Below are 144,179 nucleotides of genomic sequence, written 5' to 3' on the forward strand. Positions count from 1 at the left end.
TACTTCGATTTCTGTAGAAGCTGTCTTAATATTATATAGAAGAAGAGGAAACAGTCAGACACTTTTTATGTGAGTTAGCTATGAGAAGGCTGCGCACTCTTGATACAGCATTTCTAACCGATGTAGCGAACATAGCCCATCTAAAACTAACGAAGCTCTGATCGTTTATTAAAGCTACCGGATGGTTTGAAAAGGAACACCGTAAGGATAAGCTCCAGTGGTATCACAATGGACCTGCGAAAGGTCTAATTGTGTCTCTATGACAACCACCCTACCTACCTACCTACTATCTGTAGTAATTTAGGCTGATATTAGCTTTAAAAGGACTGTAAAAATTATCATTACGTTTTAGGCTTGAAATAAATGAAATGAAAGGTCAAATATAGTGAGATTTAGGTCTTTTTGGGGCATTAGTACGAGTATGAGGAGCATCAATAAGTTTTTTCATGATAATTTTGTTGTAAAAATAGCGTGTTCGTGTACGATTCCACACAATTTATAAAACTCGCTGGAAACGCTACAGGGCGCGGTGCTTGAAAATTGATTCAAACGAATGCAAAGGTGTATTGACCATCACAGAGAATATTTTGCAAAACAATAAAATCGTTTTCAACCATCAAGTTCATTTTTCTATTGTCAGCCCAAATTATAAATGGCAACCTTCGTGGTAGTCAGCAAATCATACTTACTCCATCAGCCGCACGAAATAAGTAAACGAATTTATATTTATTTTAAATATTTATTAAAATTTATTTACAGCAAAAACTTACAAAGTAAACATACTTTGCCTTTACATAAATTGCCATATCGAACTTATGTAACTTAACTCAACTTGTCTTCTTTTATAATAAAAAATGTTAAATAAAAAAATAAAAATCGTAACGATTTCGAAAAGTGCAACTAAATAAAAATACTGTGCATAAAATATCAAAAATAAAAAAATATTGTAAAAATTTCACCTCCAAAGACCAAACCATTAACTTAAAAATGTTGAGTATTTGTCTAACGACTATGAACTGCGGCAGTTTTCGCGTATTCTTGTTTGTTTTTTTATTATTTCACAAATAACTAGAAACACGCAAATAATATTATTATATTACAAAATGTCGGAGTGGGTATAAAAAACAAAATAATTGAACAAGGCGACAAACATTGCAGCTGTAGAAAAAATGACAGTGGGTTGATGTAGTAAATGGGGGGCATTTAAAAACTCTGGCACTGGCACCGATTCGTGCCTTTACTATTTATTTATCAGAACAGCAGTAACGATGTGTGACAGTTCCAAGCTTTAGCTATTTGTGCATAGTGATTCTGGGGTATTGAAAATTGATGGCGCGACTATGAAGTGTAGGTGTTTGTGTAAATTCTCTCAACGCTCACCGCTTCAGTTCTTGCGCGTTTTTGCGAATTCTGCAAACTCGTACTCTGGATACTCTTGCGGCGACTCACTCAACGTATCGGTATCATAGTAGGCATAATCATAGCTGGTATTTTCATCAGCGTGTGGTGGGCGCTTTGAGGCGCCTTTACCCTTTTTGCCTTTCTTTGCTGAGGACTTACTGCTCTTCGGCGCCTTAGTGACTTTTACAGTGGACGAAGGCACGTTGTAGGGCGTTGTTGCAAATGTTGTTGGACGCCTTGTTGTCACTGTAGTCGATGGTGTAGCTGTGGTGGACGATATGCTGGTGCTTGTGTAGAATTTAGTTGTTGGTACAGTTGTCGAGTAGGTGTAATAATTGAAGGTGGTGCTGGGTGTGGTGGTTGTGTGTAGCGTTGAGGTTGTTGGTCTCGTACTAGACGTCTCTACTTTCGGACTATACTGTGAATTATATTGCTGTGAGGTCTTTTCTGCTTTGAAGATATCGGCACGCAACTTATTGATGCTGGCCGCACCGAAGTTCAACGAATGCGCCGTGTTAAAAAGTTCGTCCTCATCGCTCAAGTCCACCGGCTCCGATTGCTCTTGCTGTTTGCGTAATGCAGTTTGCTGTTGTGTCTTTAGGTGTTTTTGTGGGTTTTGGAAGTCACTGTGGTAATTATGAGGGGGCGCAGTTGTTGTAGTTGTAGTCGTTGTTGTAGAAGAGCGTTGTATATTGAAACGATTACGTGAGAATTCAACCTCGTACAACTCCGGATGGTATTGACCGTCATCCTCGTCTGGATTGTAGTAAGGATTAGCGGTGGTGGGCGTTAGCGTGTTAATGCCGTTACTCGATTGTTTTGTCGTCTTACTGGATGGGCGCACAGTTTGCTGGGTTTGATAAAAGAAATTATCCAGTGGTTTTTGATAAGTGGTAGGCTTGAAGGTCGTCGGCGTTAGCGACTGCTGCACTTTTGGCACAAGCGTTGAGAACTTCTTTGTGGTGCTAGTGGTGGGCGCGTAATAGGGAGTTTCGCGTTGCGTGGTGGCCTTATAGTTGATGCTACCACGGCTGGCGAAGCCACGTGGACGAGTCTCGGGATTGACAGTGGACTTTGATGTGCTTACGCTGGCAGTTGTAGTGGAACCACGTTGTGTCTGAGGCGCTGATTCTTGGTTGCCCTGACGTAGCGGCTTCTCGGTCGTCGTACCACGAGTGCGATAGTACTGCGGTTCTTCGTACTGTTTAGTGGATGCGGGCCGTCGTGTTGACTGCGCGGATGGCGTTGGTGAAGCTGTCTGGAAGGGTTGCGGTTGCTGCAACCTTATCTTCGGGAAGTCATCAAATTCATTCACAATGGCTGAGGACGAATTTCGGCTAGCAAGTTTTTGTTGAGTGCGTTCCAATTTTTGCGCCTTTCGCGCCGAAGCTGTTGGCTTATTGCGGCTCTTCGTAGTCTCATTGGGTAGATACGAATTTGGACTCGAACTCCTTCCTCGCGTGCTAACACTGTTATCGCGATTAAACTCGGTGTATTTTGGTGTAGTGCTCTTAATGCGATAAGCGTTGTTAGCAGGATTATAGGTGGTTGGCTCAATTTTCTCTTGAGTTTGATAGTCATTCGAATTGAAGCTGAAACGATTGGCAGTGCTGTAAGTGGGGCGGGCGGTAGAAGTTGCGGCTGATGTGGGGAGCGCGAACACGGAAGAAACGGGGGACTTCTCTTGTGTAAAATCATGGGCACTGGTATTATAGTAGGGCTGCAGTGTGACCTTCTTTATGATCTTCGGTGCAGTGGTTGCTGGAGTAGTTGTTGTAGTGGTTGTTGTTGTGCTTGTTTGCTTAATACGCTTGGGGCGTGTTGGCTGTGCGCGGGTCTTGCCAGCCGTGGACGTTTCCGTGGTCTTTTTATTGTAATCGGTGAAATCGTTAAATTTCGCCTTCACTGGATGATCAATGAAATCATCCTCACGTCCACCATTGCGATTTGCAAAGAAATGCGAACTGTGCGAACCTTTGAAAATGTCATCGTACTCCTCTGCAAATTCATAAAAATAAAAAATAAATATAAAAACAAATATAGCACATACATATACACAAATTTATGCGTGTGTGGAATAAACTGTTATGTGATGATAATATTTCCCAACGGATGGCACAGTGAGGACATGCAATAATTAATTTTTGCATAACTTACGTTTCGATTCATCGAAGTAGCGTTCAGTGGTTGTTGTTGTTGTTGTAGTGGTAGATGTTGTTGGCGTATAATAATTCACAATTGGTCTGCGCGCCGGCGTCGTCTCTATTTTTCGTGTATGTGTTGGTTTATTTTCAAAATCGTTATTATTATTATTGTTGTTGTTGTTGTTGTTGTTGTTTTGCGCATTTGAATTTGCATAATTATTGTAAGAGTTGCGTTGAGGTGTTGCGCCAAAGTGCTTCGAATAGTTAGGCGGCTGATCGGGGCGTGACTTTTGATCTATGCGTGTCTCTTTTGACCGACGGATATCGCCTGTTTGCGAAAAGAGCCACAAAATAATGAGATAATTATCATGAACGAACTTAGCATAATTAATTTTAATTAGTCACACATACAAGCACATATATTGTACATAGTAGTTAAGCAACATAAATGAAAGTGCAGGGTGCCTCAGTTTGGGCTAATAAAACTTCAGGCATATGCAAAGAGTTTCGTCAATTTAGTTTAGAAAAACAAAACGAAAAAACAGTTTATTCACAGAGGACTTCCCTCTCTATAAGTTTCTATTTACTTACTTACACTCTCTGGTTCTTGTAAGTATGCGATGGTAGAGCTCGCGGCATTTAAGAGTTAGAGCACTATAGAAGTTTCTAGTTTCTAAGAAATCGGCCTTTTGTAGTTGCTTCAAAGATGCTCTAATGTGAGTACCCTAAAAATGGCATACTTGATGGTTTACTACTACGTATTTCAAATTTTAACGCAGCGCATCACCGATTTTTCCACGCGACTACATCTATCTATCGGTTAGGCTCAAAACTTAAACATACGAGGTTTGCCTTATATATTTTCGATATTTTTAGCGAAAAGTTTGGTATTTTTTAGCATGAAATTACATACCTATAACATTTTCACTCATGAGCTTTATTTCTTCTTTTTTCAGCAGGTTGAAAAATTCATCTCAAGCAAAAGGTGGAATTTACTCGTGAACATTTTCGTGCAATGATTTATTACGATTTTTGACGCGAATTGTCCAGACAGGAGTGCTATGTCCACTTACTTCGTCTTTTGGTGTTGAAGCATCACAGTTAAAATGGCCGTGGATCCTTGGAAAATGAATTTCGTGAAGGCCGTTCAAAAGCAGTTGTTGCGTCAAAACAATCGAGGCTGCGCGTTAGTTGATAACGCAAGATTTCTTGGGCATTAGTGGGGCCAGCATACGAGTCATTCAATATTGCATGAACATTTGGTCGTCAAGAAGATTTTCTTCCTTTGGGTACCGTATAATTTGGCAATTGTCCACAAAAGGGTTCGCGTTGATTGGTGTACAGAAATGATGCAGATTTTCAACCGCGGAGGCTCAAAGTACGTCTATGACATTGTAAAAAGTGGCAAATCTTAAATAAAACAGCAATCGATAATAAGGGTGTTCCATAACGAGCGTTATCCAAGAAAAGTTGTTAGTGGAAGAAGCAGCTCAAAGTAAATGGGCGCCTGTTTTTCCCAAAATCTGGACATGTCGCAATTGTACTACTAGAGTAACTTAAAACATTCAATTATGAGAGGTACACAATCATTTGTTTGCCAGAAGTTTTCGGAGCATTAAAGAAAACCAAGCAACGAAGACGAATCATCCTTCCAAGAAAGTTTAAGGCGATAATAAGTCGTCTCTGCCTTACAGCATCTAATTTGGCAACTAATGATTCTTTTTGTTCTCACACAGCGAAAATAAAATGCGGGGTCACCGTTTTCCAATACCCGAAGGAGTTGTTGAAACTTTTAAACATCTCATTTTGGATGTATTCGCTTCTATGTAGCAAAAGTGCTTTGAAAATTGGTTCAAGCGAATGCAGGAGAGAATCGACTGCCAAGGAGAATATTTTGAAGAATAATAAAGCCATTTACGTTCTTATTTAATGCGTTTTCGTTATTGGGCGAAAAATATAAAGGGCAACCATCGTACATATTTTGAGAGATTGACTTGATTTATTATTATTAAAAAAATTATCAAACCAGCACAAATTTTGGGCTTTGCGGGTCAAAATAACATCAACAAAATTATTGTCAGCGCACATTGGAACGTTCGTAATACAGATATTCATCTTGACCTCAACATTCTTACGGGCGCTGATGTTATTAAAAAATAAGCAGAAACTCATTCTATGAGGCTCCATAGGCACGTTAACGAGAAAGCCAGCAAGCTTATCAACTTGGCAGACCTAACCTAATGACTCCAACGGAAAAAACAATGCGATCTGAATGGTTGTTAATATAGGATGGGCCATGTAAAATTTGCTTTTTGAATCGGCTATAAAAAAAAACTAATCAATATTTTTTCAATCTTTTTTTTTTTTTTTTTTGAAGATTGAATATCATAATGACATGAATAAAAAATAATATCGTTGAAATGACTGCCACGACTGGCTTTACAGTAGGTCATTCGACCAACCCAATTTTTAAGCACATTTTAGATTATTTGGGTTCCAATTTCATGAATGGCAACTTCGATTTCGTGTTGTAAAGCATCAATCGTCTCTGGATGGTTCGCATAGCATTTGTCCTTAACGGCTCCCCACAAAAAATAGTTCAACGGGCTAATTCACAGCTCAGAGGCGGACAATTGATATCGGATTTTCGCCTGATTATTCGGTTTTCAAAAACGGTAGCCAAAAGTTCGAGTGCAAATGTCGTCCATGTCATCCTCTTCAATGGAAACAATTGGAAACAACTCGTTGAGCATGTCACGGTAACGCTCGCCATTTACTGTAACCGCGGCTCCTCGCTTATTTTCGAAAAAAATGGCCCGATGATGCCGCCAGACCAAAAACCGCACCAAACAGTTACTCGTTGTGGATACATTTGGTTCTCTACAGTAACGTGTGGATTTTCTGAGCCTCAAATCCGACAATTTTGCTTATTGACGTAGCCACCGATGTAAAAATCAGAAAAGAAGAAGAAGACTTACCACTTTGAAAATAGGTTTTCAATATTTCCCAATTTGGTTTAAGCGTATAGCGTCCAATTTCGTAAATGTCAAACCTTTAAGTAAATTATGAACACATTTGACATGTCATTTGTGTTACCATTCTCAAAAAAATAGGTGGTTCAAAAAGCAAACGCTATATGGCCCACCCTATATAAAGGGGAGATTTTTAAATTCTCTTAATAAAACCCCCACAAAATTGTTGAAATCACACACCTTGTTAGTTTCTTTTAAATAAGTTTGTAATAAAAAAAATTATATTAACCATAATTAATATTAAGCACTAGCCTATTATTAGGATGATTAATTTTGTGTCGCCTTGTATATACTTATAGATTTGTTGAGTTAGGTTAACCAGGTTGCTTGTCTAAGACAAGACACTCGGTGGGCCTAAGGCCCATTGTGATACCTGCATTTGATATTCATCACTAATTAACTTGCTTAAACGACTTAGAACTTTTTAAGAAGGTAACTAGACCCTCCAGTAAGACAGTTTGCAATTTTCCCAGATCTTCAAGGAAATAACTGTCCAGATATTTGGCACGGTGTCCTTTGAAGTGGAGGACATTCACAGAGGAGATGTTGCACCGACTCAATATCTTCTTCATCTCCACAACTCTTGCGAAAGTCAATGTGAGGTACACACATTCTACTGGCTAAGGTGCCAATAGTGCAGTGACCCGTTATAACACCTCTGAGTTCCAAGCAGACATTTCGACATTTTAGATTCAGTTTTGATCAGAGCGCTCTGGATACTCTGCAGTTAGTAGTCAGAGAGCAGCTTTTATTGGTTTCCGCGATTACGCTCAGGACAGTCGCAGTGTATAACTCGTTTAGCGGAATGCTTATGTCCTATCATCTAATTTGACTCTGGTCTGCCAATCCTTTGTACCCGGTATTCGTATTTTATAGTCTTTGTTCAGATCTAACCTGGGAACCCGATGCGTCTTTCGAGTTTATGTAGGTACTCTCTTAGCCCATAACTCAAAAACCTAAAGTCGCGAAAGGCGGCTTTAAGAGTTCAATTTACTATGCTTCTAAGTAAAAGTAAATATTTGCAGCTTATGAGGTTCGGTTAAGAGGTCTAGCCTCAATTTTTGATAAAAAGTGCTTGTGACCATTTCTGAATATTTCTAAAAAGGTTTTTGTTTTTATTATGTGACTATTAAAGTTAATCAGAAATGTGTTCAACTTAGATTGAAAACTACAGGCCGCGTGTTCTCCAATAAATACTTCGTGGATAAAATCTGAGCCACTGTCATTTCGTTTTATATTGCATTGAAAAAAAACCCCATTTTTATAGTTTATGATATGCACGATAAATATTTCTTTTCAAAATTATGCTTTATTTTATCATCCTGATGAAGAAAATTATTATTAAAAAAATATTATTTTTCTCTCCACTGCAGTGATCTAATATTTTAAACAAGGAACAAAAGGCATTTTATCTGTACAGAAAAAAGGAGCTTAATAGTCAGCTTATGATTACTTTTCTCAAAGAAACTCAACAATCTTGGCATATTTTTTTATATTTATAGCACTTACTGAGACACCCTCTACTTGTTATAAAAATGAATGGAATTTCTGCTCTTTATTTTCTCATCATAATTTCGGTAAACCTTTCAAATATAATACATTTTTTTTTGGCACGCCACGCTTTATTTTCAATTATGTACTTACCACTCTCGGCACGCTGCAAATGGAATGTGGCTTCCTCTTCTTCAGCAAGTGGCGCACGTTTACTTTCGAAACCTGAACCCAAGCGATAAAGATCAAAGTTGTCGCTGCCATAATACAGCACAGAGGTCTCACAGTCGACGTCACCCCAATCAGCACATATTTGTGCCTCCTGATCGAAGGCGGTGCCATTGGGACACAAGAAGCGAAAGTCTTGAACCTGTGGGGGATAATTATTTACATAACTTATTAACGGTATTTAAGTGTGAAAAATAATTGATCAGTTATACGAGATAGTGTCAGACTTAAGTGAGTATTCATATACAGATAGAAATTTTATAATTAAAAATTTTAAACAAAAATGCTGCTAAAATCGACTAATTACTTTTTAGTTTAAACTGGAATAGTTTTATTTAGATAACTTTTAGCGTAAAATACTAAATAATAAAAATAAATAAATAAAGGCACTTGTAAGAATATAATACTGATTACAGTCATACAAGTAGCGAACTGTGGCTTTGAAGGCTAGTCAGTAGCCTTCAGTGCCTGTGTTTCAAAGAGAATACAATTAAGATCCTTACTGACTATACTTAATAATTGGTTTAAGTTATTTAAAGATACTGCTCAAATGTCGTCCAATTGGGACTTGTTGAAAGGTGGACAATTTTCTATTTTCAGGAGAGTTTTGTTTTTACACCTTAAATCCTCCAGACGGCGCCGTAGCCGGATAGGTTGGTGTGAGATATTTCACGAGCAAAACACAAAAAAAAAAAAAAAACGAAACTCTGAAATTCGTTTATATTATGAAATTGTCCGCACAATTTTATTGTAAATGATGAGTATTTATCAAGTTATAGGCTTATAAGGATTAAAATTATTAAAATTAAGATAAGATTTTTTTTTTACGTAGTTTTTCATGTTTAAAAAAATTAAGAAATTTCTAAAGCTTGAGAATTATTGTATATAGACATTTTTAAGCGCTTTTGAAAAACGAAATAACACGTCAACATTGACAAATATGAAACGAAGACTCACGGCAGTGATAACTGGCAGCCCAAATGGGCATGTCTTACAATTTATACGGTCTTAGTTGTTATCAAATAGAAATATGAAAACTATCCTCCACTCCCTCTCTGAATGCCCTGCCATGTGGAAGGTGAGGACGTTAACCCTTGGAAAACCGCTTTTTGAAAACCTAGAACAGCTGATCGGTATAGACATAAACAACCTTATGAAGTTTCTCAGTCACACAGACTACATATAGTCGTGAAGGAATAACCGTATAACTTTTTAGTAGCGAGGATGTGGCAACAAAAGGTGCGGAAGCATTAAATAAAAATAAATAAATAATTGGCGCGTACACTTCTGTTAGGTGTTTGGCCGAGCTCCTCCTCCTATTTGTGGTGTGCGTCTTAATGTTGTTCCACAAATGGAGGGACCTACAGTTTCAAGCCGACTTCGAACTGCAGATATTTTTATGAGGAGCTTTTTCATGGCAGAAATACACTCGGAGGTTTGCCATTGCCTGCCGAGGGGCGACCGCTATTAGAAAAATATTTTTATTAATTTTGCTTTCACCGAGATTCGAACCAACGACCTCTCTGTGAATTCCGAATGATAATCACGCACCAACCCATTCGGCTACGGCGGCCGCGGAAGCATTAATTCCTGATAAATCACCACTTCAACCGACCAACCAACCAATGCAAAACCGCAAATAAATACTGCCTTGATCAAAAAACTCCCCGAGTATATTGAGAAAATTTAAAATACAAGTTTATTACTCAAAAGTGATATTATCGCCTTCAAAGTTACTCCACATCAACTGCAATGCGCTTATGCCACCGTTTGATCCAGCTCTCACAACATTTCTGGAACTCTATTATCGGTTTAGCCGTCAGAGCCATCTTCGATTTCTCCATTATTTGCTTTCGGCTGTTAAAATGCATTCCCCGTAGTGGGGACTTTTTGATTCGAAAAATATCTCAGGGAACCATATCAGGTGAATTTGATGACTGTTAAATGATACTCGTTTCATTCTTAGAAAAAATTCACGGATAGCGATGGACATTGTGGGACGGTGCGTTATTATTGGTGAAAAATCCACGAGCTGTTTATCCACAAATTCTTTCTTATTTTGCGAATTGTTTCACTCGAACGTCTCATAACGCCCAAATAATAGTTCTTACTAACTGCCTGACCTTCTGGTAAAATTTTGTGGCATACAATACCGTTGTAATCCACAATAAACGTGAGCATCGCTTTCTTTTTTGACTGAGAACGACGTATTTTTTGTGATCTCGGTCCATTCGAAGCTTTCCACTCACTCGCCTGGTGTCTGGATTGCATGTCATACTCATAAATCTATGTCTCGCCCCTAGTAATAATGCGTTCGATTAATGTTCATTTTTCCGGTCCATTTTAGGTATGAAATTCAGGCAACTCGGCTCAAACCCAAATTATTATTAACTACTTATAATGCCCTGAACGAATCCATAACCAATGGTCAAGTCCACAGCCAATTCTTTGATGGTTAATTTGCTGTTACTGATCAACTTTTCTTTGACTTTATTGATGCCTTCATCAGTTTTCGATGCCTACGGTCTGCCACTATATTTGTCATTTTCGATAGAATCCCGATCTCTTCTGAAGCGTTCATGCCACTCGTAAAATGCTGTTTTCTTTAGAGTATATTTTTCGAAACTGTTTCCCAATATTTCTAAGGTTTTCGCAATCAATTTTTAAAGCAAAATTTAATAAGAACTGGTTATTGCAAATTCAAATTAATTTTTAAATGAAAAATCGGATATACGTGCAGAGGTAGATTTACTCAAGCCGGCGTTACTTTTACAAATATCAGTCATTGGTGATAAAATTTTAGTAGCTATGCTAAACTTAGATGTAGAAATCAATATAAAAATTTAAAACAAAAAAAAGAACTCAAATAAGTTTACTTAGAGCGCCACCTGGTGGTTGTTCCGAGAACTTTTTGATCAGGGTGATTTGAATGATGCGCCACAACATTTGCAAAAAAAATATTCCTCTTGCATAGGGTGATTAATTTTGTGCCACCTTTTTAAACTTTTTTTAAACTTACATTGAGCGTCTATGCTAGAACCGGTCCAAGTCTTCGGTGATTTGAATAAAGCCATGAAACTTTGAGTTTGAATGTCGATTGTAGAATCAAAAAAACTCTCTCACATTGAATTTTTTCTTTAAAGCAGTAGTATATTTTCATTAAGTATAAAATGTGGCATTATCTTAAAAGAAACTAGTTTAATGGTGTTAACGCTGGTTCCCAAAAAATAACACTCACCAGTGACTTCAGTGGATTCGAGAACGCTAGTGAGCTGACTGCTTGTTTGAGAATTTGAACAGTTTAAATAAAAAATATTAGATATTTCTATGCAATAATTTATTTCATTTTTTCCTTTCAGCTCAGAAGCAGCCACATTCAAACGAGTTGTTTGCCAAAGCCCGGATGTATCGCTTCCATTTTTCTTGTAAAAAGGTCTGCTTCATCTCGTGCATTCGAATCGTGACTGCAAGCCTTTTCACATTTGTCAGCAAAATTTTACACAAACAAAAGCAATTCAAAAGCCTAAGACAAATCAAATTTTTAAATGCCCCAACCATAAAAATTTAACAAGCGAAATGTGAAAAAGTGTATTTCTGCCATGAAAAAGCTCCTCATAAAGAACTGTCTGCTGTTCAGAGCCGGCATAAAACTGAAGGTGGCTCTGTTTGTGGAAAACCATCAAGATATGCACCATAAATAAGTGGAGAAGCTGCTCGATCATATCTAAAAGCAACAGATGGAGGCGCCAATTATAAATACTAAGGGGTCGAATGTAAGTGGTCTAGAGTTCGAATATTTAGGCTATTTTCAGGAATTTTTTTTTTAAATAAAAAAATGAAAAACGATATTTAAATTTTTTAGGCTTTTCATTTAACTTCTTTTACATACAAAAACGAAATTTTTTTTTAATGTTATATTAATAATTAAAAAATGGCGCTGAAGTTGACCCTCCCGAAAAATTGGCTCTTCTATTTATCTGAAACACAAAAACCTAAAAAAAATATTAATCAGTATGCCTGTAGCTATGTCCCGCTACTACAATAAAATTTAAAAAAAATGGCAAAATGGCGCGGTTTTGAATTTGACACTCTAAAAATCGGGGTTATTAAGTTTTTTAATAAAAAAAAACGTAATGATTGAAATAATAATATAATTATAAAGGGTTTTCCAATAACAGGTGTTATTTTGAATAGGATTGCGCTATCGAGAGCTGATTAACGATTTTTTATGGCCGGAATTGGATGGTATTGATCTGGACAACGTTCATTTTCAACAAGACGGCACTACGTGCCACACAAGCAACGAAACCATTGATCTTTTACGGGGAAAGTATCCGGGCCGTGTTATCTCTCGATTGATTTAACACATTGTGACTTTTTTCTTTGGGGCCACGTAAAAGAGAAGGTCTACGCCAACAGCCCAAGGTCGATTCAAGACCTCAAAGGTGGAATTCGTGAGGCTATCGAGGAGATAGGACAGCCACTTTGCAATTCGGTTATGGAAATTTTTATGAAAAGGATATTGTCCTGTAAGCGTGGTCGTGGTGGTCATTTGCCTGATGATATTTTCCACTATTAACGGCATACCTTCCTCTTTATAATGAAATAAACATCCGATCATTTACATATTATATATTAAAAAATATCATTTTTCTTTGAATATCAAAATAAAACTTCTTATTGGAAAACCCTTTAGTACGGGCGATAGCCATTGATGTTGTGAACAACATATTAAAATTTCAGACGATTCGGTTAAATAGTTTTTTGTTTATTTTGACAACACCAAGCCGAAAAAAGTCGTTTCGAGGTACATAAATGAGTTTAAAGTTTGAGGTACAGAAGCGCGCGGGCCGCTCTCTACCTAGTTAATGGACTGTAGGGGCTATAATATTGTGAATTTCCGCCTGAAAATTTCACAGTATATTTTTAAGATGCTATAGTTTCAAAATATCGAAAAAAAAACAAAAAATCGATTTTTTCAAGTTTCTAGACCACCATAGAGGGGGACCCCCTTAATTGATTCCCGATCTCATATTTCAACTTTCGCCAATATCCCAAATTCATATATTCCTGTCTTTTCGCAACCTTATTCCCTATAGCTCCACAACCGCTGTTATTGATTATTGAAAACTATGTAGAAAATATTTGTAATTTTTCATAGTAGATATACATACCTATTTCAGAGAACATTACTTGTGCAGAACATTACGCAATACAATAACATTTAGATATTCCACAATTCCGTTTGTGCAAAAATGTCGAGAAAATAATTCATTCTATTGGCATCTGTGTGAGAACTCTCCATGGACTACTTAAAAATAACTACATGATTACTCATACCCCTTAGGCCAGACACCAAACACGCACACACTTGCACAAATATGTACGAGTAGGTGAGTGCAATGCCACGCTGTTGAATTACAGCGCATCATAAATTTTATAATCAGCCGGCACAACGAAAATTGTAGGCAAAAAGAAAAAAAATCAAAAATAATATTTTGCAATAGGTACATACAAACACACATATATAATTATCACAGAAGTTGAACTTTGCCATTTGCCAATGCGGCAAAAGCTGTGGGATCATTTTCACATACACACATACTTATACAGTATATGCATGCACAAGCATGTACATTCGAACGTAATGTGCAGCATACCATAAATGTTGTGACACACATAGAAAATACACGTTAAGAACGTTCACACATTTACACATCCATCCATATGTAGCTACTTAGAAGCACACAGTTAGCTACCGTTAGCTTTAGAAGCCAATAATGTTTGAATTGGTTGTTGCAGTTCAGCACTTCTAATGCGACAGGCTTAAATTACCAGCTGCGCTGATTCTCTATGAACAAGCTGCCGGCTCGTACTTACATTTAAATTAATTTGCAATGCAATAGAGGAAAAAAATTGTTGACAATAAAAAGGAAAAACTGTTGGCAAAAAATTGCATAGCAGAAATGTGAAACTGCCAACGAAGGTAGACAACTCAGCTAGAACGCTTGCAGGGGTATTGAATCCCACACGCTTCTTCGCCATTCACTGAGGTTCCTGTTTACTTATTTATTTAACAACCAGTTGAGAATTGTGTTTGTCAAGCAGAGTTGAAGATAAGAAAACGTATATAAAAATAAACTTTAATTTGACTTCAAAGGTCATTCACAAACATTTCGCTTGTTAAATTTTTATGGTTGGGGCATTTAAAAATTTGATTTGTCTTAGGCTTTTGTATTGCTTTTGTTTGTGTAAAATTTTGCTGACAAATCTGAAAAGGCTTGCAGTCACGATTCGAATGCACGAGATGAAGCAGACCTTTTTACAAGAAAAATGGAAGCGATACATCCGGGCTTTGGCAAACAACTCGTTTGAATGTGAAAGTTTCTGAGCTGAAAGGAAAAAAATGAAGTAAATTATTGCATAGAAATAGGTATTTATAGTTTTAAATAAAATACCTCAAATTCTCTAAAAGGCAGTCAGCACATTTGTGTGTCGACACTCATCCCATTATTGACTGGCTTATAAGAGTTTGCATTTATTTGGGAATCAGCATTAACACCATTAATCAAGTCAGCTTTGCAATCCAACTGATCATCTCTCTTACCAACAAGTGCTACTTTGGACTAAATAGGCAATTGAGTAATAAGGTATTCTCTCCAGGAACAAAGCGCCGAAGCTTGGCGATAATAATATGTGATGAGGTTCCCTTGTAGTTTTTCAGAGAAAAACGCTACGGAAGACTTTTAAACTCTTGTATGAGCGCAAATGATAATATAATACAATGAGCTTTACGACGACATATCTATGTATACATGGTTAGGGGTTGACTTTCAGTCACGCATAGACCGGCTCGGTCCTTAGCGCTAATATATAGACATAGTGTAGTGAACAAAAATACAGCTCTGAAAGTATTCGATGCGGTACCAGGATGCGGTAATTTAGGAAAAAGAAGGCCACATCTGTGCTGGAAAGGCCAAGTGGAGAAGGACTTGGATTTTCTTGCTGTGGTGCCGGAAAGCTTGAGTAAATATCTAGTCGTCTACGCACCAATCAAGAAGAAGAGGATTCAAATTATTTTTAAATGAAAATTTTGAAATGAAATTCCAAAATTATAGGTGCTTATGGGTTAGAAATATATACTTATTTATTATATATTTATATAATTGATGGGTATGATATTTTTGTTTATATTTTTCCACAAATGTAGGTACAAACAGTTTCAAGCTGTCCCCAAGCGGCAGATAGTCTTTTTGAAAAGCTTTTTCATGGTAAATACACCCAGAGGTTTGCCATTGTCTAGCGACTTTTTGTAATTATATATTCAGTAAAGTAAAAGGTTCTGAACGTTTCCTACCGATTTAAACGCTTTAAAAAGAGTTCTTTAACATTCTAGTGTTTCGTTGGGACAGTTGTGGCTGTTACAGCGTTCCAAAATAAAGGTAGAAAATTCGATACCTTCAATAATTCCATACCAGTCGGAGCAGGCGGCGGAATTAAAAACTTTGTCCTTCATCTCATATGTATAGCCCGTTGCAAATTATAAAAGCACCAGATATTGGCAAGTTTTGACGCTTTATTTAGTTAATTTTTATTTAAGTTATTTTCTCATAAAAATATATTTCATTCTTTCTCAGCCGTAGCAGACTGCGTTGGTGCGTGACTACCATTCACAATCACATCAAAAAATAGAAAACGTTTTTCTAATAGTGGTCGCCGCTCGGTAGGCAATGGCAAGCCTTCGATTGTATTTTTGCCATGAAAAATCTTCTCATAAGAATCATTTGCTGTTCGGAGCCAGTTGAAAACTTTAGATGCCTCCACTTGTGGAACAACATCATGATGCACAATACAAATAGGAAGAAAAATTTGGCCAACAACTAATAAAAGTGTACACGTCAATTATTTATTTTACAAAAAAACACATAAATTCAAGTTTCAATCTTTATACAATACTTTAAAAAAACTACAAATTTTCATCAAAATTTAAATTAGAATTAAAAAAAAGTTGGACGACGCTGTTGTATGTATTTCGTGACTATGTTGCATAATTTTCTATGCAAAAAAAATTCGCATGTACTCGTTGAATGGAGAAATTGCGGAATACTATCAGGAAGAAAAAATTGTCAAAAATCAGCGCGAATCGTGAAATAAATGAAACACTTGCATTTTATTATTATTATTATTATTTATAGGGAATTTGTACAATGTAACTCTAACTTAATTAGCACACTGGCTACTAGCACTCGCATTTTGTTAAACTAAATAAAATTCGACTTAAAAGAGCTTACCTAATTTTTTTCTTAAATCTGATTAAAAAGTTTGAAATTTTGATGAACATTTTTTAACTTTTTTCTAACTTTGATTTGATTTTTTTACGTTTGAAACTTGAACTTATGTGGTTTTTTTTAAACAAAGTGAAATATATTTTTATAAAAAAGATGGTCACACACTTTAGTTGGTATGGTCACTGAGTTGGTATGGAATGATTGTTTATAAATTAATTTGGATGCGGTAAGTAGCGAGATAAATGAAAAAACAAAAAATACTGTAGAGCTTACATAATAAATAAAAAAAACAATGATTGACGAATATCCCCCACTTGCAAAAATTATAAATCTTAGTAATGCGTCAAGCATCCGTGGCTAACAAAGGTATATCTTGGAGTCTGGGCGGCTACCGGGAAGATCTTGATCAACGTTGATGGCATATGTCTTCCGGCGCAGAAATACTCATTTATACAGTCAAAGATTGCAGCGGTAAGCGAATGTGCAGGGCAAGTGGGCTTGGAAATCAATATTGCGAAGACAAAAATGTTGCGCGTCAACACTGCGGGCACTTACAGACAAACGGCACTAAACTCGGAGTAGCGCTATATCGGAAGCGTCATCATCAACAATGGCGGCTTAGCAGCCGACATTCGCAGTCGAATATCTGTGTTTGGTCTTTTGGAAAAAGGTGTGGACATCATCACATATATCCAGGCGCACGAAATTGATGATCTTTGAATCCAATGTAAAATCCGTTGTTCTGTATGGGTGTGATATACAAGCACTCCAGGTGTTTATCAATCGCAGTCTTCACAAAATTGTGCGCGTTTTCTGGCCTGATACCATCAGTAACGCCGACCTCTGGGCATTGACGAATCAGATACCCGTTCATCTTGAAATCCGGCGACGAAAGTGAAAATGTATCGGTCACACACTGCGAAAGCCCCATTGAGATATCACAAAAGCAGCCCTTGACTGGAACCCGCAAGGCAGTCGAAGATGCGGTAGGCCAACTAAAACGTGGAGGCGACTAATGGAAGCAGAAGCGCTACAAGGTGGTCGCACTTGGTGACAAATCAAATTCTTGGCGTTAAATAAATCGAATTTTAGCTTGTTTATTAAGATCCTTTGTTCCACTTAGGAACTATGCCAAAATATATGTATATATATATATATATATATATATATATATATATAATATATATGTATATAAATTTTAGTGGGCAATTTTAGGGACGATTAATTTTGCGCCACCTCGATTATATACAAATGTTTCTTCTCGCTTATGTTATTTTTAAATACAGTTATCACTGAATTTTCTATGATTTAAATTAATCTTTATTCGATTTGCCTTTTTCATAAATTTTTTTTTGTAAATTGCTGTCAATTTTTTGTACCCTTGAAATTGTTTCAAAGTAGTCGAAGTTGGGCTGAGTTTAGGTTCGGCCTCAAAGAGTTTTAAGTAGTTTGACTTTTCACTTTTTATTAACATTAATATTATAACGGATTTTTAAGATAAATGTTTTTAAGTTCTACTTGAATTGCTTTCTAGTACTTCCAAAATTGGAGAACACCTTTACATATTAGAAAAAAATCAGCCTGGGTTGTTCGCATCAATGCCCTAGTTGAGTGCAACATTTGATTTAAAATTTCGAAATTTTTACGAAAAAACTACTAAAACCGGCTGTTGGATGAAATGTACTACATTTTGATTTTTCAAAATTCCAAATTTCAAAATTCCAGAATTGAAATTAAAATCAGATTTGCGCATTTTACAGAAATCCCAAATAATTAAAAAAAATTCATTGTTCGGCAAAAAGTTAGTAAGTTTATATTTAAATCCAGTTTTAACAAATCCCAGATGTCAGTAAATTCGCACTTATGTAATTGCCAACTGTCCTTATTCTGTATAAATATTTAGCAATTTCTAGATTTTTTAAAGCTGAATCTTTCGAGGCAAGGTGAGGAGCTAATTTGTAATAATAATTTTCTCAAACATTGAAATAATTAACTAATTGCATATTTTACATTCAGCCATGCCACTAAAATAAATTTTCATTGAAATAGCTAATAAATCTGTATTGAGCAAATGTCAAAAAGTTATTAATTACCGTTATTACATTTTCAACTGATACCCATAAAAAATGTAAGCCATTTGCTTCAAACCGCAAAAGAAGCTACGAACGGAATTCTTAACCTCCCATGAAATTTTTTCAAGTCACTTCAAAGCGCGGCCATCGAATTGCTATGACTGCATCGCACAGCATCGCTGCAGCTCACGATTTGCTTGCAACCGGAGATGCGCGACATCAGCACCATTCAGTGGCAACTGCAGCGCCAAGCGCGCATAGCTAACGACTACTTGTTGAGCATGCGCTTGTGCGGTGTCTTTCCTGCGCACTGCTTGCAACTGCAGCGCAAGTGTATCGCATTCGTAGATTTTGACATTTCGATTTTAAATGCAATTCTATTGCCATGCACAATGGCCTGTATCTAACACTTTTATTGCTTTTTTTCAAATTTAATATTTTTTTCCTCACCAATGCTTCAATGCGTTTCGTTGTCGCTGTTGTTACCGTTAAAGGTGCTCTTGGCACTTCGATTAACTCGTTTTGATATTCGCATTCAAAAGTATGTATGTGTGTATGTATACAGTGTACATACCAATATATGTGGATTACATGCACTTGTTGCCTTCACTTACCCCCACTCCGGACACTTTGACGCACACATGGAACATCTGACATTGAGTCTCCGCATCTGCATAGTAGCCGCCGAGTATCTTGTCGTGGCATGTGAATCGCGTTTGTGGCATATTTTGCAGGCTGTACGTTGGCCATGGCTTGCGATAGTCCAGCTGCGCTTGTCCCAGAATGCAAGTGGCCGTCGCTATGAGCATTGCTGCAACGACAAAATGACAGAAAATATTTTTTTATTCGCTTTTTTTTGGTTTTATTGCTTTAATTTTCATGTTTTTATGTGAATGCGTATGTAGTCAGTAGGTTTTTAATAAAAATTATAGCGGCTACTTTGAAAGTGGCTATGCTCTGCTTTGACAATTGCTTCTGCTGTAACAGTAATGTTCATCACGGCAGATGGCCTTGGTGCAAAATTGGTTTTTGCTCAATTAAACTGGTTTAATGTGTTTAAATGCAAAGTAAGTAAATGTGAGTATGAGTGTGTGTGTGTATATTTAGAAATGTGTGCTTATTTGGGTCATTTGATAAAAAACAATTGCTGTAGTAAAAAGCTCGGTAGGCAAACATTTTAAGAATTCGCTGTGACATGAGGTGTAAAATTTTACATAATTAGCAGCATCCTCCTCCCGTTCAGGCCAGTATTTATTTACGAAAATATTACCGTCAAACATGCTTGGGGTTAAAGGCACTGATCATTTGTCAAAACACATGTTTTATTCTTTTTTTTTTTGTATTAGTAGGTATTGCTCTGTGCAAGTAAATTTCTGATATCCCTACATACAGTACGTCTAATGCAAGCAACATTCAAATTCTGCTGAAGTATTTTCGCAATACGCTTCGTGCAATTTGTTAGTTTTGAGAAATTTAGAAAGCATGCGTTGTTTTAAGAAAATGAGTTTCACACATTAAAAGAAATTTGATGCAGTGTTCCTACGTACACACCGTATAGGTCAAAAAATGTCACGTGCATCTGCAGAAAAATATTTGAAGAAATCGAAGGGTTCATAAATAAGTGGGTGCTACGGTATACGCAAGTGAAAAACGCAGACGACTTCGTTAAATGCCTCATTCCGATCAATAAGAACTGAAGCTTTGCTGTTAACATGGCGAGAGAGCCTCTTCATGTGTCATATGACATATTTATGGTTTGTCGCAGCAACTGGCTCAATACCAAGATCACGTTCGAGATCGCTACTGCCTATGTACCAAGGCGCGTTAACAGAACAAGGTTTGCATTTGTCAAACCTTTGTATTTGCAAGGTATTGCTGGCGCTTGAGCAATCCCATATTTGGATTCCATGCGTCCATACTGAATTGAGCATCTGGTTATATAGAAGTACTTTATTGCGTGCGTATAAAGCAGATCACTTGCCCATAAGTCAGATCATGTTTCGGTATTTCATTTCCAAATCTTCTTTTTAAAAAGAAAACATTGAGTTTAGTAGCTAAGATCATACCCAGATATTTAACGGTTTTGCGATATAGGAGTTGTGCTTCATTTATGTACAAAGGGAGGTATATGATTTTGTTGTAGGTAAAGTTGATAAGTGGCGCCGGCTAGCACGAGAAATAAACGACTATCGTGCTTTGTTAAACTCGGCCAAAATCGCGTAAGCGGTTATCGCGCCAATTAAGAAGAAGAAGAAGAAGAAGAAAGTCGATAAGTACTAATTTTGTTTCATTTAGCTTTATGCGCTAATGTGGTATATTCAGAGAAGATCATTGATTTATTTTTGACAAAGCAGAACACATCGTTGGATGAAGCTGACGTAGTTTTATGGAAAAGTGGAGTTAATATATCCAGAGACACGAATCGAGAAAGTTTACGCGCAAAAAGTTTAAAATTCCGCAACACATTAGAAAATACTTGCATGGGCTAAGACAAATTCTAAACGGAATGGAGGGAACGTAATATTCTCGGATGAATCTTTTTTTGGGTAAATAGTTGCTTACATCAACCCTGGTACACTGCTGATAATTGACAACTTCAACGAACTGTTAAATATCCAGTTAAGGTTCTTATTTGGGGCTGTTTCTCCGAAAAAGCATTTGGTTGTTCTTTTTTCTTTACAGCCAATTTGCATAGAGTTGTGTAGAATAAAATTTACGAAAACGCATTATTGGCATCAACTGTGAAGATTTCCAGAAAAACTAGCCAACCATGGAATTTACAAGAAGACATCGAAGACGCAGGTGTGTAGAGTGGAAACAGCAAAATGGGATTGATACTCGTATGTTAGATTGGCCTTCAGGGTCGCCTGATGTCCATCCTATTGAAAATGTTTGGGCAATGTTAGGCAAAAACTCAAAGGAAGCGAAAAATGGACAGACACAGAGTTATCAAGTCAAATTCGATTGATTTGGAGCCGATTAAAGTATGGGTCGTGAAAAAAATAACTCGAAGATTATAGCTAATAGTGGTGACTATACATTTTACTGAATATACTACAATGGAGTTTGCTTTTGGTCAAAAAGTTCCTAAGTTATGGCGGTCGCGCTTCTATTAGACAGACTATATATATACGAGGTGTGTTCAAAAAATATTTATTTATTCATCAATTTATTTCCTTCAAAGTAGTCATCTTCAGATATAATACTCTTGTGCTACTGTTTTTACCAATTCTCGAAGCAGTTCCGATATGCACTTTTTGGTATGTCCCTGAGCTCTCACCGATTCGGTTTTTATCTCCTCAATCGTCGCAAAATGCCTTGTATGGGTCTCTTCAATCTTGGAAACAAATCTGGTGAATAATCTCTCACAAGCAAAGATGAGAGAGCAGCTACATTATCATGATGCAAAAGGAATGAATTTTTTTCCACAAATCCGGGCGTTTTTTTCGTATTGCTTAACGCTAACGGCGAATAAATTCAAGGAAATACTCCTTATTGACAGTACAATCTTGTGGTAAAAGTTCCTGATGCACTATGTCATGGTAATCGAAGGAAACAGTGAGCAACATCTTGAAATGTGATCAAATTTGGCGTGCTGTTTTTGGTCTTGAGTTTTCTGGGTTCTTCCATTGGGACGATTGGGCTTTGGTTTCCCTTTCAAGCAAATCTGGATCATCATTGGCATCATTCACCGATGCTCATACGACGTTGTGTTTGGTCAAAATTCAGCAATTGTGGAACGAGCTTTGTCGCCTCACAATTCATGCCCAAAATTTCCGAAAAGACTTCTCTAATTGTGATTCGACGATTCTCTATAACAATTTTCCCCACTTTCTCAACATTTTCATCGGTTGTTGATGTGCTGGAACATTCAGAGCAAGCGTCGTCACCTTTTGTGAAAAGATTGTACCACTTCTAAACATATTTTTGACTCAAAGTACTTTCACCGTATGCCACTGTCAAAATTTTAAGTATTTCTGAGCACTTCATTCCATTTTTTACATAAAACACTTGTCTTATTTATGCCTCTCACAAGCAAACTAAACATTCTATATTGCTAAGACCGTGATCATATCTTCGAGACGAGTGTACCAACATAAAAATAATAATAATATGAAATCGAATGTACGTATCCCTCGAAATTTGAAAATTTGCCTGCTTTTTTGAACACTCCTCGTATATGTAGTTATAAGAATTGTAAAGTTTTCTTCTGAAAATGAGTTTGAGTGGGGAAAATTTTACTCGTATTCAAGATATATGTATAACTGCGTTTGTGTTCACAATCATAATAGCGCGAGATACTGCAAAGTGTTCATTATTGATTTATTATTATTTTTTATTTTTTTAAATATAACTGTATAACTGAAAGTTTCAAGCTTTGCACAAAATTAAAAAAAAAATTGAATAGAAATTTCAAAATTTCTTAATTAGAATTTTTAGAAAAAATCGTAGTATGCAGTTTCGTCGTTCATTAAAATTTAGTGCATAGTGCAAATTTAAAGTAGCTCAAAATTCGCGCTTATTTGTCATAATTTATTTTTTTTGAGGGTGTTGTGCATACATTTTCTTCTCTACATCGAATGCTCTAAATTTTTTTTTCAAAAAGAGAATATTCACAAGACAGCCAGCAAAAAAAATTAAATTAAACCCCACGCGAAATTTCAAGCCGCTTTAAGCTAACACTTTCTTCTTCTTGATGGGTGTAATAGCCGATTAAACGATTTTGGCCGAGTTTTACAAAGCGCGCCAGTCACTTTATTATACAATACTAAAATTCAATGGGCTATAAAATTGCATCCGTCTAAGAAAATCCGTGTAAAAAGTTTTGGATTTTTTTAAATTTTACACCAAGTCTGAAACTCTGAGTAATATGGTTTTGGTTGTAGTAAAGAGTATGAGATGTTAGTGGTGATTAATCCCTAGGCAGTAACAGTTTTTATGTTATATTTGACATTTGTCAACTAGAGATATGTACAATTTTAACCATGGATACTTACGCAATAGAAGAACGCGTTAAAATTATTGAAACTTATTATGAAAATGGCCGACCTTTAAGAACAACATATCGCAAAATTCGTAATTTTTTTTTTTTGTGAAACTAATCATCCGGATGAGTCGAAAATTCAAATATTGGTGAAAAATGTTGAAGAAACTGGTTCTGTCGAGCATAGAAAAAGGAGTTGCAGACCAAATAACAAAACTGGACGTTCTGTTGAGAATATTGCTGCTTTAGCGCAAGGTGTGGCTGAACAACCTTCAACATCGGTTTCTCGATCTCATCGATTCTCAACAATTAGGTATTCATGAATTGACTATTTGGCGTATTATACCCGTAGGAGGGCTACTGGTGGTCATTTAATTTTTTCACGTGTTATTTTTAAGAGCCTTATTTTGAATAAAAATAGTGAAGCATGAAAGGATTTAAATTTCTATATGTTTCATTTTAAAACAACATCGTTTGAAAAACCCTTTACAAAGAGTCAAGCAATGGAGCGCATAAAAGTTAAGATAAAAATATGCGCTACTCAACATTTTTTATAGTTAAAAAGTTATTCAAAAACAAAAAAGGATGATTTATTTGGTATCACCTTGTATATAGAAACTTCCATAGCTCATAACTCAAAAAACCAAAATGTCGAGAAAACGGTCTCAAGATTTTAGTTTACTGTGTCTCTCTAAGTAAAAGTAAATATTTTCATCCACTGAGATACTGTTAATAGATATCGCCATGCATTTTTTGCGCATCATAAACGAAGAGCTTGTGGTCATTTTTGCATACTTTTATAATTTTTTGTTTGCTTTGGATTATGGCACTGTTGAAGTAAATTAGCAATTGTGTTTTGTTTTGGTTCTACGTCATCAAGTCGCAGCTACAGTCTGGCGGATGAACACTTACAAGATCTCTTAAGAATTACTAGATATGAGCATGAACTGAATATTGAAGAATTATTTATTTTAAGAATTAAGATATCATATTTTTTAGAATTAATTCTAAATTAATTCAATTTTAAGAAATATATTTACACATGTACTTAAAACTCAATTTTCATATAATTCAATAATAAAAGGTTTTCCAATAACAGATGTTATTTGGAATAGCCCACTATTTCCGTAGATGTCTCTTTTGAAGCAGTCATTTTTTGATATTTGACAAGTAGAAACTACGCCAGTAATATAAATGGAACGATATACACTTAAACAACGGACTGAAGTTATTAAAATTCACTATAAAAATGGTGAAAATTTGGCAGAGGCACGTCGCTCAAGAACAGCCGAAAATATTGCTTTTTTAGCCGAAAGTGTTGAAGAAAACCCAGGTTTGTCCATTCCTCGTCGTTCTTTGGAATTAGGCATTACACAAACGTCATTACACCGTATTTTGCATAAAGATTTCGGTTTTAAGGCTTATAAAGTCCAGTTAACACAACAACAACGTCGTGTCTTTGCTGATTGGGTTAATGAAATGCATGAAAATGACACGAAATTCCATCGAAAAATCATCTTGAGCGATGAGACCCATTTCCACCTGATGCTTCGTCAACAATCAAAATTGTTGGATCTGGGGCTCAGAAAATCTATCGAGGACATAAGGCAGCCACTTTGCAATTAGGTTATGGAAAATTTCATGAAAAGTATATTGTCCTGTAAGCATGGTCGTGCTGGTCATTTGTCTGATGTTATATTCCACTATTAACGGCATACCTTCCTCTTTATAATGAAATAAACATCCGATCATTTCCACCTCTTATTGGAAGACGCTTTAGAAGATTAAGTAATTCTTTAATATAATCTCTACTTTCACATTATTTACATAATAAAACAAATCTCTCTCTCTCTCTTTTCCTTATAATTCTCAACTCAAACTCATTGCCAACGCAGTTTGCATCAAATGTGCGAGCGTGCGGTTCTCTTCATTTTCTCATCACTTCATTCTCTCTCACTGCTCTAAAGCAAAAGCTCGTAGAACTAATTTGAATGCATCATTGCTCACAGAAAATATGCGGATTTAGTTGCTTTACTATGCAAGCATATTTTTCTGAACAACTTTCATGTGACAAAATGCGTGTGAAGCATGAAGTATCGATCATTCAATTAACAAAATATAACGATATTACATAATTTATATGCTGTACGTTACATCACCTGAAATGCTAGCATCTGTATAGTTATAACCTACTGATGCTATCTTCAGGCGAGCCTCGAGCTCCAACCGCAAAAGACATTAAATGAACGTCATATGTATGCGTAAAATAGACATTAATTTATTGTTGTTTAGGTTAGTTTTTGTGAGAAAAATATTATCATTTGTACGTGCCCAGCGAAGCTCAGCATGAAATAAAGCATACAGTGCATATCTGTCAAGTCATAATCATAAGGAAACGTTGGTCATTACAATGAAGTGCATTACACATACATACAAATGAAGTAGATAGATAGTCGGGTGCATTAAAATTTTTTACTGTGTAATTATAACTATTTTTGTATGCCCTCAGGTTTTTGTCTGTTTGTAAAATGTTGTTTTTTATTTGTCTTTTTTAAAACAGACTTCAAAAAAATAATGCACTTATTGGTTTTTTGAGACATCAACGGCAACTAATTTTGACTTAGTGAAATTCAAGATGCTACTTTGACTTAATTAAAAATATATGAATTCGTATGTACAGTCAGTCAAGAAAGTTTCGGCACAGTCATTTTACCTCAATACTCACTATGTTTTTAATGTAATGTATTAAAATATAGTTAGTATAATAAGAGCAGTACAAATCGAAGTTTGAAACTTTTTTCAAAATTCAAAAAATGTTTTGAGCATCTCATCAGAATTTGGAAATTTTTACGCAGGATTTAAAACGTTTTTAAATATTTTTTAAAAGTGTATTTTTCAAGATATTCCAAAGCAAAATCTTTAAAGATTCACACCCTGAGCCACTTTGAAATAATTCATAGAAATTTCAACAAAATTTCGAAAATTTTACTCATAACTGAATTTTTGCTGAAAATTCTCTTTTTAATAATTTTTCTGCTGACGTTCTATGCAATCATTTCCACGTTTTAAGGAAGAAAGTATATGCGGTGGGTGTCTTCCTCGAGGGAGGCTTTTAATAACGTCCTCCCGGAGGCAATTACCAAGTCTCTGGGTAAACGGGGGGTCGGAGCCGAGCTTACAAGATTTATTCACAGAATGCTAAGCGACAGAATAGTCACCACAGTGTGGGTGGTATCTCTATCCGCCGGCAGGTGAGTAGGAACACTCCGCAAGGTGGTGTTCTTTCACCATTTCTCTGGGTTGTTGTTGTGAATGACTTGCTGGAGGAGCTGGCGAGAAGGGGCTGCAGGGTGATTGCCTACTCGGATGACGTGGCACTAATTGTTAGAGGAAAATTTGTGGATACTCTGTACGATTTGATGCAGAGTTATCTGAACGTAGTTGTTAGATGGGCAACGGATTGCGGTCTTTCGGTGAACCCTCCTGTTTATGAGGAAATATAAAATGCCCAGAGCTCAACTTCCCTCAATAGGGGGCACTCCGCTGATGCTTTCTGACAAGATGGTATATCTAGGTATTATCCTTGATAGTAAGCTTACACGGAAGTCCACTATTGAGAAGAGAGTAAGGAAGGCAACAATCGTCTTGAAACATCTTGTATGGGTGCAAGGGAGCAATTGTCAAAAGATAGGATCTTTCGCCTAGAGTTGTTTTTTGACTACATAATACCAATCAACCAATATAATACCATAATACCTGTGGTACCCGTAGAAATCGCATGCAGAATTGCCGCTGCACGTACCGCAACTGAGGGGTTCGGGCTATAGGCTCAACCTCACTTATGGGCACCCAAGCATCCTTAGAAAGTTTGAGTTCATCTCCCTATCAACGGATCGATGTATACCTTCGCTTAGTCCAACCTGCTGATATAGCATGCGTTGACACTAAAAATCTGATGAGCTTCATCAGCAGCATAAAGCCGTTGACGCAAACGCAGTATAGTTACCGTTCATAACCCACACAGTTTAAACCCATCCTCCTAACCATCCCACCACCACCTCCCTCTTTCCCCTCATCCCATCGGTTTTCTTCTTCACCTTACTTCTTTCACAAAGGTATCACAAAGGACGAATTCGTTAATCTTCGTCCAAGTGTGCCCACTCCTTGGGCGACCATTCTAACCTTACCTAACCTAAGATATGCGTCAGCAAACAAAAATATATATAATATTAAAATTGAATTACTTCAAACTTACACTTGCAAAAAAAATTTAGTTCTGAGCAAAAAGTTCGAAATTTTTTACTTGTATTAGGTAAAAAATTATAAATATTTTTGATATTATTTTGAAAGCAATTCTCCCTGAAGTATTCACAATATTTTATGCTTGTTACTTTGTACCAAATACTTTTATATATAGTTGCGATATATTTGATTGAAAATGTCTCTTTGCAAATTGGATCACTTTTCGAAGACGTCTTTTCACCAACCATAGCTAGTACATGCATTGGAAACTATTAATAAGCTCTGATCAACATAACAACGTAGGGTTGTTGAATAAGTTTTGCGGTTCGAAAAGAAAAACACAATTTTATGGTTTGAAATACACTTCATATTCAATATAGTCTCCCAGAACATCAAATCACTTGTTCCAACGAGATTCCAATAGAATTCCATTCCTGAAGTGAATAGGAGGGCTGAAAAATACAGTTCCGCAGCTGTTATGATCTCATCATTTAATGAAAAACGCTTTCCACGCATGAATTCTTTAAAGTCTGGAAACAGATGGAATTCGCTACAATTCGAAGTAATTCTATATTAGAATTTTAGCCATGACACGGTCCTGATGAAAAAGATTTTTCATTGCCAAATTGGGTGTTTTTTCATGATTTTTTTCCTTCAGTTGGACTAAAAGTATTCAATAATACTCAGAAATCATTGTTTTACCAGTTTGCAAGTAATCCACAAACAAAATTCCTTTCGTATCCCAAAAAACTGATGCTAACAACTTCTTGGCGGATTTCGTTTCGGAGCTGAAGAACCAGGTTCACACCACTCTTTAGCCTCTTGTTTGGTTTAGTGGTGATGAACGGACGCACAAAATCCACTTTATACTTTCAAAAACCCTCTAAATGTTGCTGAGAAAGTCGCATTCGAATGTGTTTCTGTTCCATTGTTAGCGAATACAGCTTTCTGAAACTCAATACTTCAGTCAAAATATTACTAACACTACCCAATGAGATGTCTTGGTCTATAGGGAATTCATATCTATTTTTTTAAACTCGAATTCAATATTTTTGTATAATCAAGTTACAAACTTCAAATGGATTGAAATATTGCCCGTTCAAGTATCATTGTTTCATCAATTTAGTTGTATATCATTTTCAACTAAAATACAATATTAACATTTGAATATTTTGAAAGAACAAAAAATAACTCACATTAGTTTCATATAAAACGCCCAATTCTGCATGCTTAACTAAAATAATATATAAACACATACTACAACAATGAACGCCTTTTTTCTGAAAAATAAGTACTAAAAAATAAGACAAAAACCCAACTTTGACGAAATAACTTAATTTCAGTAAAATTAATGACTTTATTCTCTTATTTGTGCAACTTTGGTGTGTATGTATGAGTGCTTATGTTGGATGCGATTGCTACAAAGCCCAACAAATTAATAACTATTTGAATTAACAACTAATAACGCCAACGGAATTAAGACAATAACTATTACGACTATATTTGTATTACCCAAAAAAAAAGTGATAAATCAAAATACATCAAAAATGCCTCAACAAGTCTGTTGGCCAATTTCCGCTTTAGCAGGCAGCTTAATGTCAAAGTACCGGCGCTGATGCTTGATGGTCATTAGCCGAGTCAACTGGCACAAAAGAAGTAAATATACGGTTGTGGACACAAAAAAATAGTAGTCTTTATTTATTAATTGTTTTCTTAACAACTAAAAGAGATGGTATATTAAAGGAGAACCTTTGGATTTAATATTCTGTTGGCGGAGGATATTTCTATATGATTTTTTATAGTTTGCGTTTTCAAGTGAACATTTTTGGTACTTACATAACTAAGCTAACTGCTAAAATATATCACACTTTAAATTAATAGCTACATTGGATATTTTACAAATTGAAATTGAATTTTAAAAATGGATTTGTTGACTTGAGGCATTGAATGCTGCTGCTTCTTGCTGTTTCGAGGGACAGACTCAGCTCAGGTAACGTTTTGGGACTTTTCTTTGTCGCCTCCAACTTCATAGTCTGCCAAAGAGAATTAAGGGGGTATTCTAGTGTATAATTCTGAAAAAATCGATTTTTACATATTCTAAAAGTTTAGACAGTTAAGAATATGCCATTAAAAGGATTTTTTAAAATTCCTAATATATTATTTCATGAGTTATAGCTTTTTTGGTTGCATGGCATCGGTTTCGATCCGTCTGAAAACTTTGAATGCGTTTTTCTCAAAACATCTTTTTTCGAGTTCTAATTGTCCGATTTACTTCAAATTTGGGGAGGATGTTCTTTACACATTCCTTCACAGTATAAGTCTACCTCGAAACTATAACGCTTCATTTAGTACGAGTATTTAAAAAAAATCGGAATTGTTGAAAAAATATGCAAAGGAAAAGAATTTTCGATAGTGGCATCCATAAGAATCCGTTTGGTTTTTATCTTTTAAATCACCAGGAGGGTTGAAATCATGCACGCCAGGACAACCTCTTTTTTTTGGACCCTCTACTTCGGCTGCGCATAATTTTGTCAATTTTAATTTTTTTGTTGGGTTAGTAAAAAAAATGGGTGATACACTTTTGTTTGCTTCCTTTGTACAGCGCTTCAAAACCGAAATTCATGCCTCTTCACTAGAATACCCCCTTTAGGGAAGGTCGGTGAAATGGTTGAAGTACCAGACTGGCACTCCACAAGTAGCATTAAAGCGGCGGTTTGATATCATTATGAGACCTCCAGTAGGCAAATATCTACAGCCAGTCAGATCAGTTAATGTTATGGTGAATGCTGATGGGATCTCGGTTAGAGCACTGTCCCAGGCTGTCGAAGAAAGCAACACCCAGTGAGTCTATCTGCCAACCCCGAACATTTACACAGAATGTGCTCAACAGTCTCCTTCTCTGAAAGGTTCCCACAGCTTCAGCAATGGCGATGAAATGGTAAACCTAGTTTTTCTGAGTGTTTGCCGATCTCCAAATAACTGGTAAACAAATCTACGAGTTTCGAAGTTACATGGCGCAGGAGAAGTTGAATATGAAGAAATATATCTTTTATTGAGAGTAGAATATCGGCGCTGATTATTTAATAAACGTAACATTTTTTCAAAAATTAGGTCACAGTATCCTTCAATGGATGAGATTAAACCTAGATATTTCGAGAAGTCGTCAGTAGATAATGATATTTACTATTCCACCCAATTAGGTTTCACATAGCAGCAACACAACAGTATAATTCCCCCAATTCTTCCTTCTTCTTGGTATTCCACCTAACGTACGACTTAACTTCGGATCCGAAAATTTAAATTTGAACTCATCTGAGAAGATCAGCTTGCTCTATTCCAGGCTAATTTGTGGCTGGCTGGCTGGCCGTGCAGCTTGATCATAATTTTAAAGTCAACCTTCCTCCGGTAGTTATACCTCCTGTGTTTCTCTACACCCTTTATTCTCTTCGAGAAAAGCTTTGCAACTCGCAAATACCTTTTGAGGCTTTCCATCGAATAATGAACCTTTCGCTTTCAAAATTCAAGTAGAAATAGTAGAAAGAGCTCAGAATCCTAAGATATGCTACAACCAACTCGAAGTGTATTCAATAATATGGACGATTTTTAGAATTTTCAAGGACTAGGGTGGAAAAGAATGCATCTGCATCTTCATTGTCAAAAGTGAGTTCTGGGCTGGTTGGAAGTTTTTGCACCAACATGCTAAAGTCTTTGATGAACTGCTATCAGACAAGTTGAAAACAAGTACCCTGCTTAGTGAATTTTATACTATTAACCACTAGGCTTTACAACCATCTTCTGCTTGTTTCGAGTTTTATGTTAGTAGCTGTAGATTCATGCTTGACTCTAATTACTTTGGGAAAGAAGAAGATATGTGTGAAGTCGGACTAACTAATGCCCGTTCAATTTAATAGCAGTAATCAAAAAAATAGTAATTTATTCACATAATTAAGGAATTTATTGAGAATAATACATACTATGTATAATCACATAACAAAAGAAGTTTTAAACTTGAGAATATTTAACAACCTAAAAGTGTCTCACGCCCCCGAGTTCTGTATGCCTATTTAACAATTTTTAGTCCGGTGTATAAAATTATAGCCCTCTTGATTGACAGCTTGGCTGAGCCGATCTACGTATAAAAAATCATTGCTTTTATTGCTTATTTATTTACTACTTCCTGTAACCGTCCACGTTGAGACTCAATCTTCATTGAGTTAATTAATTAATTTATTGCATGTAAGCCGTAAGTTAAAGTATAGGGTTAACAAATATTATATATTTATCTTTGACATCTTTGGCCTTAAGCGTTACTTTTAGTAAGATATTACTGTGAGTTGGACCATTTATATTTATATATGTTATGTTATTTCATGTATTGTAGCCTAATTATGTGTAGATAAACTCATTTTCTTAAGATATTCTTCTACTTTGTGAATTTTGTCCAAGGTAGGAGAAGTTATCAATGGTAAGGAATCGGAGTTCGGGAATATGTAGTTGATTTATTAGTAAAATGGTGTATGATTTGAAATATTTTTTAATGATATCTGTTCGTGTTTTGCTTTTACTAAATTTCTTCTCTGGATGATCTAAAAGTTTATGCTGGAATAAGAAATTCTAGTGACTGTTATCCTACAGTCTGAGGTGAGTAATTCTTATTCCTGGTGGCTTATAAATCATACCTTTCTTGATATTGAAAAATATCATAAAATCACATTTTCTAAGCTTCAAAAACAGCTTAATACATCTTATCTTGCTTATCTTGATGTGATTAAAATTAAAAGTTGCGTGTTTGGCCGATCTCCTGCTCCTATTTATGGTGTGCGTATTGATATTGTTCCCACACTTTGCCGACTCCGCACGGAGTTATGAAGAGCTTTTTCATGGCAGATTAAAGATTTAGGGTTTTATTGATTCAAGGCTGAGTTTTATCACGCACTTAAATTATGCCCATTTCCAATCCACTTGCTGTGCTCGCTTCGCAATTCACTGAATCATATACTCCAACGTTTGTTCGGTCCAAATTAATTTTTTTTCCTTGTTCGCTCCTCTCGGGAGCATAGGGCCTCGACAAGACTCTTCCGTCGTACGCGGTTCTGTGCTGTTTATTTTGCACCATCCCATGAGATGTCGGCATCTGCTAGTTCGCGCAGCATCGACATTCTCCAAATGTTTTTTGGTCGACCGCGACCTCTGCTCCCTTGCGGGTTCCAGTCCAGTGCCATTCTCATGATCCTGTCTACTGGTTTTCTCAACCCATCTCCTCTTTCTCATTGAATTATATACTCCTACAATATTATACTCCGCGTTTGTTAGGTCCAAATTAATTTACGCTGCTTTTATTGTGAGCCCTTATCATGCAGTCCATATAAATCAAGTAGAGACCGTTCAAAAAATTTTCATTTTTAGTGGTTTTTGCATCACATTCTATCAATTTCTCAGACCCGTTTCCATCATACGAATCACGCTGTTGATTGATTACACTGGGGAACAGTCATTTTGCGGCAGGGTTGGTTTAAGTCAATTCTGTGTGAGACTAGTGTGCTGAATACTAGAAAAATTTTAGATTTCTCAAATTGACTCTAGTTTTTGAGATAAAGACTATTATCTATTTCACTGAAAAAAACAGTATTAAAATACAAATATGCACTAAAAAAATATTTTTATTAATATATTTCATTAAAAATTATACGAAAACAAAAATATATATTTGCAGTTAACTTAAATAATTTAAAAACATTACAAAAAAGTTTTTCTGTTGGCTTTTCTGTTATGGTTTTGCTTAGGACAATCCCTTAATAAGGTCCAGCAGTAGTCTGCCATCATGTGGCAGTCCCATCGACCTTGGTACCTTTCTTCCATTATTTTTATATCCTGGTGGAACCGTTCTCCCTGTTCCTCACTATCGCCCAAGTTTTTCGGGAATTTTTCCAAATGGCTATGAAGGAAATGCAATTTAATGCTCATATTAGCTCCTAAACTGCAGAAATTTCGAAGCATTTCATCAACTAGTTTTTGGTAATCTGGTGCCTTATGATTCCCCAAAAAATTTTTGACTACGAAGACAAAGCTTAGCCATGCTTTAGATTCAATTTGTGACATATGGTTTATAAATTCAATGTCTTTTATAAGAGTACGGATCTGCGGCCCATCAAAGACACCTGCTTTTAATTTTTCCATACTTAAAGACGGAAATTTTTGACACACATATTTAAAACAGTCACCAGTCTTATCAAGTCTTAGACTGTTTCATTAGCCCAAGCTTAATGTGAAGTGGTGGGAGAAGAATATTTTCTCGGCTTATCAATGGTTCATGAACCACATTTGCTTTTCCTACTTCCATATTTTCTCTCAAAGGCCAAACCTTTCTAGTCCAATGTTCTTTTTTTGCGCGACTATCCCATAGACATATTAAACAGGGGTATTTAGTATACCCACCTTGCTGACCTAATAAAAAATTCACCATCTTTAAGTTCACACATACTGACCATTGATGTTGTGCGTATGAAATCTTTTCTAAAACAATTTTAATATTTTGGTATTCTTCTTTTAGTTTCGTTGAATGACCAATTGGAACCGAAGCAAATTCATTTCCTTTGTGCAGCAATACACATTTCAGACTTCTTTTTGAGCTATCTATAAAAAGTCTCCAATGTTCAGGATTATATTCAGGATGCCCCATACAATTTAACAGACCAGAAACATTGTTACAAAATACAAGCTTGTATTCTTCTTGAAAGAAAGGAAGAAGTTCTTGCTCTCTGGTCCTAAAGAATGTGATGGTAACGCCAGGTTGAAGACATTGTTTTTCTTTTAGTCTTGAAGCAAGAATTTCGGCAGATTTTTTTGATAAATTTAAATCACGAACCAAGTCGCTAAGCTCTGCTTGCGAAAATCCTTGTTTCTTACAACTACTTTCTTCGAACTCGCTTTCACTGCTGCTTGCTTGATTGTCAGAACTTTCTAACATTTCAATGTCATTATAGTTAGCAGAAGATGGTCCTGTAAACACAGGAATTGGTAAATTGTCACTGTGCAATACTGGGGGTCTAACTGATTTAATATTAGGATAAACCCAATTCCATTTCTTAAAACGGTTTGTACCTTTCACTTTTACTGCACAGAAATAACAGTCATTAAAATGATTCGTTGGCTCATTCCACATCATCGGTACTCCGAATTGAAGCCCTTTACGTCCTCCTTGGCTCCAGTATCGCAAAGATTCTACACAAGACTTACACACAATATTGGGCACCCAATATTTATTCTTTTGTACATACTTTATCCCAAAGTATGCTTGGTAGGTTGTTTTCACAAACTCTGTGATCTGTTTTCTTTGCTTTTGCGAACAAAATTTGCCACATATATAACAAAAGCTGTTGCAATCGTTAACACAAGGTTTTCGTGACGAACTCATATTTTCGAGACAACAATTTCTTTAAAACTGAAAAATGACACTAACTGATAATTTCTGAGTCTAACAGCAAATAAGTGAAAGTGTTGTACCTAAATATGCAAACAGATAACGAAACCGTAGTTAGGTTTAATCAAATTAGTGCAACTGTAGGAGGGCACTTTAAATTTTTTTAGTAATTTTTAATTTTGCGTTTATCTCAAGAAACAGAGTCAATTCAAAAAATGTAATTTCATACTCAATATATGTATATAATACAAGTGCTAATGAAAACCATTAACAAAATTATTGCCGCAGATTTTTTTTTTTTTTGTTGCCCTGTGTTATTTTTCCCCCATTAAGTGACAGAGGTGCCATACTCTTCTTTGGTTTCGTTAATGGCGAAATCGACGCCCGGCTCTTCTAGAAGGAATACAGTTCAATGTTTCTTGCCGAAATTTTCATCTTTTTAAGATTCTTCGCCTTGGCTTTATATGTAGTGTTAATGCTCCACTCGTTAGAACTTTGTCTGACTCTAATTATCTCTCAAACTTTTTGCATTTGGACCTTTCTGAGACCAAACAGTTATTTAAAATGCTATTACTTACTAAATTACTTTCTTCGTAACAATTCGAATGAATGTTTCAAAATTGAATATTATTTTAGTTTTATATATTATTAATGCACTATATTTCAATTTCAACTTGTATATAACTATATTTTTTAGCAATTTAAAAGGTTTCTTATGTTGGTAAATGCACTTTACTACACCTTTGTAATCCTAAATATTCTAAGAGACTTGCGTTGTAGTTATGAATTAATCTTTTAAATGTTTGTTGTGCATTTGTATAAGGCATTGCTGAATAAATAAATAATACAAATGGGAATAGGTGAGTTACAATATGTACAAGAGGTAGTGAAGTTGTTGTTCATAAAGTGTTCGTGTGTTAATTTGTTGTGTCCAAGTAAGACTTCGTTCGAATTCCAACTTGAAATGTCAACTCTCTTTAGCTGCACACTGTTTGCGTTTCGACTGGATTGTTTGTTGGTGTTGATATTTTTTGGCTTGTTCTCAGATTTTGCTGATATTTATTTCAAATGAGTTCTTTGTGTGTGCATCTCTGTTATATTTTTTATGTTGTAATTTGTAGCTAATGTTAATGGGGCTTAGAACAGAATAGAATATGGAGAAAAGCAAATATAGAGTTCGTCTGGTTTGTTGACCTTAGAATATATAAGTACATACACAAATGTTCACATAAGACGCAATTCGTATCGAGACCCAAACACACAGCTCTAACAGCTGAAGCTGAGCTTTTCTGGTGCTGATTGGAAAAGTCCATGGAATTAAGAAATTAAGCTGCTGAACTGAAATGGTAATGCCAAAAGTGTGGTTGATGTTCTATGACATTGCATATTAATTTTTTACAGCGTGCCGTGTGCTATATACCTCTCCATAGATTTTTCTGCTATATTTTTTGCTAAATAATAAGTCGCATGTCGATCCGATTTATTTAATTGTTTTATTTTGTTTCCCTAATACAAAGGAAGAAGAGAAATTCCTATTTTGGGTTGAATTGTACGCGCACATTTTGAATTAATAAGTAGTTTAAATTTAAATTTATCATAACATATTTTGTACAACTTAGACACCTTAGTCTTCTATGTACATATATGTAGTATGTGCCTGTATTAATACTGAAAACCTTAATGTAACACATTTTCTGCAAAGATAAAAACACATTAAAGAGGGGAAAAAAATTAGTAAATACCTATACCCCGCAAGACAGCTGAGTACCAAATCAGTGCTTTTATTATCATTATCACTCACTACAAAAGTCCTTAGCAATTTCTTCTTCTTCTTAATTGGCGCGATAACCGCTTACGCGATTTTGGCCGAGCTTAACAAAGCGCGCCAGTCGTTTCCTTCTCGTACTAACCGGCGCCAGTTGGACACACCAAGTGAAGCCAAGTCCTTCTCCACCTGATCTTTCCAACGCAGAGGAGGCCTTCCTCTTCCTCTACTACCACCAGCTGGTACCGCATCGAATACTTTCAAAGCCGGAGCGTTTGTATCCATTCGGACGACATGACCCAGCCAACGAAGCCGCTGGATCTTTATTCGCTGCGCTATGTCTATGTCGCCGTAAACCTCATACAGCTCATCGTTCCATCGCCTGCGATATTCGCCGTTGCCAACGTGCAAAGGTCCAAAAATCTTACGCAGAATCTTTCTCTCGAACACTCCAAGCGTCGCTTCATCGGATGTTGTTAGCAATTTACTCAGTTATATTCCAGCCTCGGGAAAAACGCACGTATTTTTCAGATTCCTGCCATTATTTTAATAACATTTTAATTAATTTATAAATTTAATTTGGCTTTTCAAGTGGCAACCCTAAAAAAAAATATGTCCAAGTTCTTTCTCAAACAACTCTCGTTCACTATTTATTTTGAAATGTATTATTTAAATACCATATGGAATTATATATATATATATATATATAATCGGCCCGTACACCCTTTTTGGGTGTTTGGCCGAGCTCTTCCTCCTATTTGTGGAGTGCGTCTTGATGTTGTTCACCAAATGGTGGAATCTACAGTTTCAAGCCGACTCCGAACGGCATATATTTTTATGAGGAGATTTTAGAAAAATGTTTTTCTTAATTTTGGTGTTTCAACGAGATTCGAACCAACGTTCTCTCTGTGAATTCCGAATGGCAGTCACGCATCAACCCATTCGGCTACGGCGGCCTGTAATAATACTTAACCGTCCGTTGTGTGATGTGGCCTACTCAGGCCATTCCGAATTTTAGAGGGGTATATCTTTTTCTTTCGTTAAGTTTTCAAAAAACGGCGAAAATATACCATACAGGTCTGTTAGATGAATCTTCTGAAAATTTTATAACCGTTTCCAGCGAAGTGATTATGAAAAAAAAAACATTTTACACAAAAACTTCATATATTAGGGTAAATGGCCTGCACAGGCCACCACTGCAATTTTAGTATAGTCATGCACCGTACTTGGTCTTCTGACTAATTAGAGTACAAGAAAGAGTGAATACGGTTCTCCCTCACTCGTAAAAATTTGGTGGGTGTGCGATTCTTCAACAAACTACCCTCTCAAGGGACAGATTTACACAGGAAAACGACCAAATGAAGAACGAGAAATTAACCAAGGTGAAAGAGTGGTACTGGATTTGGTAGAGAGGTATCGTAATTCCAGCCGAACGGTGTATTGCGATAACTTTTTCACATCACTCGAGTTGGCCAAGTCTCTTATGCAGAAGGGATTCGCTGTCGTAGGCACAGTGCGCCCAAATAGAAAATTTGTTCCTCTATGCTTTCAGCTGAACAAAAAGACAAGGCCGTATAAAAAGTTTCGACCTCTATCTTTGTTTGCTTTCCTGGATGAAAATGTATCTATGTTATCATACGTTGCCAAAGTAGGCAAATATGTGCTAGTATTGTCGACACAACATTACACGCAAGCCACAGAAACTTCAAACAAATATAAACCTGCAGCTGTCTTAGACTACAATGAAAATAAGTCTGGGGTTGATACAATGGACAAAATGCTTTCTGGCTACAGTTGCAAACGCGCAACAAACCGGTGGCCATTGGCCATTTTTTTTAATGGGCTTGACATTACTGGCTTGGCTTCTTATATTATATAAAAGCATTTGCGACCAAGCAAGAAGTCAGACCAACGAAGGGATTTTATATTAGAATTGGCTGAACAACTGACAATCCCCCTTATGGAAACACGTGCAGCAAATCCCAGGGTGTATGGTAGACCAGGAATTAAAATAGCAATGCAAAAGTTCAATGTATTTTATGTAAGTATTTATACAAACATCCAAATTCGTACTGAAACATATAATTAATTTAAATAATGTATCTCTCACAGGATCCACCATCAACTTCGACGGCCCCAACACAAAAAACTGCATCAAAGCCCGTAGGCTCACAGCACCGGCCATTGTGCAAGCTGTGTACCAAACTGAATAAGTTTAAAAGAAAAACCCGACTTACTTGCCACATTTGCAAAGATGCAATGTGCTTAACTCACGGTTTAGAAACCAAAACCTACACTTGCAGCATATGTCTAGCTGCAGTAACTACGTCAACTTCATAAGCAACTTTTAAAATTTTATATTTTTATTTATTTATTTATAAATTGAATTTTTCAAATAATTTTTAAAAAACAGTAAGAAGGATGAACCTTGATAAATAAATTTCTTTTAACACTAATCAATCTGTTTTTTTATTAATCGGTATTACACTTAAATTGATTACAGACATAATTTTCGTACCAGCCTATAAATAAAGCACGTGTTCTCATAGGTGGCCTGGCCAGGCCATTTTAAACAACGAAAGAATATAAAACTTTCACACAACGGACGGTTAAAGATAAAAAAAACACATTAAAGAAAGAAAAAAATATATGTAAATGCACGACAGCTGAGTATCAAATCAGTACTTATATTATTATTATCACTACAAAAGTGTTCCAGTCTCGAGAAAAACCAAGTATTTAAAAATATTTCTGATCTAAATTGTTTTCAATTTCCTGATATTATTTTAAAAATATTTTAATTAATTTATAAATTGAATTCGGCTTTTCAAGTGGCAGCCCTAACAAAAAACATGTCTAGATTAAAGCTTTCTCAAATAACTCTCGTCTAATACTTATTTTGGAATGTATTATTTTAGTATCATATGGAATTAGCTAAAATTGTTTGAGGTATATGGCAGTCCTATTCAAAAAAACGTATGCAATAAAGCTTTCTCGAACTTTTTAATTTGATACCAATATTGTGATATCTGTCTCTACCTGTTACTACTTAACTGACAGTTCGCCCTTTTAGGTCTTGAAGAACTCAATTTCCGAAAGCACTAACTTGTTTAAAAGCAAAGTTGTGATAAAGTTGTATTTTAACTACAAAAATCCATTATAAACAGTTTGCACGGCTGTGCCAAAACTTCAAATCAATCGATTATTACTTTATTAGTTTGGCGAACACAAGCACATATACTTTACACATGCTGTATTATTGTATTTATATTTATGTACTTATAAAAATGTACTTGTTTGATGACTTGACGTTTTACGCCTTATGAGGTATGTGGCATGTTGTTGTTTCCACATACTGTGCATGTGTTTTAGCCTGAAGCTCTTAAGCACTTGTAAACTTGACAGCCGTGTGAATATGATTTTTAGCTTTGTCTGTATTTTTGTTTATTTGTTTTATTAGAAACTTGCGACCTTCAAAATCGACATCCACAAAGTGCGTTACGTGCTTGCCGCTTGAGGCGGAGCTCGGTGCGTGCAGGCAAGATCATGCTAAACTTTTTCAGTTAACATGAAGGGTTTGGCTTTACAACACACTAATTTACTATACATCCACTTTTACAGTAGTTTACAGCCATTCTGGCCATCTCACTAATGAAACTCAAAAATTAAAAAATTGATATAAACGTCAGGGAAGCATTTTTGTTGTTAAATTTCCCTTAAACTACTTCCACTTAATATGTGGGGCAGGAAGGCTCGTAGTAAGTTTCAAACACCGTTGAATTACTTGCCGGAAGTTTGTCTGGAAGTTTTGAAAAATTTTCATTCGAAATTATATACAAAGTGTAAAATAATAAAGTAATAACTGTCGCATCCTTTTTAAAAATAACGACATTAACCCTATAAGATAGTCTACGTGAAATTGGCGCATGCGCTTTCGAAGTATAGCCCTTTCTTTCTAAGTAGCGCAAGTCCGATGCGTAGACTTTTTAGTGGAGCGCCCGGGGGTTTTGACCTCGGATCTCATAGGGACTGAATGAATTGCCATGTAACCAACAGTATTTTCTTTTGTATGCTCTAAATTGTAACTTCTACCAATATTATATTGTGCAATTAATTTTTTCATTGTTTAAACAAAAAAATATGAAAAATTAATATATTGGAGCATAATATTTAGCTGGAAATAATTTTTTTTTAGTTCTACGTTAAATTTTACTTAAATAGATAAAGACAAACATCTTCCCAACGTTCCATTTTATTTGAAGGGTCGAAGAGACCTTGAGCAGGTAGTCAAACTTGAAGAGGGGAACGGCAGTTGCGGCGTACTATGAATTTGTTCTGGCTAGTTCAGTTATAAGTGACACGTGTTGAGTGAATGTTGTGAATACGTAATAGTGAAGGCTGCACAAATTTATCTGCAAGATATGAAGGAATTACAGTATAAAACGGATCCAGCAGAGTTCGAAAAATATACAACAGGATATTTCACATCTAGGCGATCAGGTTTTTTTTTTTCTGGTATTGCAAGTGATCAGATTATTGAGCAGACTTTAATGAAAGGAATGAGCGTCCAAGGGGGTCCTTTTAAACGAGGTGTCACTGAAAGTGTAGTTTATAAATGGATCAGAGGAGTTATTTACAGTAAATATATTATTGAAAGCATAGAAAATTTTTGTGACACATCTTTCAATAAAAGTCATCAACACAGTGATTCTACAGATGCTAGAATAGAAAGGGACTGGTAGACTTTTTCAAAGAACACAGTCCTTTTCCTGATACAGATGCAATTATGTCAATTGGCACTGGAATTACCGGTGATAAAAGTATAAATTGTTACAATGCTTTTGAAGAAGGTTTAAAAGTTATGAAGAAAATCGAAGGGAAAAATTTACGCGAATTGAAGTTATTAAGGAAAGATAAAATAAATTCTCTATTGGCTACAAATAATAAAATAAAAATGCATGACAATGTTATTCCCCTTGATCCATTGTTGCTGTTTCAACGTATTTGTGTGTTGAAAAAAACAGATGATGAACTAAAAACTTATATGAATTATGAACTGGCACCATATCCACTTGCTCTGTTTGAAGACAAAAAAATAAACTATCTACGAATGAATCCCAGAAATTCAGATTAATTTGAAAAGCTTAGAAAATGTTCATTATGTTATTGATGGAGGCATGTTGTCATATCGTTGCAAATGGCAATTAAATGAAACATTCAAAATAATATGCGAACATTACGTACGATATTTGAGGAATAATTATAATAACGCATACGTGGTATTTGATGGATATAAGAAAGACGGTATTAAATCTGCTGAAAGGAATCGTCGCGCACTAAAAAATATAAGTACAGATATTGAATTTGATAAAAATATGCCGTTAAAAATCGCTCAAGATAAATTCTAACGAATAAAAAAAAATAAATCTCGCCTAATCGAAATGTTAAGAATAAAATTAGCTGATAACAATATTTTTACATGCCAAGCGGAAAGCGATGCAGATAAATTAATTGTTGATACAGCAATTAGTTTAAAATCTCAAAATATTGTTGTAATTTCTGAAGACATTGACGTCTTGGTTGTGTTAACGGCATTGGCGCCTACTGATCGTGAAATATATTTTTTAAAACCATCCCGAGGCAAAGTTAACCAACAAATATTTTCATCGAAAAGTTTAAAAAAATCTCTACCAGCATGTAAAGAACATGTTCTATTTTTACATGCTTTCACGGGCTACTTCTGCGTTTTACAATAAAGAAAAAATTAAGTTTATCAAAAATTTTGAGAAGCGGAATCATCTACATGACTCAGCAGCAGTATTTAAAAATGTACATGAAGATGCAAATAATATATTTCAAGCTGGTATTACATGTATTTTGGGGCTGTGTGGTGCTTTGGCAAAAATGACAGATTTGAATACATTCAAGTTCAATTCTTTCATCAAAGCAACTGCCAAAGACACAAGTTACCTCCCACATCTGATGCAGCATTTGAACACTTAAAACGGGTTTACCTACAAATCCAGATGTGGTTAGGGAATGATTTAATCATCGAAAATTGGGGATGGAACTATTCCAATAATACCTATCATCCAATATTTACGAATCAATTACTTACTCCGGAAAATTTATTAAAAATGTTATTTTGCAATTGCAAAAAAGGATGTGGAGCTGCATGCGGATGCCGAAAAAGTGGATTATACTGCAGTGTAGCATGCCTACAGCTACGACGAGAGCTGTCTAAATGTAGCGCCTATAATTAACATCAGTGAAATTGAAGATGATATTTGAAAAAATGTAAATTTTTCAATAGACAAATTTTTTTGTTAATTAATTTTTTTCTTTTAAAAAGTGATAATTTTTTTGTTTTTAATAATTAATTCGATTTTACTTTTATGCTATAATAACAGAAAACAATTTTTTATTTTTTTTTGTATGCTAATTATTTAAATAAACAATATTTTTTTAACATTTAATTATCCATAATCTATTTATTTTTTCAGTTGCTTTTACTTCTGTTACAAAAAAAATAAATTCTACAACGTTATTTGCATTGTAGCACATAAGTTATTGCAATTATAAATTTTTGCTATTTAAAAATCAAATACACAACTTTTAAATAGGTAGAGATTATTATTTATGTTATTCACAACACATTTTCGCAAAGATAATTTTATTTCATCTAGTCCCTAAGACATCCTAGGTTTTAATGTTTTTAACGCTCCAGACGCTCCACTATTTCGTAAGGTAAAAAATGTCCGGGTGGCAAGTATTACCGATTACGAAATACCAGTATAATGACTCTGTTAGTCAAAATGACGCATAATTATCTTTCAAGTGACTTTCAAGAGTTTTGCCTATACTAATATTTGTATTGTTTGTTTACTTTATAATTAGTTAGTATGCATGCATGCTTGAAAATGTATTATCAGTTTTATATTTGTTGATACCCTGACTGTAAAACATAGTGGCGTGTTGCGATTTGGACGAAAATCGGATCCTGGCTGCTCTTTTGGAGACTAATGGCGAGTTAACCTGTAAGGACACATATAGCGAGGCAGAAAACCACGACAATGCAGATGACGTGCAGGGCGAAAGTTTTTGAAAATGTGGAGAGGGAAGAACTGCTGATACCTAGCAAAAACGAACCCATAGTCCAAAAGGATATTGAACAACCAGCTTCTTCATCAGCATTGCGACGACTAATTACTCTGCTGCACAGAACTATTAGAGGAAAGAATAGACATTGCTGGTCGACCTCCAAACCAACTAGGCGTAGACGAGTGTAAGCACTGAATATTGTTAGATCTCAAACGGGACGTAAACGAATGTGTTGTAAACTCTATAATCCTGTTCTAAGCTTTAATATCTTCTTTGGTGGAATAATTGCCGTCATCGTAAAATGGACTAATGCCAAGATGTCTTTGAAAAGCATCGCATCTCTGACTGGTGCTACATTTCGTGTCACTGATGAAAATGAAGTTCGTGCTCTGATTGGGATTCTGGTAATGTCAGCAGTGAGGAAGTCGTGATAGATTTGATTTTTTGATAGATGTAGCAGATGATAAAAGTACGAGTATATAAACCGAAATAGCTAATTATTAGCAAAAAATTAGTAAGTAATAAAAGTAAGTTTTGTTGATTACTGAAAAAGTTCTACGATTATTGTTATTGTTTCCTTTTTATATTAAATAATATCAATATTTTTTAAATGCAAGTATTTTTATTTCATTTGTACTTGAAAATTAAACCCATATTAATTTCTTCTAATTTAATCATTAATACACGACAAAATTGCTGGTTAAAAACCATGCGTGAATTTTACGAATTATTATCTTTTACGTAAGTCAGAATATGGTCCTAAATCTTTATTTTGATAAAATACTTATATTATTTAAGATAAATTTTACCTATGAAGTTAAACCCTTGCATCTCAGATTTTTTGTATTAGACTTAAACGGTTGACAAAAACATCCGCAGGCGGAATGGACAACTTCATTTGGTATGCCATTCCAAATTTTTTGCAATTGATTTTTGAAACAATTCATTGAAGCAAAGTTACAATATGTTATTCAAAAACAATTCAAATTTATGTTATTTAAGCTCCCAAGTTTGCTAAGCATATCGCACCCTAAATACAAAAGGGTCACAACTCAAAATGAGCAGAAGCTCAAATATGTACGAGACGTTATCAATAAAACGGTCCACGGATGACATATGGCAAAAATAAATGTTTTGTTTTTTGGTAGGACTGTTATAAGCTTACATGGCAAATTTCAGCGTGATATGTCACATAGTTTGTTTTCTGTGCTCCTGTAAACAAGTCAATCTCGAGTGTGGAAAATTTTGAGTTGTGCCCCTTTTGTATTTAGGGTGCGATATAGACCCAATTGCTTTAATCAAATGGGTTTAAGTTAGGAAAAGGCGGAGGCCATGCTTCCGCTGATATGAAGCTTAGCAAGTTATCGCGATTACAATTTCGAAAAATTTTTGCTTTGTGTAAAAGAGCAGAATCTCTTTGGAAACGATGGTCTATTTTCAAACATGTTCATTGCGTGAAGTGTCAAATGATCTATTAAGATATTTTTTTATATAATATTCCGCATCTATTTGACGTCACTTTTGCAAAATTTGGTTGGATGAGTTCAAGTTCAAGCATTCTGTCAGGAAGACCATTGTACTACACCTGGATAGATAACAGTGAGGTCACTCTTTCTCAATTTTTTTTGATTCATTGATGAATCTTAAAAGATCCGGCAGAGGAAGAATATGAACCGTATCCATACTCAGTGCATCGCAACAGCCAATGTCTGATTCTCGAAAACGCCGGACAGCTACAGAGAAAATGCTCTGCAGTGCCCTCATTCTCACGACAGTGTCCTCATGACTCCCATGGTAGCCATTTGCTGACCACATCCGTTGAGCGTTGTGATTACATCAGTACTCCTTCCTATTGAGTTTTAAGAGAAAAGTCACTGATTTCCTATATGGTTCTTTCACAAAGCACTCTGCAGGAGTCCAACTCAGACCAACGCTTTCTATGGGTGGACCCCATAAAGTCGTCAGTCCATTGTTGAATTGGGGCAGAGTTGACGCATAGAAAGGGTTCAGGACCTAGTGATATACTTGCCTTCATTAGCCGTTCGTCAGCCAACTCGTCCTCTCCATTACCTCAATGTCCAGGCACCCAAACAAGACAAACTTGGTTGTATTTTGCAACCTTTTCAGTTTTGTCTTACATTCAACGGCTTAAACTTAAGTGCTTCTGTAATTATCAAATTAGTGGGCTGGCGGCTGCATTTTAAAAACTTTAGCGAGTTTTTATACCGAAGCGGCGCAATTTCTACGAATCTGCTGAAGCACAACTGTGAGCGTCTGCTTAGTTCTGACGACTTTCATCCAGTTTATTATTCTAAAACAAGCTCAGGTTTCATATCCATGCTGAACAAAACTTTACTACCAAATGAAATGTGAATTATATAACAGCTCATGGTTGGCAATAAGTAGAAAATGTAATGGGACATACAAAATTGTATGCGAAAGTGTTTCTGAAGAAAAAAGCAAAATGTTTTTTGTGCGACATTTAACCGCTGAAAAGTTTTGTGAGTATAAAATCAACTTTTATAGATAGATTTATAGATTTTCTTAAAGCGTTCGATAGTATTAAAAGAGCCAAAATTGAATACGCGCTACGCATGCAAGGAATACCAAAAAAATTGACTTCGCTGGTAAATTTAACCCTCGCTGAGGCCTATTCCAAAGTGCGCTTACAAGGCAAAGCATCTAATTTATTCAGAGGTGAAACAGCAGTAAAGTAGGGAGACGCGTTGTCTACACTTGTGTGCAATCTGATGCTAGACTATGTAAGATGTTGATTAATCAGAGACTATATTCAACAAAACTTCCCCAAGTGTGACTTTGCTGATCCTGGTCATCCTCGCGAGATACATGAATGTTCTTAAAAAAGTATCCCAAGCACTCCAAATAAAAATAAAAAAAATTATTTGGATAAAAATTTAATGAAAGGTAAACGAAATACCACGCAGGGCTTAAGACGTTGAGAAAAGCGCCAGACCTTACAACTGGATATCATAAATTGGAAATCATGGATCAAATTAAATATCTAGGACTGCTTCTCACTGGAACGGATGGTACAACGATTGCTATCCAAAGTCGTGTGCAGGCTGCAAATAGAGCATATTTTGCCTACGTTAAACTGTTAAAAAGCAAGTTATTGAGTAGAAGAGTGAAAATTAAAATATATAAAACAATGATTCGATCAGTGGCAACATACGGATGTGAAACGTGGACACACTAAAGCATATTGGAAAGCGGAATATGGCTAGGATACGTTTAAGGGATAACAAAAGAAAGAATACCTCCCAAACATGTATGGTGAGGCGAAGAGAGCGACCGCGGAAAAGACAGTTACACGACGTTGAAGACAATCGAAGAAGTATAGGAGCTACTATAGGATGACTATGAACCGAGATGCATGAAGAAAAATTGTGAAAGAAGCTAAAGCTTACAGCTTAGTCGGGGAATGCCTGACTACCCCCTCGAAAGCATCGCAATATTTCGATATTAGGCTCATTTGGGTTCCCGGTCACAGCGGGATAGAAGGAACCTGCTGGGCCGATGCACCCTTGATACGGCTTCATAACAATATGAAAGGATTGGAGTTCCCTTAAAAATCTGTGGTCTGCTACTGGAAAGATGAACCTCTTGTCAACTCAGCAAGCGATGGGCTAGTGCGCCAACGTGCAAAGCTCGAGACAACTTTTAAGGCTAACCAAGCCACAGCTATTGAATTTGGTAGGTATCCTCATCGGACACTGTCCGTTAGGTGTCCATGCGGTGAGGCTTGGCATTGCGTCAAGCCCTTTCTGCAGAAGCTGTCTGGAAGACGAGGTGGAATCATCTCAGCACCTTCTTTTTAGCTGCCCTGCTCTGGTCGGGGCAAGGTTTAAACATCTGGGCTCTCACTTTTTCGCTATACCAGTTGATATTGAGCACTTAAATATCACAAATCTGGCGAAATTCATCAGCAGCTTGAAGCGATTAACACAAACATAAATCGCCACTCGTTAGTCGTTCCGAGCTTAAATAAAATTTCATTTCCAGTTCATCTAGCTTTAGAAATATTATACCTCGAAATCGTTTTCCTCAAATAACATGCAATATCCAGTTTAATAGATAATTCGATGTTCATACATATTTCCACATTTTTTTCAATTACTTGTGTACTAGTGTAATTTCTTAACATATTTTTATGGTAATGGATACGAGCGCATTCATAAGTTTATTTAATACACTCGCTTAATGGCAATCAACTTGACTATTCAGACAGATGAACCAAACACATGTATGAATGGGTTCGCTTAAGTATCTGCTTGTGTAAATATGTATGTATGTCAAAGCTGAAGTGGTTTCATTTATGGGTTTCCAAACTATTGACTTGCTCAAATCGAATCATCACGTACATATGTAAGCTACTTCAAAAGTATGTATGGATGCATATGAAAAATGTAATATTTTTGCTGGTGAAGAAAAATGTAGTCAGAGTGGGTATTTACACTATTTATAAATTTAGGCAATATTTACGTTATACGAAGGACCGTAGTTCTGTGGTAAACTTTTACATGAGCCAAATAATTTCTTACTCTAAAACTTGAATTATTCGAAAGATTGCCAAATTTTATTCACTGTATGGCCTACACCGAGTTAGATGCATTAATAAAGCTGTATTCCATTTCAAATGCAACTTAAAAAGTCCCCTGAATTTGATTTCCCATTGATACCGGAGCCAATATCTCTGTTACCAGTAATATCGAAGCTTTTTAAACAAAATACTGTTAAAATCTAAACAGTTAGTCATTGAAAATAAACGTCTAATTCCCATTCACCAATTTGGTTTCAGAAAACATTTTTCAAACACCATATAAAGCGCTATGAAACAGAAAAAAGTGGGTTAGTCTATGCTGCCAACACAGTACTGCGAGTTGCTCTCGCCATATATAATATTAATGATCATGATGCAAAGAATAATGAGATGGCGCCCATCGTGGTCCCGTTACTTTGCGCTCAGCGAATTTGATAACTAGTTACGTGATTTTAGCTCCAGTATGGCCAGATTACCATTTTCGTAACTCGATTTATCATTTTTTTTTTGTTATTTTTATTATTTTGTGTCTCGGAGTTTTAGTTCTTTCTTCATGACATTTTTCTAGTTGTTCTAATTAAAATGTCATGTTTATAATTTTGTAAAATATACATTTTTTAATAATTATTTAAACAATTCGCACAGTTTTATTTAGCTTTACTTTTTTTTAACATCTGGTGGCATTGCCCGCGAGTGCAGGTGTTGTTGGTGTTCTTCTGCTTTCGGCAGTCAAATCTCTCTCTCGCTACTGCAGTGTTGCCTAGCTTTGGATATAAAAACGCATTAAAATGCCTATTCAAAGAAAATAAACCAACAAATTTTTATTGAATCACTTAAAGAACTTTGTATGCGAGACAAATTGTCTTTAAAATGTGCGTTTTTTTAAATAAATGTGTCAAGCTTATGTACAATTTAATTTATGAGGTTTTTTTTAAGCGAGACTCTTTTGTTAAGGGAACGACTTTTTTGCTATATTTGAAGTTATGTAACTAGATAAGGTACTCTCTTTGTAAAAATGTCAGTATGGTTTCTTTAGTATTTTCTGGTATTTTGTTGTTTATTTTTACAATGAATATAACTCTTAATGCCCTATGTCTCACTAAGGATTGATGACCGGAAGAAACGATTACACCTCTATGGTTTTAATTCGCATTCAATAAATATTCAAAGGCTTTTTAAAATGTGTAAAAAGGCTTTCAATCTTAAGAAGAGTTGAGAGAGGGGCATTTAATATTTTTGCATAACCTTAAATGGAGCCAAAAATTAAATTTGCACTTTGAAATTATCAAATTTTATAAGAGTAAAAAAATTTTCATTAGCACTAAAGTCTTCTCAGAGATCTGGTCACATTGCCCATGATTGCGGTTATTGTTGATGTTTATGAATATTCGTTTCTTCTTTGAAATGTGCGTTAATAAGAAGAAACGGTAAAAAACGTTTTAGTGAATATTTACGCAAAAATAAGATAATTCGTGAAAGTGTACTCGTATAAGTGAAAAATAAGAAAACATGAAATGTGCAGTGAAAAATTGTGCTAGTAAGAACCTCAATAAAGCATACATACATATGTTTATAATATTTCATTAAATTAAAGTTAAATGTTTTAAAATATCTATAGGAATAGTAACTGAGCACCGATCCACGGACTGAGTACACTGCCTCCGCCATCCATCCAGTGGCACCATCCGTTCAAGGCACTTCTCCTGGCGCAACTCCATCAGCACTATTAAAATCCACATTCACACATTGTTCAATCTTATCAGCGGCTGTGCAACAATATTAGACACTATAAAATGTGCAGATCCACGACTTGGTTGAACAATTTAATATGATTTGCAAAAACCATTTTTTCAAAATACTAAATTTTATAAGAATCAACTAATTTTCATTAGCACTAAAACCTTCTCAGAGTGACCTTTTATAACATTCTTTCTTTAATAATACAGTTTTTTTTAACTTACAGTTTCGGTAGCTTTAAATTAAACGCAAAAAGAAACAAACACGAAACTTCAAAATTTTCGCATTTTCGGTATAAAAAAGCACTAAATTTATTGCGAAGAGCAAATGGTTGGCAATACTGCACAACTCAGCAAACGTGACGTCACGTACGCTCTGATGGGCGCAATCTTGTTTCTATCATTCTTGATTAATGATAGGTTCTCGGTCTCGGTAGGCTAGTAGTAAGCGCACTAGCCTGCCATCCCAGAGGTTGTGTGGTCGAATCCCACGTAAAACACGGTCCTCGCACTTTTCGAAATTTACCTACTTTCCCTGTTTCTAAAAACAACAAAAAAACAATCCCTTCCTCAAACTCTTACTCCCGCACAATAGTCAGCGCATTATTTGCATTGTGGCTGCTAAAACAAGCAAACACAAAGAAAACACACAGTTACACATTGCATCAGTGGCGCCAGCAAGAGGAAGCGGGCAGCCGCGGTAATAGCGAAGAAACACCACTCTAGCGAAGTCCTCAACCATCAGTGATACTTCTGGTAGAAAAATGTGAGACACAGATGGCGCTCCAAGCAATAGGAAGGCGCTGTTCCTAAGCAACGACAGGTGAGCATCCCCACTACTTAGGGCTGATAGCGGCAGGCTAATCCTCTACCTTGTCATAAATCAAAATAATTAGCGAAACCAACGCAAGACAAGCCTTGTCGAGGCCCTATGCTCCCGAGAGGAGTGAACAATTGCGTAAAACACGAAAATGCATATTCGTCTCGAAAAAAATATAATATAAACGTAGGCGTTCCACAAGGAAGCATTGTGGGTCCTCTGCTGTATCTCCTCTATACCCCAACCTATCATCGGCAAATCAGCAAGCAACTGCAACAGTCTTAGAAAATAGCCATGAAAGGAGAATCGGCACACATCATTTTTTGTCAATTTTAAAGCTGCATTCGACAGAACGAAACGAAGTTACTGATTCATATCACCGCGTTACACACATTCTGTCCTATGAACCAAATATACTTTTTCGGAAAGGGGATAAAAAATAAAAATACACGTGTATCGGCGATTTTCATGTACACGTCACAATTTTTTATTTTTTTTGCATTTTATAACTTTAAACGAGCAATTCTTGTATGCATATCTGTATAGCCACACGATCTCAGGATTAGCTTAACGGATTTGAATGAAATTGGGCACACAGATAGCGTATCACATTTCTAGACATTTCACCTAGGTGTTGCCACTGACAATGTTTCACAGGGTTGCCACCTGTTCGAAATTAAAAAAAAAATTACATGAGATATGCCGATGTGGGTATCAAAAGAAAGGTATTTCACTCCACACACACAATTGTCAAAGTATACGTCTCCTTGTAGCGCAACTGTCAGATGATCGGAACTGTAACAAACGGCACAGAGTGTGTTGTATGAAACAATAAATAAAAGGTAAATAAATTGTTTAAAAATTTGGAGTCCCTTCAACTTATGCCGAAAATTTAGAAAAATTTTTTTTTTAGAAAAAAAAGAATTTAAGAAAATCTGAGAATTGATAAATTTTTATTTTTTTATTTTACATAATAAAAACATTTCCACGAGTCTGCCTGCAGAAATTCAGCGCGATTGGATCACGGAAAAAGGTTTAAAAATTGATCCAAAGTTTTTCACACAGGCGGACTACGAGCTCTATATTTTATACATAAAAAAAAAATTCTGACGTGCACATGAAAATCGCCGATACACGTATATTTTTATTTATTCTCCCCTTTCCGAAAAAGTATATTTGGTTCATAGGACAGAAAAAAAGTTCTTTTTTGTAACGCAGTGTATTTAGTCTTTTTAATAGAAATTAAAACTTTTTAATAGGAATTCTTAGAAAAATCCCAGTATCCCGTTTTAATGCACATTCAATATTACTATAAAAAATGGAAGTTTCAAGAGGCTCCAAAAATGCATTTATTTGAAAAAAAATTGTTTTTCTGACAGCATTGACTGTTTTCTCCCATATGAAAAAAAGTCGTGCACTCGCGGTATCGCGACACTGGCCATTAAGCGATGTGTATAAATCCTGACCAAATTGTTAAACAACATACTTAATGTCAAAGGACAGATGTATAAAATAAATGGGAAAAAAAAAAACTCGCGGTATGGGGAAAATGCGCAACATCATCAGGAGTATAAATATCAAAAATCAACAAGAGTTCTGCGCCATTTCGAAACTGACTTTATTGCACTAAAATTTAATAAATAAATTTTTTATTCCGTTTAAAAATTATAAAACTTTAATTAAAATTTGTCGAATTTTTATAAATCTTGAACAAATTTTGTAATTGGATTATTATGGTCCTTGTTATAGAATGAACTAGTCTTTTATAAAAAATAATTTAATAAAACAAAACCATATATTTACATAGTCAAAAATTGTCATTAAGTGGGGGTCCAACAATTTTGCAGCGAGGAATATATAAGTATGGTATGTACAAATAGGTATATGTTTTGAGCTTAAGCCAACTCAGTCGGTCAGTAAGATTTTTAAAAATCTCTCGACCCTATGCCACCTATCTGGGCAAATAGACCAGTAATGAAAGGCACACTCAAAATCATTTTTTTTTATTTAGTAAAGAAGTTCTTCAAACAAAAAATTGGTGGATTAATTGCGCTACTTTGCTTGTAAACTTTGTATTTAGGTAAACAAATCAAATTGTAAATAAGTTAAAAATATCATTAAATGTAAATTGTTTACATTATAACTTATTTGGATATTGGCGAAGTTTACAGCACCTTACTTGTTCAAGCCGCAAAAATAATTAAGTATAAGGAAATTGCACTGCATTTAAAATATTATTGCTTTGCATGCGTATTATTGCAAGAAACTGCAGCTTTTCCCACTCTTTATATCGGCGCACTTGAATGGCCACCATGTTGCAAGTAAATCTATGTACTGGTGCTATGTAAATAGTTGTTTGTGCAACAGTTCGCATTTCATAATATCGGATGTTAAACTCGCATAACGGGAAATCAGTAAATGCAAATCATTGCTGCGAGCCGAGATGATATTTGTCAGTTTGAGTGGGTTTTGTAATGGCATTCAGCAATTCATGTAGATATCCATCATCAACGCTGCTGCTAGAAACTCGTCGATGCACATTGAAGCAAAAAGATTCCATGGTGAGCAAAAATTTTAAAACTAGTATTAGAAAGCGCTCTGTTCCATGCTGGAACTGCTTGACACGCCAAAACTAAAATTTTGAAAAATTAAATCACGGCTAAGTTTTGGGTTTTCAATAATCCGATCGCTTTGAATATTAGAAGAGAAAGGTACTTTTTCATTTTCCACTAAACCATACAAATATGGTTGAAGGAAACGTTACGTTTTTGGTTGTACTTTTATTTTGCTTACGTCTAAGAAGCCAAAAACAAACTTTCGATTGTATTTCTGTCACTTGAGAGGCTTCTCATAAAAACCATTTATGTGTAAGGTTCCCTATATGAAAGTTAACATACACTGCATAGAAAAATTGTAAATACAGCAGCAACTTTAAAAAATAAAACGCAGAAACTTCGGTATTAAATAAAAAGAAGATTTACCTCAAAACTTTTATAGGTTTTGTTTCTTGCTTGGATAGGTGACAAAAAATAACCAAAACTTAACAAAACAATTTAGTTTTTTCACTACTGAAATAACACAAAATTAATTATCTTCAATATCTGGCATAAAAATTGTAAATACAGTAAAAAAAAATTCATGTTTACTCCTAATTAAAAAGTTGTTAATAGAATGTGTGTTATCATTTTGCGTAAATTACACTTTTACGTCGACTTTTCGTAGAAAACACCAACTTATTTGTTTTGTCTGGAGAAATATTTTGCCATTCTTTTTAAATAATCGGCTTCAATTGCTCTCTATTTGAATTGAGTGTTTTCGGTTTTTATTTTCCAAAATATCTCCCAAATGCTCCATAGGATTAAGATCCGAAAACTGGGGGGGATGTGGGAGCACTGATTTACCAGTGAAGCAACTAAGTTGGGATAATTTCAGAATTATGTTGCGGGTCTTGTCTTAAGGGGGAACACCACTGTGAACGCGTGAAAATTAAGTGGTTTTTATGCATTTTTTTTATAAGTAGGGATGACTATTTGAAGATCGGACATATTTTAAAATTTTATTAAAAAATATTATATTAATAAAAATATTATGACGTCATAAAAAAACTGATGCACCCTGGTGGCCACGATACAGCGGTGAAACATCATCTGAAAGCAAAAAACCAAAAAAATTCTTAATCTAGGTATACATCAATGGCTATTGTCGGTCGTGGCGGTTTTTTTTTATTTATTTTTTTTTTTTGAGTTTGTGTTTTTACCCTTTCTTTGTTTTCGAAAGGCTTAATTTATGGAATTTTTAAAAACGACTGTAGCCAATGCATGTACAAAAAAAAAAAAATTAAAATCGGTTCATAAGTCTTCGAGAAATCGAGGCCATCGTGGTCAGAAAAGTCGTTTTGAGAAAAACGCGTTTAAAGTTTTCATTGGCCGTTGTAACTCACTACCTGCACTTATTGTATTGGGTATAGCTTCGTCAATTTTCAAGATTTTAAGTTAATTTTTTGAATATATCTACTTTAAGAAAATACAAAAAAAAATCGATTTTTTTTAAAAATCACAGTGTTCATTAAGTTCCTATGTTCATTAAGTTCCGAATCGAGTCCTCTTTTTTGACTGCATTGTTCGCTGATATAAATGGTTTCTTTCGTGGAACACATCCGTTGTATCCTTTTGATTGTAGGCACTTTCTGGTTTGCATTTAAATACTCTGGTTTCTCATTAAACAGTTTTTTTCGTCCTCTACATTTTGCCAGTTGAAGTGTTCCATTCTTTTCCCGTGTTTTCACGACCGATTGGCTGGTAGAACGGGTTTGGATATTGAGGATTTTTCACTGTAACTCTTTACTTCGGCTTTTAGCCTTCAAAAGTAAAAATTGTCCTTCATAACAAAATATAAACTTCTGGCAACTGTACACGTATTGCAATAGTATGTACCGTTATTCACCGAAACAAGCATTGAATGATTTCTGCGGCATATATTTGCTGTATGTACACATCTTTGAGCTTCATTTGAACGAAAGACAAGGTCAAATTAAAAAAAATAACTGCTAGAAAACGTTTAAAATTTTGTTTGCCATTTCATCCTTAAGTAAGGTTTTTACTTGTAAAAAAATATTTTCGTTTGTATTCATTAATGCCTCTGATATCGTTCTTTCTCTTCCTAAACAAATACTGTATTTAACATTTTTTGATGCAGTGTATGGTAAGTAGGCACCATATAAATCGGCTGCATATAAAGTGATTTACACAGAAAATTTTCAGACGACCTTACAATTGTTTGTAGCCAAAAAGCTTTATCAGTTGTCATTCTCTTGTTCTCGAACTTGCTTTGGTTGTTCATCTAGTTGTCGAATCGAACTTAGCCGAAACAAACGTTGAGATGTGGGATATTTCATGTATTTTGCTCCAAAGCGCACACTGACGGTAATTTTTGGTAAAAATTTATTACAGATTCGAATTCTTTGTAAGCGGAAATTCCAAGAAAAAACTTTTTTTGCCAAAAATATTTGCATTTAAATTAATATTAGTTTTTTCAAATACTCCTCTTCAATACCTCCTCAAACTGGAGGCGCTTAAAATCACCAACCTAGGAAAACTAAGAAATCACGTTTCTATATGACGGGTGGGCCATATAGCGTTTGCTTTTTGAACCACCTATTCTTTTGAGAATGGTAACACAAATGACAATAATTTGTTCATAATTTACTTAAAGGTTTGACATTTACGAAATGGGACGCTATACGCTTGAACAAAATTGGGAAATATTGAAAACCTATTTCCAAAGTGCTGAGTCTTCTTCTTTTTTTCTGATTTTCACATCGGTGGCTACGTCAATAAGCAAAATTGTCGAATTTGGGGCTCAGAAAATCCAGACGTTACTGTAGAGAAGCAAATGCATCTACAATGAGTCACTGTTTGGTGCGGTTTTTGGTCTGGCGACATCATTTTCGAAAATGAGCGAGGAGCCGCGGTTACACTAAATGGCAAGCGTTACCGTGACATGCTCAACGAGTTTTTGTTTCCAAAAATTGAAGACATGGGCGACATTTGGTTTCAACAGGAGGGTGCAACTTGTCACACTGCCAAAGTTACACTCTAACTTTTGGCTACCGTTTTTGAAAACCGAATAATTAGCCGAAATTCCGATATCAATTGGCCGCCTCGGAGCTGTGATTTAAGCCCGTTGGACTATTTCTTGTGGGGAACCGTTAAGGACAAATGCTATGCGAATCATCCAGAGACGATTGATGCTTTAAAACACGAAATCGAAGTTGCCATTCATGAAATTGGAGCCCAAGCAATGGAAAATGTGCTTAAAAATTGGGTTGATCGAATGGCCTACTGTAAAGCCAGTCGTGGCAGTCATTTGAACGATATTATTTTGCATTCATAAATGACAATGTTCAATCTTCAAAATAAAAAAAAAAGTTTGAAAAAATACTGATTAGTTTTTATTTTATAACCGATTCAAAAAGCAAATTTTACATGGCCCACCCTATACAACTCAAACTTTCAGAAAACTTTGTTTCAACAATTCACTAGTCGGCTGTCAAAAAGTGTACTGAAATCGCAAAAAGATGTAATTTTGGGGGACACACAGAACAGGACAGCTGTGTGAAAGTGCATACAGAACTTTCTTCCAATAAGTGTGATGAACGTATAAACATTTTTCAAACTAAATTCCCCCTATATACATATCCCGAAATGCATACAAAATCGCGGTGTGTATGAAATTTAATTTTTGTATTTATTTTTTCATCTAAATAAACGGTTCTTAGTTATAGTTGGAATCGCTAGCCGACGCTAGAATCGAGGTATTTCGAGAAATCTTTTCTGTGGCCCATTTTGGTTCATGCGCGGAATATTTTAGCTTCCACAAAATAAATATTTTGTAGATGGCTCTGAGATCGCAATTTACTGAAAACTAGAAATTATTTCCCGCCTGGACCATTCAGAATAAATACATGTTAAATATATTATCGTAATTCGTAATTAAGAAATTGGGTTTGCACCGTGTTGCTGCAAAATTGGTCCCAAAGTTAGTTCGATACAAAAAAGGAACCACGTTGATATCACCAAAGACATTATTTTCAAGGCTGAATTCGGACCGCAGATTCATGAACATTCATCAAACTCATCATTACTGCGAGTGAGTGGTGAGCTCCGAATGAACCAAGACCAGAAAAGCGACGTCGTTTTCAGTCGGAAAAGAAGGCGTTGCTCACGGTTTTATGGATTTCAGCGGTACTGTACACCATGAATTTTTGCAAGAAGGTTTTACAGTTGACATGTACTTTTATTTGAGCGCTATGAGACGTTGACGTGAAGGCGAAATTTACCAAAAAAGAAAGAATTTGTGTGTAAACAACTCGTGGATTTTTCACCATAATAACACACCGTCCCACAGTTCCATTATTATCCGTGAATTTGACCACGAACGAAACGAATAGCATCCAACAGTCATCCAATTCATTTGATATGGCTCCCCGCAATTTTTTCGGGTTTAATCGAGCCAAAAAAACGACTACGAGGATCGCGTTTTAGCAGCCGAAAGGATGTAATGGAAAATTTGAAAGCGGCTCTGATGGATATACCAAAAATAGAGTTCCAGAAATGTTTCGAGAGCTGGATTAGACGCTGGCATAAGCGCATTGGAGTTGAAGTGGAGTAACATTGAAGGCGATAATATCATAATATCAGTTATAAACTTGTATTTTGAATTTTCTAAATATTTTCCTTGAACTTTTTGATTAAGATGGTAATCTTTAGAATGTATCCCAATATTGAAGCGATTGACTTCCCATCGCTACTCGAGAAAATTAATTTCCATATTCCTCAATGAAACTTACGAAATCATTATATTTTCTGGTTAGGGATGGTTAAAACTTTTTGTGCTCCCAATGCTTCGATTTGTGGGGTTTTGAAATAATTTAATATTGGCCTAGATTTTTCTCAACAAAGTGCAAATTGTTACTAAATGAATTGTTGAACTCAATTGTAAATATTATCAAATATTCGTTTTCTAACGGACGCCGTAGCCGAATGGTTGGTGCGTGACTACTATTCGGAATTCACAGAGAGAACGTTGGTTCGAATCTCGGTGAAACACCGAAATTGAGAAAACCATTTCTCTAATAACGGTCGCCCCTCGGCAGTCAATGGCAAACCTCCTAGTGTATTTCTGCCATGAAAAAGCTCCTCATAAAAAAATATCTGCCGTTCGGAGTTGGCTTAAAACTGTAGGTCCCTCCATTTGTGGAACAACATCGAGACGCACACCACAAGTAGGAGGAGGAGCTCGGCCAAATACCCAAAAAAGGATGTAAGCGCCAATTATATATATATACATATATTATTTTTCTGCAAAATATAAGAAATGTTATATTTTCTTTCATTCATTGCAACGAAACAAGTAGATTATAACTTTAATTTATTTTTGATTGAATTATTTAGTATTAATCCTTTTTTCATAGCCTGTAAGAAATACTGTATTGCATTTTTAGATTATTAAATAAAACAGTAAATAAATATAATAAATGTTCATAATGCCTATAGTCACAGTAATATTTGTATTTGGTTACATTTGCCGTCTTTCCATGTCATGGCAATTAAATTCTACATGAGACTGATGAGTAACTTTTTCATGGCGGGATGTACTGGGAGTTTTGCTATTGCATTTCGAGATGCCTCAGCATTAGGCGAATTTGTTTTTTTAATTTGCTTTTTTTTCTTTTGCGAATCCGGAAGTACTGAAAATACTGCGCTATATAATGAAGACTAATTTTTGGAAGCGGTGAGAAATGTGTTAAGCACTGCGGTTTCGCCAGATTTTATATCCTTCTATATTTTTTATTATTACTAAAAATAATTGCTTTAATAGTTTAAAAATAAAAAAATATGAGAAGAAGGGTTGAAGACGGCTCAGAACAATGCCACAAGTAAATGAGATTTTTTCTTTTTTGTTTTTTCTTTTTTCTTTATTTGCATTAAAATCTAATTATAGCTCACTTTTCAGAAATTCCAGTTGTCTAAATGTGATATGATTATGATTGAGTTGATTGGTGTTTATATACAAACGTGGCAGTTTGACCTTCAAACAGTAGTAGCTTATGGCAGAAGCGGCAGCTTGAAAGTACCGCGGATACATTCAGAATCAATTTTCTATGCGTAATTAGATGTAGCAATAAATGCTTTAAATCCAAACAAAAGGAATGTATAGAGTTGTTTCCCACTGAGTTTACCAAAATATACACTAATGAGCGCAACAATTTTATACGTATTCAACAACTAATTTTTTATTCGCTTTCGGTTTTATTTCCTAGCTTATTTCTTTTTTATTATTGCTTTTTTTCTTAAATGCTGCTTTTTTTAAGTTACTTAAGTTACACTTTGTTAGTTATTTAAGTTACACTTTGCCACAATTTTTGCTATTCACTCATAATCAACTTTTCATATAGCAATGGTTCGTATGGAATGTACATACATATGTACGTATGTGCTATATGTGTCTATGTATGCTTGAAGGTGAGTGCAGAAGATACTTTATGTAAGTGAAATAATTATGCGAATCATGGAATGCGCAATAAAAGTGCCATTAAGGTATCTTAAATGTGCCAAATCAAAAAGCAGAGTATCAATAAATGGACCTTGAAATTCGCATCAGTTGATGCCATCCTATTGTATGGATATATTTCACTGTATTGGTGCTTTTAATGAATTTAATTATGCTAGTCATTGCAGCCTCTTTTCTCAATTTTGATTGAATATATCATTTTAAAAATTGCAATTAAGCATATTAATTTGCTCGGGCAATAAAACATCCAAACTCGGATACCGTTAAAAATGTCATTTATGTATGTATGTACAGGTATCCCTCGTATAACGCGATAGTTACGTTCCAGAAGAATTGCGCGTTATGTAATTCCGCGTTATCTAAAACATAGTTTTCATATAAATTTGGGGGTTATGTTCCAATAGGTTTTTTTTTTAAATAAAAATAACAGATGCACATATATTTCAACTCAATACTAAAGATCAGACTTTCTTATACAATTAAAAACACAAAACAAAAAATTTAAAAACAAACTAAAACAAATTAAAGGTTTATTAAAAACTTTATTGTTATTCTTCAAACTTTATATGGTAATTAATCTGTTTCACTGTCTTCAAAGATCTTTGCATGTGGGCGTTTTGGGGGAGCAATAACTTCATCAGAAGATATTTCTTCAACATAGTTTTCGCTATTGGATAAGAAACTAGTTGTGGGACCTTGTGGTTCTTCTACTGGTTTTATAGTTGCAAAATCTGTTATCAGTTTTTGGTGGGTGGTTTTTTTAAGCTCCTTTTCAATTTCGTAATAAGGTGCTAGATTAATATCTATTCTATCTATCTAAGGCAAAAAAGGGTAATTCCCGGTTTACATTGAAAATACATTACATATTATAAATATGTGGTACGCAAATTAGTGTTACCAGATTTTATAATTATGTTTTCCCCTTCGCATTATATAAGCCTAAATTTCGCGTTGTACTGAAACCTAATTTTTCCAAATCGCGTTATATCGAAACCGCGTTGTATAAGACCGCGTTATACAAGGGATACCTGTATGTATTTGTTATAACACACTGCAATGGCAAATAAAACAAACAAGATTCTGGTAACGACTTATCTTTAATGGGGTCAAGGAATAATAACTGCCATCTGCCGATTTTAAAATTTAAGTCTCGATTTATTAAGGGGGGGGGGGTCACAAAATCGACATTTTTTTTCTTCACTCATCTTATAGTAAATCATTTCAAGAATGTTGTGTCAAAATTTTAAGTGGATCGGAGCAGAACTCTCAAAGTTATAGCCTTTGTAGGCACTCTACCTCGAATGCGGAGCATCGATAGATGCTTGGCAATTCCCAAGGGCTCGGCTGTCGGCGTCATTTTTTCAAACGCGTTTTTCCCGAAACGACTTCTTAAAAGTCGGTGCCAATAACAACTCCGAAGCTATTCAACCGATTCTTTTCAAATTTGGCACGTTTTCTAAATCAAAAATACCTCCCCCCCCCCCAATGTTTGTTTTTTATTTTTTTTTTTTTTAAGGTTGTTTTTCACTTACAAATAGGCGAAATTTTTCGTCAAAAATGCTCGTTTTACGTTTTTTTGCCACCAAAACTACAAAAAAATTTTATTAATGGGGGGGGGGGAGCATTACGTCATACTTTAACTGAAAAATTCGACTTTTTTAGTTTCAGATGATTCTACGACGAATGCCGATTGGCACCGCAGAGCACCTCTCGAAAAACATATCTCCAAAAAAACTCTGTCATGGGCTTATTTGTCAATATTTTATTATTAATATTTTTTAAAAACTTATTGAAAAGATGTACAATAACATGCAACTGATTTTATTAAAGTATCTCAAGCCATATTTCTGTAAAAAATTCAAAAAAAAAGTGTTTTTTTTAGCGCTAAACCCTACCACCCCCTTAATGAGAGCCAAAGTTTTCGGCTGATTAGAACAAAACGGCATGCGATAAGTTTGGGAAAAAATAATTCCATTATTTTTGTGTGAAATTAAAAACTTTGTTTAAGATGTTTCAGTTCATCCCATTTGAGTCAAATATGCACCTTTTTGTTGTAAAATCTGTTGCCATTTTAAAGGTAGCTTCATAATGCCTCTCTCATAGAATTCTTGGCCCTTATTTTCGAAAAACTTTAGTAATTGATTTTCACAATCTTGTCTTGATACCAATTTTTTATCACCCAGGAAGTTTTGCAATGAAAGAAAAAGCGGGTAATAATTGCTTGGGGCCTGGTCCAGGGTATATGTATGGTGGATGCATTAGTACTTCCCCATCAAGCTCCCGGAGTTTTTGGCGAGTCCCTACGCTGTGACCTTGCGTTTTCTTAATGGATCACAAAACCTCTTCTGTGGGCGTTACTGGTCAATCGCTAGCTCCAAACGGTCCAGTTGTTGACAGTAGAGATCTGAATTTAGTGTTTGACCATAGGAAAGGAACTCATAATAAATTATTCTTTTAAAGTACCACCCAATCACAGTAGAACCATTCTGGCTGTTAGTCCCAGTTTGGCCACCATTTGAGCTGCTTTATCTCGTTTTGACCACGATCTTTTCGCACATTTCTCATCCTCAGTCACCATCCGTTTAAGAAATGGGTCGATTTCATTTTGTTTGTATTTGACATCAAAAATATTTGAACAGAATCGACGAAACCGAAATTGCACGAAATTATCTGTTGTATGATAAACCCATAAACACCATTCCATTCTTAATACTCTGTAACTCATAACTGAATGGACAAACAAAGAACAGCAAAAGAGTGTTTTAGGAAAAATGTCATCGTGACAACGAGCATAAGCTTTAAATTTAAATTTTAAAGTGGAATAAAATGATTCACATACGTGAGTTGTTCCGAATAGTGAAGTAATTCCTTTTTTAATTCAGGATACTGCGATTCTGGTACAAAATCATCAAAATTTAAAATAATAATCAGAAAAAAAATTGTGTATGCAGATCATTTAATTTTAGTATTAAAAAGTGCAAATTCGGAGTCGCGTAAAATTTTCTTTGAATTTTTTTAAATTTTTTTACCTAACGCTGTTTCGCATTTTCTTCGTATAAAATGTCGTACTCTACGCTTAATTTGTTTTGTTGATGTTTTTCTTGTTGCACGTGCAATTATAGCTGAAAGTGGGGCTACATTTTATCTCGCACACGTTATATAAAAAACAAAGTAAAAGTACAAGGTGGCGCAAAATTAATAATCATTAATTTTATTTTTGAACAATTTTTTTACTAAATAATACTAAATAAAAATATTATTTTGAGTGGTGAACATCTTTATTTTAACCTTTGCTTGTCTGTTTATTGTTGTTATAGTTGTAGCAACATAATCATTTTCCATACACGTACGGGAAATGGTATTGGAGTGACAAGTCCTCAGCCAGATATAAATCCGGGTCATTGCGGTAACGTAGAACCGACAGGAGTGGGAACGTCTGTTTGTATACTGCAGTTGTCGAGTACACAGATGGATGTCTGAAATTAACGACGGCACTATCGATGCTATCATTGGTTTTTGATTATCGATAATCTCTAATTTACTTTCATCAGTTTTCCATCTACCATCAAATCTGTCGCTATGCAGTCGAACTGTGTCCAAACTTGAAAAATTTCGCTGCATATAACTTTCCTAATTGGCGTCTCTTAGAAATATCAATAACAGGGCAACTCTTGCAATTGTGACATTTTTGCTTCAATCATTCGTGCCAAATCGGTTTTAAACAATAATTGCGGCGGATTTTCAAAGTGGGTAAATACTTACATGTAACAAAGAAAGTAACGAAAAGGAAAAGTTAAAATCTTATGAAAACTAAAATCTTAAAAACTGAATGCAAGAATCCGCACCACAATAGTGCAATGGAAGCCGATGGCGCATTGAAGTTAAGAGCAACGGCGATGGGGCAATTAAGCACTCGGAGGGATTCTTAAATGTTTGAACGTTTGATTTTTTTTAATTCATATTGAGCTACTATTAAAAATCTCGTACTCAGGTGTGGAAGTATGATGATATTTTGCAAAATCTTAAGGCAAAATATTTACTAAACCCTTACAGATGATTACAACGAAAAATTGTTGCACGCGAGATCAGTGGAATCCGAGAGAATGTTCAGCAAGGCTTGACTTATAATAACGAACCGTAGATCCAGATTAAAACTTAAAATGTGGATATGATCGTATTTTTAAATTTTTCCCAAAAATATATCCTTTTCTCTACTAGGGAAAACTATCGATAATTTATCGATGGTTAGCAAAAAACTATCGCAAAATATCGAAGGTGCCCACTATCGGTAGTTTCTGACCTCTATTCATAGGAGTCAAATATACTTGATGCACAATGCTTTTTTTCCAAAAATATAAATCTTCCGTAGGGGGCTTAATTTTATGCCACCTTGTATATATGTATGTGTAATAAAATATGAGAGATTTGATTTATTCCATTCGTTCGCATGAAAGTAAAAATGAGAAGAGTAAGTGTGAAAACTTTGAAGATATAAATTTGGCAGCTGCTTCCATTTTTAACAACAGAGGCAGAGGAAACTTTTAATGCCAAAAGCAATTTTGGGGATATTCAACAGTAAAAGTGCGTATGGTATAACTAATTAGTAGATAATAAATACATTGCTCCCATTCTTTTCTGTATTCAGTAGAAATTCTTTCAAATAGTTCAATCGAAATATAAAGTGGTCCATCAGGGAATTTCCATTGGTACACTTTTTAAAAACTTTGATGCAGAGCATAGAGCAACAACAACACTTATTAAAAAAAATGAACAGTCTATAACAAAGTTTGTTAGGCGACCTGAATCCAGAAGGAAAACTCTTAAGTTTTCTGAGTTTCCAAAATTGCAAAAGGCGTTGTTCAATTGGTTTGCGGATCTAAGGGCCAAATACTTACCAGTTACAAGTGATATGATAAAAGCGAAAGCCAAATTATTACCTGCCAATAATCAGAAAAAGCCTGAAGGCTTCCACGCTAGCAATGGTTGGGTTTAAAAAGAGGCATGGAATGCGATGGCTAAAAATTCATCAACCATTTTTTGGGCAAATTTAACCAACAAATTAGGGAGCTAGGTTTGTCAATAGAGCAGATATACAGAGCCGAGGAGTCTGGTTAATTTTGAAAGATTCTACCTGATAAAACTCCTCAGCTCCGGGGCATTAGATCAGTAAGAAGAGAATGACGTTCCTTGCGTACAAATGCTGCTGGAAATCATAAAATAAAAAAAATTGAAAAAACATTAAAAATGTTTACTAATAGTTTGTTCTCTCTACAAAGGAAATAAAATGCTTGGATGACCTTATCTTTATTTGAATAAAAGTTTCACAGAACATTTGTATCAGAGGTACGTTATTTTTTTTTTGTCAGAACAAAGAATCCTGTTTTGATCAAAAATTGCTTAAATAAACATGTGAAGAGTTCCTTTGTGCTCAACATCTTCCGAAAAAACCACTTCTTCTTATTGATGACATGGAGATCCCAAAAAAGGCGAGTTAAAGCACTACAACAGCCAAATATCGGTAATGTGTTTTCCTCCAAACTGTACAGTTCTAATACAGCCCATGTATCAAAATATTATAAGGCTTATTAAATTGAACTACAAAGCAACCATCTTATCGATGAAACACTGAGAAATATCGACCTGAAAAAAGCTATACATATACTTTTTGACTAGTGCATGCGATGCAACTTCAATTCAGTCATCCCTTCAAAAACTGTCTGAAGAAGCATCTGACTGGGATTGGGACGATATTATTCCTCTTTCGGAGTTAAGATTACAGATAGCCGATGAGGCGTCCAATATTCAATTCATTGCAACTTTGCTTCAGGAAGTAGAACCAGTGAAACAAGTCTCCCTATCTGAAATCGAGCAATGTATTGTTGAATCTTATTCGGAACCTACAACTTTAAATGAAGAATACTGTAATGCAGACGACGAAAGAGTCGGGTAAGGAACTAACGACGTGATACTAAATACGAATAAAATTGCATCGGAGGAGGCAGTATCAGCATTCAATATATGCTTGGATTGAGCAGAGAAAAACAATGCTTGCTCAAACGATCTTATGACGCTGCAGAGGCTCAGAAACAGTATTCCACTGAACTACGATTATGCACAAAAAAATCAGAATCGAAAATTTCTTTAATTTCATATGAAACTTATAGCTTTAAAGTGTATTTAATTATATAATAAAAACAAATAAACTTCGATGGCTATTTGGAAATAATTTATTTTTATTTGCATGCAAAAAAGCCTCAGTACTTGCGAAAATCTCAACACTTGCACCGAGCCCGGTTTTCATACATGCAACAGTCGAGTTTCTACTGTAGATAATTACATTAAAAATTAACTGAAGTTACTTTATTTAATTTTATTATTATAAATCAAATGCTGAGATAAGTATTCGAAACGGCCCTACAGGCGTATTAAAAATTTTGGAAATCCATATTTTAATTAAAATTTAAGACTAAAATAATCTTTCTTAAAAACTGCAGACTACGTCTCCCTTAACAATTAATAACAAGCGACTTACCACCAATACGCAACCAAGTTATAATTTCGAATTTCATCATGGCTTTGCTGCTGTTATTTCCGTTTTTGTGCGCTGTAATCAATTCCAATGTATCGAATCAAATTATCCAATTGGTTTCCGCTATTCACAAGAGAGTCAGCAGTAATCTTCACAAGTGAGATTGAGGGATATTCACACGCAATTACAACTATAAAATCGATTTGCTTGACTACTATTATATTAATCTTTTTTTGAGTACGAGTATTTGATCTGCTTCACTTGTCACTAGTTCGCACCTCAAGGATGCTCGCACCTTCAATTAGATTCAACAATTATCAGTACACACTTTCCGACACGTAACACTGCGCGTTCAGCACAAAAGACGACGGCCGCGAAGATGACTGAAGACTAAGGACGGAAGACTGAAGACTGAAGATTGACGATTGAAGAGGATAGAAGACCGCAGAGCGTAGAGCAACAGTGCTACGGTGATGGCAATACGCTTCCGCTCGTCACCCGTGATGTAATTTAATTCCAGTTAATGGTTTTCTAATTGCAACTCCACGAACAACAACACGCGCGAGCAAAACAAGCGTTTAAAAATTTCACAAGTACGATTAGATTGTCATCGACATTGAGGGAGTTTGGTTGTTTAGTTTAACGTTAGTTAGTTTTTGTTTCCAACGCTTGGTAGTTTAGTTATTGGACGCATCGGCGCTCAAGCGTAAAAACAAATGCAAATACGCGCATATATGTAGGTATATATGAGAGCAAATGTGTTGTAAAATGCGGACACTGAGGCTGCTCCAAAGTAACTATTTAGAATGTGCAGCGAAACGTTGAAAAGGCGAAAAATGTACATACAAATTCCGAAGAAAAGCCTTTTGTCTTCAATAACTTTAAATTTGATTTACAAGTACATACACAAAAGCGCCAGTACTTGACAGCTTTAGCGGCAAGAGTATAAAAATACAAAATAACAAACAAAATGCCAAAAAAAGCACATAAAATAAATGTTGCACGCGAACAAAGTCTTACCGGTCTCTACACTAGTACACTAAATATATGAACCTTCACTCGTTGTGGTGCGCGATGCACGACTTGATCGTTTATGAATTCAAAGCGGAATGATCTGTGCCAAACGAAAGGAAAACCACTTTGGGCCCATCTCTGCGCAATCGGATCGTCGCGACGCGTTGCGCGATCCAACAATCTCAGACATCTTCAGCGACGGCGACAGCGACGGCGGCAGTGGTAAGACAGAACGCAAGTAAACATCGATTGCAGAGCCCAGAAGACATAAGCAGCAGCAGCTGCTGCGTTAGCTTTGTAGCTTCACTAGCGGGTGCTTGGCGTCTGGTGCGCGTTGTAAGCGTGTTGGCTCTTCGCAACTTTGGCTGAACGCTGCCTGCTTGTGATTTCTAGTGTAGTAATTGTTGCTATTTCTGCTATTGCTTATTTGTTGTTGGCTCACGAACATTATACATATACATAAGTATATTGTCGATAGAGACTCACTTTCAAGACGCTGTTGTGGCCGATGCGAAGATGCACAGTCTGGTTATTATTGTTCAAAACGTATTTTGTTACGAGTACAATTGCCGCCGACTACTTTAGTTTGCTGTGGATATTACTTACACATAAGTAGAATGTTCTAAAAGTGAAAGGAAAGCACAGTCAAACAAGTAACCAGTTTGGCGAGTGGAATGAGGCATCGTGACCTGAAATATGTGATCGAACGATCATAAAAATTCTCAAGGAAGTTGATGTGCAATTGAGCTTAAATTAGGTTTGTGCAACTATGGCTCAAAGGAGCTAATTAGTATAGTAGTTCTAGAATAACGGATGCAAATATAAATTCAAGGAAGTGAATTTGCAAATTATGGTATAAAAAAACTAAAGTATTGCAACTACTGTTACGTCGATATGTTGTTTTAAAATATTTAATATAATAAAAATAATAAAGAAATTTAAATTCTTTCTATTTGTATTCAAAATATGGCTCTTAACAAATACACCTGAAAAATGGCACCACTTAATTATCCACCATGAGCACCTCTACAGGTAGAATCTGCCAAGCAGTCGATTCATAATGAATGGGTGATCAGTTTAGAGGTAACGGGGTTTAAATTGAAATAAAACAATGAAAATTTAAATTGATTGGGCAATCTTTATTATTTTTGTATGGAACCATTCATGAAATTTATTTTTTTACGATAATCCCTTTCAAATCTTAGCCGCTACTGCGCCGTAATTCGGCCATCCGCCGCCACCAATTTTGAATGACTTGCTGGAGGACTTCGCTCGGTATCTTCGGAATAACTATAGTAATATTGGCTGCCAATGCCTCAATCGAAGTTGGTTTACCCACAGAGCATTTAGAATTTACAAACCCCCACAAATAAAAATCCATAGGAATGATATCACTCGATCTTGATAGCCAATCCACTGGTCCGAGACGAGAGATGAATTGCTCACCGAAACGACAACGCAGTAAATCCGTTGTTTCACGGGATGTATGGTAAGTAGCGCCATCTTGTTAAAAAAAATGTTGTGGAGATTACAGACTTTGATTTCCGGTACCGAAAAGTCGTTTATCATGGCGCGATAACTTTCCTCATTCACTCTTTTACCAGTCTTCGAAGAAATATGGGCCGATGATTCCTTCAGCCCATAGACCGCACCAAACGCTAGTTGTCAATGGATGTAACGGCTGTTCTTGAATAGCTTCAAGTTACTCTTCACCCCAAATTTGAAAATTTTGCTTATTCTCGTCAGGAAACACAATGTTTGGAAATATTCCGCTTTCGGCCATGCGAAACAACTCCTTCGTTCTCCGAAGTCTGACTTGTTGCTGCTTTGGTGTGAGGTCATACGCCTTTTGGATCTTGTAAGGCTTGACTTGAGATAATTTTTCAGTATGCGGAGGATGCTACGGTCAGATATTCTTTTGGTAACCACCTCCATGGCGTTTCGCAATGCTACCAATATCATTGTAACGAGTAATGGTGCGATAAAACAAAAACTGTATTTAATTTAAGGTACTTGAGCTCTCGAACAATCGATATTACGTTTGAAATCATTTACTCATTTTCTTTTTTCGCGTTTAATCTCGGCAAAATGGTTTCACGCGCGTGTAAATAATACTCTGGACTGTCATTTAGTCAACTAATGATGCACAGGCATCAGCTGTGCGAGCGGTCTGAAGTTGGTTCCATTCGAGTGCCAGACCCTATAAACTGTGAAGAGGATTTAGTATGCCGTTAGTTGTAAAATTCCATTCATGCTTTTGACTGTAAAAATAAAATCATTATTGATCTAGCCGTGGTAGGTTCGGTTGAAGCGGTATTCCACTCAGGCTCATAGACCATTAGAATGAAATGTTTTAAAAATTCCAATTAAAAAACTACAATTCACTCAGACTTCAAAGTATGCAACGAGCCGTATATGTACAATTTGATTTATTGAATCATTTCAATTATACATCATTCAAATTAGCGAGCTGACAACGTGAATTACGTGCAATAAATTTTGGAAACGGCATTTCTTTTGAATACCGTCTCGTCACTCTGATATTTTATTTCACAGCGGAAAAGAAGAGAAATCAATTTAGTTTATGCAAAATTATATTTACTTATTTATCTAATAATAACCTAAAATTATAAATTATATACTAAACTTATAATAAGTTTCGAATATAACTACAAACAATTTGAGGTAGGATATAGTGGAAGAAAAAATCACTAGCAAAAGAGTTTGAGAGCAATTATTGATTGAATAGAAGCACCATCACCCTTATTATTTATTTATTTATTCTTTTAACTCTATAATAAGGAGCATTAGCAGCATAATAATTATTATTATTTATTAAACAAAATATAAAATACAACGCTTAATACTCTATACACAATAGAGTACAAGCAACATAATTGGTTCTGGCTACTTCCAGTGAAAACATATCATAATCTCTTAAGCTCCTCTGCGGGATATTACAATAAATGCGTTCTAGTAGGAAAGTCTATAGCATCGATTATTATGTAGAAAATAAATTTAAGCGAGAGTAAAGTCCTTCCGTTACCAGCGGAGCCATCAGACCCTCAACGAATCCTTGAAATGCTTCGGGTATGCAATCCAGAGCTTCCTACATCGTCTTGGAAGGTCACAAAGCTGGACGATCCCAAGGGCGAGTACCGAAGCGCTACTTTCGTAGCCTGCAAGGACTCGGTGGACGCACTGGCGCGATCTGACGGTGTAGTAAGCTATGGGTTTTCGTCCATAACTCTGAGGGTCTACAATAAGGACAAGGCGCCCAACTTAAAGAACCCGGTTGGAGCTGAGATAGGCCCCACGGCGGAATCTGGCTCCGGTCCTAACACTGATACAGCGCTACGGAAGGCATCTGCTGACGGCAGTATCTCTTCCTTGTTAGATAGAGTACTTGATACTACTCTCACTGATGAGGAAGAGCTACTGGCGTCAGATTCAGATGAGCCCAACAAAACGGTGGTAGAGAGGAAGCCCAGTAACCATGATGTTACGGGTTCTTCAGATTAACCTTCACCACTCAAAGATTGCGTCCGCCAACCTCATAATCCACCTGGCCAAAGGTGGACATCATATTGTCCTGATTCAAGAACCATGGGTATCACATGGACTTGTGTGCGGACTAAGGACTCAAAAATATAAACTGATGTATGCTCGCAACAAAAGTAACCCTAGAGCGTGCGTACTAATAAGAAAAGGGATAAATGCTTTCATGCTCTCTAATTACAGCGACACCGATCAATTGACCATTAGCCTGGAGTCGGGAAATGAACGGATGTGGCTATCTTCCTGTTACCTCGCACATGACCACGAGGAGCTACCGAGATCAATATTCAAAGATTTGGTAGCGCAGGCGCAGAAGCTTGGCGCAAAGCTAATTAATGGTGCGGATGTAAATGCGCATCACGAGATATGGGGCAGCACTGATACTAACGCTAGAGGTGAGTGTCTCTTTGATTATCTGATAGGTACTAAACTACAGATTTGCAATAAAGGTAATAAACCTACTTTTGTCATTAGTAATAGACAGGAAGTGTTAGACGCTACTTTTGCTTTTGACTCTGTTATTAACAGAATTAGGAACTGGGAAGTTTTGGAAGAACATTCCTTTTCTGATCATAGATATATCTCGTTTGAGGTTAGCAAAAATCTACCGAAACCTAAGCCTGGTAGAAATATCAGGAAAACAGACTGGGAAAGGTATATAGATTGTATCGGGGCTACCCTAGGAACATGTCCATCAGCGGTACCACAAAGCATAGAAGGACTAGAAAATTTGGTTGACAAGATTACCTACAACATGAATGCTGTCTTGGCGGTAGCCTGTCCCATAAGAAGATTGAGGGGTAAACCCAAGCCTAAGTGGTGGACGGTTGAGCTAAGCGAGCTTCAAAAAACAAGCAGAAGCGCTTTTAATGAGGCAAAGAAAACACGTCTCGATGAAGATTGGAAAGGCTATAAAGATGCTCTGAGAATCTACAAGAAGGAAATCAGAAATGCCCAAAGGCAATCTTGGAAATCCTTTTGTGAAGAGGTTGAGGGGGCAACTGAGGCCTCCAGACTTCGTAAGATTTTAGCGGGAAGCCCTCAAAATTGGGAACTGCTACAGAAAAGTGATGGTACTTTCACTACAACCAGTAAAGAGTCTCTAGAACTCTTACTCGACACTCATTTTCCAGGCTGCTCAGACATTACTTCGCATGACATGGAAGATACAGCACACTGTCGTGAAGTCAGAATAGATGCTATATCTGAGGATCGGCTCTTATGGGCGATTGAAAGTTTCAAACCTTTTAAATCACCGGGCCCAGATGGCATTTACCCGGTGGAACTGCAAAAGGCCGCCGGATATCTAGCACACGGACTACTAGCAACCTTCAAAGGTTGCTTTCTCTACGGTCATATACCTCTTAAGTGGAGACAAGTCAAATTTGTTTTCATTCCAAAAGCTGGTAGAAACTCACATACGCATCCAAAAGACTTAAGACCGATATCTCCCTCCTCCTTCCTATTGAAAACTTTGGAGAGGTTGATAGAATTTCACTTAAGCCTAACTATAGATAGAAATCTTATCTCTACGTCACAAATGCCTACACGAAAGGGAAATCGGTAGAGACAGCTCTACATAACCTTATTTACACGGCAGAGAGTTCACTGCACAAACAGGAATTTACTTTAGCCGCTTTCCTTGATATTGAAGGGACATTTAACAATGTTGAAGGGGGGGCAATTACTGCAGCACTCACTGATCTTAGGGTAGAACCGGGCTTGGTAGGCTTCATTGGCAAAATGCTAAATAGCAGAATCATTGAAGCGGAACTAGGAGAATCGGTGCTCAGGAGATCGGTAAGTAGAGGTACACCGCAAGGTGGAGTCCTCTCACCGTTTTTATGGAACGCAGTTGTAAATAAACTTCTGTTAATACTGGAATCGGTGGGCTGTAAGGTGATAGCTTACGCCGACGATGTTGTTATTGCTGTCTCTGGTAAATTTGTATCTACATTAAGAGACCTAATACAAAATGCTCTAGATATACTTTCTAATATAGGTGGGCAGGAAAGTGTGGTCTAGGAGTCAACCTAGACAAAACACAACTCATATTGTTCACTAGGAAACACAGAATCCCTCAGCTAAGTCCAATTACGCTCAAAGGGGAAGCTCTTGTGATTTCGGAAGAAACCAAGTACTTGGGACTAAACATAGATAGGAAACTGACTTTGGAAGTCAAACACCTTAGAAAGGGTCAGGAAAGCGAACCTAGCTTTTTATGCCTGTAAGAGAGCTTTAGGGAAGACCTGGGGAATTAAACCTAAGGTTGCTCATTGGCTCTACACTGCTGTCGTCAGACCCATTCTTCTATATGGAAATGTTGTCTGGTGGTGTGCTATGCAAAAAAAAACCTATTCTAATTTATTGAATAAGGTGCAGAGATCAGCGGAACTAGCAATATGTGGCACCATGAAAACCACGCCATCCATGGCTTTGGACATCATGCTGCATCTGCCACCCCTAGATCTCTTCTGCAAATATTCAGCGGCCTGCGCCGCTTTAAGGCTCAAAGCGAGCTCACAATGGAGAACTGTCACACATGGGCATTCAACCATTTTAGACTCCTACACGGATATACCCAGTGACTGTGATTATCACCCTCCCATTCTTTGCTTCGAAAGGAATTTCCTAATGAAAATCCCTTCTAGACTGGAATGGCTTGAAGAAGATCCAACACCCAACACACCCGTTAAGATCTACACGGACGGATCCAAAATGGACACCGGTGTAGGATCAGAGTTATTTTGCGAAGAGCTCTCTATTAGTGAATCCTTTAAATTACCGGATCACTGTAGCGTTTTTCAAGCGGAAATAAACGCTATTCATGAAGCCTTAAAATGGTTAAAGATAAACAGAATATCATCAACGGATATCTGCATTCTATCAGACAGCCAAGCTGCCCTACGAGCCCTGGATGCATTCCAAACAACATCAAGGAGTGTCTTACGTTGTCGCCAATCTCTAAATGAGATGGCCAAACAATATCGTATAATATTATGCTGGGTCCCAGGCCACAGAGATATACCAGGGAACTGTAGGGCAGACCAACTTGCAAGAGAAGGTACCTGTATGCCAGACATAAGCAATTTTATGGAGATACCTCTCGCAACTTGTAAGCTTCTCATTAAGGACGCACTAATCAATTCTGCAAATCAGAGATGGACTAGCGCTAACACCTGCGAAATTGCTAGGCAAACATGGCCAAGGCTAAATTTACGTCTGTCCAAGAGTATTATAAAACTGAGTAGACTTCAAATCAGGACCTTAGTAGGGGCCCTCACAGGACATTGTCTCATAGGAAATCATGCAAGGAGATTAGGCGTATACACGCATGATTTCTGTCGTAGCTGCAGAAATGAGGAGGAATTGGAAACAATTCAACACCTACCTACCTAAAGTCCTTTTATTATGTAACGCTTTCAGGTTGATAAACATGGTTCTGGCACTGTACTAGGGAGTAGGGTCATTAAAACGCAGTGAACGTACAGTATACCTCAAAAAAACTTTATTGATGTTACATAAATAGTGAGATCTTAAAATAAAGACTGGGTATACCAATTTGGAGTACACAAGTGAGGAAAAGAGTACTTTTAAAGTATATGGATCAGAAAAATCTGCGCTGAATCGGCGAAAAAACTCGAGCAATGAATATTTTGCAATAGTACTTTTTTTGTCTGGACAGACTAGCAAGTACAGTACTCAGGCACAATTAAATTCATTGTACTACACTGGGGTTCCCCTTTTTAATTTTTCTTTCTTTTTAAGCGGAGGCGGGGCAACGCACAGAAAGTGAGCCACCGTCTCATCCTCCTCTCCACATGATGGGCAGAGTACACTGTCTGAGATGCCTACCTTTTCCATGAGCTTCGCCCATAGAAAGTGGTCCATCATCAGCACAACCAGCTACCTACAATCCAGTCGATTTCCGACAGTCGGTCGAAGACGACAGGTAACATCAGTTTTGTCCATCTGCAGCCTCTCTAGCCTGCCAAGCTCGCTTGTGGGTTAGAGTAACCCGTTTGCTAACGGTGGCTTTGATGGCTGCAGAAGGGAGTGGCAGAACTGGCTCCGGGTCAAGGAAATTGTCTTCGGAGCCCATTCTGGCAAAAGAGTCAGAGATCTTATTAGCCACGATACTCACGTGGGGCCCTTGAAGTGGTTGGGGCCATGAGCGCAGCTTGCCTGCCGCTTCAGACACATATAGATCTGCCTTTCCATCTGTTTTCCACAATACTATAATTTAATTGGTTTCGAAATACGAATCTCGAGTCAAATACTATACCTAATTTAAAGTTTATTTTTTAAGTTTTAGTAAATTAAAGTTATTATTATCATATTTATTTATAGAGTATTTCTTTAAGCTGAACTTCATCAATATATTTTGGTATTTGTTCTATTTAATTGAGTTTTATTTCCTCCTCTAGGAAAGTTTATTTATCTAAGTGTTTGTCTCGCTTATGCTTCAGTTCTGGGTTTGCCGATTTTATCTTCGTCCCTACAGAATTTGCAAGTTCCATTGGAGTATAATACCAAGTTAGTAAAATAATATATTATGATAATCCATCATACAATGACAGACAAAATTCCTGCCTTATTCATTTGAGAATTTTGTTTTATTTTGAGCAAAATAATTGGTTTTTGTGTTTTTGGCCTAACCTCTTCACGTGACTAACGTAGCAGTATCTCCAAATAAGAACTGCATATTCTTAGAACGTAGAAGATAAATAAATAATAAATTTTGAGTGTTTGGATCAGTGAATTCTAAGCTGAATCGACGAATAAAGACAGGCTCAAATGGCTGTCAAATAATGATGTAGAGTCAAATAACTACTACTCCTAGGTCTGAAGCTGCACCAATAGTCGTATTTCCTTCCATATAAAAGATCTTCGAAAATTGCGGTTTATTTGGGAGGAAATTCTGAACATCGTATACAATTTTTCATCGTATGCGATTTTTGAGTGACTTCAAACTTACACTTTACTCACCAAATTCAATGAACTTTAAAACTGCAAACCTTACAAGCTTCTGAAAATTAAAAAGTTTAAAATTTTAAAATTTTGAAGACAATTTTTTTAAATTTTTGAAATTTTTGTGTGTTTCGTCAAGTTTTAGAACTTGGATTTATTATGCTTTTGTTATGCACTGAACTAGGTGGGTTATAGCGGTTGTCCACTATGGGACACCCTCAGGCTCATAGCCCATTGTGATACCGTGTGGCGAACTTTTTCTTTTCTCTCCTAAAAGCAGCGGAAATTTTAGAAGATCCCTCGTAGACAGTGATGAAAGCAATACTGATATTTTCCAACTCATTAATTGGAACCCAATCCAAATTGTCTACCTAAAATGGTGAATGTATGTCTGCAGGACAGGCATAGATAGTCCGGGATCGTCTTCTTCTCTTTCTCATTTAGAGAGTTTCTGCCGAAGTAATTTGCTTATTATATAGCACCCCGTTGCAATGGAGATCACTGTGCTATGTGTTTTTTGCTTTGGCTTAGCAGAGATTCTGTGCGTTTGGCATTGAGAGTTGTCAGACAATTATGCAGGTAGTTTCTTTACGCCATCTTTCATTCGCTGCTTCACCTAAAAAATAAGTAGACTGTAAGGGTATGTCTATGTCATTGCATGTCATCATAGGCGCTGCAGTTCACGTAATAGCCAGGAACTCCCCTTACGTTTGGGCGAAACGACTGGACCATCTAGTTTCGAGATGGGCGGCATTTCATGGCTACCTTGAAGGTTATCGACTGTTTTGTGAACTTTGTTTTTATAAAAATTAACTACAAAAAACTAGGGAAATATTTCGAATATTGTTTAAAAGATAAAGTGATAGTGATGAGTGAAGTGAACTTTTCAAACCATCTTTGTTCGGTGTTTGGGAAAGCTCCTCCTCACCTGGTTGGAGGTGCGTATAGTTCAACTTTCACCAAGCTAGGGTTGGGAGGCTAGCAACCTAAAACACAACATGCTAACAAATCATCAAACGCCATATGCACCAACTAGGAGTTTCGAAATGTTCAAACTTTTAGATGAGCGATAAGGACAAGTGCTATGGGATATGAGCCTGTGTGTGTCCCATACTACATAGATAACCCTACAACCTATTCTTATTCAGTGTATAACAAAAACCTAATAAATCAAAATTCCAAAATTTGCACACATCTCATAAAACTTTTTATCAGAATCTGAAAACCATTATTTGCTCCGTAGATGGCTGTAGTAATTGATATCTCGTAAAGTTGATGCTGTCACAATGACATTTCACAATAAAAAAAATTCTTTTGCTGTTTTTTGTTTGTTTTATTCAGTTGTGAGATAAAGGGGGTTAAGTACATTTTACATTGTGTCATTGATAAAGGCGAAAATGCAAGCCAGGCCACGGAAATGGTGAATGGTGTCGATACTGTAACAACTACAACTGCAACTACAATTTTGGTTTCGTAGATTTCGTTCGAAATGTCGAAAAGGTCAATAAAATCACAGAAATATTCAAAGTTGACCGGCATGTTAGTAGTCGTAGTTAAAAATCGACCATAAAACCGTTTTAAGCCATTTGCGCAGACTTGGATTCAAAAATAAGCTAGTTGTTTTTTTGTTCCCACACCAATTTACAAACTTACCAAAACTTGATAGAACGAATTTCCATCTGCGAAGCCTTGGCCAAACTGAATGAAACCGGCCTATTTCTTAAACGGATGATGACTGACGATGAGAAGTGGGTCACATACGACAATATTATGCAAAAACGATCGTGGTCAAAACGAGATGAAGCACCTCAAACGGTGGCCAAACTATGACTAACAGCCAAAAAGGTTCCACCTTGTATTGGGTGGGACTTGAAAGGAATCATTAATTACGAGTTGCGCTTCCGTATGGACAAACACTAAAGTCAGGTATCTACTGTCAACAACTGGATCTTTTGAAGCTAGCGATTGACCAGAAACGGTCAGAATTGGCCAACAGAAGAGGTGTTTTGTTCCATCAAGAAAACGCAGGCTCACACTCTTCTGTAGAGACTCGCCAAAAACTTCAGGAGCTTGGTTTGGAAGTTTTAAATCATCCTCCATATAGTGCGAACCTGGCACCAAGCGATTACCACCTTTTTCTCTTATTGCAAAACTTTATAAGTGACAAAAAATTGGTATCAAGAGAAGTTTGTAAAAATTGATTGAATGAGTTTTTCGCCAATAAGGACCAAGAGTTATATGAGAGAGACATTTAAAATAGCAACAAATTTTACAACAAAATTATGCATATTTGACCCAAATGGGATAATCCGAAACATCGTAAATAAAGTTTTGAATTTTACACAAAATTAATGGATTTCGTTTTCCCCAATATACAAGGTGACGTCCAAAATAAACAAGACTGGCCTCATAAAAATTTATGAATTTTTCAATTTATTTATATTATTTCATTTAAAAATAGTATAACTTTAAGGTAGCTTTTGAAAATAAAATCCATTGCATCAATCATCAGAAACATTTCCTAATCACACAATTTAACATATTTCACACTACTAATATTTTATATAAATATCTTGCATGCGCTACTAATGACCCATTTTTCCATAGTACTTGTTTACACGCATACATGACATAGTAACCCAGCTACCCAGCTACCCAGCTACTCAGCTACCTAACAATCTAACGCCTTAACTAACTGCCGCCCCACCTGCGGCAAAACATTCAATTTATTTTTCTCCTAAACAACAGTTAACGCATCATTTTTCCCACTACAAGAGACACACACAAAACTCTTACGCAGACTCCCACTAACAAATATATGCAAAATTATACAAAAACAAATTTTTCCGTAATAATAATACAAATTATATAATAAGCACATCTATTCACATCACAGTTGCGACCCACTGTGCGCATGGGCTTGTAGATTTTAATCTACTGAAGATGCCTCAACTGCTATGGGACAGTACTCGTATTTACGACAGCCACCACTTAGTAGACAACAGACAAGCCAACTAGCAGACCAACAATAGCAATAACAAGGGTTATTCAAAACACAAAAAAGACCGCAGAAGCAGCAGTTGAACAAGAAGAAGAAGAAGAAGAAGCATAAAAGTCCCAAAAGTGCACAGCCAGCACCTATGGAAAATGGCGGTGCTATGTGAAGCTTCGCACCGCAACCAAAGTTATGTACTTGTCTGTATGTTTGTACAACGGCAATGGTTTTGAGGCATGCAACATAGCGAATGGGCGGCTGGTTAATGCGCGGGTGATGCATCACACTTTTTCGTGCTTACATCATCTACGAATGTATGTGTGTATATTACTCTATGGGTATGTATGTAGAAGAATGAATAGGAGATGCTCTGAGGAAGTATGCTGATGTTGAATCGCAAATGCGGTTTAGGTGCTCCGACAGCGCAAGTCAAGCTGGTGGTGGGGCAGTGAGCGTGTGACTTCAACGCGGCTTTGGCAGCATCTATGGGTTTTGCAGTGATTGTTGCACTCTGTGCTGCGGCGAAGATGCGGCCAAACCGATTGTTGCTATGTTTTGTGTCTGCTGAATGCTTGTCTTTTGTTGTTTTTCTGTTTTTGTGTGTGTCATGTTTGTTTGTGCTGTCGATTGTGTGACTGCGGCTGGAGGCCATGGAAAATGTCTTTGACTTGTTGGCGTTTTGAGGCGAAGACAAACGACGAGAATTATTGCAGGCGGTTGTCGCCGTAACGCGCAAATGGTAGTAGAAAAGCGGGAAGAAGAAGAAACAACAACTGTGAAAACTGCAACTAATATATGAAGGAGTGCACAATTGGCAAACACTCATACTCACACACATACGCTGTTGGTTTTAATCACACAATGCTACTTGTGGCAAGCCATCGCAAAGAGCTCAATATTAGAGAATATATTGATTTTGTTAAGGTGTTTTACGCCGCTTGGCAACAACATTTCGCTGTATGCAAATCTGCATTCTGCTGATATCTGGCCGATTCGCTGGCATATGTAAGTAATTGAGTGTGCGTTCTTTATGGGCGCACAGCAGCACTCACTGATTTGGTGGGTTCGCGGCGTGGCGGTTTGGCCGACTAGCTGGCTGGTTGGTTAGTTGATGTTTTTTTTTTTATCTTTTAGTTGGTTTAGTTGCTTAGTTGTATAAATGTTGTCACAATTATTTGTTGTTGTGTGTGTGTGTTATAACACGAATGTGGGTGACTGTGCCGCACCAAAGCACAACGTGGCATGGCATAGCATGTGGCATCATGGTCTTGTCTGGTGTGCGAGTACGGGTGCTGCTGTTGAATGGCTTGGTGGCGTAGTCAAAGCAGCGGTCGGATAGCAAGCAACGGCCGACGGGCAACAATCAAGCATCTCCACAGCATCCTCGCCTCAAATGCTGTCGCTGCTGCCACATTAGCCTTTGTGTGCTAGTGACGCTGACGGCGACGCCAGCAGCGGTGTTGGTTGCTCAGCTGTTGCTAGCTGCAGTGTGGGAACACTCGTATTCCTGCATTATGTCGTTTCGTGTCATTTGAAAAATTTTTATGTAAATTTTGGCAAATATTCATGAGAATCACAATGACTGCTGTGGTATCATCACAATATATTTTAGTTGCTCAGACATGGATTACGTTTTTGGCCGGGCGATGTAGATGTTAAAAAATTGATAGTTTTATTGTACAGTATACGTGTGCATGGATGTATGTATGTGCGTATGTAGTTTAATGCTTTCGCTGCAGTTGGTACTTGCATTAATGCAATATCAATGAATTCGATGCATTTTATGCGAAAGTCGAAAAGTAAGTGGTAAATTTGCCAACTTCAATGGCACAAGGCTAGTAAAATTTTTTAAGTGATTGAATATATTATTCTATAAAACCTCGTAAAACTGTATTGTGCCAAATTTTGCTAAATATCTTTCTATGCGGTTCTCCAGGTCGTAAATAACAATAGGAAAAATTATGTTTATTATTTGTTTTTGTAATATATATATTTATTAAATATTAAGCACCGTTACTGATACCTAAACTGCGTTAAACAAGTTTCGGCAATTTATTTTTTTTACTAATTTTTTATGAAAATTTTCACTCAAAAACCATGTGAATCCAGTCTTCAAACTTTGTACAAAATAAAAAAAAATAAAAATTTCACATTATTTAATTAAACAATTTTTTGTTTAAAAAATTCTTTAGAAAAATTTACGGTAAGTAGTTGTCTTCGTTGGTTGAGTCATGGTAACGAAAACTGGGAACTCTCGCCATTTGGAGCAACTCGCTGTAATTAAATTCCTTGCCAAAAAAGAAATATGCGTAAACAAATATTTTAAGATATGTAAAAATGAAAGCTATGGAGCTTTATACGCAATTGCAAAAAAGTGCTCAGCTCTTTCAAAAAGGAACATGGATATGCGAGTACGACCACCACTCACATCACACGGTAATGATAGTGACTAAAGAAAATCACCAGAAAGTCGAAAAATTAATAATGGACGATCAAAGAATTTAATTTTAGCAGAGACCGGTAAGCTTTAGATTAGTAAAAATAGATTGGAGAGATTTGCCATGAACATTTGGGCAAGAAAATTATTTGAGCGCATTGACACCACGAATACTCGTAGTCACACCGCTGCGATGTTCCTCACATCTGTCCTGTCCGTCAACAGAATAAACTGGGCAATCGATAGCTTTTCCCCTTACAAATCTCCAGGTATCGATGGTATCATGCCAGTGATGCTTCAGAAGACTAAAACCGTGGTGGTTCCCGTCCTTCAAAAGATATTTTTGACGTGTATCTCGTTAAACCACGTTCCTGCAAGCTGCAAGAAAACCAAGGTGGTCTTCATTCCTAAGGCAGGAAAGGGGGGCTACGTCGTGGCCAAGTACTTCAGACCATAAGTCTCACCTCCTTTATTCCCAAGGTGTTCGAAAGTGTAATCGACCAGACTATCTCCAGCTCAACACGCTTACCTGCAAGGGAAATCTACCGAGACAGCCTTACATGTGGTAGTAGGGACTGTAGAGAAATCGCTGGAGGAAAACCAATTCACTTTGGCGGCCTTTATAGACATAGTACTTAATAATGTTACGGCTGAGTCAATTTTCACTGATCTAAATAGGCTAGGGGTAGAAAGTCCTATCTACCTCTGGATCTCGTCTGTTTGGTGGTAGGGAAGTAAGTACATTGGCAGGAGGGGCTAGAACCACTAGGTTCGTATAGAGGGGTACACCCCAGTGCGGCATCCTCTCACCTCTCCTTTGCCTAGTCGCTATTGATGAAGTTTTAACTCGCTTAATTAGGGGTGGGGTAAAAGTGGTCGCATATGCCGATGACTTGGTTCTAATGGTCTCAGGATCCTTCCAATTAGTAATGACTGAAATTTTGGAAAGGGGACTGGCTACACTCAGAAGTTGGGCTGCCAGTTGCGGTCTCAGAGTCAACTCAGACAAAACGGAGTTGATGCTATTCACCAGGAAATACAAGCCTCCACCCAAGACTAAACAACCAGTCTCTTACACTCGCAGCGGAAGTCAAGTATCTTGGTGTAACACTTGACCCCAAGCTCCCCTGGAAGCTGCACATAGGTAATCGAGTGCCAGTATAGCCTTCCACTCCTGTAAATCTATGTTCGGTAAAAAATGGGGCCTCAAGCCACGTGTCGTACTCTGGATGTACAACTTAGTGGTTCTGCCAATTTTGACATACGGTTGCCTAGTTTGGTGGGTAGCTCTTCAGAAGGTCTACAACACCACTAAACTAAAGAGAGGTTGATGTTGTTCCTCAAATGGAGAGGACTACCGTTTTAAGCCGCCTCTGAACGGCAGATGATTTTCCATGAGACATGGCAGAAATACTCTCGCAGGCTTTCCATTGCCTGCGTGGTGGCGACCTTTATTAGAAAAACTTTCCAGCAATCATTTGGTGTTTCGGGCCCACCGCGGAGCTCAAACCTAGGTACTACCGAATGGTATATATGTTAAGTACAAGCTCATTCAAGTATGGCGACCACCTTTTTTACTCATAATTTTTTTAAGAGAACTAAAAAATGGACGATTTTTACTGAAAAAGAAATTATTTAGAACCACTGGTATTTTGTAAAAAATTAAATTTTGATAAAATCGTATTAACAAATGCATGAAAGAATTGTTTATTTTAATAAATTCCTTCGGTTTTCGTTTCAGAAGATCCAATCACCACTCATTAAGTTTTTTCGAGCTTCTGGGAAATATTTTGTAACTCGGTTGCTTATCACTACTTGGAAAAATTGCTATAACTTTTTAACTGAGAAACACGATATAATAGCCTGATGTTTAATTAGGCAACTTATTGTTTCATCTCCTTCGGTATAAAAGTATTTCCTGAAGATAATTTCCAGAGTCACTGGAATCACACTGTGTGCTACTATATTTTAAGTAAATATATGCATAAAACAAATATCTAATTCAATATCAAGTGTAAAATTTTTACCATTATCGAAACCAAAGAATGTTTTTTGAGGTATTAGAGGCAGAAGACGAATTGCGGCACATAAGTGTTAAAATTATTTTTGGCTTTATATTCTGTTTGCGTTATTATTGTTGCCAAGCCACTTATTTAGACGGCGCTACAGCTCTATGTTGATTCTATGCAATTAGGTATGTAATCACATGCTGCGGCCACCGTAGACGTATAGGTTAGTGTGTAGCTACTATTCGGATGTGCACAGGTTCGAAACCTTTGGCACGAAACGCCGATTAATAGAAACAGTTTTTTTTTCAATAGCGGTCGCCCCCCCGGCAGGCAATAGCATCCGCCGAGTGTATTTCTGCCATGAAAAAGCTCCACACAAATAGAAGGAAGAGCTCGGCCAAACATCCAACAAAATAGTTATTTCTTCTTAAGACATATAACACCTGAGGTACGTCCTAAACTTTCTCACCAAAATACTTTACACGATCATTTGAATAAATACGACACACACCCTTAACCCATTAATGACAAAGTATGATATTTCATACGCAAAAAGAGCTTATTTCAAAAATTCCCCAAAAACCCAATATTATATAAAAGCTTTTTATATTTACAGGGTGAGTGAGATAAAAGAGTAATTTGAAAAGAAAAGCTTTTTAGTTGTCATTTAAAGCTCTTTTATTTACATTTTTCGCGCCAATTCATGTAGTATTTTTCGGAAAAGTGAATAATGCCACGCAGGTGAGTTTTATATCTTAAAAAAAAACCAAGCAACAGTATTATATACATAAATAAGTGCATTAACTTTCATAACTTCAACTTTGAAACCATGAAGCATCGAATACATATAAAATGCAGTGAAAAATTCGCCCCGAAATGTGTTTTAGCTTTTTGTAAATCATTGCGTATGTTTTATCATACGTAAACGCTACCCCAGTTTGGCTTTACGGGCATTCATATATAATACCTTTTTATAGACAAGCAACAACTGAGGAGATAATTGGATGGCTCGAAGATCTGAATGAGGACGATAATGCAGTTATTATAGACGACATCAGAAATGCCAATTCAATCGATGTGAATTTATTTCCACCTGAAGAACAAGAGTTATCCGATTGCGATGATGCAGATGAGAGCGATGAAGGTATACTGGGCGACTTGGGCCGTGGGGTTCTAAAAAGGCCATGCGCGATAAAAATTGCCAATTCAGAAGTGAATAATGTGCAGTTGTTTTAATGAAGTGATCAATTCAAAAACCTCGCGGTCAGTGACTTCCACTCAAAGGAAAAAGAAAAAACCCACAATTCGTCGAAAGTGGTCCAAAATAGAACTAAAAACAAGAGAAGGCACAAACACAAAATACGCGTTCACACTCCGGATATTATAGCAGATATTTTGAATAACGATTTAAATCCATTACAACTATTTAAACTAATTTTTGATGACGATTTTATGAAATATATACAAGTACAGACTATAAAACACGCTGTAAACAAAGGATATGAGGCGGTGACCCTAAATCTTGAGGAATTGTACACATATGGGGTGGGTACAACAAAGTGACTATTCTCAACCATAATTTCACTTGATTACCTGATAAATTTATTAGTTGCATTTTTAAGTACCAGCTATTCGGATGTACTGGGGACAGAAAGTGATGTGTACAACCATTTAGTGGCAGGTTCAATGACGCGGAATAAATTCAAAAAAATACATCGATACCTTCATTTCAATAATAATACACAAATTGTAGTGAATAATAAAGCATTCAAAGCAGAGCCTATTATGGATCATTTAAATACAAAATTTAAAGAGCTTGGAAAACCATTTGGAACTTCATTTTCTGTAGACGAATCGATGGAGCCTTATTTTGGTAAGCATTCTTTCAAAACCAGTAGAACTTCGTCCAGTAATACGTAAATAACTCAAGAATTCAACGCCGATGCAAATTTTGTGGCAAGTGTACGAAACTTATATGCATGAAAGGTAGTTTCGGATTGCACCCAGATAACTGTTTTTACAAATATCATGTAACTGACTTATCAAATAACTAAGAAATTTAAAAATGTATAGATGTATTATATGTCACTTTATAAATAAAATGTTGATTTGAATTCAAAACCTAGGCATATATTGAAGTTTTATTTTCATAGAAGTAGCTCTCCGAATACGCTTATGTATGATATATCATACGATTTGCCACGCCCACATCTTTTGAGATATTTTTTTGAAAAATGGAAATGAACCGTTTAACATCAACACAAATACTTGGTGAAAATTTCAGTCACCTATCTTAACCCGTTTTATGTGTGAGCATTAATGGGTTAAAATGAGAAGTATCTTCAACAACATTTTAATTGCAAACAATACAAGTTGACGATGTAGTAAAGGCTCTTACTTTAAGCTTTAGTAAGCCGCCTCCTGCTCTAAAACTCAAGCTTGTGGCATGCGCCGAGAGCTCATCATTAAGGTGTATATAACCCCGCTAAGATTACACACAGAACATTTAATATCGTTCCGGTGAATATTTTCGAAGTCACACGCAAATTTGAAACGGCGTTTTAGAGTGCTTGAAAGCACAAGTCAAACTTTAAAAGCGTTTTTCTCAAAATGGTGTTTCAAAGCCCGTGACCAATATTACTCGAAAACGGCTAAACCGATTAGTCTCAAATTTTAACACGAGCTTTTTAAATATAATTTTTAGTAATTAATCGAAGATTTTTTCTCACCGAAGCGGAAATTTCGGTCAAAAATCGATTTTTTTTTTTAGAAACCGTCATTTAAAAAAAAAATTATTTTGCTTATTCCGTCTATTAACTACTACATTTAACATTACTTTAACAAAAACTGTTTGGTTTTTTAATTTCGGAGAATCCAGTTCAGAGATGTAGTAATAACCACAAAACGTCTTTTTTGAGAGGAGCTCCCGGAGATCAGCTGTAGCTCTTTCCAAATAAATATTTTTACTAATACTATGCAATCTCTGTTCGCCAGTAGACTAAGGCAACGTACAATAAGTCATATTGGTATAGAGAGAAAAACTGCGGTAACAATCTTGTTTCTAGAGCAAATAGTTAGGCGTGCTTATAGGTAGAAAAATTAACTTTTTCAGAAATAACCGGATAAGTCTCTCTACTGTCTCATATCTATCAACACATCATATCTGAGCGCAGTAAAATAATATCGATCTGGACGCAGCGTAGAAAATTTTCAATTTTTTGGAAATATTTATCCGCTGGTTGTTTATGAATTTCAGTCACGTGACATTTATTGCAATTTTTACCTCAGAAAGTTTTGTATCCAAATGTTTTATGTAACTCAGTTTATACTTGCACCGTAACATAGTTATAAAGGGGTTTTCAATAGGTGCGCTTCAACTTTTTTCCGATAGGGAGGGCGAACGACGCAATCTTTTTTATTTTTCGCTTGTCATTTGTAAACTTCATTAGTATACATTTCATCATGGAACGCTACACACTTGAGCAACGATTGCAAATCGTGCAAATTTTTTATGAAAATAATCGTTCTGTTGTTGCTACTTTAAGAGTATTACGGCCATTTTACGGTGCATTTAACAAGTCGTCCCGTTTTGGGGTTATGTGAAGTCATTGGTCTACAGTAACAAGCCGGCGACGATTTGTGAGCTCAGAGCCAATATTGAACGCGAAATTGCTGGAATTTCGGCCGATTTATGCAAAAGAGTGGTCGAAAATTGGGTTCAACGATTGGACTTCGTAAAACGTGCACGCGGTGGTCATGCAAAAGAAATCGAATTTCATACTTAAATGTATATGTTCAAACTCGATAATTAAAAAAAATTAGTTAAAAAAGTCAAACCGTTTGTGTTTTATTCAAAAAAAAAAGTTGAAGCGCTCTTACTGAAAAACGCTATAGTTTAACGTAATACCAAGATACCACGTTTATATTCATTGACAATTTCAATTGGTACAATGCCAGCCAGCAGGAATTCTTATCCATTCTCTGAAAACCATAACCTTAACATATTTAAACAGGTTTACGTTTAGACCACACTGGGTACACTAAACATAATAATCATCAATAATGTTTTGAAGATCTATAGCAGATTTGCAAGCAAAACAATATCTTCTATTGCCTTGACCACATTATCAGCAACTTTAATACCGCATTGTAAAAAAAGGAAGGCCCAGCAAGCAACCTTGCCGTACACCTTCATTAACGAGAAAATGGTCGGAAAGCGCTCCGCTATAGCGAACCTGATTTGTAGTGTCGCAATAAATAAGGTGCATAATATGCACTGGTCGGCCGCCGTAGCCGAATGGGTTGGTGCGTGATTACCATTCGGAATTCACAGAGAAGTCGTTGGTTCGAATCTCGGTGAAAGCAAAATTAATAAAAACATTTTTCTAATAGCGGTCGCCCCTCGGCAGTCAATGGCAAACCTCCAAGTGTATTTCTGCCATGAAAAAGCTCCACATAAAAATATCTGCCGTTCGGAATCGGCTTGAAACTGTAGGTCCCTCCATTTGTGGAACAACATCAAGACGCACACCACAAATAGGAGGAGGAGCTCGGCCAAACACCTAACAGAAGTGTCCGCGCCAATTATTAATTTTGTTTGTTTGTTTTAAGATGCACTCAATTATATGGCTGGGCGCATGCAATATTTCTAAAAAACGCAAAAGTTTTCTTTTTTGCACATAATTATGTATATTGACACTGAGCTAAAATAGAAACGGCAGGAACTTTGTTCTGATAACTTCGAGTTTATTTATTCAAAATAGTCTAAAAGCTTTTCGAAAGAGTGTTTCAGGTCATTGACCGGAATGTCCTTCAGGATGTCGGTACAAGCCTTTTGGATGGACTCTAAAGACGCAAAACTGTTTCCTTTCATGACCAAATGCAAGTTTCCGAATAGGTTGAAGTCACAGGTAACCATATCAGGCGAATACGGTGAGTGAATGACGGTTAAAATGCGATTTCTAGTCAAAAAATCAGTTACGGAGTGGATCCATGAGATGGTGCATTATCATGCAATAAGCGCCAGCTTCCTCCTTCCAGGTATTCAGGGCGAACTCGACGAATGCGATGCAACAAACGCTTAAAAATGCCTAGATAGCAAATTGCATTCTTGGTTTGGCCCGTTGTCATGAACTCCTTGTGGACTATGCCCTTGATTTTTGATTCTCCAAACGCGGGTGGTGGCTCGTCTGGTTAGTTTCAGGTTCATGCTGGAACCATCACGTTTCATCACCAGTTACAATGTTGTAAAGGAAGTTCTCGTCTTTTCTTGCCTCTTTAAGGATGTCTTTCGAATGTCGAATTCTGAGCAATTTTTGGTCCTCAGTTAACTCGAGCGGAATGAAACTTGCACAGACCTTTCGTAAGCCTAAATGATCAGTTAAAATGCCATAAATCGATATTTTGGAGATATTCAACTCCGATTCCATTTATTTCACCGATGATTTTCATTCATTTTTGATAAATTTATGAACAATTTCGAGGGAGTTTTCGGTGATTACTGATTTTGGGCGGCCTGTAGCCCGTAGGTTCATTGTGACTTATGTCCCCAAAACCATCTCTGAAACGCGTAAACCACTCATGAACCACTCTGGCTCTAGATAATGAGATAGACAATCATCGCCATAAAATTTTTCATCAATTCAAATGTTTCGGTAAACGTTTTATCGATTTTAAAATAAAATTTGATATTAGCTCTTTGTTCGAAACTCATTTTTGTACCGATGACACAAACATACTGACACTTCAGACGCAATAACTTCGGTACCACTGAACCGAATGTCACCAAGCTTTTACTGGAAGTTAGCTAGGGATGTAACTTCCAATGCACTAACGCATTAAAAAGATGGTGCCATCAAAAAAATTGTATGACGCCAGTCTTGTTTGTTTTGGACTTTACCTTCTATGTAGTATGTAGTAAATCTTATGCCTTGTATTATCACAGATCCGCAGCTAGCAAAAATAACTCACCAAATACGCCGCTGTCAGCAACTGGAATCTCATAAAACTTCGATTACTTCAAAGCGGCATAAAGCTGTGAGACTCCATTTTTTAAATACCGCATAATTTTAACAACCTAATACAAAGCGAAGGAAAATTTCAAGATAGCTCTTTTAAGCTCACTACTTTTTATTTTATTATTATTTATTTATTTTGAAATAATTTCAATTTCAACGCTTGGGCTTTTATATATTTTTATAATTGATATTTAGTTTCAAATTTACTCAATTCGGTTGGCCGAAATCCAACGAAAATAGTTAGCCACTCACTCACATTAATAAGATAGGTTTTTTTTAATCCACTGTGTAAGCAATTAATTATCACTGCATATGCCTTTACATAAGTACTATACTAATTAACTGAATATTTTATGAATTAAGTAAGAGCCCTTTTGATAACTAATTTCCAAAGATATGCCGTGACCAATCGACCAATCGAGAAAATAGAAATACATTTTTATTGCACTCACTTCTTGCACAATGGCGTCTTCTCATGCGAGTATACATACATATAGGCAACCCTACGTGCATCTTCTCTTCGAATAAAATTATTGATAGATGCAATTAAATATTACTACTTATATTAAAAACCCATAATTTACTTCCGTCAATTTACTACTTTTTAATAAACTATTCGTATTATATTAGCAGCCATGCAGTTAAGTCGAAAATTGCAGCCATCATTTGCTCATGATGCACCTTCGACAGCAGCGAAATGGCAGTTTCAAACCTTAAAACTAAGAGACAGCGCAGAATTATTACAAAAGCAGCGGCAGCTATAGTAAAAAACAACAAACGATGACAACAAGATGTAAAAACCTAAAGGCCGCTTGCCATGCCATTTCATGGATGTATGTGGCTCAAAGCAAATGTGCAGCGACTAAAACCGATTTTGGCATTTCAAAGTTGAGGTTGCCGGAAAAGCCAACAATAGTAGACGGAACAACAGCGAGTGTACGACTTGAAATGATATGTATGTGTGTATGTATGTATGCATTTCAAATGGGAGAGGGTTAGAGAATTATGTCAGTCATGCTAAAGTTCGAGGTGGTCGAAGGCAGTGTCTTTGAAACGTCTCCTTAAAGTATTTTTAATAGTCTGTCAATGGCTTGAGTCGCGTGCAAAATGCAAAATAATCGACAGCTGAATGGTGTCATCTAGCACATTGCAGCAGATGAGCAGCTTAGCTTATAGTGGCTACACTTAACAGCTAATGATGGATGGAAAGCGTATGTAGAGAAAAAGATATACAACAAAAACATACTGCTGCCATATTTAAGCTATAGTTAAATCAATTTGAATTTAACTTTAATGCAGCGTCGAACACGATTTGGCAATCCCGCGTTTCAGCCTCTCGTAATTGCTTCATTCACATACATTTAAATGTAAAGGTGTATGTGTGAACGCTTTTGCATTTTCAACGAATTTCGAACACCCTATGAAGCATAATTAAATGCATAACTTCCATTAAAAAAGTACCCGGAATTTTGGATTTAGTTGACTGAAGAGTTGGAGTTGCCAATTTGCTGCTTTTAAGCATTCGATTTACTGATTTTTGAAAATTAATACACAAAAACAAAAAGTGGCTTAGAGCCCAATGACATTTTTGTTTTTTTTTTTTTCTTTTTTGTTTTTGGTGGTAAACACATGTTGGCATTTGGACAGTAACTTCAGTTGCTTTACTGCTTGAGGTATGATGACAACGGACAACAACTTCCGATTGGAACTTTTCGCTATACTTAAAGTAGCAGACTGGCGAGAAATGAAATCAGGGTCGTTAGTGATAGCTAAGCTGCTCCAAAAGCCCTAGAAACCGCGCGCAGATCTTCAAAACTAGTTTAGGAATGTAAGTTAAAGCTAAGGTCTGCTGATGTTCTTATTATTGTTGTAGCATATAGGCATGTATCATTTATGGGGGATTATGTGTCGTCCTCGTAATGTAGAACCGACTATGTGGGAGCAAATGATGTTAGGCGGAACGAAGTCGAATTTATGTAGATGTTGGAACACTTTGGTATTCGAGGCCACAAACTGGCTGATAAATTGGCGAGTCGGAGGATCAGCTACAAACTACCAAGTGTTTGCTGAAAAAGTTTGAAAGGCTAATAGCAAATGTTTTCTCAAACAAAAGAAGAACGTGCAAGGAACAAGCACTAATGAGACTAATGACGGGGCACGACCGAAAGGAACAATATCAAAATACGATCTTGCTTTTGCCAGACTTAGATGGTATTGTACAGCTGGTATAATTTGGTATTAACTGGTACATTTTTGGGTCCGGATTGGATTGGTGCGTGACTACCATTCGGTATTCAAAGAGAACCTTGTCTCGAATCTCGTTGAAAGAGCAAAATGAAGAACAAGTTTTTCTAATAGCGGTCGCCCCTCGGTGGTCAATGGCAAACCTCCGAGCGTATTTTTGCCATAAAAAAGCTTCTCATAAAAAAATCTGCGTTCAGAGTCGGCTTGAAACTGTAGGTCCCTCCATTTGTAAACAACATCAAGACGCATATCACAAATAGGAGGAGGAGTTCGGCCAAACACCCCGAAAGGGTATACGCGCCAATTATATATATATATGTAAGTACATTCTCTTTTCTCGACAAACTGCTAAGATTCATTAAAAGTCTGGGAAGTTTGCTGTGGATTAATAAATCTCCAGTGCATTTGTCCTATCCTATCTCAAGAGCTTAATCACCTCGTCGTGTGTCAGCAACAGTGATGTAGCTTAAACAAATCAGAAGCATCATTGCCGTTGATGAGATATGGGTGTGGCAATATTACAAGCAAACTCATCGTAATGGCGATGCTCAGATGAGCCAAAGTCTGAAACAAAACTCGACAATGTCAACCCAAGATAAAGATTTTGTTGGCCTTTTTCTTTGATTATGTTTTGGGTGAACATACTTTGATACTTTCCCAGATCGCATAGCCCATTTCTAGGGGTTTCCGAATGCCTTATAGTTGCATAGCAAGTTTTCTTTTGAATGGTTTGTTTGTTGGTTGGTTGTCGTATTTTCTGAATACGCTGGATCCACTTACCATGTAAAGCTAACATTTTGTTGCACTTCTCGCTGATCTTAATTTCATAGTCTCATGAGTCAAACCATTTCGCCCAAACCCTTTCATGAATTTATTGATATAGTCTACTATGGCTCGCGTTAAGCCCAGGTGCGTAAAGTTTAATAATTCTGATCGGCTCTTGAGCCTAATTCTTCAGAGCGATCCTACCAAAGCTCGCTTTCTCAAGTTAGTTCACTTCTAATTGAGCTTTTGGCTGCTACTTGACTGAAATTAATTATTCTGAACAGATTGTTTCGGATGCATAAGAATATCAATCGAAATATTTTCTACTTGCAAGAACTTCTGGATAAGAAAAGATATTGGATTCGAAAATTTGCATGCGGCAAAAAAAGAAAAACTTTTCTCTCCATTGAAGATATTAGCTCTTACTTGACCTCTACTAACGATAGTTTGGCTGTCAACATTCTCAGAGCAGACGAATGTGGGGCACAAAATCATGATGTCTTTCAAAGAAGGTATCCGGGATATTTGTACTGTCGAAAGTTCAAAGATGCCAACGATCGTGCGCTCAGAGTTTTCGTCCTTATGATATCAGAGGAAAGAGATGCAGGGTACATTGGAAAAAAGTATATGAATTCACTTGATGTGCCTCATCAGGCATAGCCTTCCGGTGCAAAAAGGAGGGGGTGGTATAATAAGAATGGCGTTTTAAAATTTAATAATACTCGTATTTTATAAAATTAATAGAAAGCTTACTTGAAAAATTATCATCAATTAAAAAAAATTCCAAAAATTATGCACACCATTGTCTACAAGTAAACATATCATAGAAGGCCAGGAGCTATATGAAAAGGTGCCTGGCTGAGAAGATATTTGGATTTAAATAAAAATCTAATCTAACAAAATATCAACTTTTTCTTGCCACTTCACAAAAAACTTTTTTGTTAGTTTCGGAGGGCTTTGAGATGAGCTTCGTTTCCCTGAGGCACCCAACAATACCGCTCTACACTCTGGCTTTACAGTTCTTCAAAAACCTGCACAAGTGTGAATGAGTCTGTGTAATTTTCTAACTAACTATCCTGAATAATCTGCTCGATATTGACACTTGTTGGAAGGTATCATAGCAACAAACCTCTATCAACTTGCAAAAATGTGCACCTCATTGCCAACTATAGAGTGCAAATTTTAATGGGATATTTTTTACTTTGACTCTTCTTCGTCAAGTCTTGCCACTTTTATCTCATATTTTCCTTCCTTCTTGCCCTATTACATCGATATGTATTGTTGTGATCTTCAGTCTACGTTAAATTAGCAATAAAAATGTCTTCCTTATGTGCGCTGGCAGATGATCGCAAGTACCAAAAGCCAGACGGGTATAACCTGAAGGCAAACTGATTTCCATTTTTCAAGTTTTTGTCCTCACAAACTCTACCTTTGATGGTTTTCTCATTACACTCAAGTGTTATGATGGCACAGCTATGACCAATTGAGTGCGCCCATTATTGCAGAGGGTCAAACTTGCACTTATGTGTGTATATTAGGGCAGGTCGATTTGTATGGGAGAGAATTTGATGCATATATAGTATAAGTGTGCATATGTATAGGCATATGTAAAAAAATAAAATTATTGTTTAGCCAGGATGTTTTTGCTAAGCATATTTTGTCGAGCATTTCTCTGTCAAACTATCATGTCGACGAAATAAATACGTTCGCATCATATCTCCATATATGCTAATTATACATAGGTATTGGCTGGAGCCGTAGCCGAATGGGTTGGTGCGTGATTACCATTCGGAATTCACTGAGAGGTCGTTGGTTCGAATCTCGGTGAAGCAAAATTAATAAAAACATTTTTCTAATAGCGGTCGCCCCTCGGCAGTCAATGGCAAACCTCCGAGTGTATTTCTGCCATGAAAAAGCTCCTCATAAAAATATCTGCCGTTCGGAGTCGGCTTTAAACTGTAGGTCACTTCATTTGTGGAACAACATCATAACGCACACCACAAATAGGAGGAGGAGCTCGGCCAAACACCTAACAGAAGTGTACGCGCCAATTATTTTTTTATTTTTTTTTTATTGGCTCATATGCTAAAATAATGATATTTCTTCAGCTTACTTGCTGTCCCACGCGCGTTAAATGATCGACGCGCACTTTCAATCCATTACACTATGGATGTGCATATATAGTGTGTGCTTTCTTACTTACGTATGTATGTATATACACTACAGTGGAGAGCTAAACTACTCAGCAAATATCCTAGCTTATGAACTGGTATTTGATGGGAAGAGTCATACTGGTTCGAGAGTGACTAGACTTTTACCAGTTGGAAAATGGCCAATAAGAGTTGTAGGCAAAATAAATATATTTGTATTGTGTTTAATAACTTTACCACCCTTTACTATTCCTATCTTTCCTGTTTCCCTTTCCCATACGATGGCATCACGATGACAACTTTAATTACTAGTCCAAGCGGTTCCTCTTATGGTCAGGCGTACGGCCAATTCTAAAGTACATATAAATGTAAGATTCACACCCTAAGGATGCACGAAATGTTATAAATGAGACGAATATAAATTTTAATGGAATCGATAATCTGGTTTTTAAAAGAATTTGCACAATATTTTCCCTCAAAATTTTGTTTCTTAATGGTGTGAAGTAACACTCGACTCCTTTTTGCGTCAGCAGTATGGAGGATGAGGTGGAATCATCTCAGCACCTGCTCCTTAGCTGCCCCGCTCTCGCGGGACTAAGATTTAAACATCTTGGTTCTCACTTCTTTTCTGCGCCTTCTGGCATAGCAGGTCTTGATATCAAAAATCTGATGAACTTCATCAGCAGCATAAAACGGCTAACACAACCGCAAATTAGTCACCGTTCATAGTCCACAAATACTCAACCCTCCCCACCCCTCTTCTTTCATTCTATCGTTTTTTCCTTCACTTCTTTTTCCACCTTGCAATGATATCACAAAGGATGAACCAAACTTCTGTCGTCCAAGTGGGCCCACTCTCTGGGCAATCATTACAACCTAACACTCAGTGAAAAATCCTAAATTCAAAACTTATCAGGCAACCAGCGTTAACTGTCAGGGATTGGTTAAAGTTTTATCGATAATTTTTATTAATCGGCTACCTTTAAAAAGAAACAGAAAACAGGTCAGTAAACATTTAAGGGGGCCTCTTATCAGTGGCTTCAAAAAAAGGCTTTTTTTCTCAATTTTTATTTGAGGCGAAAAAAACGACACACAGGAATAATCTTTTGTATTTATTTGAAGGCATGATTGAAGAGTAATAAACAATTTTAACATAAATAAAAGAACAAAATGGCGGACATATGAGGGATCTCGCACAGCTTCTCGTTGTGCGCTAGTAAAACGGCGTGTAAGATTACGGTCGTAGTTTTCACCTAAAACACAAAAGAAAAATATTGTCTTATTCAGAAGGCTTTCCCGCATATAATAGACTACTCTTGTATAAAAATTTGAAAAAATTAACAAACAATTTATTATTGAAAAAAAGTGCTTTTTTCGCTATTTTTTTCAAAAAAGGTGTTACATTAAAAAATGTTTTTTTTTGTATTTTGTTAGTTAATTAATTGCGCCGTTTAATTATCTTTATATAGATTATCGGTTTGAAACGATAACTTTCGCCGTTTTTTTTAATCTTTTTGGGAAAATGTGTTTCAAAGTCTTCAGAAGGTATACGTATAATCACACGAGGGGCGGTACACAGGCCTGTAACCCCAAAATCACTTTGAATTCCGCTATAAAATTTTGAGGGCATATTCTTCTATATTATAATCTATCGATTACAGTAAAATAAAATCGATATTTTGAAGCCGACTGATAAGAGGCCCCCTTAAAAAATGTGCACAAGCAAAATAGAAATATTTTTTAAAATAATCTTTAAAATCGAATATCTCGAAAACGGTTAAATTAAGGACATTACGCCATAAAACTAAATTAATCAGAAATAAACTCAATAATATTTTCTTTAGCGTGATTTCCCCATTAATCCTGTGACTGAGCTACCCCAGTAATTGACCTGTACTTCCTTTGTTAGATACTTGGCCGAGCTCCTCCTCCAATTTTTCGTGTCCATGTCTTGATGTTGTTTCACAAATAGAGAGACCTACGCTTCTACGCTGATTCCTAACGTAAGATGGTTTTTTATACGAAACTTTTTCATAGCAGAAATATACTTGGAAGCTTGCCATTGCTTTCCGTGCGGCAACCGATATTACAAAAAACTTTTTTTTAGCATTTGATATTTCATGCCCAAAATGTGTAAGGAATTCGGGCACTATCGAATGGTAGTTACGCCCAAACTCATTCGGCTACAGAGGCTGCCTCAATATAATCTTTTGAAAAAAATGCAGCTGTATTACGTTTAAAATGTTTAAAAGCGTTAATATCGACGTTGCTGAGAAGAAGCTTTCTGGAAACCAAAAATATTTGAAGACGCCGAACTAGAAGCATTACTAGACAAAGACGTTACCGAAATTTAAGATGGCCAAGTAGGGGTATTGTATACAAGTCGGCAACTTAAATAAAAAAAAATTGTTTATTCTTCCCCCAGAATTGTCGGTCTGTTTTTAATACAACAAAGCGCCGGGAACTTAGTTGGTAGTTAGATAACTGGCATCATTTTAATGTATGGGAGTAGACTGATAATTGACACTTCGCAGGATATCGACATCTCAATTGCGAGCATTGAAAAAAATATAGAAAGCGAACTACTTCAGTTGCAAAGCAAACTGTTATGTACTTCCAGTTCAGAACTAGTTTGTTCGACTGCAGGGTAACCCACGCGCACTGTTACAGTAATGCAGAGGCTTTCCCTCATTGCTCATAGCTCATTTGCAGGCACGAATGCCGAGTGTCGATTGCATTGTGGTAAATGCTGTTGTCTGCGGCGTCTCCCATTGCATCCGGGAATATGTTGTTGTTAAGACCTTGCGTGGGAAGAAGCGCAACTGTCGCTGCCTCCTATCGATTGAGCTGAATGCAAAGCCATTTCATGCACACTGCAGCGCAATTTTGTTGGCAAATTTCCATTGTGGTTGTGGTTATGGTTGTTGCCTACTAATTTATTGCATTTTTCTCACATCTCGTTCATTAATCTGCAGTTACGATGAAGAAAGCTTTTTGTTTTCAAAATTTTGCGGGTTATGAAAACTTTTTCCTCACATTCATATAAAAATATTATATTTGAATACAATAACATTTCACTTTAAATGGATTGGTAAGAGGTGCTTGCTTGCAGTGAAGGCATAGCTGGAAACGAATTTATGATTTATTATTTATAATTTTTCTGCTACATGCTAATTTATACGGTTGAAATCAGCGCAATTTCCGGTTGAAACGGTGGAAATTTACTATGCATATATTATACATTTTATTTTAAGTATCATACATACATACATTTTTATTAATATGAAATACCTTCTCTTTTGTTTTTTTTTTACCTTTATTTGTTTTTATATTTTCTCATTTTTTTTTCTTTATTTGTTTCTGTTTTAAATATCTCAAGATGTTATTACCCATTAGTGTAAAATCAAATTAATTCAAGCTCTAAGTTTAAACTTTAAAAAATTACAACGAAACAACAAACTTCAGAGGCTCATCAATCCAGATCCAGTGCATTTACATCTGAAATGCTTAGATTCGTTTACATACATAATTGAATTTTCACGTAATTGAAATTCTGTGAAAAAAATGGATGCAAGATTATAACGCCACAGAGCTCTTATAAGTCAGCCTTATGACAAGTAGGCACCAAATCAAAATTTTCGGTTCCTTTTGCACCATAGCAAATTTAACCGCCTTCAGATTATCTAATTTAATATGAGACCTCATCGATTCGCCAAGCGTTAGTAAGTGGCGAACTAGCAGTAGGTTTGAATTATTTTGCCTTTTCTTTAAGTCCGTTACGTTTGAGCGTTGCTTCAATTTTGAGTTTCCTGCAGGAAATAGTTGTACGGTACAAGTGCGTGGTATTTTTCAACACATTTCACAATTTAAAAGACTCTTTCCAGTAGGAAATAAATGATTTTCATTTGGGGAAAATAACTTTTTAGGAGACTATGCCAGGAGGAACTCAACTATCTACCGAGGAGAGCACTTGTATTCTAGCTTATAGTGAATCGGGAGTCCAAATAGCATCGGAATAAAATTATCATCCACAACTTTTTGAAAAATCCAGATGGATATGCCAAAATTAGAAGAACTGGTGCAAAGTTTAGGATTAACGACAGGTGTAAGAGAGAAATCAGATGGTTGGCTGTCAATAAAAACACCAGTCCAAACCAAATTAGGGAGAAAAATGCAGCGAATTTTGAGTAAAAATTCGAATTTAAAATACCAAAATAGACTGGCTGAATTGAAGCTTACACTACAACACAAAGCAGCTAGACTCGAAATCGCTGAGAATCATAAGTTTTGGGATGAAGAATGGCAATCCATCATTTTTAGCGATAATTTAATTTCGAGGGGCTTTATGGTCGTCAGAAGTATTGGAGAGATATTCGCGAGCTACGTCAACTGCCACGCTCCCGAAACTTCCACGGTGGCTCTGTTATGAACTGTGATGCTTTTAGCTACCGTTGCAGTACCCCAATTTGTTAATTTTAGCATAAGATGAACGCAGAAAATTACGTAGAGGTCTTGAACAATTAAAAAAAGCTATTCAATAGCAAAAATCGGCTTTAGTGTCCTTCAGGCACTTGTAAGTTCGATGCCAGGACGACTAGAATAAATAACGAATGGCATGCAAGCTATTAAATATTATTTTATGGTGTTTTCTTAAGATTTAATTTAAAATTAGTTTCGTCCCATATACCTATTTCCTTTTACGCCCATGAATATTATTACATTGTTGCAATAAAGGCTGAAATAAATGCTTTAACATGCTCTATTCTTACTTTTTCCCCGTTGTGCGAAAAAGATTTAACCTTTGATTATTTTAGTACAAAAAAAATTGTTAGTTGTGATATAATTAACTACAATGAAAATATATCTCCAAGGAAAGGGGTTCACTGATGGGGATGAAAAGAAGTTAGTTATTTCTTCCTTCTTTTAGGATCTAACTCAACAGTTTTTTTATGGTATAAATAAATTGTATGAAATATGTGAGAAACATGTGCGACCACCGTAGCTGAATGGGTTGATGTGTGACTACTATTCAGTAGGGCCCGGATTCGAAACTCCGGACACGAAACATCACATTACGGTCGCCCCTCGGTAGGCAATGGCAAATCTCCGAGTGTACTTTATTTTTGTCATGAAAAAGTTTCTGTTTAAAAAAACTAGCCGTTCAGAGTCGGCATAAAGTTGTTAGTCTCTCCATCTTCACAAATAAGAGGAGATTGGCTAAACTCCTAACAAAGGCTGTAAGCACCAATTACCTAGATAGCACAATAAGTGCAGTTTGATAAGAAAAACACAATTTTACAGTTTGAAATACACTTCATTATTCCATATTGTCTCCCGGCACATCAATAAACTTGTTCCAACTGTACTCAAATTTATGAATTCTATCTGAGAAGCTAGAAGAGCTGCAAAATGTGCTTCCTCAGCTCTTCCATGCATGGATTTTTTTAGGTCTGGAAACAGATGGAAGTCTCTGGGACCAAATCTGGTGACAAAATGCTCTTTTTACACGGTGCAATGTTCGGATGAAAACAATTTTTTTTTTGTATTTTGCTGACTGGGTATTTTTTCACGAATTTTCATTTATATACTCGTATATGTATATATATTACATACATACAAATATTATTTCATCTATACCAAGTTTTGAAAATACATTAAATTATGACACAAAGGAATTGAGGAATTGGGGCTGATTAGAATTAATTTCACATATTTTCCAGAGTTTCTAGCCAAAAGAATTTTGTTAACCAGATTTTAGTACCGCTCCCGTCGTGATTTTGTTTATAGATATCCAGTTTTACAGTTTAGGGGCTGCATAGGTATTTGGTGCAGTGATGGTAAATGTAGGGAAAATTCCCTACATGTAGGGATTTTTGTCGAAAAATGTTAAATTTATTGTTAAATTCTTTAAATGTAAGGAATTTTCAAGAAGGACAGAAAAAAATTGGAAACAGCGGGAAAAATTAGAACAGTTCATTTAAAATAAAAATCCGCAGCAAAGTTTCATGCCAGACTTTTTTCTTTATGGCACAATACTTTTAAAAGCGTTAATACGGCATCATTGCCGTTTTTTCTTCGTTAACGCTAACGCGATTTTTTCTTCGCGCGAAAATTGTTACAATAGTTTTCTGGTGCTTTTCACTATTGAAGTAAGTTTGCAAATAATTTAGTTTTAGTTTTTTTTATATTTAAAATGCATATATACTTATATATGAGTACCCCCTCTTCGACTGAATCTTCGGAGGAACACCAGAAAAAACCATGCAAGTATCGGAAACAAAAGTTCAATAACAAGTGGCTTCACGACGACAATTTTAGTGGCTGGTTGGAAGCTGTGGCTAACGATCCATTCAAATGAAAATGCGCTGCGTGCGACAAAGTTTTGAACTGCGACAAGTCAGATTTTCAGAAGCACGCCGACTCAGAAATGCACAAAAAAAATATGAAGGCAATCAAAAAGACGCCTAAAATAAACAGAGTTTATAAGAAAAAATCGAGTAAACCAAATGGTTTCAGAAATTTCGAATTAAGACTTAGCATGTTCTTCGCTGAGCATAATGTCGCGCTGCAAGTGGTGAACCATTTAATCCCACTCTTGAAAGAAACCATGGCGGATTCTGAAGAAATAAAAACTCTGCCTTGCTTTAAACAGAACTGAATGTAATTAAAAAGTATAATTTTTAGTCTTTTGCTTAATTTTTCTTTACATTTGTGTTTATAAGATGATAAATATGTGTACTTATATATATTTAAAATAAAATTTGTTTTTTATTATAAAGTGTCAAAATAGCACCAAGTCCAAAACTTAAGCAAATAATTCAATTTTGACGTTGCAAGTGCCTCATTATAGTGTAAACACAGGAGAAAAAAGCGTAGGGAAGAGTAGGGAATTTTTTTGCGCTGTGTAGGGATTTTTAAAAAAATCATTTACCATCACTGATTTGAATAAGCATTTGCCACATACAACTTACTTTCACTCAATACTTTATATAAAAAGGAGACGGGCAGTCTATTTGAGTGAAAATGTCATTACTTACTCAATGCTTTTATTCTTATTTCTCAAACTTTACAGCTGCGAATAGTTTTTCTCACAACAAATTAAACTGGAATGATTCAAATTTGAATGAGTATACTCTTTTCCTATGTACTATCAAGACGTTAGCCTTCCGCCCTTGTGGAAATTTATTCCATCGGATAAAAGGTATTAGATAAAAACCAGTAGATTATGCCACTCTGATACTTGATTTTAGAAATATGAATGAATGCAGCCTTTCAATGGGTAGAATGACATTTTCAAAATTTATTTTGATAATAATATATGTTTGTATGTATGTAATTTAAATAAAGACTTACTTGGAAAATCTTAAAAAAAATTTCTGAATTAATTCACGTTGTACTTCATGTAATGAATAAGTTTAATTTTTTATAATGCGATGTTATTGTTTGTAATCAATTACTCAATTATACAAAAGCATTCACAATAATTCCAATCATGCCAAAAATGCAAACAATGGCTGTAAGTGCACACATTAATATGACGGCACGTTTTATATGAATTCCTATAAACACAGACTTGTAAAAGCACTTACTACCTCTGAGTGGGTGTGCATATACATCTATGTTTGTAAGTATTTACTTTGAGATGCACGCATAACAGTAACATAGCGCAGAGAGAGAGACATTGATTAATTGAATGCAGCAGCCAAAAAATGGATGTGTTGCCACAATAAACATAAGCAGTGAATGTGCACGATTTCGTTGTAATGCCAAACAAAACAAAAGCAGAATAAAAATAACAACATCTACATCCATACTTACATATTTTTGTATATGTGTGCGCGCTATGCTTCCCACTTAGCATTAGAAATAAAATTGTACGTATAAATAATGTGCGCTTTATCAGTTAACAATTACCACATTGCTGGTGAATTTTTTCATAGCTATTGTTTACTATTATTTTTACCATTTTTTTAATTTTTATTTTGTTGTTATTTCTATTGCTTACAGCGGTGATGACTTTACTGCTCATGCTGCTGCCTACCCATACTAAACTTACGACAACTATTCAGGTTGTAACCTAGGTTTTTTTATTTCTGTTTTCTGTTTTTGTTTTTTTTTTTTTGGGTTTGTCTTGCATCCCATCGCATCTCAAAGCAGTCTCCGATTTTTGGGGCCGTTTAAATTGAAAGCGCCAAAATTTGGTATGCGGCGAGTGGTTTTTATTAGCGTTTTGTTTCTGTTATTGCTGTTATTTTATCCAAGCCCTGCAGCAGCTCATGATTTTGCCAAGTTATCACGATCTTTTAAACATTTATTTATTTATTTTGCATAGCAAAGTTGTTGCCACCTCCAGCCTGTGCGCGCTGATGTGCCATCTTATTAACGTCAAATTACGACTACACCCGAAGAGAAATATTCGCGTGCGGGAGCGCTTTAAAGGGGAACAGATGGGCATAGCTGTCTGTATATCAATTTAAATTAAACCTTTTACAAATTAAACAAAATATTTTATAAATTAAACCAAACCTTTTTTTTAAATAAACGAAACTTTATTAATTTAATATAGATAAACCTTTTATTCTTTTAATTGAACGAAGCATCTTTCAAATTAAATTAGACTATTCCTAAACAATGTGAAACTTTATTCAATTCAAATGAACCATTTTTATAATTAACGGACTAGTCATATAATTAATTAGAAAGCATTTAATCTGGCCCAAAATTGCAAAATTTATTTTTTATAATGGATAATGTCAGAATCCACAACTCACAAGAAATAAAAGTATTTATTGATTTTTGATTAATTTCATGAACTATGATTTCATATACAGTTATCCACAAAATAATAGGAGTTCCAGCATGAAAAATTTGCAACGTTAAATTTACAATAAAAGAATGGTTTGATTTGAAAATTTTTGGCACAAAAAAAATCGCACAAGTTGCATTTATCTTTTCCCAGTTCTAAAATTTGAATCAAACGTAAACAAAAATTAAAATTTCAATTTAAGAAAATAAAAAAACAAACTATTTCCATATAAAAATAGGAGTAATTTTCATACTGCTGACTTAATAAAACGAAAAAAACTATAATATTTCGTTGAATTCTCTTTTCAGCACTGCATCACACCTTCGTGCTATAAAGTATATGAGATCCTGATAACTGGTTTCCTTTCTAAGCTCCTTCTACTACCTTCCATAAATCTCTAGAATCGGTTCGGTTTCCGTTCCACGAGTTTGCTTCCATCTTACCGCATATAAAGGGTGGTTAAATTTTAAGGGCCGGTATTGAATGTAAACCACACCTCAACGTCAAGTTTCTTTCTGCATTTCATTTAACATTTTTTAATTTCAGACTAATTCAATTTTAATCACGGAAAGATACACAATCGAGCAGCGCGTTAAAGTTATTCAGGCTTATTATGAAAACGGGCGTTCAAATCAAAATGCTTATCGCGCACTTCGTGATTTTTTCAGTCAACTTAATCGTCCGGAGAAGATGTGAAAACACAAGTGCATGCTCGTACAGCTCGTACTGCAGAATATATTGCTGCTGTTCGCGATAGTGTGGTTGAAGAGCCGTCCACCTCAACTCGTCGTCGTGCCCAACAATTGCAGCTCTCACGCTCGTCGTTAATGAACATTATGCATATAGACACGCTTGCAAGGTGCAATTGACTTAAGAACTAAAGCCTTTTGACTATTTCAAGCGTCGTCAATGGTCAGAATGGTGGCAGGAAATGGCAGTGAATGACCAATTTTCGAAGGAAATCATCTTCGGTAATGAGGCACATTTTCACCTCAGTGGATTCGTCAATAAGCAGAATTGGCGCATTTGGGCAAATGATAATTCAAGAGTGATTGCCGAAAAACCAATGCACTCACAAAGAGTGACTGTTTGGGGCGGTTTATGGGCCGGCGGCATCAATTTGTCGTATTTTTTCCAAAATGAGGCCGGTCAGGCAGTTACTGTGAATAGTGTTCGCTATCGTGAGATAGCGTTGCCCAAATTGGAAGATATGGATGTGGACAATATGTGGTTTCAACAGGACGGTGCCACTTGTCACACAGCTAACGAAACATTGGCTCTTTTGCGCGAAAAATTTGATAGCCGAATAATCTCACGTCGCGACGATGTCAATTGGCCGCCAAGATCATGTGATTTGACTCCGTTGGACTTCTTTCTTTGGAGCTATTTGAGAGAAAAGATGTACGTCGTTAAGCCAGCAACAATTCAAGAGCTAAAGGATGAGATAATTCGGCACATTAATGGCATAGAACCTCAATTATGCCTGAGCGTTATCGAAAATTTGGACCATCGGATGGAGGTGTGCCGCCGAGGCCGCGGCGGCCATTGGACCGATATTTTGTTCCATGTGTAATTGATAACACCAATATTATCATAATAATTAAAAAAAAAAGGATTTTATTCAAAATCAACACCGGCCCTTGAAACTTAACCACTCTTTATTTCGCCATTTAGTCACGAGCCAATCCGCATGCTCTTCCGCATACTCTATTCTAGTTTTCACGTGTTTTTTGTAAGTTGCGGGGCTTTATGGAGTTCTTGCGTTTAATTTGTGTTAGAGGCAAAACTTAGTTTTTTTTAATAAACAATTAACAACAACTGCACAGGTTTTTAAATTGTCCTTAGCAGTCCTGGCAGATACCCATTGAATAGCTTAATTTGGATTATGTTTCAGATATGCCTGATGCCAGAGGTATGCCTGATTCACCAGTGACCACATTTTTCTTACTGAAACTCATAAGACAATCAAAGTCTACTTTTTTGGAAGAAAATATAAAGGATTTGTTATGAGTTTGTCTCCTTTTAATATACTTATACTTACTTACTAAAAACAACATCAAATATTTTTGCTTTGTTGGAAGGAGTTACCCTTCAGTTGAGTTGTAGAATCTAATTTCAATCAAATAGGTCGAGGCGCCTTATAGTGTTAACCCAATTTTGCTGATAATTCTAAATAATTTCGTCCAATACTTCAGTAATATCTATATACTTCGCACGTACGTCCTTTGTTCGGTGTTTGGCCGAGCTTCTTCTCTAATTTATTATATTTATTTCTCGGCGTTGTCATACAAATGGAGGAACCTACAGTTCTACGCCGCTTTCGATTCTCGGCTTTGTACATAAACATACAGCGGCACCAAAATTATAAAGCTTTCGTTAAACAGTATTTATACATGCATTTTACCTAAATTCCCCTTCCGTTTTGGCGCCATAGCCGAATTGGTTTGTGCATGACTACCATTCGGAGTCATTCGGAGTACGTAGGCTGGAATCTCCGTGAAACACCAAAATGTAGGAAAAGTTTTTTCTAATAGCGGTCATCCCTCGGCAAGCAATGGCAAACTTCCGAGTGTATTTCTGCCACAAAAAATCTCTTCATAAAAAACCATTTGCCGTTCGGCATGAAACTGTAGGCCCCTCCGTTTGGAAAAAAATCATCAAGATGCACATCCAAATAGGAGGAGGAGCTTGGCCAAACACCCGAAAAAAGGTCTAAGCGCCAATTAAGTGTATATATATATAAGAACACCCCACAAATGGCAGACATTATGAAAGTGAATAGGCCTAGGCATTTCTGCAGAATTGGCCCAGGCACGTTCGGCTAATGTGAAGCTACCAAGGTCTGCTGCAATTATCAGATTTACACATAACAGTTCACCGGCAGCAGCACAAAAAATATCAAGCGTTCGCAAAAAATGCATTGATATAGGTTTTGCACCGATATTTCCTTTCCGTTTTGGAGATATGTATGTAAGTCTTCAATATTTTGAAACAATGCTCACACTTAACTTTGAAAAAGTTAACAGCATCAAAATTTGTAATCAAGGGACAAAGTAGCTGAACACCATTTTAGCGCCTCTACAATACTTAATTTCGCACGTGCTATATAGTATTTACTAAGTGATTTGGCTTCATCTGTTAAAAATTATATTTAAACGAGTTAAAAGATTCAAAAGATGGGAAAGATTCTACAAAGATGTGCCACTCGAACTAGTGAATGCGCCAAAAGTATGTGTAAGCAAATAACTAATCATTTTTGCCACAAACCAATCTGGCACGCAATATTTCCACATGTTAAGCCTCTTTTCGATTGCAACTAAATAGAATTACATAATGAGTGAATGAATGAAAAAAATTAAAAACCACATTCAACTTAGCCATTGTACTGAGACGAATGCACTGCCAGACAGGTTAAACGTCATTTAGACAGGCAAACAGCCCCAGTCAAACACAAGAAAAAAACAAGCCACAAAGCGATTGGTGTTAGCCAAACAAACAACAAACGCAATAAATTTTCTACTTATTTTATAACCTCAATACAGCGCGACAAATGCCAGGAATTTGAAGATGCGCCACAACGACCAAACCACAAAAGGTGACGCCATTCGATCGGCAGCTGGCAAACCGAACCAGCCAACTGGAAAATAAAGTTTTAGCATGCTTGTGTGTATGTGTATGTATGTACAGAAACTAAAAAGCAAAAACTGCACAGAAAATCATGAAAACTGTAAAAAGACTCACTGCCGCTGAGCATTTGGCAAATTAATGTAGAGAAAAATACCAACGTGCCACATTTTGAGCCGCACAACTGGCAGCTTGTGATGGCTTGTATCTGGAAGACGCGATAGTGTGCATACCAGTTGGGTTGAAGTAGCAGCAGCAGCAGCCAAAGCACCGGCCGGCAAGCTCACACTCAAGCAGACACAAACGGCAGAGTTGTAATGTGCACCGCCAATGTTTTGAAAAATTAGCTTCACTCTCTCTGCTACTAAAGCTGCTGCTTGCTGGCGACTTCAACCCGCCGCAACTGGTTGCTGCCACATGCCTGCGCAATCCAGTGACGCAGCACACAGTCAACGTACGACATAGTGGCACATTTTTGTTGTTGCTTAGCAGTTACGCCGTGTGGTATAATGCAATGGCACAAGCAATGCACAGCTGAAAGAGTGGAAAACAAACAAAAAACTAATCACAATAGAATTAAGTGGTAAAATGTTAAGGAAAATCCCTGCAGATTTATGGACGCTGATAACAGCGATTACGGCAAATGTTGCTCATACCACAAGTTGTGCCCACATCGCTTGGGTTCATCACTATTAAAGCTGCTTCTGCTGAGGCTGTGACTGTGGCTGTGGCTCTGGTGATGTGGAAACAGCAGCCAAATTGGCTTCTTTCGTACACATTTTTCTTTAAAATGTGCATTATTATTGTAAATTTCGTCTTTTATGTGTTGTGCAGTGCACGTGCGCGTGCGCGTCTCTGAAAGTGCAGTCATAAATAATTTCCAAGTCCTACTCTGGCCACAAAAAAACGTACGCATTTTACCCTAGACAGGTTTCGCAAGTTAGCGTTTAGAGTGTGCCCGCACGTTTGCATTAAAGGTCCGTGCTTTTAAATGCCGATTTCAAATTTTTAGTTTATGATTTTACTCGTAATTTGTCTGTGTCTACTGGCGTCCAACGCTTGTGCCACTGCGCCCATTACAGAGAGAATCATTATTAAATTGACTACTTTTTATAAATATAGTTTCTGCAATTGATGTTACTCAGCGAAATATGCGAATAATTAAACAAATTATTTTTGCTCAAAATCTCAACAGCGGTCAAAAGTATCCGGTCGACAATTGGCATAGTCACAAATTAGGTTTGTCTACCTTTACTCGTAGTTTGCAGTGACTATCTTTAGTTGCTTTTAATTACCTACAGCTATGAGCGCAAAAAGCAGCAGAAGATACATAGATTTTATATATACTAGGTTGTTTAATAAGTTTTAGGGTTCGATAAGGGCTTTGCTACTAAACCAACTTTTTTTTTGTTATGTTGGTACACCTTTTATACGAACGTATGTGAAGCTGCATTTGAATCTGGCAATTCATTCTTTGTTTACAAGCCGAGGTTTGTTTGTTTATTATTGACGTGTCATAGCGGTTTCTACAATGGAAAAAATCAGGTATCGTGCAGTGATTAAATTTCTACTTTTGAAAGCTCTAAAAGCAAACAAAATTTATGAACGAATGTCTAAAATGTATAAGAACTTTTTGGCATCAATTAAACGCTTAATTTAAACGTTGAACCATTGAGCAGTGTAAGCAATATTTAGACTGAACTATTGGCTTTCAGAAAACTGTGTTCCACATTCGCTAGCAATTGAACAAAAACACATTCGGATGCGACTTTTTCAGCAACATTTAGAGCGTTTTCGAAAGGATAAAGGATTGTGTGCATCGATTCATCACTATGGATGAGATTTGGGTATATCACCATAAACCTAAATCAAAACAAGAGGCTAAAGAGTGGTGGGAATATGGTTCTTCGGTTCTGAAAAGAGTTCGTGACCAGAAGTCGGCCAAGAATGTGTTGGCATCAGTGGGATGCGAAAGGAATTTTGTTTGTGAATTACTTGTAAACTAGTGAAACAATAAATTGTAAATATTATTGCAACCTTTTAGACCAAATGAAGAAAAAAAAATTATGAAAAAATACCCGGTTTGCAAAAGAAGAGAATTCCTTTTCTTCAGGAAAACTCACTGTGTCACAAGAGCCCTTCTGACAATGGCTAGAATCCATGAATTAAAGTTCGAATTGTTGAAGCATCCACCGTATTTGGCACCAAGCGAGTTCCATCTCTTTCCAGACCCAAAAAAATTCATGCGTGGAAACCGATTTTCAAATGATGAGGTCGTAGTAGCTGTGGAAATGTATTATTCAGCCCTTCCAGTTTCTCACTTCAGGGATACAATTCATAAATAAGAACCTCGTTAAAACAACGACTAATAAAGTGTATTTCAAACCATAAAATTTGGTTTTTCTTTTCGAACCGCAAAAATAAATGGAAGGTTTGCTTCATAACACAATACAATAATGTGCTAACCGGCGCCAGTTGGACACACCAAGTGAAGTCAAGTCCTTCTCCACCTGATCTTTCCAACGCAGAGGAGGCCTTCCTCTCCCTCTGCTACCACCAGCTGTTTGTATCCATTCGGACGACGTGACTCAGCCAACGTAGCCGCTGGATCTTTATTTGCTGCGCTATGTCTATGTCGTCGTAAAGCTCATACAGCTCATCGTTCCATCGCCTGCGATATTCGCCGCTGCCAACGTACAAAAGTTTTTTAAGAATCTTTCTCTCAAACACTCCAAGCATCGCTTCATCGGATGTTGTCATCGTCCAAGCTTCTGCGCCATATGTTAGGACGGGCATGATGAGAGCCTTGTAGAGTGTTACTTTTGTTCATCGAGAGAGGACTTTACTGCTCAGTTGCCTACTTAGTCCAAAGTAGCACTTGTTGGCAAGAAAGATTCTACGTTGGATTTCAAGGCTGGCATTGTTTTCGGTGTTAATGCTGGTTCCTAAATACACGAAGTCTTTTACAACCCCGAAATTATAACTGTCAACAGTGACGTGGGTGCCGATACGCGAGTACGCCGACTGTTTGTTTGATGACAGGAGTTAATTCGTTTTGTCCTCGTTCACCACCAGACCCATTCGCTTTGCCTCTTTATCCAGTTTGGAGAAGGCAGAACTAACAGCGCGGTTGTTAAGGCCGATGATGTCAATGTCATCGGCATACGCCAACAATTATACGCTCTTATAAAAAATTGTGCCTGAGCGATTAAGTTCTGCGGCTCCTACGATCCTCTCCAACATCAAGTTAAAGAAGTCACACGACAGCGAGTCACCCTGTCTGAAACCTCGTTTGGTATCAACGGCGCTACTGGTGTTCAGCAACGTCATCTTGCATAGCCGTATTAGTTCAGACATTCATTCAGACATCGCGGCATACAGGAAAGTCCATTTCGTACTGTCGAATGCAGCTTTGAAGTCGACGAAAAGATGGTGTGTGTCGATTCTCCTTTCATGGGTATTTTCCAAGATTTGGCGTATTGTGAATATTTGGTCGATGGTAGACTTTCCAGGTCTAAAGCCACACTGATAAGGTCCAATCAGTTGGTTGACGGTGGGCTTCAGCCTTTCACACAATACGCTCGCTAGAACCTTATAGGCGATATTTAGAAGACTAATCCCACGGTAATTGGCACAGATTGCAGGATTGCCCTTCTTATTAATTGGGCAGATCACACGTAAATTCCAACCGGCAGGCATGCGTTCATCCGCTCATATTTTGCATGGGAGCTGATGCATGCACCTTACCAACTCCTCGGCACTCGCGACTTTGTTGTTTTTTAGCCGCGTTATCGCTATTCTCACCTCGTCATGCTCGGGTAGAGGAACGTCAATTCCGTCGTCAACGATTGGGGTATCGGGATCTACACATTCTCTGTGTCATGCGCAGCTGCCACTGTTCAACAAGTTCGAGAAGTGTTCCCTCCATAATTTAAGATTGCTTTGTTTTTTTTTTTGTAGTTTACGAATGCAATGGAGAATAAGTAAATAAAATATATGCTGAACTATAAGTGTATACTGTTGAGAGCCATCTTCTGTATTTACTTCATGGTAAACGGTTGCTTTGGCAATTGTTGCACACTTACTTCACAACACTCCATCCACTTTTTCCTCAAATACGGCAGAGCAGGGAATTAAAATGCTTTTGGTTATTTTTCATTTAAATTTTTTTCCTAATACAAATTATTAAAAATTGGAATTTTTTTAAATACATTTTTTTCCAAAAGTAGAAAAACTAGCTGTATTTCTATGTACTGCTATTTTCGTGTGTGGAACTGTATACCTACATATTTCCAAGTTTGCACATCTATGCAGACATGTCTACAAAGCTCACACATACAAAGAAAATGATTATCGGATACTCTCAAATTGATGTGAAAACCAATATTTTGCTACGATATTTACGCAAAGTTAACAGTTTATTGAATTGATCTGAGTTTATTGTGTTGATTGGCAACTCTTAAAAAAATAATTCAATTGGCTTAATTCATTTGCAAGTGTAATAAAAAAAGTTTTTTCATCCGTCTTTTAGAGGCTCACATCAACCAACATTGCATGTTTTAAATCAAAATCATTTGTATTTATTGTAATTTGCATGACTAAAAGCGTCGTAAAATTTATTGATTTTTTTCTATGTTTCGAAGCGTGCATTGCAAAGAGTATCAAAAATGCTTATAACCTGTTGACAAAGAGAAGAACATAGCTTTGCATTAGTCTTATATTATTCAAGAACTTGCATTGAAGTAAAACATTTTTGAGTTTTATTATTCTATTGTATTATTAAGTCTATTGTAAAAATTCCCCATATATAAGGGTGTTTTTTAAGAGGTTAGGTTTTCAAGTTGGCACTACTTTTTTCGTAGATGGTCTTTTTGACAGCTGTCACTTGATTTATGCTCAGTTTGGTTTGCCATTTCATAATGAATAGACTTACACCTGAACAACGTTTGCAAATCGTGCAAATTTATTACGAAAATATTGGTTCGGTTCGCGCGACGCATCGCGCGCTGCGTCCAATATTCGGTCGACATAATCGTCCATCAGAGTCACTAATTGGATTAACCATGGATCGGTTTCGCACCACGTTTGCTCTAGTGGATACGCATCCTCAGAGACGTCGTACAGTGCGCACCGAAGACGCTATTGCTGCTGTGGAGCAGAGTATCGAAGAAGACCCGAATGAGTCCATCCGCCATGGCGCGCAGCAATTGAAGATGTGCCCATCCACTTTATGGAAGATTTTGCGGAAGGATGTTGGTTTGCGGGCTTACAAAATCCAACTCGTGCAAGAATTGAAGTCGAACGACCATCAAGCGCGTCGCACGTTCGGTGAATGGGCCCAAAACGAGATGGCCACCGATCCCGATTTTCACAAGAAAATTTTGTTCAGCGATGAAGCTCACTTTTGGTTGAATGGGTATGTCAATAAGCAAAATTGTCGCATTTGGAGTGAACATAATCCACAAGCCATTGCTGAGACGCCATTACATCCTCAAAAAGTCACTGTTTGGTGTGCTCTATGGGCAGAGGGAATCATTGGTCCATATTTCTTTAAAAATGAAGCCGGCCATAATGTTACAGTCAATGGAGAGCGCTATAGAGCCATGATTAATGACTTTTTCGTGCCTGAATTGGACGATGTTGATGTGGACGACCTTTGGTTCCAACAAGACGGCGCTACATGCCATACAGCCAACGCAACAATCGATTTATTGAAGGAAACTTTTGGTGAGCGCATTATCTCGCGCCGTGGACCTGTGGCGTGGCCTCCAAGATCGTGCGATATAACACCGCTGGACTATTTCTTGTGGGGCTATGTGAAGTCGATTGTCTACGCAGATAAGCCCGAGACGATTGACGTCTTGGAAGAGAATATTCGGCGCGTTATTGCTGACATACGGCCCCAATTGCTGCAAAAAGTGGTCGAAAATTGGGCCTCTCGGCTGGAATTTATTCGAGCCAGCCGCGGCGGCCACTTGCCCGAAATCATTTTTAAAACATAATGGCAAACCCTTATCTTTATAATAAAGCAAAATTCTTGGCCATAACATTAAATTATATACGTTTTATTTCATCTTGAAAACCTAACCTCTAAAAAAACACCCTTACAAATTTATGGTAGAAAATCTAACTGCCCGACGAGATTTTGATGCGCTGAAAGTTTACACTCGTTTTTCTTGAAACTGTTTTTCCGGCACGGTCTGCATGACAGACTCATACAGTTTTTAATATTTTTTATGCTGTTTTTTTTTAATATTCGAAAGTGTTTTCTCTATAGTCTGCCGAGCCGGATTTTTGATATTTTTATTAATTAATTGCAAATTTTTTCAAATTCAAAAATCCTGCTCGCCAGATATAACTACAACTTTATTTTACATGAATGTTTTTTACTTTTTACAGATCGAGGAACAATGTTGCAGACCGTGGATAAGCTTTCTTTTCATTGTACTTTGGGTCACGTGATTTTTTATATACCAATTTTTGTTAAGAAAAATTAAAATACATTTTTTATGAACTTTAAGTACTCATAAACAATGTTTAAAATTTTTGTACACTTATTCCTATTGTTATCCCTTCTAAAAACAGTTTTTAATTGAAAAGAGTACGGGTGGAATGGCGCGAAAATCAGAGCAAAATAATTATTTGTCTGGGCATTAATTTGCTGGTCGCGACATCTAGCACCTTGGTGGAAAAAAGTCACCGGGAAAAGTAATTTCTTGTAGGTATTTGCTTCATAATAATATTCTGAACTCAAGTTTGACATGAAGCTAGAGAAATTATGAAGAAATCTGAAGTTTATTAAAGCTGACGCACACTTTAGATAGTAGAGAAAATAATTATAATTCGTACAACTCTTGTAACGACTTCCTAAAGCTAATAAGGAAGTAACTTGCCATTTTTTAGCCGATCTCTTCGCTATTAATAACGGTATACATTTTTAAATTTGCTACTTTTTCTTTAACTCTTTCTATGAAGTCTGAGAGCCTGTACTTAAATTATTGAAACTTGCTGTTTATTTTGCACTTATTTGTATTAGATGTGAGTTTCTAACAAGGCGCGCCATACGTTACTTTCTCGAGCTTCCCGGCGCCAGTTGGACACACCAAGGGAAGTCAAGTCCTTCTCCACCTGATCTTCCCAACGCAGAGGAGGCCTTCCTCTTCCTCTGCTACCACCAGCTGTTTGTATCCATTCGGACGACGTGACTCAGCACGTAGCCGCTGGATCTTTATTCGCTGCGCTGGAGTATGAAATAGAACTTCCTTCCTATTCGGCAATTCAGGTCGCCTCTGGTCGGTAGCCTGTTTTCATTCAATCAGTTGTTAACAGCAGAGGTTCAAGTTGAGTGGATAATGATGCTCTTCTTATTCCAGAAAATACAAAGTAGTACGAGATGTGTTCAAAAAGTATCGCGAATTTTGAATTTTTGCAGATTACGTATATTTGAATTTCGATTTTTTTGTGGTGATATGTTGGTACTTATGTCTCTCACTCATGCCGACGAGTTGAGGTTTGGACCAAAGCAATGTTTATCGGTGATAGAAAATGTTCTCAGAAGGCCGAGAAGATGTGAACGACAAAAAGCGTCGCCGAGAGCCGGACGCCCGAGCACTTCAATAACAGACGAAAAAATTGATGGAGTGAAGAAAATGGTATTGGCCAATCGTCGAATCACCCTTAGAGAAGTTACTGAAGACCTAGACATTTGCTCGTGCCATTCGATTTTTTTCAATGATTTGGGCATGAGACGGGTCGCCGCAAAATTCATACCAAAACAGCTCAATTTCGACCAAAAGCAGCATCGCATGAACTTTGCTAATGAGATGTTGGACTCTATCTGCGACGACCCAAATTTGCTCCAGAGGGTCATAACTGGTGACGAATCGTGGGTTTATGATTATGGCATGGAAACCAAACCTCAATCATCTCAATGGAAGCAGCCGCACGAACCAAGAGCGAAAAAAGCGCACCAAGTTCGGTCGATTGTAAAAGTTTTGACGATTGCAGGGCATCACGACGTTGTGCATCATGAGTTCTTGCCACAGGTAAAACGGTCAATATGGAATATTACCTGCAAGTTATGCGCAGAAACGCCCAGATTTGTAGAAGAACAAAGATTGGTTGTTGCATCACGATAACGCCTCTGCTCACACATCGTTGCTTGTGCGCGACCTTTTGGCCAAAAACAACACACTAATGATGTCACGTCGCGAAAGTTTACTCTGCCACAGCCATTTGACCATTAGCTCTTTCGAATGTTGTGTTTTAGTATGTGATTTCGATTTGATATAGGAATATACAAGCTGACGCAGAATTAATCACCCGATCGAAAGATTTATTTTTTTGCAAGCAATGGAGCACGTAAGGCCAAAATAAATATTTCCATCGCTCAAAATCTGTTTTTTTGTTATTAAAAAACAGTGGTTGAAAAACAAAGTTATTTTTATGCCAAAAACCACCAAGTAAAACAAGTAAATTGGAGATATTTTTCTAAATCTTGGAGAAGACAAGGTGAGATACAACAATGTTTGCTGTAGTTGAGTAGATACTAAAACGGTTATTGCTTTGTTGCATGCATAGGCAGCATATAAACCTGTAGCAAATGAAAAGTCTTAAAATCTTACATCTTACAAAACTGTTATATTTTAAAATAAACTGCATACAATGGCACATACGGGCATGCTATAGGTTATCCAATAAGAGGTGTTATTTTGATATTCAAAGAAAAATGTTATTTTTTAATATAAATGATCGGATGTTTATTTCATTATAAAGAAGAAGTTATGCCGTTAATAATGCAAAATAACATCAGGCAGATGACCACCACACCCACGCTTACGAGGCAATATCCTTTACATGAAATTTTCCATAACCGAATTGCAAAGTGGCTGCCCGATGTCCTCCTCACGAATTTCATCTTTGAAGTCTTGCCCTTCTCTTTCACATGGCCCCAAAGAAAAAAGTCACAAGGAGTTAAATCACAATATCTCGGTAGCTAATTGTGATCACCTCTTCGAAAGATAACAGGGCCCGGAAACTTTTCCTGTAAAAGATCAATGGTTTCGTTGCTTGTGCGGCACGTAGCGCCGTCTTGTTGAAAATAAACGTTGTTCAGATCAATATCATCCAATTCTGGTCATAAAAACTCGTTAATCATCTCTCGATAGCGCAATACATTCACAAATAATGTTATTGGAAAATCCTTTAGTATACTAATAAAAGTAAGTTAAGTTATTAAAGGAGTTGTCCAAGTGATTTTGTTTTATTACGCAAGTTCTTCCTTAAAGCTTGTTTTTTGTTTTTCTATCCGCTGCACCAGATTCTTACTCTGCTACCATTGGAAAAGGGACGGCAGGCATTACTTAATCTATTTAAATGAATTTTAGCATGAAATCAGTTAAACTTTTACTCATTTCACACTTGGAATTAAAAATGAAAGTTCTCGCAGTTCGAGAAGATCCGCAGCTCCCAAATTGTCAATGCATAGTCTTATATGCAAGTGAATATAACTACTGAAATATTTAGAAACGAACTGAATTTTTTCTAATCAATAAGACACTAACTATCTTACTCAGTGTTAAAATCTTTGTTCTCCGTGGGTGACTAAGACTAAAATTTGGCGGCTGTTTTTGCCGAAAGAAAAATATTGCAAAGAAAGTAATTAAGAAAGTAAGTAAGTAAGTTTCCCCTAGGGAGAACCTGTTATCCTTATAGGGCGCGTCCCCAGGTGGTGGATAGGGGAACGCCTCCTAGATATGGAAGGTAGGAGAGTAGGTCTTTCGCGAACCACACAGGTCGAAGACGTAAACTTCGTTAAAAAAACTCCCTCAACCCAAGGTGTAATGCGACCCGTGCCTATTGGGTGGGTTTGGCTGCCGGGGGATAAAATTAGGCTGTCTCTTAACGGAGCCCTCCTAACATCAGGCCGCCCCAGGTTGTAACGGTGGCCTTACCATGGTATGAGGCGCTGCTATGGCGGACCGTTTATTTCCCCCTATATCTTCATTGGTCACCGCACATGGCGACATGGGCAGCCCTCTTGAAGGGCAGGTGACCGTAAGAAACAGAAGAATGAACAAACAACAAAAAACAAAAACTTCGGATAACGCTACCACGAAGACGGACAAACGGACGGACACAAACCCAAAACGAACGGACAAACGGACGCACCCATTGACACAACAGATAGACAAATGGACAACACGGATCGGCACTAACGAACTGAGGAAGTTGGGAACTTCCTCAGAGGGCTGTGGGCCACAGCACGCCATCAACCTTAAATCAACTATCCACATCCGTTGATGCCAAGTGGCAAAAGCGTCAAAACGTTAAAAAAGGCCCGCCCAGGTATAAGCTTTACCAGAGGTCTCTGGCTATTCTCGGTAGAATAAGCAAAAACGAGGCTGAAGGGAAAACTCATCCAAAGGACGCGGTCGATCTTGCATGCCTGGCGTTCCAGACCACCCAGAAGGCAGAAGCCGTGAAACGCAATCGTTCGCAGGACGAAAGCGACAAACCTACGAAGAAGCACAAAGTGTCGGTTCACACCGCTTCAATACCAAAGCAAGTTGGTAACGAGGATGTGACAACAAAAAGGTGCGGAAGCGCTAGTTGGATTCTGGAAAAATCACCACTTAAACCAACCAACCAACCACCATTTAAGAAAACGTCGGTTACACCTTACAAGTAAATAGCTGATATAGTGTTTTAGTAAATCATCGCATGTTTATAAACCAGTTTGAAACTGAAAAACATGACATGGAAAATGTTTACCGGCAGAAATGTTTACTCTCACTTTCTTTTGCTCTGCTTTTAATTTTTCTAAAACATTCTTCAAGACCATGAACGCTTTCCAACAATTTCCAACAATTTTTAATGATAATCAAAGCTGTTTAAAAATATAAAAAATTTCATATTTAAAAATATAAATTTATTAAAAATATAAAAATTTTTATATAACTTTATTTAAAAATATAAAAATTTGTATATAACTTTTACCTTCATTTGAAATTTCGAATGAATGCAGGTTCGTTACTAAAGTCTTTCGTTCTATTGTTACTTCGCTCCAACGACGTGGAAAATGCAAAATCAAGATTTAAAGGGAAGCGGCCTAGTTAAAAATTTCTTTACTGCATGATCACCTTGTCTTCTAATGATGTGCCCATACCAGCGCAAACGATTTTCTCTCAATTTCTCAATTATTGGAGCACATGACAGCTACCTCTTATGTGTTTATTGCTTATTTTGTCCAATTTAGTTACGCCCGATGCCCAACGCATGGATTTTTCGCTCTTGCTTAGCGGTCAGCGGCCACCATTCACCAGGGGCATACGCCATTTCCGGTTAGAAGTTTTATATGTTTTGACTTATAGTTTCATCGCCATTTTTTTTTTGTCACAGGGAACTCCTAATATTGTGGGTCAATTTTACCGGCTGGCTTGTAAGTGGTTCGTCACTTCGCAGTCGAGTGTGCAGAGATTTTCAACAGAAATTTTCTATCGGGTTGTAATACGGAATGGAAGCTGGTCACTCAAGTAAAATTATTTCCTGGCTCTCAAGCCATGGCTTTGTTAGGTATAAGTATCGTTTGGTATAAGTATTGAGAAATTATTCTGTTAGAAAATGTAGTCTATTTCAATTGGTTGCCTTAATTTCCTTAACTGGTACGAGTTTTTGCTGGAGAAGATCTGTATGGGCTGTATATCTCTAAAAAAAATGGTCTGCAACTATATAGTATGTGATGAGAAAAGTGCGACTGACGGAAAAAACTATTTTTTATTTATTTGTTAAATTTTTTTATTTACTTTTTTTATGGATAGGCCCGAAGTCGAGTTGAAATCTTTCCTTAATGAAGTGAAGCTTCAAGCAGCGTATAAAGAATAAAATAAGCTGCCTATCTTTGAGAGGTGGCATTTGCTACAGGAATTTGTCTCTACAGGTGGTTCAATTACTTCATAAAAACAAAAGTTAACTATTATTTTTTACTATAAGCTAAATCCATTTAATATCAATTGTCACAAATTCGGCAAACATACATAAAATGCTCATGCTTTTAAGTGGCTAATATCTTGCCCTCAGGTCAAACGTAAATTACTTCAAAATCACTGTCATTTAATTATTGTCTGACATTCTGCTAATGGACTGGCATCGCTTTAATGGGCATACATCACAAACGTATACAATCGAATGATGCCTATAATTCAAAGCGTCATATACTTAAATACTGCTACAAAATGTACGTGTGTACAGATGTTGTACGTAGACTTCAGCGATAAATCTATTTTCGTAATATGCCGCAATAAATCGCAAACGGATTTCCACAAAGCAGCCAGTCATTGAGTAATAAATCATATTAAACATATTTTCCAACGCCAACAACAGCAAGTGACAAGGCACTCCCAGCAATTTTGTGCGCCTTCAAAATAGCATCGACAGCAACACGGACGCACTTCAAAGAATTTTAATGCGCCACAGATGACAGCACTGTGTGTGTGTGTGTGTGTCTGAAAGTGTACCCGAGGAAAATCTATCGATAAATCGTCACTTGCAAATGCCTAAGAATAATGGTAATACTCGGATTGAAGAAGAAAAAATAAATTTATTGCATGTAAGTATCTATGAATTTATGTAAGAAAGTAGAGAAAAAAAAAACAATATTTAATTGAAGAAAAGATGTTAAAGTAGTATACCAGCATTAATACCAGCAGCAACATTGTAGTGGGACGAAGTCATCAAATGACCTTCCAGCGGGTAGCAAATAATAGCAAATTGCTCATGCAGAATATGTTTATTCTCAATTAAAAATATGAATAAATTGTACATTGTATTATGCACATATATCGGGTGTTTTTTTAAGAGTTTGAGAATGTAAAATGCTAATACAAAACAGAAATATTGTTGAAGTGAATTTTTTTATTATAATCTGGTAGATAATTTCAGGGTATATATTCGCCGCTGCTACAGAGTAATATGGTCGTTTAGACCAGTCTAATTTTTTACTAGCGTTTCCAATAAATCTATCCGTATGTCATCGATAGTGACTTGAATATTGCAATAAAGAGGCGTATCTTTAAAAATGGGGTGCGCAAATTTAAATAATTTCAACACTTCAATACTTGTAATGCAGTTTATAGAAGAACTCAACTCGCACAGTGGATGGCTTGATGTTACCCTGATGTGGGTACCAGGTCAAAGAAACATTGAGGGTAAGGAGAAGGCGAGTAAGTAGGCTAGGACTCTTAAACTCGAAGTAAGCTCGAAGAGGGACAAGTAGAAGATCCCTACAGCCGTATTAAGATGGAGCTAGAGTCTCACCACTGCAGTATTTTAGCAATGAAAGAAAAGAAACACCAGCCTATGTAGCGTCCAGAAAGACATGGCCAGACTTTAACGTATCCAAGATCAATTCACTGTTTGAATACGGGCATTGTCATCCTGGAAGGTAGAAGAGTACGCTGTGATAATAATAAGAGCATGCCGCTCATATATGGAGGGGGAGGAGAAGGAAACTCTTATACACTATCTTTGCAAATATCCGGATTTATGGAACTTATGAGCTTTTGGTTTCTCAACAACATTTACCTTGAATTTGAATTTGAAAAGGTCGAGCCAAGGAGCACCAGGAGATTTGGTGGCTCCTAAAATACTCAGGCTAAAGAGCCCATTGTATTTAAAGCTCTGGAAAGGGGGTAGATAGTCAAGGAGGGAAGGAGAAAAGTATCAGAGAAAGAAATAGGAAAGAATAGAACAGAGATAGAGATAGTTAGTCCTGTGAGAATTTTCCAGATTCTTTGGCAAATCTGTACATTTCCTCCAGTTTTAGAGAACGAATAATACTCATTCTCATGACATCGGAACCCAATACTCGTAGCCTTGCTCTAGCAAAGGCAGGACACTCACAGAGAAAGTGCTCAGTGCTATCCGCCTCCTCCAAGCATGACAGGCATACCGGGTTCTCGATGATTCCAATGATGGTCAAATGCTGGCCCCATGGGTTGTGTCCTGTAATGATGCCGACCATCAACCGAATATCTTTCCTTCTAAGTTTTAGTAGAAAGTTTGACAGTTTTGCACTTCTGCAGCGTTTCAGACCGGACCATCGCTCTTTATGTAGATTGCCTACATGAACACCGGAGTGTCCGGAACCCATATAAGTACAAGCCTGTTTTGTCTTGCGACAGAATTAAGCTTCTTCTTACATTCTTGAACAATCTTTGAGGTTTGCTTCGCGTTCTCCAGGGCCTTCAATGCAGCCTGACTGTCACTGAAGACTCCAATCTGTTTCCCGCTCCATCTCCTCTCAATTATCCACTCGGCTACTTTTAGGATGGCAAACACTTCTGTTTGGAAAACAGTTGCCATTCCCCCCACAGCATAGTGATACTTATTACTATCGTTTAAGTACCATCCGGCTCCAGACCCTATTTCATTCTTGGACCCATCGGTAAAGAAAATATTCGTCAAACCTCCTGCATGCATTCTGGATTGCTCCAGTGCTCACGTAATGGAAATCTGACATCAAATTTCCTTCCAAATGAAACTATGGGTATCAGGTCATCTTAAGGTGCCATTTACCTAACTTCAGGCTTAGAATTAAGGTATATTCTTCTCTTTGTAGACGTGGCTATAGAAAGTGGCTACAGGAAATTGATTGCCAAGAAACTCAACCACCAAACAACAGTGGACTATGGTATTAAAACTATGCGAGACGCTAATTAAATGTCTCCCAGTTGAACAAATACAGCTATTCAAACAACAATAACAGTAATCCTAAACAATTCGTTACTTAAACGTAAACTTCGGAATCGGTATCCTTAATACGTTGTAACAATAATAAATTTTGTAAAATTAAGAAAAGAATCGATTTAGTCATGTCTACTCGTCGGTCCCTCAAACGATACATACATCGAGTAAAACGATTCTCTCATCTAAAAAATATTCAAATATCTCGCAAATGACATCGACATTATCGGCGAAACCAACAGCCTTGTATGCTCGAAATACTCCAGAGTAAAGAGAGAGGTGAGCAATGTGGGTCTTGTGGTGAACGAGAGCAAGCAAACTATCTGCTGTCAACACACCACGAGTGTTCATGTCTTGGACCATATGTGAGAGTTGATAACCAACAACTCAAAGCTGTGAAGGACTTTGTCTACCTTAGGATCAGCACCAACATCAAAAAAGATATCAGTCTGGAGATCAAACGGAGAATAACTCTTGCCTACAAGTGTTACTTTGGGCTTAGTAGGCAATTGAGAAGTCGAGCTCTCTTACAAAGTATCAAATTGACACTTTACACTTTACCCGTCCTAGTATATGGAGCAGAAACATGGACAATGTCAACAGCAGATGACAAAGTTTTTGGATCCTTCGAGAGAAGATCTTTGGTCCCTCTGCCTTAGTGAGGAGTATCCTGTACGGTGGAATAGCGACCTGTGAGACCTTTGTATGGGCATGGCCATATTTGTACATTTATATTTATATATACATATATAATTGGCGCGTATACCTTTTTTGGGTGTTTGGCAGAGCTCCGCCTCCTAATTGTGGTGTGCATCTTAATGTTTTTCCACAAATGGAGGAACCTAATGTTTTAAGCTGACACCGAACGGCAGATAGTTTTTATGAGGAGCTTTCTCATGGCAGAAACACTCTCGGAGGTTTTCCATTACCTGCCAAAGAGCGACCTTCTCTTCTAAATTGGCGCGATAACCGATTACGCGATTTTGGCCGAATTTAACAAAGCGCACCAGTCGTTTCTTTCTCGTGCCAACCGACGCCAATTGGACACACCAAGTTAAGCCAAGTCCTTCTCCACCTGATCTTTCCAACGCAGAGGAGCCCTTCCTCTTCCTCTGCTACCACCAGCCGGTACCGCATCGAATACTTTCAGTATAAAGCTCATACAGCTCATCGTTCCATCGCCTGCGATATTCGCCGTTGCCAACGTACAAAGGTCCGAAAATCTTGTGCAGAATCTTTCTCTCAAACACTCCGAGCGTCGCTTCATCGGATGTTGTCATCGTCCAAGCTTCTGCGCCATACGTTAGGACGGGCATGATGAGAGTCTTGTAGAGTGTTAGTTTTGTTCGTCGAGAAAGGACTTTACTGCTCAGTTGCCTACTTAGTCCAAAGTAGCACTTGTTGGCAAGAAAGATTCTACGTTGGATTTCAAGGCTGGCATTGTTATCGGTGTTAATGCTGGTTCCTAAATACACGAAGTCTTTTACAACCCCGAAATTATAACTGTCAACAGTGACGTGGGTGCCGATACGCGAGTGCGCCGACTGTTTGTTTGAAGACAGGAAGTACTTCGTTTTGTCCTCGTTCACCACCACCCATTCGCTTTGCCTCTTTATCCAGTTTGGAGAAGGCAGAGCTAATAGCGCGGTTGTTAAAGCCGATGATGTCAATATCATTGGCATACGCCAGCAATTGTACGCTCTTATAAAATATTGAGCCTGAGCGATTAATTTCTGCGGCTCGTACGATGATTACGATCAGATTAAAGAAGTCAAACGACAGCGAGTCACCTTGTCTGAAACCTCGTTTGGTATCAAACGGCTGGGAGAAGTCCTTCCCAATTCTGACGGCGCTGCTGGTGTTGAGCAACGTCATCTTGCAAAGCCGTAACTCCTGGGCAGTGCTCTCTGAGAGCAGGAGTGAGAGTCAAGTGGCGAATCTTCTGGCTGTCTGTTGTGATTGCAGCTTTTCGAGGTCGAACATTCTTTGCGTAGGTAGATGTACGCTTTTTGCTGCACAGAGGCGTGTGCGCAGTTTGGCTCAACAAAGTAATGATCCGAGTCGATGTTGGCTCCTCGGATCGTACGTACATCTAATACACGCATCTTGTATTCCATCTATCACAACATGATCGATCTGGTTTCGCGTTTTTCGATCAGGGGACAGCCAAGTAGCTTGGTGGATCTTTTTATGCTGGAATCAGTTGCTGCAGACTACCATGTTTCGGGCCCGACGAAGTCGATCAGCCTCTGTCCGTTACCGGATGTTTCGTTGTGCAGGCTGGGACCAAAAATTCCCTCCTTGCCCACCCTGGCGTTGGAAGTCGCGAAGCACGATTTTTATGTCGTGGCGGGGGCAGCGCTCATAGGAACGTTCTAAGCGCTCATAAAAGGAATCTTTGGTCGCATCGTCCTTCTCTTCCGTCGGGGCGTGGGCGCAAATTAGCGAGATGTTAAAAAATCGCGCTTTGATGCGGATTATTGCGAGACGCTTGTCCACCGGAGTGAACGACAGTACTTGACGACGAAGTCTCTCTCCCACAACAAATCCGAAACCGAATGTGCGCTCTTTTACATTGTAGCTGTAGTAGACGTCGCAAGCTCCTATGTTTTTCTTGCCTTGCCCCGTCCATCGCAGCTCTTGGATGGCAGTGATGTCAGCCTCTACTCTCACGAGGACATCAACCAGCCGGGCAGAGGCACCTTCCCCAATAAGTGTCCGGACATTCCAGGTGCATACCCTCAAATCGTATTCCTTATTTCGTTTGCAGGGGTCGTCATCAGTGTTGAAAGTTCTCATCCGAGGCTTTGTTGCTGTTTTCATTGGGAGTAGCTTTTTAAGTGTAGGGTCCCAAACCCTGCGCACAACTAGCTATGCTGGAATGCTTCGCCTTCTTACGTTAGTTCACTCCCGAACGGGTGTTCGGAAGCTACTCAGAGGATACGTGGGCTAATCCCGGACGTTGTGAGCTGCTTGAACCATATGCAGAAGAATCGCCCTGGCCACTCCCAAGTGAATGGCGATCAGTAACTTTCCCCACTTGCGTGGACTTCTACACAGGGAACCATCCTCCCGGAGTGCCGAAGAGCGACCGCTATTAGAAAAACCTTTTCTTTATTTTGGTGTTTCACGATGATTCGAACCTACGTCTTAGGAATGGTAGTCACGCACATATCAATTCGGCTATAGCAGTCTGGTGAACATATTTAAGCGTATAAAAATGCAGCAGCTACGTTGGCTTTTCCATGTCACTCGTATGAAAGATGAAGCTCCAGCAAAACGAATCTGCGACAAGGTTCCCCAAAAAGGAAGACTAGGAATAGGAAGACAATATCTCCTTTGGGGGGACCAAGTGCTGCAGAAGCTGTCAGCTCTCAAGTTGCCGAACTGACACCAGCGAGCGCAGGACAGAAACAGCTTGCGCGCTATTTTTGGTTCGGCCAAAACCGGCACACGATTGTAGCACCACATAAGTAAGAAAATACTTTTCCTTTCAACCATAGGCTCCAAAAGTAGCTGGAAGAAATTTTACTTCTAATAACTAGTTTTTATAAAGGCAAAATATTATATCTACTTAGTTTATAATAAATTGTATTTATTTTGTTCCAATACAAGTCTCTTTATTTCAGCCATTTTCGCGTGGAACACTCCCTATTTTTTACGACCTGCTCAACCTTTGAATATTCTTTAGCGACAAGCGAGTAGAATTTGTCATTAGCGCACTTTTGCATCCTGTTGCATTGAAGCTACCAAACTGGTTGGAGTGTGGCGGACGAGCTGCTTAGCTTGTTTGCTGGTATTTAGCATAAAAGGTTAACAAGTCACTCCCATGCGCCTCCCGCATACTCTTCAACAAGTTATTCCTCAATTCAGTCAAGCAAAAAATGCCGCACGTTCTAGCAGAATTTTATTTAAATAAAGTAAAAATATGAAAATGCTAGAAAAGCTACAAAGATGCGGCTGCAGATGAAAGAAACCAAACGCCGTCAGCTTAAAATTCCAAATGAAAAAAAAAAAACAAGTAAAATACAAAATAAATAGTAAAATGAAAAACAATATTAAACGGATATAATTCTCTTTGGCATTCTTTTGTTTGGTTTGGCGCATTTGCACAACAGATTTACCGGCCGAAAGCATGAACAACAGCAACGGCAACGGCAACATCAGCAGCAAAGACTCATCGGCATCAACTTCGACAACCGCAAAGTGGCTCATTAGCATTACTGATTGCACGCATTTGCCAACACTTTTCGAAAGACAACAGCGTCGTGGTAATTCAGAAATGAGAGAGAAAAAACAAAAACAAAACAATGTACGAAATAAAAAAACAACATTGAAGTGAGGGGAAATATTGGAAGCGGTGGTGGTGCACATAGTAAACATACACATGGAATTTATTACGAAAATGTAGTTTTGTGCATCTGCGATAAAAACACAATTAGTCACACCAGCGCACAACACTCGCCGAGTTGAATGAGTGTCAGCGTTGAGTCAAGTCAAACCCAGCCAATTCGAGTCGACTGAGACTAGAAACACTTCAAGCCGAGAAGACGCGACTATATATGCACATATTTATGTATGGTTGTATGTATTTATGCTCATGTGCATGATGTATGTATGTATGTACATATTTACATATGCACAATTATTCCTTGGCGCATTTGAAATCAATGCGAAAACGCAAATTCTACAAGATTTTCGCGAATTGTGTATTGTTTGCATTGGCGTGTTGCATGTGCAACATCTTGCATTTGTGTCTGGTTGTATTGTTGTAGGATTGTATATGTAGTTCTTTTTGTAACCTGGCGCGCCATTCCCAGTGTTGCCATTCAATTTGCACGTTTTCGCTGCGCTGCATTGCATTCAACGTTTCTTCGCCGCTTGCTCTGTGCAGACATGAAAAATTCTCACGTTCCAACGTTGTAATTGTAATCGTACACAAATTTAAAGCGCGCGCTGATATTAGGCACAAACAAGCACTGCAAAATTTACACATTAAAAAGCTCTGCCAGCAGTAGACACTTTTAGATTGATGCGCTGGAACATTCGAGTGACTAATTTTCGTAGTTGGTTTAGGCGTCTAATGTAAATTTTTTTTTTAATTTTTCTAATATTGCTTCGTTGACTTGAGAATATATCATGGCTACCCTAAAAGAAACAGTGGGAGGGATAAAATGTAGGACAGAACGTACACGAACAAAAGGTAAAATGATATTTTCCAAACGTTTGATGTAAATATTAGGTTGGAGAAGAAATCCATTATTTTTTCGGTAGATGCTGCATTGATCGGTATCTCGTAAAGTATCGATCAAACATTTTAAAGTTTATGCTCATTATCAAAGTGGCACCTCACACTAAAATATTTCGTTTGCTGCTCGCTTAAGTGGAACCCAAGCCCAGAAAGTTGCTTGATCCGAGAAAACAAGCTTACTCCAATCGCGTTCCATATTTTCGGTAGCCCAAGCCTTGCGTTTCTCAATGTGTTTTTCCGATAGAAGTGGTTTTGATAAAGTGGACGGTAGGATATGTTCGCCTTCTTCAGTCGTCGTTCGATGGTGCTGATACTCACATCTATTCCCGACGATCATTTTATCCTGCTTTTCGTCGTCACTCGCTTCAAGCCGCGCTCGGAAAAGTCGTCAACATTTTGTACACTTTATACCACTGATTTCACATCCCAACAAACTTGTCTGACGTTTTAATCCATTTTGCGCCGTCGCTGCAAGATAATTTCGGCCCTTTCGAATGCTGCATAAAAATACTGCATTGAAACGCTTCGCGTACTTCTCACTCAATTTTATTTGGTTGCGTTTACGGGAAAGTTTCGAATGGCACTAACCTGAGTTAGCACTGGCGTCGTAGCTCTTGAGTCGGACTATTATACAACAAAAAGCAGAACAAAATATATCTTGAATTTATATGAAAAAAACGGTTATTTTCTTCTGACACAGATTGTAGTAGTCGTAGGATCGCCCAGGAGCTAAAGATCGACCACAAAACAGTTTTAAACCATTTGCCTCAAAATTTGACGCAAAAGTAATAGATTTCTTTTTCCCCTGACTTATATTTCGACGCCAGAGTAATGCATTGCACTAATTGGCTGTACGTGTTTGAATATATTTTATAACTGAAGAAGTTATTTCCCTCTCTAAACAATTACTCCGACAGCCACAGCCAAGCAGTAGAGTTAGAGCCCTGGGCTCCTTGTTTGTGCGCTCGAAATTGGTTGGGGAATGGCTGTTTTCACTCTCGATTGCATCCTAATACTTCGATTGGTTTAGTGAACAGACGTGCAAAATTGTGATATCCTTATAGCCATGGAGAGAGCTAGAATGACCCCGCTTGAGAGAACTTCTAAGACTAATAAAGCCGCAACTCTCAAATTTTGTAGGAATCCTTACCAAACATTGTCTGTTAGGTATCTATGCGGTTAGATATGGGATAAGGTAGGTAGGTAAGTAGATGGAAGTGGCACTTTGTCTTTAAGCCAACTCATTTAGACCATTGGCAACCCAATGTGTTTACCTGCTACTCCTCGTTAAACCATTTTATTTTAAGTGCAAACCCATTTGTATCCTTCTAAACCACACAGAACAGTGACAGAGAAGATGTCTGACAGGCTCTTCCTCCTCCCCATTCTTGAATCTCCTGCAATAGTCGAAATGAAGTACATTCAAACTTTGAGTATGTCGACGTAAGAGACAGTGATCTGTGATCAAAGCAACTAACAGACAAAGGGTCATTTTTCCTTGACCAATTAAGAAGCGGTTTTGAGATGCCGGACGTCCCATTTTTGCCAAATTCTTTTTGGAGCATTACAGGTCAGACTATCAGCTGAAGTGGTGATGCTACATGCACCACGCAGTTTGCAGGTTGGGGGAGTATGCCTACAATATCCATACCAAGAGGGAGTAAACTGGTTGTGCCCTACCTCGTCAATTTGTCTGCTTTACAATTCCTATTCCTACCTACAATTCCTTAGTATGTTCCTATGCCCACCAAGAGATTTAATCGCCGCTTGGATATCAGAATAAAATGTATGGGATTACTTCAAGCCCCTTCTACAGCAGCTGTCTGGAGGATTAAGATCCAGACACCTTGGCTCACAGAAGTCCAACAGTTTCCTATGCCACTGTGGCTAGGAACCCAAATGAGCCTGACGTCGAAGTATTCGGAAACAGTCGAGAAAAGAGTAAAGTCCACGCAGAATACTCTTCTACTAACCCTAACTTTGAGCTATCCACAAACATATTTAAAAACCATCCTCTGTCTCCAATTGCTGCCCCAGCGCGGATATGCATTGATCAGTCACCATAGCGATGAACCCAAAGTTTCTAAAGATATTGGAGTGTATGTAAGTAAAGTCTAGCAATCTGATTGCGGCGCGTTCGGGTGCAGTTTTGCCCGGGATGGCCGTTGATACCACACTCAGCATTGCATTAGAGTAGGAGTGATTCAAAGTACCCCGCTGATTCCAATGATGGCAGACCCTTGGCTCGGCCTCACTCTGTCACGACCGTTCTGTTGTTAAGCTTTCGGCGGATGAACCAGATATGGTTGGTTCCGACTTCTAGTTCATCCAGCATTTAGTAAACTAGCATTTAATTTTAATAAAAAAGTTTTCTAGCCATGACTCGACTTTATTGTCGACTGGTTCGACTACATATCATGAATAACCAGTGAACCTTGTTTTGTACCACTTTTTACAATCTGAATTGATTTTTTATCGCTAATAATGAACCAAGTTTTTACTTTGAGATCGTCAGTCGGCTCTGCTTTACTAGCACAGATAAAGGACTTGCTGCATATTCAGTAAAAGCCTTCCAAATTATAGTGAATTACATGGCCCAGATCCATTACTTAAAATTTGTCGGTTACCAAAAGTTCATTCCTATAGCTTCTGGTTGTTGTGGTTGTCGATATATAGTAGCAGCATTAATTTTTAAGAATATTCACGAAGCGTTCATACTTAATCGGGTCAATACGGTAATTTAGCATCGACTGTCGTGGAAGCGCCAATGAATAAACGATTGAAATGCTTTATGGCATAGTTATTATACTGCCTGGCTGGAATCAATTAGACTTCGGCTTAGACTATACGAATGGTGCTGACCTGGCGAGCCAAAACATCGTCAATATTGTGCCTGCACCTCTTGACAGCTAAGAGCCAATACGACTGCTGAGATTTATTCATCATCCTTATTGGGTGTTTGGCCGAGCTCCTCCTTTTATTTGTGGCGTGTCTCTTGATATTGTTCCACAAAATGGAGGGACCTACAGTTTCAAGCCAAACCCGAATGGCAGATATCTTTTATGAGGAGCTTTTTCAATGCCTGCCGAGGGGCGACCGCTATTAGAAACGATTTTTTTTTTCATTTTAGTCTTTCACCGAGATTTGAACCTACGTTCTCTCTGAATTCCGAATTCGCGCACCAACTCATTCAGCTATAGCGACCGTGGCTACAAATCAATTAATTGTATTGCATCTAAGCTACTCAGATATATATGATAGTGAACACCGAAATGCGGACCTAGTGCTCTGTAACTTTCTCATGCAAAGGGTGAATAGTGAAAAGAAATCTTTGCTAGAGTGCCTGCTTGGACAGAAATGCCAAATAGATGTGCTTTTTTTTGACAGCTAATTAGACAGATATCCTTATCGATGGTTTTATATGTCTAAAAAATATACCCTAAATACCAAATTTTCCAATGCTTGCAGATGCCAAATACTTAAATGGATTCGCATAAATTACTAATAATGAACTACTACGTGTTTCATACCCCAATTTGTCTTTATATACCGAACACAAAAAACATTGTAATTATCACCACATTCAAAACAACAGTTACAGAATTTATGCTTATAGCTCTATCCGGCTTTCAAGGACCATTTAGGCATACAATTAATATCTTATGTATTCAAATTCATTTAAAATGAGTAGCTTAGGGTCATAAAATCGAGCCTCCGGTATTTTGCGGATTCTTTAATAATTTACCAAATGATTTTAATGGTTTTCAATTAGATCCGCATAATTCATATGTAGTACACTTCTGAATTACGAGTATAAAGCTCGTAATAAAATCTTCTAATGCAAAGAAGACTATTTTTCAGCTGTTAAACAAAAAGGCAATCTATGCATATGAGAAGTTAAAAATATACGCTCACACATACAAACCCATATGGCATTTAGACTCTATATTTGCATGCATATGCACGCAGACATATTTATTTCAATAATTGCTAATGAAAACACGTATTATCTCAGGCCTGTACTATAAAAAATTCGAAAGAACCAAGCAGAGCACAGTTGATCTTGTGAAATAAATTTTCATATTACAACTTCTGCTTCTTTTTAAAAGCAAACCAGTCTGAAAGATACTCAATTATTACAAATTTGCAGAGGAGCAGAATAGAATTTTGAGATATTAATCAAGTTTTAGGGTCGTTTTTGCAACTAAACTATAAGATGCCTTCGTTCTCATTCTCTCAAAAACTTTTCAAATTGTCGGGTCAATATAATAGGACTATGAATAAGTTCGTGCGGTTTTTTTTTCGAAATTTGAAACTTTATTGACGTAAAATGGTTACAAATTTAATATTCAAAATATTGTCCATCGCTTACTACTACTTTTTCCCATCTTTCTGGCAATTCACGGATTCCCTTTGTGAAAAATTCGGTCGGTTTTGCCGCAATCCACGAATCGATCCATTTTTTGACTTCATCGTAATTACGGAAGTGCTGGTCAGCCAGGCCATGTTGCATCGATCGGAAGAGATAGTAATCGGATGGCGCAAGGTCTGGACTATACGGCGGGTGGGGTAGGACATCCCATTTGAGCGTTTCTAAGTATGTTTTGACCACTTGTGCAACATGTGGCCGAGCATTGTCATGTTGCAAAATAACTTTGTCGTGTCTATCGGCGTATTGCGGCCGTTTTTCTCGCAGTGCTCGGCTCAAACGCATCAATTGTCGTCGGTAGACATCCCCCGTAATCGTTTCATTCGGTTTCAGTAGCTCATAATACACAACACCCAGCTGGTCCCACCAGATACACAGCATAACCTTCAGGCCATGAATATTCTGCGCCGACGTCGATGTTGAAGCATGGCCAGGGTATCCATACGTTGCCCGACGTTTTGGATTGTCGTAATGGACCCACTTTTCATCGCCAGTCACAATTCGATGCAAAAAACCCTTTCTTTTGTGCCGTTGAAGCAGTTGTTCGCATGCCATAAAACGGCGTTCAACGTCTCTTGGCTTCAATTCATACGGCACCCAATGGCCTACCTTTCGGATCATTCCCATGGCTTTTAAACGTTTGGAAATGGTTGATTGATCAACTCCCAAAGTTTTTGCAACCTCTTCTTGCGTTTGAGCCGGATCTTGATCGAGCAATTCCTCCAATTCGGTATCCATGAACTTTGGCGGCGCACCCTCGCGTTCTTCGTCTTCCAAGCCAAAATCACCACTTTTAAAGCGTGCAAACCACTTCTGGCACGTTCGCTCAGATAGAGCATGCTCACCATAAACTTCCACCAAGATACGATGACTTTCGGCTGCTTTTTTCTTCATATTAAAATAATGAAGAAGAATTCCCCGCAAAAACACATTATTTGGCACGAAATTCGACATTTTCAAGTGTGGTAAAAATATTGTTGTTTACGCTTCAAATAAAAAACTTATACTGACGTTTGTGCCTTACGACAGTAGCTCTCCAATGAATGTTTGGAAATGTGGATCGATGGAATAATAAAGAACTCTGTATTTACTCCGAAAGCCAAGCGGCGATTAAATCTCTTGGTAAGGCTATCAATAATTCCATCACTGCTAGCAAATGCCGGATGTCTCTTATCGAGATGGCGGAATATTTCCGCATCCATTTGATATGGGTGCCAGAGCACAGTAACATTCTAAGGAATTGTAGGTAGGTAGGTAGGAATTGTAAGGCAGACAAATTGACGAGATAGGGCACTACCACACGCATCCCTCTTGGTATGGAGATTGTCGATATACCCCTGTCAACCTACAAGCTGTGCGGGTCAAGTAGCATCGCCACTTCAGCCAACACGAGCTGGGTTTATAGTCTGACATGTAATGCTACGCAAAATATTTGTTTAAAGTAGAGGTGCTACTTAATCGGTAATCAAAGACATTTTAGTTATGCTAGTTGCTTTGATCTCAGGCCACTGCATCCTAGGACCACATGCACAAAGATTGAACGTACCTCATTTCGACTATTGCCTCGGCGAGGCAGAGTCTGTCAGACATCTTCTCTGTCACTGTCCCGCGTGGCATGCCACTAGGTTTAGATACTCATCCTTCTTGAATAATACTGATGAATTTAGGGATATTGAGGTCAGCCAAAGGACTTGCACTTAAAACGAAATGGTTTAACGATAAGTAGCAGATAAACTACAATGGATCGGCAACTGTCTAAGTGAGTTGGTTTAGAGAGCGGCTGCCAGTTCTACCTTTCTACCTACCTAAGGCGATACTAGTTTTTTCAAATAACTTCTAGAAATTTATAGGAATATAAATTTAAAAAAGTATGTTTGCCATACTAAAGCAACTTGTATATTTTTCACTTGGTCTTCCAATGAAGATAACACATTCCTCCTCCTTCGCCACTAACAGTAGACACAACATTGAATAACCTAACTTACTGGGCCTAGTTGGATCGTAATTGTCAGCTTAAAGCTCATATAGCCAACCTTCTGTCTTCTACAGATCTTTTCCACTGAAGTTCCATGCACAAGGTGACGTAAAATTAGACACCTTATCGACCTTTTTGTAAAAGGTGTCGTAGGTCAATAATTTAATTTTAATTTTTGTTTTATTGTTTAATTTTTTTTTATTGTTAGCAGCAGAGGCTATCAGCTGTCACGTCAATTATATTGAACACTTATGAAGCAATCATATTTGAGACAGACAAGCAATGGAGCGTCAAAACAAAGACTTCCGTCCCTAAAAATTAGTGTTATTTTATTGTTTTGTTTTTTTAATAAAAAAAGTTGTTCAAAAACAAAACTGAACGCTAGTATCTTTTAAGTGTAATTTACGATTTACAGTTATATTGCCAGTAAAAAAATATATAAAAAAATGTTCATCATCTGGGCTTCTGGAACATGCAATAGAACGAGAGTGGAAATTTTTGAAAGTAATTATTATGTGGCGAAAAATACTTCACCAGATCTTGAGATATTTTGTTGGAGCATCTGTTTATATAATTGGCCGTTTACATTCAAACCATCTTGTAAGTTGATAGTTAAAACTCTGAAAAACTGAAGATTTGGTAATAATAAAACCCTTCTTTCAACTACCACTAAAAAGGTGCGAAATGCCCAGCCCTGTACAGTCATCAACACTTCAAATTAGCTCACGCCCAGAACATACCTGATCAAATTTCGGTGTTCCGAGCCACTTAAATTGTACCCAGAACATTTTTTTATGGCCACCTCCCACATGAATTATAAAACAAAACTTGTTTCACTTGCGTGACTTCTGCCAAGGAATTGTTATCATTTTTTTTTCTCATGACTTCAAATATGATTTACCAACAGTGCACTAATTCGATATCATAAGATTTACCTGCAGGGAAGTAACAGCTTAGAAAATACACCATACACCATAGAGCATTGGAAATGCTTAGCATGACACGGCCTTGGACATGCATCACTGAGAATGTTGCATCTGTGGCAAATGTGTTGTTCACGCTTCAGGTGGTCTATGAAAAAAACGTAGATTAGTTGTAGCAAAGCTGATAGAGCTGAAGAAAAATTACAAAAAATTACAAAAACAACGAAAAAAGTTCAATGAAAATAAAAGGTTACAACTACACTGCCGCGCGCCGCCCAAAACAAATCGCTTAGCAGGTGCGGCAGGTTACGCAGTGCACGCAATATTTACATGTATCAAGAGAAGAGCAGCAAAGCAGTTTAAGATGATTAATCTGCACTCATATTTATACGGTTAAATATTTATTTATGTATTTATTTTGCAACCGTATTACAAAATACGAATTTCTCACACCAATAGTTTTATGTGCGAAGGTAGATCACTGGGTATCTCAAAATTGTAGAAAGGAACTCTTTATTGGGGGAAAGAAAAAACCAAACATTTTTATTTCTCAAAAAATCTCATTTAACCTCAATAACTTATATTCAATTTTCGACCAATTTTTCGACACCTTCCAAATAAACTCTTTTGAATTGCTTATATTTCGAGGCAAATCTCTTAACGCCAAGCTAACATATTTTCTTCTTTGACAGCAGAAAATACATAGTTGCAGGTGGCAAAATCTCGAGAATCTGCCATAAGCGGAAATACTTTATAACTAAATTCGTTTCACTTTGCCCGTATCCCGGTTAGTTGTCCTGGTGGAAGGGAAAAAAGCCTCACCAAAGGCGATCGTTTTTCTTTCAAATCAATCCAAATCGATCGAGCTCTGATATTTTATTTTATTTATTTTTCAAGGACTTCTTTAATGACATACCGGTATCGCAAAAAATTGTTGCCATAACCCCGTTGACAGATAAACAGACCTTTAACATCCTCGACTTTGATTCAGCACGGAGACTATTTTGGCTGACTATCGCGGCTGCTGCTTATTATTGGATTTTTGTGATTACTCCATACTACTTTGAAGTTGTCAAGCCAAAGCAATTGCTGTCAATTTTGAGCAAACACACTCCCATGTTACAATATCCAAATATTTTTGGAAAACTAAAGATCAGTATTTAAGCCTCAGTACTTCTATTATATTGCCTGTTGCAAAGTTTCATCCCTTCATTTGCTAACCCTTTATTTACTGATTGTCTTGGCAGGAGGAGTTGAACCAAACTGGTCATCAAAATTTTAATATAATTATTATTAATTATTTATTTGCATGTTTATTTTGCGCCAAGAATCTGCCTGATGCTTGCACAACGCTCTTTTTTCGTTTTATTTCTTCGATGTTTTCGTTGCTCAAAAATTGTAGGAGTTTTAACTTCTACCAAAATGTAGCGGTTGAACACTCAAAATTTTAACTTATCACCTAAGCAACTTCCTTGTAATTTCATCTATTGCTACAAGTTTTCCATTGCCAATTTCTATGTTTAAACAAGTGTATTAATGCTCATGATAGCCGGATTTTTTTAGCAAAAAGGGTTTTGAAAAGGAACTGTTTCATAAAAGTTCGTGTCTTAAATCTTTTGATTTGGGAGTCAAGAGCTCTATTGCTTGAATATAATCACCCTCTACATGGAACCTTTTGTAACGCATTATATGTCCGCCAGGACCTTTTGTAACGCATTATATGTCCGATTAGAAGAGGCTCTACTTTTAGAATAAGTCATCGCTAACCAATTGATGAATTGAGAATCATCAAAGCGGGCAAAGGTTGAAGGGAGCGAGAGTGGGGTTCTCAAAACGAATTTGGATCGAATACTTTCTGTTAATTTATGTGATTTAGACTTTTTCTCATAAATTCTACTTAGCTATAAATGCTACGACTAAATGCGAGGCCAAAAGTCCTCGACAATGAAACTGAGCAGTACAATGGCCACAAAATAAGCTAAGACTTGGAGTAGTTATGTAAAGTTTTTCTTGCCGAAACACCTTATGCTAAATTATTTGCAAATTGCTGAAAAGAAAAACGTAGACATATATTTCTTTCCAAAGGCATGCGCTGTTCCTCAAAATCGGCTGAAGTGTATTGAGGTTGAAAAGTTTTTTCCTGTACAGCAATTTCAGATGGAATGAGGAATATTTAAAAATGTTTAGCATATTAATATTTTAACTGTTAGCGGCTCTATGATGGGAATCCAATAATATTTAAGTCAATTGCGCATTTTGTGATAGCTAAATTTTGTTATTACAATTAATGTCATGGCTAAGGTAGGTATAACCTATGAGCGAGAACCTTTCGAATGTGAGCAGAAGGAAAGGGCAAACAATGCGAATTCATGCCTTTCTAACGGTGGATCAGATTGGAAGTATTTTCTTCCAATAGGATTTTCACAGATCAAGCATGACTACTACCAAACTAAATGCAAACTTTTTCTAATATTCATTTACATTTTATCATGGAAAGACTTACGCCTCAACAACATTTACAAATCGTACATATTGTATTACGAAAACCAACGCTCTGTAAAAAGTGTTCATCGTACGGTTAGGCCAACAATGAAGGCTCAATGATGAGGTCCATTTTTGGCTTAAGGGCTCCATCAAATAGTTGAAGAAGTAAAAAAGCAGACGAAAACAGAAAATCTACGGGTGAAGCTTAGCCGCTGTAAAAGAAAGAACGCAGATCGAAAAAAGGTGAAAAGACTGATGATGCACCAAAAAGCAAACATCTTGCGTTGGCTTATAAGTTAACGGTCAAATTTAGTGCTTATTATAGATTAGCACTTACTCGAAACGAAAACTCAGTGGAAGATATGAAGAACGCTGTGTGGGCGACTTACTACCATTTAATTTCTACTGATGAAAATTCCCAGCATTTCCATTGCCCGAATGGTGTCGAGTATTGGTGTGGGTGTCAAAAAATCAAAGCCGAAAAGAAGGAACATAATTTTGTTCATCCGCCTGTATTTGACGAGAATACCGTATTGCTTTTGAAGCCGATTTGTGAAGAATTGTCATCGGGGGATCTTTTGAAACGCTGCTTAGGCGAAATACGCAAAATAATAATTAAGCATTTAACCATTGCGTATGAAATTGCTCCAAAACATATTTTTATTGGGCAAAAGGCCCTTGAAATTGCTACATTGACAACTGCATGCACTTTCAATGAAGGATTTCATCCTATTTTAAAAGTTATGGACACTATGGGAGTCACAATCGGTCCGCACGAAATGCAATGTAGCTCGGGTGTCAAAGGCAGATAAAGGCACAGCTACGGCTTCTAAAGCGGCCAGGGCAAGTCGTAGAGCAGCGAAACTTGCTGAAAATAATGCCTACGAAAAAACCGAAGGATTATTATAAGCACCAGCCATAGACGTAATGTAAGTACGAATTTTGTCAAGTAAACCTATTCGAAGACTTTAAACGTGGTTTTCTCAAAACAACGTTTTTCTGGTCTGTCAACGACCTACAGCAAATTCTGTTTAATTTTGAAATGTTCATCATTATTCCACACATCAGTAGTTCTGGCAGGTGCTACTTTCATTTCTTTTCAGCACTTCCCACAGTCTGATTTCCACCCGAAAAACATACTTTTTTTCAAAAGTCCGCCATTTTGTTATTTCTCAAAAAAATGTTCCCATGGTAACTCCTGCCTGAATGACAAGCCTACAGAATTATAATCAGTTTAACTTTTTCGTTTCAGATGTCCTGAAGAGCCAAAATCCTGTTGACAAGCCACCTTTTTTTTTAAGATGCTTACTTTGGTGCCACACTACTACAAAAAACTATGTAAAAAAAATTGTTTACTTGTATACTATTTGATGTCAATAATAATATAACATACTATAAAATCAAAATGCATTTTATTTTCTTTAAAAAAAAAAATTCCTAAAAAATATCTACATATAAAAAATTAGTATTTGACCAGACTACTTACATCCTTAAAACAAAAAATATCATGAATGGTTCTACACAAAAATAATAAAGATTGCCCAATCAATTTGAATTTTCGCTGTTTTATTTCAATTGAGAATTCGATACCTCTAAATTGATAACCCTTTCATTTAATCTTACCAACACAAGGTTAATATATAAGTACATAACGGCATTTTAATTGAAGACAAAGAGAATAAGCTTATTACGGCATGTTTTGCAAAAAATTCATGACTGAGCATCTCCAAGCTGAATTGGCATAATTCTCATTTTCAAGACATAAATTCGAGGTTCAAGCATACTTATTTAGCATAATTCTATTTTTCATATTTTTTTCGCATATTTCTTAGCTAAATTTGGGCAAGAAATATTTTAACTAAAGCGGTAAAAATATAAATTAATTTCTCGTTATGTACATAGTTTCGTATTAGCATAGCTTTGCAAAAAAGCCATGAATATTTCTTAAACGCGAATTTTTATTTTTTAATGTAAATTAAAAAACTAGAAAGAGTGCCGGGCTCATGACTAAAAACTGTTTTAGAAATTGTAAGTGAAGCCAAAATACAGACCGATGCTAATTTGTCTCAAAAGTTTAACTCTATCTTCTGAAAAATAAAGGCTTTGAAATATTGAAAAAGATTAGAAATTCCTATAAAGAAAACTCACGACAATGACTACACTATTTCAGAGCTATCATCTTTGAAGTATGCACCCATTACGTCTGGGAATACCGAACGTGTTATGTATACAAATTTTTTGCATAACTTTTCTTTTGATAATATTTCATTTGATTTATTTGCCTTTGTGCCCTCGTAGAACCATAGGAACTTATATATTATTTAAGTCTATGATTACAGACTAGAGCTGTTATGAATAGTTGGGCACAATTTTCGAATAGAAAAGAAACCTTGGCACATCAATATTTAGTTCGAGTAGACGTTTGGAAGTTTAATGGATAGTAAAATCGTTTTTTTTTGTGATCTGTTCAAGAACTTCGGGACAGTCAACAGAACCACAAATAACATCAAAAACAATCATTAAAGACGGAAGGGCTATTGGCAGACTCCAGATTTATTAGCATGCACCGAGCATTGTAGGGTGGTAGTGGATCATTAAAATGAAGAGGTTTGCAGAGCGAATCGAATAAAATTTCTTTGTACCCCCTAAGTTCGATTTGAATGAGAGGCATAAATTGGATGTCAAAGCAAAGATGCATAATTCAGCTTAGAATGAACTAGAGATTTATATACAGAGTCTAACTTCAGACCGCTCGCGCAGCTGATTCACGGGCATCACCTTTCTGTTAGTTGGCTAAATGACTGCCCAGAGTATTGATTACAAGCGCGCGGAAGCAGAAAAGAAGTTTTCGTTTATCGCACCATTGCTCGTTACAATGATACTGGAAGCATCGCGAAACGACATGGAGGTGTTCATCAAAAGACAGCAACGGCACGTGAAATGGTTCAAAAAATCAAGAAGTGAGTTGAGCGAAATCCTCGACGAAGTGCTAATCAAATGGTGAAAGTACTGAAAATATCTGACCGTAACGTCCAACGTATACTGAAAAATTATCCCAAAGTCCGACAAACATTTCGGTGGCAGACCATGGACGTTTCAACAGGACTCGGCACCGTCTCACAAAGCTCGAGTGAACCAATAATAAGTTTTATATGAACGTTACATGAATGTTATACGTTTTCACTAAGGCGTTATTTTATTATTTCATTTAGGGTACAAAAGTACATAAAGTCAAAGTGCAAACGTCGAAGTAATTTAATTTCATTAATAAAATATTTCATATTATTTTGAAATTCGATTTTGAGTGCATATTTGATTAAGGGTGTTTCCGCTTTGCGATCCAATTTCGTAGTCTGGTAAAGTGGATACTGAATGTTAAACTGGTGAAGATAATTGAAACTTCCAAACCGCCACAATGGGCAAACTGTTCTGCTATGTGATTGCTTCGTTTGACTCATTTTTCTTTAAAATCTATTAACGTCATGTTTCTAGTGTTGACTTGGCGACGATTTTCCGTTTTTAATTACCTCATTAACTTGCGCATCCAATGGAAATTTCATTAATTCATCTTCATTAACTGAACTTTGACTCATGTCAAGGTCCTATTTGCTCGAACTCACCAACTTAGTTCGGCTCTCACGCTGTTCATCACCAACGTGCCTCAGCAGCTCATTTACCTCAATTCAGTAAATAAATAAATATTAATTGCATACCTTTAATTTGGTTTGAACGCTTATTTTTTTAAGGGCGCACGATCTAACATCTTCATACTAAACCTCAAATTTTTCAAAACCGTTTATAAATCAAGCTATATTTATCTTCGGGCAGCTCATAAGTGGATTTACCACAATGCAATTAGTTATGCCGGGTGTTCGTTAGCTCCTCAAATGGTCTGCGGCAAAAAGTATTTGTTAATATCCGCAAGCGTTTTATTGAGAATGTATTTTAACACGATTTCAGTTGATGAGAAGTAAACATATGTATGTACGTATGTGTGCGTTTAGGTAATCAAATGTAGAATTTTGATGCGTTTGTTTAGGTGAGAAAACATAATATCGCTAAATGGAAGTCATTCAAGATCGTAGATTGAATGGAACAGCCGTCATCCATAGGAGTTCTGCTTCTATCGAGCTCTAAACGGGACAGGGAATTCGACTTGTATGCCAGATAAGTATTTCCAGATCTCTTAGCGCAAAACTTTGTAACAACCTGTGAAGCATCAACAAAATGATACTATCAATGACCTAAGGGCGAAATACTTCAGAGAGAGAAGGATCTGCTAGAGGCTAAGGCATACTGCGGAGCACAAAATTAGGGTGTCAAATTTTAAGAATCTTCGGAAGCAGTTAAAAAAGCCTCATTTCAATCAGCTCGGTGACAAGACCGAAAAATTCGTGTGTAGTAACTCATACAGAGTAGTGATGTCGAAAATTGCTAAGGAACCGCAAGTAAAATGCCCTAATTAATATAAATATAATTAATTAATATAGTTTGGAGCCTATTTTCTCTCCAAAAAACAGACGACATGACATACATTACATCATCTAGGAAAGACATTGATGAGTTAACAGCTGAAGAAGTTGTGCAAGCAGTAAAAATGATTGGAGTATTCCGAACAAAGCATTAAAGAGAGCCATACTGTAGAGATATTCGCTTGCGTGATACAATTGTGTCTTGAACAAGGCATATTCTCAAATCTCTGGAAAAGACCAGGACATATACTGGCCCGAAGTCAAGGATTCCAACAACTATAGCAGGATCTTGCTGCCCTCTATGCTTCCTTAACACGACGAAAGCTTTTGGAAGGACTCATAATCAATAGAGTAAAATGCGCGGTGGGACTCCCCGTACATGTATGGCTTGCGAAAACAAAGGTCTACTATAGCCCTGGATTAAAATCCATTAAAATCTGACGGCTTTCGATGCTTTCTCATCGTAAAGCAAACAAAAAAAAAAACAAAAAAGATTTCTGTGAATAGCTTAATTGCGCAGGTGTCCATGTCCTTTTGTCAGTGTAAGTATTTGGAACTGGAACTTACACAGGTCGTGCTTCAGACACAAATTTTTGTTTGATAGCCAGCTCAAGCAAGCAGTCTTTAATTTTATGTGCAACATTTCTGCTCTCTTCATCAAGTTATAGATCTATTCAGGCGTATGCGTGATATGTTTGCAACCTTAATGTAAAAGTTGCAAGTTTGAACTTTTGATAGTTGACTTTTCTATGCCAGTTGAAGAGCCGTTTTCATCTAACGAGAAATAAGCGTTCCCTAATGGCTATTTAGCAAATTTATCACGGTTCAGTAAAACTTTATTCTCAGCAGTGGATGCGTACCTGGCGGCACTAAATATTTTACTTGTTTTTTGTACCGCATTTGCGAAAGTCATTTGTTAAACAATTTTGCTATTTTAAATGAAATTAATTTTATATTTAATGTAGCTTACATTTGTGTGTAAAATGAGCGAAAGGTGACAGCATCATAGTCTTTCTTGTGCAATTTAAGCTTTATAGTTTTATTTTTGTTTGTGAGAAGAACTATTCGTGGTTTAAATGAAAATAATAGTGAATGTTAAGTTGATAGCAAATGAATTCCCCCGAAACCTCAACGCATCTAAAGCAAAAACAGGTCGCAACTACCTTCAACGGCCTGCAACCATGTAAATTTACATTGTCACACACACACACACACCTTGGAGTAATCGCATACTTCATCAGCATTAAAAAATTCTCACCTCGTATTAATGGTTACCATTCGCCCTCTAATCATTCAACTGCATTTAGTAAGTGTTTTAAAACTATTAAAACTGAAAAATATAAATTTTTCAGACTCCCACTTGAGACAATGCTTTTATACAGAGCTCAGCATACTTTGGGAGCATTTATTTGACAGCAGTGTACATACTGTACATGTGCATACATACATACTGTAGCGTGCACCTGTGTAATTAGCAATGCGATATTTTGATTAGGCTTGACCTTTTCTTTTTGTTTTTTAATTGTGATTATTTCTTTATTCAATCTTATAATCTCTCAGAAACGCATCTTAAAGAAAAAGGCATCCTAAAATTACGTCCCTTATAGCTAAATGAAGGCAAAAGCAAATTAAAGGCAAAATAATTATATGCACAGACAGTCATTCATGCATCAATGCCATCGGTTGTCCAACACATGATCAAACTCATATAAATAACAGGTGGCGCTAAAGTAATCCTCCTATCAGAAAATGCTATACATTTTGCGATTGGCCCCTAGTCAGTTCTGTTTTGACATTTGTGTAGTAGACACATGCGAAATACACCTCGCCTCGAAGAGACTGGCACAACACGAGATGCTGCCATGCGTGGCAGACCCCGGAGTAGCCGTTCTGCAGAGAATATTGCTGCTGTAGCCGAGGATGTCATGGAAGCGCCGTCGGCATCGACCAGACGACGTGCCACGCAAATGGGTATCAGTCGACAGCCTTTTGGTACAATATTTGAAGATGTCTCCGTACAAAGTCCAGACGATGCATCAGCTGTTAGCTGCTGACCGCCAATCGCGTCTAACATACGCTCAAGCCATCCTTAATCACCACCAAGAGGAAGATGATTTTTCATCAAAAATAATCATGAGTGATGAGACCCATTTCCATCTTAGCGGGTACGTAAATAAGCAAAATTTACGCTTCTGGGGCACTGAAAATCCGCGTGTAACCCACGAAGAGCCATTACACCCGCTCAAAGTCTCTGTATGGTGTGCTGTTTCCGTTGGAGGAGTCATCGAACCTTTTTTCTTCGAAGACGTGTCGCAACCTGATGAATTGGGATTGGAAAACATGTGGTTCCAACAGGACGGTGCAACGGCACACACTGCACGTGCCACAACCGATATGCTGAAGGATGCATTTCCCGGGCGCCTAATC

General features: G+C 37.0%; 1 protein-coding gene across 1 annotated transcript; it reads right to left on the reverse strand.

Moving 5' to 3' along the window:
• Nucleotides 1-714: 714 nt before the first annotated feature.
• LOC128855236 (mucin-2) lies at nucleotides 715-68,132 on the reverse strand. The gene is made up of 5 exons (XM_054089962.1): nucleotides 66,890-68,132; nucleotides 19,271-19,467; nucleotides 8,222-8,438; nucleotides 3,559-3,873; nucleotides 715-3,399 (listed from the first exon to the last, which is right to left on the reverse strand). Exons 1-5 carry the CDS (start codon nucleotides 66,927-66,929, stop codon nucleotides 1,385-1,387), a joined length of 2,784 nt encoding a protein of 927 aa, XP_053945937.1. The 5' UTR covers nucleotides 66,930-68,132; the 3' UTR covers nucleotides 715-1,384.
• Nucleotides 68,133-144,179: the final 76,047 nt, after the last annotated feature.

This window comes from Anastrepha ludens, chromosome 2 (assembly GCF_028408465.1).
Source record: "Anastrepha ludens isolate Willacy chromosome 2, idAnaLude1.1, whole genome shotgun sequence".
NCBI lineage: Eukaryota > Metazoa > Arthropoda > Insecta > Diptera > Tephritidae > Anastrepha > Anastrepha ludens.

Coding starts and splice junctions, on each gene's coding strand:
- LOC128855236 (XM_054089962.1), bottom strand. CDS start 66,929: ATGATGAAATTCGAAATTATAACTTGGTTGCGTATTGGTG. Junction 3,874..8,221: donor TTTGCAGCGTGCCGAGAGTG/GTAAGTACATAA, acceptor TTTCGCAAACAG/GCGATATCCGTCGGTCAAAA. Junction 3,400..3,558: donor CTACTTCGATGAATCGAAAC/GTAAGTTATGCA, acceptor ATGAATTTGCAG/AGGAGTACGATGACATTTTC.